The sequence below is a fragment of the Hemicordylus capensis genome, chromosome 3, assembly GCF_027244095.1.
Source record: "Hemicordylus capensis ecotype Gifberg chromosome 3, rHemCap1.1.pri, whole genome shotgun sequence".
In the NCBI taxonomy this organism is placed as follows: domain Eukaryota; kingdom Metazoa; phylum Chordata; class Lepidosauria; order Squamata; family Cordylidae; genus Hemicordylus; species Hemicordylus capensis.
Genome location: NC_069659.1, coordinates 134,907,325 through 135,051,503, shown reverse-complemented (window position 1 = coordinate 135,051,503; position 144,179 = coordinate 134,907,325). Strand labels below are relative to the sequence as shown.

The 144,179-nt window shown below is 43.5% G+C and overlaps 2 protein-coding genes and 1 long non-coding RNA gene across 6 annotated transcripts; 2 read left to right on the top strand and 1 right to left on the bottom strand.

Moving 5' to 3' along the window:
• Window positions 1-80,946: 80,946 nt before the first annotated feature.
• Window positions 80,947-111,099, bottom strand: TMEM182 (transmembrane protein 182). 2 transcript variants are annotated; one of them, XM_053313044.1, is made up of 5 exons: window positions 110,733-111,099; window positions 110,282-110,381; window positions 105,177-105,275; window positions 94,165-94,302; window positions 80,947-82,810 (listed from the first exon to the last, which is right to left on the bottom strand). In XM_053313044.1, exons 1-5 carry the CDS (start codon window positions 110,871-110,873, stop codon window positions 82,587-82,589), a joined length of 702 nt encoding a protein of 233 aa, XP_053169019.1. In that variant the 5' UTR covers window positions 110,874-111,099; the 3' UTR covers window positions 80,947-82,586. The 2 variants fall into 2 exon arrangements, with proteins under 2 accessions (XP_053169019.1, XP_053169020.1); XM_053313045.1 differs by having other exon boundaries at window positions 110,680-110,742.
• Window positions 108,592-114,285, top strand: LOC128352445 (uncharacterized). Its single transcript, XR_008320419.1, has 3 exons — window positions 108,592-109,082; window positions 113,235-113,323; window positions 113,939-114,285. It is a non-coding gene; the product is annotated as an uncharacterized LOC128352445 (long non-coding RNA).
• Window positions 114,286-129,754: 15,469 nt separating this feature from the next.
• Window positions 129,755-140,542, top strand: MFSD9 (major facilitator superfamily domain containing 9). 3 transcript variants are annotated; one of them, XM_053308044.1, is made up of 7 exons: window positions 129,755-130,026; window positions 130,897-130,928; window positions 132,992-133,079; window positions 133,948-133,991; window positions 135,093-135,222; window positions 135,717-135,926; window positions 137,608-140,542. In XM_053308044.1, the coding sequence occupies exons 3-7, from the start codon at window positions 133,010-133,012 to the stop codon at window positions 138,393-138,395; spliced, it is 1,242 nt and encodes a 413-aa protein (XP_053164019.1). In that variant the 5' UTR covers window positions 129,755-130,026; window positions 130,897-130,928; window positions 132,992-133,009; the 3' UTR covers window positions 138,396-140,542. The 3 variants fall into 3 exon arrangements, with proteins under 3 accessions (XP_053164019.1, XP_053164017.1, XP_053164020.1); XM_053308042.1 differs by lacking the exon at window positions 130,897-130,928; XM_053308045.1 differs by lacking the exons at window positions 129,755-130,026; window positions 130,897-130,928 and adding an exon at window positions 130,043-130,732.
• The last annotated feature ends 3,637 nt before the right edge of the window (window positions 140,543-144,179 follow it).

Sequence of the window (144,179 nt, the reverse complement as noted above, 5' to 3'; positions counted from 1 at the left end):
CATATGCTTTACCACAGAACATGAGACCAAGAGGTCGTTCACACAATCATAAACCATGTTCTACCTGGTTTGGGAGCTCTGTGTGTTCCCAATTTTCAGTTGTATGGAAGCAAGGTAGGAGGAAAACGTGGGTAGAAGTGATTGTCTGGAAGCAAGATAGGAGGAAACATTACCCAGGTATTCCTCCTACCTTGCTTCCAGACTATCACTTCTACCCAGGTTTTCTTCCTACTTTGCTTCCAGACCATCACTTCTACCCAGGTTTTCCTCATACATTGCTTCCACACAGCCAAAAATTAGGAGCACACACAGCTCCCAAATCCGTGTAGAACTTGGTTTTAAATTGTGTGGATGATCTCCTAGTGTCATAGGCAGAACTGGGGGAGCAGGCAGGGCACGTGCCCTAGGTGCCACTGAGGAGGGGACGCCATGCCAGTTCCTGCCACCCCCACCCCACTGCCCACCTGCCCAGCCCCAGGGCCCCTCAGCCACTTGCCTCCAGCTCCGGCCTAAGATCGGCAACAAGGCTGAGGATGAGAGCAGCCTGCAAACTGCAGAGCTTTCTCTCCCTGCCTCTCAGCTGATTGGTGGGTGGGCGGGGCTTCCAGAGAGGCCTCCGAGTAGGCCTCCCGGAATCCTGAACTCGGCAGCCCAAGCAAGCCAGGAAGGAGGAGGCAGGCAGAGTTCTGCAGCAGACCCTCTGCCCAGACCAGCCAGCACAGCTTTTGCCAGGTAGGCTGTGAATTCCTTTTTGTGGTTGCACACCCCCACACACCATATATAGGGATCTGCTTGCCATAGGGCTTTGATATGGGGGGGGAGACTGAGAAGTCTCTGAATAGTTAATTTAAAACAGACTGAAAAATTTGCTGGCTTTAAAAACAAAAATGATCTAAAAAGGCCTATAAGCGGCTTGTTTCATAGCGGAAAATTACAAAAACTTCTGGAACAAGTATATATTGTTTGTTTGTTTATTTGTTTATTTATTTATTTATTTATTTATTTATTTTCATTCATTCATAAATGCACTTATGTTCAAGTTGTTTTGCAACCCAGAAGGTCTGAGTGAGAACTGTAAAGCATGTGTTGTGCTTTTATTTTTATTTTTCTTGTGTGTGAACTGCTCTCCAATAACTCACAGGACTTCAGGGTACATCTGGCCAACATGTGAATGCAGAACCTCCATTCCAGAGGAGATGTGTGTTAAAGGGCTTTAAAAGCCTCATGTGAAAAACCTCCCGGAATCAAACTTTACTGAATTTGTTCAGAATTCTGAAAAAAAAAACATAGGTTCACCCTGCATGGTTGAAAGTCTCCTTTGCTAATCTGCAGCGAGGGGCCCATTTTAATCATTAGTGTTGATACACTGTGTTCTACACATTAAAAAGTAGCACAAATATATAGTACTCAATGTATATCACTATATACTGTGAAGTGTGTGTGTGTGTGTGTGTGTGTGTATTCAGAGAAATGTATTTCCAGGCAGCATACTTATTTTGAAATATCAGACGTAAATCCTTGGGGGCCTGGGGTGTGTGGAGGCCCTGGACTTTGAGGGCCTGGGGGCCCATTTTAAAATCTCATCTTGGCCCATTCCAACCTTGCTATGCCCCTGGCAGTCACTACACATGGGTTTCTGCACAACACCTGCACAGAAGAACTTCCATGTAGAAAATGTATCTCTTGTAAATTGACCCTGAATTTTCCATCCATGACTGGGATATCTGAGAGTTAGAGTCAATAATAAAAGTGTGCAGGGAGCCTTTTGTGCAGGGAGCCTTTGGATAGCAGGCTAGCCTGCTGCAGCTCTACAGATTGGCCAAGCTTGGAGAGGGGAGAAAGGTCCATTTTTGCAGGGCAGCAGGCTGCTCCCCTGTGGGGGCTGTCCCAGTGCAGGTCCTGGGCGATTGCCCTGGTCACCCTACCCTAACGACAGGCCTGACTGTCCTACTCAGATTTTATATCCAGCATTTGGCCAAGGTAGGAAGAAAAGCTATCTTCCTATCTTGATTCCACACAGTCATTTCTCCCTCCTCCTACCTAGTTGTTTGCTCCCACACAACACAGCTCCCAAACCAGGGTAGCACACTTGTCCTACCCAGTTTTTGGTTGTGTGGATGACCTCAATATCTTTCAATTTTAATTTGTCCTATATTGAAATGAAGAATAGTGAAATTCATCACAGGGTTGATGTCAGGGCAAAGAAGACTATGATCCAAAGTTCTTCACAAGCTTTTGTTTTCTTCTATCAGAGAGGGATGCTTCAGTGTGTGGAGTAGAATGTATATACTTACACCAGGCTTCCTTCATTATAGAAGAGAATAGCAAGCCCTTTGGGCAATAGGATTCTGTCTCTGATCACTGAAATTTCTGAGCCACTTTGCAGTTTAAAACTTGGGTTACATAACATGCAAACATACCAAGAAAGCAGGTGTCATAGTGCATTTTGCTTTTTCTGCATGCATGAGCCTGAATTTCTCCTGCCCTTTGCAAAGCAAATTACAGATGTACTAATATCATGATGAGTCAGTCATCTGATTTATCTTTCCCTCCCCATCCACCCCATGCTTCAGGTGGACATTTTAAAGTCTGAAAGCACTGCATGTATATTTATTCAATGAAACATGTATTCTTTCTCTTTGCTGGGGGGCGGGGGCGGGGAGCACACAGTTTCAAAACACACTCGGTGGCTTGGATGCGGGAGTGGGGAGTTTTATGATGACACAAGTTCTAGCCAAGCAGCTCTGTGAACAAACTTAATAGGGTCTGATGTGACAGAGACCCTATTGGCAATATTTTCATTGTATTGTTTTCAATGCAAAATTGCCAGTACTATCAGTGCCTGCAACTATATTTTCGGTATCATATTGAACTGTATTGAACTCCATCTGATCATCACATGGCTTGTCTATTACAAGGGGTCTGAGCCAAAACTTCACCCTTCTGTGACTGGCTCTTTAGAGGAGCATTGGGAACATACTGCTTGACAAGAGAGGTTGCAGTTGAGTATTGTTGGCTTCATCAAATGTATATATTCAAAGCAAAACTCATCAGGAAATGGCATATCTTCCCTAACATAATGGGCTGGATGAGGGATAAGAGACTGAGGCTGAATCCAAATAAGACACAAGTACTGACTGGGGGGGGCGGGACTCAGGAAATCGTTTAGATCTGCATTTATGGGGTTACACTCCCCCTGAAAGATCAGGTACGTAGCTTGGGAGTGCTCCTGGACCCAAAGCTCTCACTGGTTTCTCAGGCTGAGGCAGTGGCCAGGAGCGCTTTTTATCAGCTTCGGCTGATATGTCAGCTACATCCATTACTAGAGCTGAATGACCTTAAAACATTGGTACATATGCTGGTAACTTCCAGGCTTGACTACTGTAATGCACTCTATGTGGGGCTGCCTTTGTATGCAGTCCAAAAACTACAATTGGTACAAAATGTGGTAGCTAGATTGGTCTCTGGGACAACATGAAGTGACCACATAATACCGGTTTTAAAATAACCGCACTGGCTGCCAATATGTTTCCGGTTGAAATTCTAAGTGCTGGTTATATTACCTATAAAACTCTTAAATGTTTGGGACTAGACTATTTAAGAGAGCACCTCCTTTGTCATGAACCCTGCTGCCTGTTAAAATCTTCTGGAGAGGTCCGGTTACGGTTGCCACCAGCCCATTTGGTGGCACCCCAGGACTGGGTTTCTCTGAGGCTGCCCGATTGCTTTGGAATATGCTCCCTGCTGAAATAAGAACATCTCCTTCTCTGTTTGTTTTCAGGAAGACCCTCAAGACTCTCCTGTTTTTGCATGCTTTTAATTAGAATTATTTTTTAATAATTTTAACAATTTGTTCTAATAACTATTTTCTGCTGTTTTTATTGTGTCATGTATTTTAATCTGTTTTGACTTTTAAATGATTTAAAATTTGTACGCCGCATAGAGATGTACATATCAGGTGGTATAAAAATATGATAAATAAATAAATAAAACTGTAAAAAAGTGTTGGGGGGGCAGATATATATTTCCCTGTTTCTCTGAAACTGGCACTTTTGCATGAAATAGGAGTGGTATCAAGCCCCAAGAAGAGTCCACCAACATAATCACTTGCATTGGATCAGAATCGGATTCGATCTATTAACTTCAGCTGTGCACAGCCCTATTGTTCAGCACTTGTAAGCAATTCACACATCATTTGAATTCCATCATTTGGTTACTCAGCACTTGATGACACAGTTAAAACTGTGAAATGAGTCCACTTGAAGTAATGTGACACAAAACAAAAATACTATGATATGTGATGACTCGTTGTAGTCATCAGTTGATCCTACAGCCACTGAGTAATGAATGTGTATGTGTGAAATGGCACTTCTCTCTTTGAATAACAACCATAGAGTATAAAGTGTTTTGCCTATCAAAAGTAAAAACTCCAACAACTTAAAATGAAGCTTATCTTGACGATGACAAGAATGCCCACGCAGCTTTCCTAGACTGGCTGTTTTCTGAAAGGTAACCCCACTGATTACCCCCCTGGAGTGCATCGTGGCTCTACAAGGGCCCCCATTTGGCTCTCTGGCTAGGAGCAGATATATACTGGGTGTACTAGAAGATATGGAAAGATATGCAGTGGGACGACTTGCTGTCCCCACCCTGTAAGCCCTGGTTTCTTGGAGGATGCCACCTAATCTGTTGCTGGCACACCTGGGGGAGAACCTAACATATTTCCAGCTTCGAATTCCTGGCGAGGGTTGTGAGGGATCTGAACAGGATCTCGATTCTTTGCCCTAGGTGCTGCACTGGCCTTGTGGAACTGTCACCTTGTTTGCAATGCCAGGTCCTTGGGATATGTGAGCTCTCAACAGATCACAAAAGAAGATAGATGCTGAACTGGCGAAGCTCCTCTACCGGTTCGGGGCGGGTGTTTATCGAGCAGCTTGAGTTTTCTTCTATCCAGTCCACTTCGGACATGATGGCATAGAGTTGTCCTTGGTGAGGTACAAGGCCTATGTTAGCGCTTTAAGAACAGGCATTGTCAGCCCTCTGGGACATGTGTGGGTTAGGTGCACCTTCCTGTGGCCATGGAAGCTGGGGAGCAGATGGGGCTGAAGTTTTACAAGCAATTTGTCCATCAAAATTAAAATGGTTACCGTCTGTTAATCAAACATTGGCCTGGTTTTAGGCCAAAGGTTCAAGCTAATTGTTTTATTATCTTTCTTGTTTGTTTTTCAAATTTGTATACAGCCCCAAACTTCTGTCTTTGGGTGGTTTACAACAACATAAAACAGATTTAAAATGAAAACTTTAAAACAATTTAAAACCACAGTCCAGTTTAAAAGTGGGGGAGGGGGGAGTCTTTAGAAACTTTTAGAAATTTGTCAGAGATGGGGAGGCTCTTACTTCAGCAGGGAGCACATTCCAGAGTCTCTGGCAGCAACAGAGAAGGCCTCTCTCTCTGCATAGCCACTAGAGGAGCCAGTGGCAATTGCAGGCGAACCTCTCCAGATCTCAGTGGGTGGTGGGGCTCATGGCAAAAAAGATGTTCTCTTAAATGCCCTGGATCTAAGCTAAACTTGGCAGGACTTAGAGGGTGTGAGTCCCTTCCTGGCAGTGGAATCCGTTCACAAGGATGCAGAGCAATGCCAGCCACGTAGTTTTGCAGGTTTTAAGTTTCTGCTCTTCTGCTTGTCATATCAGATGCCTGTTTGATAATAATTTGTTGCTTGTAAGTATTTTAATAAAACTGGGCCAGGGCATTGACTGTATCCCTGTGACCCATATTTTGTGCCTGGCTCTTTATTCTATCAGTGCAAATAATTATATACATCTGAAGCAGCTTCATGGATATCTTGGAAATGCCTAATATGTTCAGACTGACAGAAACTAGTACCTTTCCTCTTATGCCATGGAGCCTGAATATGAAAGTTACAGGTCAATTTTAATATGTTATGTGCAACTATTTACTCTCAGGTCATAATTTCTAGGAAATGAGACATTTCAAAAGTTCTAAGTTGTTGTGGGGTTTTTTTGTGGTTTGTTTGGTTTTTTTGCTTTGAACCCAACACATGAAGAATGTAAGAATAGTTTCCAACCCCTTCGTTCTAGATCCACCCATCATCCGCTGTCTCATGAAAAAACACTTGGAAATTGGTATTACCTAGAGATTGGGGTTAGGTTCAAAAAGACCTGCACAGAGACCTTGGTATTTATTTGATACCCACCCATAATTCATGCGAGCTGTACTTGTGGAGTGTCTGCTTCCTCTGTGTGGAAAGTGAAGGCATTTATAGCTGACAAAATAATGTGTGGTTGGTTGCAAGGAAATCATACTTTAAAATGAAAGGGATGCAAGAACAGAAGTATATCACTTCCTGATAGCATGCGTTAAACATGACTGTGGAGCATAAACATGAAACATCAGATTTACTCATTCTTTACTTCTTTCAAACTCTGTGAAGTGTATATGTTTCACAAAGATTACCTTGATGCCATTCAGACTGGCATTGTTTTGAAATACAAGATAGTAGCTTTGTACCTTCCTGGTACAGCATGCGGGGTATTCCTGGGATGCGCGGGGCGGGGGGCAGTTTCACATTCCACCCCTACGAATCACACTGCATCCTAACCAACATTGGTCCTGAAGTCACCACCACGTTGTATGTACAGGTGGGAACAGATTATTGGCCAGCATGTTCTAAAGAAAGTAATTGCCTTAAACCTTTGTTAGATTCTTCTTTAATCTTAGATGGCCACCACCTAGAGATGTACATATCAAGCGGTATACAAATACGATAAATTAAAAAATGAAAAAATACAGTCATTTTTAATTTCTTGCCATATTTGCGTGCTCTCTCTGCATTTTTCTCTCCCCCATCTTTCCTTCCCCCTCTTTTTCTCCTCTTACCATTTTCTACTTTTTATCAGGGCATGATACTATCTGGTTTCCCAACCCATCTGTTGAAGACCAGTAGCTTAGAGATTTGTATTTTAGCAATTCTGTCATTTTAACATGAGAACATATTAACAGGGAAAGCCGGGTGTATAAATTATAATTATGTGTCTGTGATATGACCTGCTTCCATAAGGGAACAGGTTTCCATTGAGATACTGACTATTCTTGAACAAATTAAGGAATAATAATAAATTTTAAAATTGGAATTCCTTGCACACTATATCTGAACCCTACCTAAGCACCAACTACATTTAAGTCCAAAACTAAAATACCTTTGTATAGTTCTGTATTCTGTTTCAAATACCTCCTACATATTTCCTACATTTTATTATTTGCTGGCACATACTATTTATGTTTATTAATGAGCATTTGTCTCTTTCTTTTTTAAAAGTATCAGCAGTGATCAGTATTGTTTTGCTAGACAAACCTAAAAGGAGCATTTACGTTTATCGTCTAAGACAGACTAAAAGCAGTACAGCTCCATTGCACAACGCTTTAATGAGATGGTGTTTTTTTTCCTCCCCGAAACGGAATGCCAAAAGATGCACAATCCGCTTTCTGAGCCAGGTCACCTTTAAGAGAACGGCAACGTGCCGTCGAATTCTTCACCGGTCCTCGCCAGAGATGTCTGCAGGCGCAAAGTCTGTGACAAAGGACTGAAATGACAGCACTTTGACTCCCTTCTACATTGTGTTTGTTTAGGAAGGTCCCAGAAATTGTATTTTACCAACCACATTCGCTATCAACACACAATTATCTGGCTTAATCATGTGGAACAGTGGCAAATTCACCTGGGGCTTAAGAACTAATGACATTCTCGTCTGAGCTGCTTTAGTGAAATGGCCTAGCACCTGAAGCAGGAACAGCAAGATTGCTCAAGAAAATTTGGTTTTCTTTTTTCATTTCACAGCATAGGGGCTCTGCTCAAATCAACAAACGCTCCTGATTAAATAGCTGTGGTAGTTGACTTATTTGCACTTGGGTGTATGGCTCTGAATGTGCACTGAGAATCTCTAACCTTTACAGGAAAAGAATTGTCTGTGACTTGCTTTTAAGACGAATCTCCTTTCGATAATGAACATGGTCAAAGAAGCTGGCATGGAATAATTGTGGCATGATTAGAGTTATTAGCAAAGATGACAATAAATGCACCACTAAAGCATGGGCCATTTTTAAAAACACTAATCCAAATGTGTGCATGTTTTCCTTCTGTCATTTCTTTCCTATGTCTGAGAAAAGGTCATTACAACTCTGCTTGTTTGCTAAATGCCACATGGCAAAGCCTAGTTTTTGCCCAGTAAGAGTGATCTGATACAAAAGAGGTTACCTCTTCTACCTTTAAGAGCTGAGAAGAAGGTGGAATGCTGGCAGTGCAACCTGTCGTGAAGCAGTCAAGCAACACTGAGAAAAGCCGGACCTGATTGGTCCTACTCATGCACTTCCTAGTTTATTTCAAAAGTGATGCATAGAGGGCACTGGAAGTTTACATATGAGTGTGACCTTGGACATGCATGTCAATGGGATTGTGGTAGGAATGCCTATCAATTAAAGAAAATTGGTTGATTAATAATCTGCTTTTTACTGATTTTATTTATTAATTTATTCATCACATTTATATACCGCCCAAACTTTCGTCTCTGGGCGGTTAACACAAAACAATTAAAACACATATAAAAAGTTAAAACAGTTCAACAATTTAAAATCAATCACAAAATTAAAACTAACACATTTTAAAAGGCTGAGAAAGCTTGGTTAAAAAGATGGGGTTTTAGATGTTTTTTAAAAGTTGCCAGAGATGGGGAGGATCGTATCTTAGTGGGGAGTGCATTCCACAATCTTGGGGCAGCAACCGAGAAGGCCAGTCTCTGTGTAGCCATCAGACGAGTTGGCGGTAACTGGAGACGGACCTCCTCAGATGACCTCAATGGACAGTGGGGCTCATAGTGAAGAAGACGCTCTCTTAAATACCCAGGGCCTAAGTCGTTTAGAGCTTTATAAGTTATAACTAACTAGCACTTTGTATTTTGCCGGGAAACCTATTGGCAGCCAGTGTAACTCCATCAGCAAAGGAGTAATATGGTCTCTCCGAGATGACTCAGAGATCAACCTGGCTGGTCTCATCATTAATTGATGAATCAATTAATTAATCTATTTCAGTTAAGTGCATTTTTTAGATTAACAAAAGTTCAATATTGTTGGAAACAGCTTGGAGACATTTGATTTTCTGGCATATGTATGTAGTAAGTAAGTAAACAAACAAACAAACAAACAAACAAATCTGTCATTGAAATATTGAAGAAAGATAGACAGATATCATGCAAATTTAATAAATGTAAGTGACCACTCATTGCTATAATTGGGCAAAGAGGCACCTTTTACCATGGTGATTCTCTTTATTTAGCAGGGGGAGAGTAACTGGCCCTATCCACCCCCAGCACAGTACCTCCAGTGACTGTTGCTGGTGTGTCTATCTTAGGTTTCTTTTTAGATTGTGAGCCCTTCGGGGTCAGGGATCCATATTATTTGTTTGTTTGTTATTTCTCCGTGTAAACTGCCCTGAGCCATTTTTGGAAGGGCGGTATAGAAATCAAATTATTATTGTTGTTGTTGCTGTTGTTGTGACACTCCAGAACAAAAAAAGTAACACACATACACACACACCCCTTTATCCCCCAGCCCCACTGATTCAAGCTGGCCTTCACTAAAGTCCTTTTCAGACGTTCTTCTACTCATGGATGTTATACACAAGCAGTGTCCATAATGGTGCATCTATAAGCTGCCCCTCACTCTTTAACCCCCTCCCCTCCCCTGCTCTCCACAATTGCAGTATTTGTCTGAAGAGATAATTAAGAAATAATTAAGTGATAAAAGGCTGTGTTCAGTCATGAGTCTTCCCATGATCAGAACCCTGGCCACCCCAGGAGAAGAATCTCTCCAGGAGCACAGCATTTGTCTCATCAAACACTATAATCACAGAGTATGCAGGAGGTGGGCAGGGCTTTAGCTCATGTCGCACCAGGGGCAAGGCTTGCTAGCACACTCTTGGGGATGCTGGAGCTGTGTACAGCATCCCCACTTTGGTGACACTTGAACAAGACTTCAAGTTTAATCACTTATCTAATAATCAGCAGTTGGGTTTTTAATGGCCAAAGTGAATTAAGCTTTGTCACATTCGATGAACCAAGTTTGCTTCCCCTGCAATGTGACTTTTGCGCATACAGGCCGCATTCACCCGTAACATGAAGCTGGAGGTTGCTGGAACCGCAGTTATTTTTTCTAACTGTAAATTGCATCACAGACATGCATCCAACCACAGTCCAGCAACCTCCAATATCCGGGCAGGGGATCTTCTCCCTCTTCCTGGGCTGCCAAGGCCACATCCCAGCAAGCTCCACAGCGCTCACATCGCCAGACTGTGGGCAAGGCGTCAGCATGTCACTAGAGAGGCAGCCAATGTGCCACGATCTTCAAGGGGGTGTGCCGAGTGTGATCATGCCTTTTCGGAATGGTCCACCTACCATTGGCAGGGAAAGACCATTTAAATTCCTTGAAGTGCCATGCCATTCCCTGCCATGCCAGTAATTGCATTACTGCCCTCCTAAGAGCCCTGAAACACAACTGTCTCACGCAAACTCCATTTCTGGTGGGGAGGGTCTTGGAGGGCACTATTTCCCTGTTACTCAGAAAAAGGAAGGGAACATGATGACTTCCTAGGAGGAGATATATATTTGAGGGGAGGGCAAAGGATCCTGGGGACTGGCTCACTGTGACCAAGGATGCTTTTGTAACGGCTCACCCCAGCAAAGCAGTCCATGCAGACCAAACCACACTCCTGCCCCCATGGTAGCTTGCCGCAAGCAGACTAGCACTTTCATGAGAGGGCCAGTCTACTGGAAAGGACCTTAGGCTTGTAAACCTTTGTTCTTCCATTATACTGTGAGCTCATGAGTTGGGCTAACCCAACAAAGGGGCCCCTGCTTGCATGGGCCCCCTGTTCTCTCTGGTTAATGACAGAACTTTTGCATAGCTACACTCTCCTCCCCAGAGGAGCCTTTCATGCACTCAAAGGAGGTTTTGATGCTCCATGTGTCAGAATGTAGCCATGTGTGTAGACTGTGGAAACACCAGGTGTGGGGATGGACCTTTACTCTCATTCAAAATTCCCAGGTCCAGACTGGCATTCTGCTGTATGCAGATTTGCTGCTGTGGGGAATTTCAGTAGAGGGGAGCCCCAATTTCCAGTTGCCCCAGGTGAGTGGGGTCACCATTCTGGGCAGAAACAAAGGTGGACATGTTCAAATGGGTCATGGCCTGACACTCAGCAGACTGTGGGACAAGGGGGATTGTCATCATACATTATTAGTGATTTTGCCCAACACCTCTATCCCCACAGACAGATTCTTCTCATGACTTATGAAGGGGTGTACCCATGGCCTTACACTCTCATGAGTGAGCAGTCTGCTCAGGACCTTAGCCATTCAGTAGCCAACCAGTAAACCCTGGTTGAGGCTATTTTTCAAACCTGACTCCAGATATCACTGCCCTGCCATAGGTTCCCATCCCAGAACTCTAATTGCCCTGCCTGTGTTGCCATCTTGAAGTGCTTGCGAGTGTACATCATTGTTGCTTTATTTGGGGGGAGCAACCATTTTGGAGATGGGGGGAAGGGTGAGTGCTCTGAGAGGCAGCCAGCAAGAAGAAATTTAGGATTAACAGGCGTAATCCCAGGCAAGTCTGCACCACTGTCTCTATGACTGCAGTTCTAAAAAGTGAACAAAAATGGGGTTATAGCAGGGGTGTAACTACCGTTAGTCAAGGGGAGACAGTTGTCTCAGGGCCCCACTGCCTCAAGGGGGCCCCCAGAGGCATGTCACATGACTCCTCGCCCATCCATGTTGCATCCCCTATGAATTAATATCTCTTGGAGATCAGCAGAGTCTCTTGGAGATCAGCAGTAGCAGACAGTTAAAAAAGGGTTAACTTTTCTCCCAGCCCTATTGGTTCTCCTGGCGTCTTGTGCTCCTCCCCACCTGGAATTTGTATGTAACTGCAGAGCCGAGGAGGCTGGCTGTTGGGCTGGTGGTCTCCCTCCAAAAATCAATCTTTCCCTGAGTATATTTTAGTGTAAAAAGTAGTGTATTCAGCTAATTTAAGCGGCAGTGGGGGGCGGGGGAGAGAAAAGGAATGAGAGGCAGAGCAGAGAGGAGGAGGGAGATAGGTGGTGTGAGGTGGGCACAAGGCTATGTGTGGCTCATCAGAGGTGCATCAGAATCTAATCTGGCCCACCACCAAATTTTAGTTTGACACCCCCTGGCATAGTGCATTTGTAAGAGAAAGAAAATCCAAGCCCCAATATTTATATGGTGGGGGAATCTTTTATGGGAGGAATTCTTGTTGCACCCCCTGTAATTTCCTGCTGGATCCATCCCTGTGAACTAGATTCAATGTGAACAAGATATTCACCGTGTTCATAATGAGGATGTGAGTGTGAGTGCACTATACATTGTGAAGTGTATTTGTGTGTGTATATCAGTGAGGGGCCCATTTTAAAATCTTGTCTCTGGGCCCACTCCAACCTTGCTACGCTCCTGAGTTATAGTGCCATCCACATTTGAACTTAATGCTGCCACTGCCAAACCTCAGCTTGAGGTGGCAAAACTCACTGCAAAACAAAGGTTCAAACTGGAGTTTGGAGAGGCAAACTGCAGATTGCTTTTGCCACAAAACCATGGTTGCACGCATTAGAAAGTAATGGAGTTCCAACCTCTGCCCCATTTAACTGCAGTTTTGCATTACGTGTGGATGTGGCCAATGTCTAAAGAACTGAGTGAAACTTATGTTCAGTTCTGCTGGAATCACACATTTGTTCAATTTGTGTAGTTTTCCAAAAGGATCACAATCATGAAGTTCAGAGTAGAATGCATGCCTTTCCCCCGGGGTTGTCAGGGAATTCTGTTGTATAGTAGTTGCAAGAAGTCGCCACATTGTTGCAAAACAAAAGATGGTAATAAAAGACTGAGCTATGAATCAGGAAGTTTGACTCTTCCCTCTGCCATGCACTCAATAGATGGTCTTAGGCAAGTCACTCCTTTTCAGTCTCAACACCCCATCAGCAATATCAGAGGGCTGTTGTAAGGATTACAAGGTAATACTTGTGAAATGCTTTGAATACACAAAAACCTACAAATATGCTATTATTACAATACAAATTGTCATAAACATACTACAAATGCATTATTATTATTATTATTATTATTATTATTATTAGCAGCAGCAGCAGCAGCAGCAGCAGCAGCATTGGAATCTGAGGGAGGGAGGGCATTTCAGTACAAACTGTTATCATGAAAACAATTGCCCTAATGCATCAGTTATGTGTGTTGGCGTACCAATGTGTAAAATAATCATCTTATCTATTATTTATTTATTTTTCTATGTAAACTGCTTTGCAAACCTTTGTTGAAAAGCAGTATATAAATATTTGTAGTCGTAATTAGTAGTAAAGGACCAAATGTTCATTCATTGCAGTGGAGAAGACAGCTAAGATAAATACATGAAATATATTTTGTATTTTAAAAAACTCAGATACATCAAAATAAATATATCCAAATAAACAGCAGCAAACACTCACACATATAAACAACAAAAGCTATGTTACTGAAAATTCTTCCAAATAAAACCATTTTAACTCCGCACCAAAACAAGCAAAGAGTGGACACCAAGTACCTATCTCTTGGGAAACTGTGCTTTGTATCCACTCATGACTTCCAAAGGTAGAACCATCTAGAACAGGACCTGAGAGGCTCATTCAGAAGGATTTGACTCATCAAATACCCTGACCTGATGCCATCTGGGGTTTTGTAGATAATACTTGCATTTTGAATTGCACCCAGAAACAAACTGGAAGGTAATAAAGATCTTCAAGCAGTAGAGTGACATGTTCAAAGCAGAGAGAACCACAACACCTTTAATATGAATTGAGGCCTATTTGCATCCATCCTTTATGAAAACGGGCTGATAGTTTGCACAGATTTACTACATGTTACACACATTTATATTAACGAACACCCAACAGAGTTTGTTTTTAGGTGAAAAGCAGTCTCAAGAGGCTGGTAGTTTGAGCAGAAGAACAGTGGGAGAGAAAAAGCTTCTGAACTCTTTATGTACCAGTTATTTTTCCATCTTTGTGTGAATTGAGATGAATGGGGGAAAGGCCATGGGCAAAAAGAGTTAAGCACACCCTTCCTTCCGTCTTGCTCTCACAGGAAACTCACAGAGCTTCCTGAGGCTGTTTTTCATTAGAAATCATTGGGCCTTTGTTACATCTATTCACATGTAACATAAAGTTTTCCTCTCACAGACTCATTTATATGCACAGCACCCTCTTCACATCAATGGAAAGGTGGAATGGTGCACACATTGTTAACACCAGACATGCGAGTCTGAGCATGGTTTGCACCCATACTTCAACATAACCTACACAATTGGCCTATGTGTGAATCAGCCCTCAGAACTATACTTTTGCTCATGCTGTCAAAGTGGTTAAACAATACAGAAGCAAAAACTGTAATTCCAGATAATTCATAATGGAAATCTGGTGTACCTTATCATAGTATTAAAAGTTAGCCCCTACACAAAGCTATGGTATCTCCCCTCCAGTCACTTATCACCAGTATTAGCATATTCAGGCATATCTGAATCAGGGAATAATACAGTTTTCATCGTCACCAGGTGGAAAATATTTATGGTGTAGCAGTTAAATACATTGGTACATTATATTTCAAAGGGTTTAACTTGATGACATAATAAGTGACTGGGTTTAAATAACAGCTGGATGAGCTCAAGAAAGGTGGGGGAAAGCCTGCCTAGGTAGAAAGCTTGCTCCTTTAGAAAAACATTCACTGTGTTCATCAGGATTGCCAGCCTGGGGCAAGCTTAATTAAAGTCAATGGAGAAAAAAATTGAATATGTAAAAGTGCTATTTGGGGCTCACAAAGCTTGAATGACTCAAAATATGAAACATTCAATTTTTAATAGTTGGGAAGTTTTTGTCTGGTGAGTATTTTATCATCAAGACTATTCTCCACCTGTTTGCTTTTCTTTCTCTTTCGAACAGGCTTCTGTCTTGAAGCTAAGATTCTCTTTGGAAGAAAGTTCACACATCAGATTAGGCTTATCAATTAATGTCTCCCTGAAAACTGCAAGTGGCCACCATCCCAAGCTGAAGGTTCAGTGGAAGAAGGGATCAAGATGGATCACCAGACATCATATTTATATGGGCAGGGAAGGATAAAGGTTATCCACAGTGGATGCATCTGTCCCACATGAAACAAGGCTTCTCAAACAATTTCCTCAGTCTTGCCTGAAATCAGCATCCTAGAGTTTGCCTAGATACAATTCCAGTTCTCAGACACTAAGTAAACACTGACACATAAGGACCTGGGTTGGTTGAACAAGATAGAATTCTTCAGGATCCTACAAAGAAAGTTCAAAGCAATGATGAGCAACACTCATCATCACCCTTTTGAACCTTCATATGAAGAATGAACAAAACAATTCAAGACTGATTCCACAATTCCTGTCCACTTTTGCATCACCTACACCCGGAAGTCCATGCTAGCAAAGACTTTCAAATAGATCTAAAAATGGCTTTTAAAAAGCAAAAGGTTCTAAAAGCAATACAGGATACATTGATAGTTCAAAGCTTTAATGACTATTTAAGCTATTTAGTGTATGAAATTTTTTTTTACGAAAACCATAAATATCCTGCACTTCAAATCAAAAATAAAAACTATATAAAAATAGATCTTGACAAGAAAAGCTAAAGAAGCCCTGTTTAAAATAATTAAGCTAAAGGGAACTTAAAGTGAGGGCTCCTTTAAATGTAGTGGGATGTGAGAGCAACTGCGCCGTCCAGCTTAGTGTCTCTCCAGTGATTACTACTGGTGTCGTTTGTGTGTGTTTAGATTGTGAGCTATTTTCTCAAGCCTTTCCCCAGTAAATCACTTTAGGAACATTTTTGTGGAAAAGTGGTATAAAACAACAACAACAACAATAATTATAGAGGAAGAGGAAGAGGAAGATGGCGGCTCAGTCTGTTGCTTGTGTTGCTGTTGCTATTCCAACTGCTGGCTGCTCTTCTAAGGTTCCTTGATGATCATGGTGGAGAAGGTCCACTCCCAGTAAGTATGCTCTCTATCAACCAGGGCTAGCCCGATTTCGCATGACCATGAAAACCACCAGGCTCACAGGCCTCCAAGCAGTTAACCCGCTAAACTACCCCTGCCCTAAAACCAGGTTTGCGGAGCGAGCACACCACAAACCTGGTTTTTTGAATCGTGTGTTGCCACAGCGCAGCCCCACAGCACAGCAACTCACAAGTAGACCCCCAACCAGGAGGTTTAAAATCAGCCTCCCCTCTCGGGGGTCTCTCCAGCATGCCTTGCACGCTCGCTCAGGGCATAGGAACATAGGAACATAGGAAACTGCCATATACTGAGTCAAACCATTGGTCTACCTAGCTCAGTATTGTCTTCATAGACTGGCAGAGGCTTCTCCAAGGTTGCAGGCAGGAATCTCTCTCAGCCCTATCTTGAGAGATTTGTTATTCACACTTAAAAAATGGAAGGTTGAACCGGATCTATTTAAAGGATCCTCTTCAGTTAAGCAGCTAAGGAAAACAATTTATGGAGAGATTCTAGAAGTGGGTTTCTTAAAACCTGATTTAGAACGTAAACGCTACAAACACCGCACTTCACAGTACTTGTTGCAACCCGATCACCCTATCGCTCTCTTTAAGGAGAAAAAAGTCCCTTTCCATTTACGGGAAACAAGGTGGTGCTTATACCACCAAGTACTACCACTTAATGCAGCTAAGCCATGGCTCCCAGAGGACCAGCAAGAGTGTCCTAAAATCACCTGCAAACATAAAGCTAGTGAGCTAGGCAAAACATTCAGGGAAACCCACTCACATTTCTTAAAAGAGTGTGTGGTAGCCAAAAGAGTGTGGCAGGGAGTAAGCAAGCTGTTAGAGTGGCCTGATTTGGAAAAACAGACTTGGGAAGAACTAACCTCGGGTTTGAGAGATAGAACCTCTTTTCAAGGTCCCAGAAAGAAACCTTCAAGGAAACGGGATGAAACGGGTGCCCTCATACTAGGGAATTGGAACGTTCCCCTTCTCGTAATCAGGTTAGTAAACCTGTGCTTTTATGCAATGCTCCTGTGCAAATTTATGCAATGCTCCTGCATAGGAATAGGGAGGGAAGACGCGACCAAGAGGTTCACGCAGATGAGACAGTAAATCTCTTCTGGAAAAGTTTGTATGGTAATGTGCAAAAAGACAAGAGTATCTCTTCTAAACAGCAATGGGACAAATTGTGGAAATGGACGTTGGACATAACCCCCCCACCCCGATTACCTGATGTGCCTTGTAATCCCTCACCCCTGAGTTACAGTACTACCTGCATATACTTCATAACCTTGTGGGTTTCCAAATCCTTGTGTGTAAATCTTTGTAGATATATGATGTACGAACAACCACTTTGTATATAATTGTGTTTTGGCAACGTACTGTATACTTTGGTAGTTTGTTGGTTCAATAAAAAAATCTTGTCCTATTTTTTTTTTTTTAATGTTGTCCTATCTTGGAGAAGCCAGGGAGGGAACTTGAAACCTTCTGCTCTTGCAGAGCGGCTTCATCCGCTGAGGGGAATATCTTGCAGTGCTCACACATCAAGTCTCCCATTCATATGCAACCAGGGCAGACCCTGCTTAGCTATGGGGACAAGTCATGCTTGCTACCACAAGACCAGCTCTCCTCTCCATGCTGGAGCTTCTGGGGGCTGTGCAGTCCCCGGTCCTCCCAGCCCCCACCGGCTCCGTAACATAACAGAGCCAGCAGTCGTGTGGGTGGCCGCTTCGGCCGCCAGGAGCAGACTGCCTGCTTGTGTGCGGGGAGAGTGGGCTAAGCCCGCTCTCCCCACTAACCCTCCCCAAGTGGCTCCCACTGATCATGGGAACTGCTTCAAGGACTCATTCTGAACTTTTATAAGGAGCAACAACTGCATTTCACATTTGTGCCAGTAAAGTGAATGAGATTACTGATGCAGCACAGTGATTAAACACATGAGCTATGAGCTTGGAGGCTGCTGTCCAAATCTTAACTCACAGTCCACCACTATTGTCATGAAACAGATGTGGAGAAACTCCCTGTGTAATGGCCCAGAAGATTGTGTGTGGAGATATGAATGGGGCTTGGCAGTTCACCACAGGGATGCCAATCCCATGATGAATATAAAATGCAGCACAGGCGAAAAGCAGTTCTGGTCGCAGTGATATTTGGGTCCACAGTCAAGGGAAGAATGGGAAACATCCAAGGAAATGGGTGAAAGCAGGTCACAACTTTATTGCATGAAGTGCTTCCAGTCTTTGCATAAAAAGGCATATGACAAAGGAGGTGTTGCTGACAATTCGTCTGCCAGGGAACCCCTGGAGGAATATCACAGGAGCTTAGACAATGTTGGTCATTTCTGTGGTCTGTAGGCACCTCAGACTAGGGTTGCAGCTGACAACACAGGCATACACAACTCCATGGACTGCCTGTTGCTCAAACCCCCTTAGACATCCCCAAGGGGAGGGAACCTCAGAATTGGGCTCATGGGAAACCACTAGGGGTGTGCATTTTAGTGACCTCCATGCCTGCCATTTTAGTGACCTCCATGCCTGCACAGATGCCCGAAACAGGCGTGAATTGGCCCTACATACTCAGGGGGAGGCTGGTAGGGGTGGAGGGAGCTGCCATTCCCCACAGCCAGTGGGGACAGCCCCCCCCCCCCGCAGCTGCTCACCCTCTTTACTGATAAAGGGGAATCTTTACCAGATTCCCCTTTACCAATAGCTTTCCAAGCCAATCAAAAGGGCTCAGTTTGAACCCAAACTGGGTCTGGTTCGAGTGTGAATGGATCCGGCCCAGGCTGGGCCAGCTTGAACTGGTTTCTCTGGTTTTGTGCACATCCCTAGAAAGCACTCCCACTTGCCCCCAAACCACAATCCTTGTCCAGTGCCAACGCACCAGTAGAGTCAGACCACTGCCTTACTTTCTGTACTCCATCACCAAACCACAAAAGGGTCAACAACTGCAGCAGGCCAAATCTCAGATTGTTGAATCTTGGTACAGTTACAAGTAGTTACAAGATATGGTGGGGTGAGTCACTGCCTCTCTCAGAGAGATGGATGGTGCAGTTACAAGACATATTGGGGGGACTGATAAGCCTCACACAATCAGCATACTAGGATCTGGAACATCCCATATGAATCACAGCAAAAAGATCCAACAACCATAAACACAAAAATGAAGAACAATATGAAAAACTGTACTTAGATCAACGAATCATATTAAAATAGAAATAATGAATAATCATATATAATACAGATCAAGATGTAAGATGCAATAAATAATATCTAACCTAGTAAAACACTATATAATTTATAATATGTGCATCATTATAACATACTCCATTGTAAGATACACATAATATACACAACAGAAACGTGGTGAAGAACTGTTTCAAGAAACTTTACAAGTGTCCAAGTATAAATCCCAGGCTATTTCTTGTAAAAGCAGGTAGTATCTTCAGAGTGAATAAAAGCCATGTTGAAGAACTTTGAAAACATGGAATAAATCCTCTTCAAAGAGAACTTCCAAATCTTTTTTCCTCTATAGGTACAGTAGATGACTTCAAGTACACAGTCATATCATTCACATATTGCCAAACATACACTTTTACACACACTGACTTCAAAATCCTTTTTCTCCTATGAGTCGATGACTTCTAATGCACAGTCATATCATTCATATATTACCTGAACTCTTTTGCAAACAGACCCTTACTGCTGACAAGTCTCTGGGATCCGGGGGTATCCACAAGGATAGCCCAGATCTACCTGTCCCAGAGTTCTGCCTGTCCCAGAGCCCTAGCTGCATGCCATTCTTGCTTTCCTGGGAACTCAGACCATGCAATCTTGACACTCCAAAACTGCAATGTGCACCAGTCCAGATCCTGGTAGATAAGGTTGGTGTCTGTTGACTTGCACAGCTCATTTTTGCCAAGCAGGATCACAATGAAATCTAGAGGGCCATTTATGCATTCTTTATGTTCAGGCGGACAGTTACATTATTCCCACTGCATTTTCCATTGCTCAGGCTAGCATATTCATAACCTGTCACCCAATCAAAGTTTGAATCTGTGAATTGACTATCGCACATTACCACAACTAATTGGGACAGAAATTCCCACCTACCTGAGTGCAGGAACTTTGCTTGTCCAAATGAGTGCATATTAGTCAAAGGGATTAGGCCACATAAGGATGAAAAGCAAGAAGAAAAAAACCGTGTGTGAGGCAAAGAAAGAATCTGTAGAATAAAAAGGGAAGCACGAGCCGGCAGAAAAAGGGCCTGTGAAGACAGACAACAAGCCAGAAGGAGGCCTGAGTAGGGGGCGGGGGGAATACCCCGTTATCATATTCAAGCTCTGATTTCTCCTTTTAGAATGGATTTGATTTGCATGCATGGAAATAATTCTTCACATATTAATTCTCTTAATAGCAGTATTGCCATCGATCACGGAATATTTTGACCATGTCAAAAGGTAAAACAAAAACTCAGTTTCCCATAAACATTGCTATCAATGTTACCATTCCATTCCCTTGAAATAACTGTGTATGGTGCCTTGGGATGTTGTTGAGACAAAAATGTGGCTTGTTATAGGGCTAAAAGGAAGAGCTTCAAGAGCTTTTGTCATTTTTGTATTCTATGCCATAAAAATGCTAACCTAGGAAAATCATAAGCTAGTTAACATATTCCCCAGTACAAAATGGTACCTCATTGTGAGGCAACCCTTCAAATGAGAAACCCTTGACACTGGCAGCATAGGAAAATAAAGCACATGTCTCTCAGTGGGTACCCAGGACCTATATTATGTCCTACTGCTGGTTACAGAATTTTCAATATTTTCATATCCTTTTTTTCACTCATATGAACCGCAGCTTATAGCAGTGGTAATCATTTCCTGTGTTTGAAAAAGAGATGAAAGCATTCATGGATGAAAGCAAGTTGGATTTAATCTCCTTCTCTCTCATCCAGTGCACTGTACTGATCATTTTCCAAAAAAACAAGACTTAAGCTCATTTTTGTCATGACAAAACTAGTTTCATAATAATCAGATGGCAATTCCTAGTGTACACAATTCTAATATAATTACCAGGAGGGAAATGTAGAGGGAGTTGCAGGTTTGAGATAAAGAAAAGCCTGTGGAATTTTGTATTAATGTCTCCAGCTCTCTTATTTGTGCAAGTAATCAATCTTTCTGGGAGTAGAATAGTAATTCTTTGTGGAGGAAAAAATGACAAGAGTCTCAGGAAGAAAGAAGATAATCTGAGTTTCATTCTGTACACAGCAGGTCAGCTGTGATTGACAAAGCTCATCACAAAACTATAGCTCCCAGAATAATCCCAGTAGCAGAGTTTCATTTGCAGCCAGAGCAGTGTTAATGACATGTTTAACAGCTGCTTGTTGAAGTTTGGAATCTGCATTAACCTGCAGAGCAGTGAACAGAGAAATGAGGGAGTCGCATTGAAATCAAGCCTTCATTATGCTGACAGGCCAGGTTAAGGATGCTCTGCGGGAGGGAGGAAAAGTCTTGGGGTATGGAAGGTTCAATTGCAGATAAGGACATTGAAGAAGATGACAGTGGCTGATCAATAAGGACAAAAGGAAACTGACATGTGCTTAACTTGAGATGTTGAACAAAGGGAAGGGGCTAGGCAACAGGGTGAGCACACACACACACAGGCAGGGTGGTCTGAAGAGTGATGCTATGGTAGCCCCCACACAAAGGAAGGGCACTTCCCCCTACTTGGTCTGTTTTACTAGCACAACCATTCCCTCCACTGACCCATACACTTCTGTTAAGAGCTTTACCTGAGATGTCAGTATAGCCCACAGGACAGCCTCCTTCAGGACAGCCTCTTCTGAACACTTCCAAGAGCTCCAGATGCAGTTGGGTAGTGTTCTGCTGCATGCCAGTTATTCCTACTGAGTAAACTAAAAGGAACTTCCCTGTCCAATGGCAGTCTACCTCTGAACAGCAGATGCTGGAGACAAACAAGGGGGGACTGTAGCCTTCATACCCTGTTTGTAAGTATATTGCTCCCCTCACCCCCTGCCACAGCCCCCCGCCACCTCAGATATCTCTCAGCATCACCTGAGCTGTGATGCTCCTGCTCCTCCTCCTCTATCCAGTTGCTTCCACCCCCCTCACTCCTCTTGGTCACTCCTCCACTCCTTTACTCCATCCCCCTCACCCCTCTTAATCATGGCTGCAGCATTGCTGGCACCTATCGGCCAAGTTGCAGCCCCCTATCCCCAGAGACCTCCCTATCCTCACCCAAGCCCCACTCCTGTTCCTCCTCCCAGCAGCAGCAGCAGCAGCAGCAGCGGTTGACCCTGCCCTTCCTCACTGCCGCCACTGCCATGGCCACCCATTCCCCTCAGGCTGCTGACAGGCCTGGGCCTGTCCCTTTCCTGTCTGCCTCCCTCCGCCAATGGACTTGGTAGCCCCAAATAGCAGCAGTGGTTGACTGGGCCCTTCCTTGCTGCCAATAGGCGTCGCCATGGCCACTTGTTCCCCTCAGGCTGCTGACAGGCTCGGGCCCATCCCACTCCCTTTCTCTCTCTCCCCCCCCCCTTCTTTTTCTCACTTTCTCTCTCTTCTACTCACTCTTCCCCTCTGTCTTTCTTCCCCTCCCTTCTTCTCTCTCTCTTCTTCCTGACTTAACAGATCTTGTTCATCTTGTTTCCTAATCTAATTCACACAATGGCATCCTCCTTCTCCTGAAGGGGCTCTTTCCCTCCCTCACATCCCCTCTATTCGCAGACCCCTGCCCACTAACCTTTTATATATATAGATTCCTCTCCTCTACAATCAAGAACATCTTCCAACCAGTAACAGTTGCATTCCAACTGACCTTAACCATCACAGGCTCCTCCTCCCTATCTGCATATGGACTCCCCACTGCCTAATCACTATGGTGCCACAGGCTATCTGCATATGGAATCTCTTCTGCTCATGAATTCCCACAAGAGCTGCCACACACGGGATTATCCACAGGTACACCTTAGAGAATTATATATAGAGATAAAATAAAAATATTTTGTATGTATAGTTAGTCTCAGACTTACAGCCCCACCCCTTCTACTTTATACCATGCCCATTTAGTAAAAACCTTTGTAAGGAAGGGCTGTAACTCAGTGCATGCAGAAAGATTCAGTCCCTGGTCTTTGTGTGTAAAGCTGGGAAGACCCTATCTGAAATTTTAGAAAGCAGCTGCCAATTAGAGTATACTGAGCCAGATGGTCCAATAGTCAGACTCAGTATAAAGCATCTTAATATGTTGAACACTTCCCATCTGTGGCCACAGAGTCCCTCTGAATACATTTTACCTTAGACCAGGGCTTTCTTCTGCTCTGAAATAGCTCCCATGAAGGCCTGGTACCTCTCTTTTTAGAAATTAACCACTGCCACCACCTTTCCTGGAAACAGTGAGAACACAAATTTTTGTCCCACACCACTACTAAGCACTATGCCAGTAGTCTGCACCTGACAGTACTTATCAGCTTTCACCACTACTCCATGATGGTGATCTCAGCAGTACGTCATGCGGGGTCAAGAACAGGAATATCAGCATATAGGGCTTATTTTCAAGTTGATCTCTTGTTCAGATCCAATGGACTGAACTAGAAAGACAATTGTGCACTGCCACTGAAAAGCTTAATTAAGTCTGCAGTTGCTTCTTTTGCCCAAGAACAATCAAGAATCACTTTGGAGGCAATAATATGAGTAGGATCCTTCCACTCACACCCACCCCGGCACACCATTATGATATTATAATGTCATTATCTGAATCTTTGGGTTCCATAGCAATGATTAGGGCTATAAACTCTTGAAATAAAACAACTCTGGTATTTCAACAGTCTTTTCAAGAAGGTTCTGGTTGGTTGGCAACTGATATAAGTGACAGAGAGTGGCACAAAAGTAAAAGTAAAAGCAGGAGTATTAGGTTAATGGGAAACGGGTGCAAAGTAGGTATGTTTCACTGGAACAGATCACACTTCACAGCGTGAACATAAGAGCAGCTCTGCTGGATCAGGCTCAAGGCCTATCTAATCCAGCATCCTGTTTCACACAGTGGTCCACCAGATGCAGGAAGCCCACAGGCAAGAGATAAAGGCATGCCCTCACTCCAGCTCTTGCTCCTCCTGCAACTAGTATTCAGAGGCATCTTGCTTCTGAGGCTGGAGGTGCCCTCTAGCCCTGAGACTAGTAGCCATCCAGATAGACCTATCCTCCATGAATTTGTCTAAGCCTCTGTTAAAGCCATCCAGGCTACTGGCCATCACTACATCCTGTGGCAGAGAATTCCGCAGATTAGTTATGTGCTAAGTGAAAAAGTACTTCCTTTAGTCAGTCCTAAATTGCCCAACATTTAGTTTCATAGGATGACTCTTGATTGCTGAAGTGCTGTAAACATGCATTATAAGGAAGGTGCTCCAGGTCATCTTAGTTGCTCTCTTCTGCACCTTTTCCAGTTCTACTATGTCTTTCTTAAGATATGGTGACCAGAACTGAACACAGTACTCCAAATGTGGCCGCACCATAGATTTGTATAAGGGCATTATAATATTCACATTTTTATTTTCAATCCCCTTCTTAATGATCCCTAGCATGAAATTGGCCTTTTTCAAAGCTGCCATGCACTGAGTCGACACTTTCCATGAGCTGCCCCAAGATCTTTCTCCAGGTCAGTCACCAACAGCTCAGATCCCATCAGTGTATATGTGAAGGTGGGGTTTTTTGCCCCAGTATGCATCACTTTACACTTGCTTACACTGAACCGCATTTGGCCGGTTTGTCGCCCACTCCCCCAGTTTGGAGAGGTATTGTCTTCACAGACTGGCAGCAGCTTCTCCAAGGTTGCAAGCAGGAATCTTTCTCAGCCCTATCTTGGAGAAGCCAGGGAGGGAACTTGAAACCTTCTGCTCTTCCCAGAGCAGCAACATCCCCTGAGGGGAATATCTTACAGAGCTCACACTTCTAGTCTCCCTTTCATATGCAACCAGAGTGGACTCTGCTTAGCTAAGGGGACAAGTCATGCTTGCTACTACAACACCAGCTCTCCTCTCCATTAGACCAGCTCTCCCCTCCATTATGTTGACACATAATAACATCGTTGGTGGCAACATGCAACACGACAGCTGACTCCTCCCCAGCACTGCCTAACAGCCTATCTAGATGTTGTGTGATGTCCACAACCTTCACACCAGGCAGGCAAGTCACCATGTGGTCTTCACGCCGGTCACAAACCCATCTCTTCATGCCCCTAGCAATCAAATCACTAGGAGGCCTCCACCTCCTGGAGGAGTATCTTCTGTGTGAGAGGATATCGGTGCATCACGCAAGGAAGGGATCCATTCTAAGGGAGAATTACTCTCTTCCTCAGACTGATGTGCTCCATGTAGCAAGCATGACTTGTCCCCTTAGCTAAGCAGGGTCCATCCTGGTTGCATATGAATGGGAGACTTGATGTGTGAGCACTGTAAGATATTCCCTCCCTGGCATCTCTAAGATAGGGCTGAGAGAGATTCCTGCCTGCAGCCTTGAGAAGCGGCTTCCAGTCTGTGTAGACAATACTGAACTAGATGGGCCTATGGTCTGACTCAGCAGATGGCAGCTTCCTATGTTCCTATTTCCTATGTTCCTATGTTCCTAGATCCAAGAGACAGGGGAAAGTATTTAAAGGATAATTGTCATTTGTTTATAATTAAAAACATATATGCCATACTGCCACAATTCAGGCTGCCAGAAACATAAGGCAGTTAGCAAACTAAAATAATCTAAAGGATAACATGCAAATACCATTTTCCTTCTCAAGTTTTCCAAACAGACAATAAATTATGTGGGTGGGGACATATTACAAGTTTGTACCAGCCCAGATAAATTATTCTCGGGTCTTGGAAATAGGACTCCAGATAAGTCCACCATATCTAACAGTTCACTGCCAATTTCAGTTGTCTCCAATACTGCAAAGAGAGAAATCAACTCTAAATTGATATAAAACAAAAAGATATTTAAATTAAAACATTACTCAATTGAATTTTCATGAGAGGTTGTTATTGTGCCCCTCTGGGGACCCAAGGCATGGTTATAAAGCAGGCAGTTTCCCAGAAAATTAGTCTTAAATTCAAATAAAAATATCTTACTGAATATAAAATTGAGGACTTTATTAAATACAAAAGGACAGAGACTTGGGCAGGATAAAACATGCAGGACATTCCCATATGTCACAGAACATGCAAGATGAACACACATTTAGACACTAACACTTAACCTCTGCAATATGGATTCTTTTATGTATGCTCTATAATACCTAGTGATTTTTTGATATGTATGCTCCACTGCTTGGTTACCTATGTGTTCTAAGGAGTGGGAGAAGAGAAGCAGGAGATAGTTGAAGAAAGGGAGACAGAACAGGGACAAACCCAGATGCCAAACACAAATGGGGGGTTGTCAGTAAAAAGATTCACACAGTGAGTGGAAAACAGATAGAGATAAATACAATGTCAATTTTTGATCAATGGCATAAAGACATAAAGAACTTTATTTGGCAGGGCAAAAAACCAAGAATAAATTTTAAAAACCTAACGGATGACAGGAAGAGAGGAGGTTTTGCGTTACCGAATTTTAAATTATATTTTGAAGCAATATGCCTAAACTGGATGAAAGAATGGATTACATTAAAAAATCCAAGCCTGTTAGATTTGGAAGGATTCGATATAAGATATGGTTGGCATGCATATCTATTTTATGATAAGGTAAAAGTAAATAAAGACTTCTTAAATCACTATGTTAGAAAAAGCTTATATATGGTATGGATGAAAAACAAACTTGTGTTAGAACCAAAAATTCCACTTTGGGTATCTCCACTGGAAGTTGTATCTAGAAAACAGAAAAATATGCAACATACATGGCCTACGTATCGACAACTTCTTGTTCCCCAAGGTGCAATATATGAACTTTAAAAATTAGATCTTATGAAGGATTGGAATATTTCTTGGTTTCAGTATCACCAGATTAGTGCCTTATTCAAGCAAGATTGTAAAAAGGGTCTTAATCAATCAAAGTTAGAATTTGAACAACAGTTGTGTGACAAGGAAGACTAGTTTCTAGGATGTATGATCTGTTATTATTGGAAGATACAAGAATGGAAGTAGTGAAAACTTCAATGATTAAATGGGCTCAGGATTTTGGTTACAATATAGAGTTGGAGAAATGGGAAAAACTATGGATAGAAGACATGAAATATACTGCCTGTTCTAATTTAAAGGAAAATAATCTTAAGACGATATACAGATGGCATCTAACTCCTAAGAAGTTGGCTTTAATGTACAAGAACATGTCAGACAAATGTTGGAAGTTTAAAAAAGAGGAGGGTTCCTAAATATATTTATGGGGGACTTGTAATAAGTCTAAAGGCTATTGGGATTTAATATACAATGAGCTTAAGAAAGTGTTTAAAATGACTTTCCCTAAGAGCCCAGAAACAATACTATTAGGCATTGAAAATAGCTCATTGCCTAGGAAATACTGGATCCTTTCTATGTATTTGACAGCAGCAGCAAGATTGACATTTGCATACAAATGGAAAGATATGGATTGTCCGAGTAAAGAGGATTGGATACTTAAAGTGTTAGAGAAGGCAGAAATAGCAAAGCTATCGGCATTATTAAGAAATAAATTTGAAGCATTTAAAAGGGAGTGGGGCCCTCTTCTTATTTACCTAAAAACATATTATAAAATGGATTTCTATCAGGCTTTTGAGTGGTAACAAAAATGTTTTTTAAATGCCCTAGAGCTGACTTTTGTACGATTTAACTGGGGGAGAATGATTGAATTACAGGCAAGAATTGAGTATTGTAACTGATACTTGTTCTAAGGATGAGATGGAAGTCCTCTGGGGGGGGGTTCCTCTCTCTTTTTTCTTTTTTTCTTTTTGTGTGTGCGTGTGTGTATCTTATGTTGTGGAAAATTGAATAAAAAGTTATTGGAAAACAGGTAGAGACAGAGCTAGACAAATTCAGGGGAAAGGTACACTCTGGGGTTGGTTGACATAATGGGAGGCAAAACAGGGAGATGAGGACTGACACAATCTGAGAAAGGAATGGGGAAGGGAGCGAGTAAAGCCCAACCAAGATCAAAGAGAAGAGGTAGCTCAGATCCATCCAGACCTCTGGAGGCATAGATCTGGGAGGAACTGGGCCATTTGGCTTCTATGTACAGGAATACATGAAGTGTTGAGAACATGTCTTAGAAGGACTAGGCAATGGAGATGGGATCTGGGGAAGTCTTCAGGGCTGTTTGGAAATAACCATGTGATCAGTCTTGGGTCAGGGAACCTTTTCCAGACTCTCAAAGCAATCAAATGTATTTGCCATGCTTTTTGGCTTCCTATGTTATTCCTAACACCAGTGTTAAACATTGTCCCATTCCTGAACTCTTTCCTTTCAGACACAGGTCAATCCATGCCAAGCACACCTGTAGGCATGCCAAAAAGAATGGGGCATACCAGTGGTTGCATTTTGGGACCCCATGAATGAATTCCAACATATAGTAAACTAATTAACCTTTGGATCTGATGTTTATGACAAAAGAAAGATCATGAGAAACTGTTTGGGCTCATTCATATTGTCATCTTATCAATATTATTCTCTAGTAAGGTTCATTAGATGACCAAACAGTTTGCTAACATAAAATACAGTTGTCACTTTCTGGGAACAAGATGGGATCAATGTTGTTATGTTCAACTAAATATAGGTTTCAATTTTGAAGTTATCTCTAGCATGTGATCCTAAGGATTTGGAGATATGATTGGCTAGAAATGTGGAGATCTTAGTTTTGTTTGCAGTTCTCTGATACATTATGTCATCTAGGACAGGCCTATACAACTAACTAAGGATGTGCATGAACCACCATTCAAACCATGGTTCGAGCACAATTTGGAAGCAGGGACTAGGAGCTTTAAGAAAGAGGAGAGCAGGTCCTTACCTGCTCTCCGCTGCACCATGCAGCTTCTTGCTGGGGTGGTGCATGTCCTAACAATCCATGCACAGTGCCAGCATGCACATGGCATCTGCATATGTACAGGTGCCATTTGCGTGGTCGGCATGGTGTTGCTGACCACACAAATTGTGCCTGCACATGCATGGATGCCATGTGTGTGCTGGCACAGCATGTGGATTCTTGGGGTGTGTGCTGCCCCAACAGGAAGCTGCTCTCCTCTTTCTTAAAGCTCCCAGTCTCCACTTCCGAACTGTGTGCAAACTGTGGTTCATGCACATCCCAAATAACCTTCCAGTCACTCTCACAGCCTTCTAATCAGGGGTGTAAGTTCCATTGGGCAGGGGGAGACAAATGTCTCTAGGCCCACAGGGTCTGGAGGGCCCCCCAAGGCCCCTTAACCAGTCCCCCTTGCCTTCCCTGCTGGCCCCCTCTCCTGCTAGCCCTCCTGCTCTGGCCAGGGGAGTGAAGCAGTCTGCAAGTTGCTGCAGCCCCTTCGCCTCTCAGCTGTTCGATGGGTCAGCGGTGCTTCCAGAGAGGCCTCCCTGAAGCCTGAGCTTGAGTGCCAGCAGGCAGGCAGGCAGCAAGGAAGGAAGGAAGGAGGGAGGGAGGGAGGGTGGCAGGGTGGCCAGCGCTGGCTGCCCTTGCCCACCACAGCTCTGCCCAGCTTTTGACTCCTCAGGCTTAGCAATTGAGGTAGGATGTGATTTCCTTTTTGTGGTTATCCGCCCGCTTGGATATTTAGGGATTGCTTGCCATAGAGCTTTAATAAAAGGTGTGGGGGGTGTTGAAATGACTCTGAATATTGAATTCAGAGATTGAGGAATTTGCTGGTTTTATTTATTTTTTAATTTTTAAAAGTATTTTTAAAGAAGTAGTTCCACCCCGATATGGAAGAATCTGCTGTTTTCCTTCATAAAAAACCAACCCCATTTCAGCTCCAGCCTTGAGATCACCTGGAATGACTGGGCATAGGACTTTGGTTTTGAGCAGAAAGATGTGGGAGGAATATGTATATTTAAATTGAAGTGGATTGGACAAATTGTTGGTTTTTAATATTTTTTAAATTAAAAAATGATCAAAAAAGTCTTATAAGTGGCTTGTTTCATGACAAAATAATTACCTAGGTTTCAGTGAAATGTACTTCCAGCTAAATGTGATTAGATTTGCTGCCTGAGGCTGCAATTCTCTACACACTTACCTGGAAGCCAACTGTACTGAATTTGTTAGGATTTATGAGAAAACATACATAGGATCGCATTGCATGGTTGAAAGTCTCCTTGGTTAATCAGCAGTGAGGAGCCCATTTTAAAATCCCGTTTCCAGGCCCACTCCAACCTTGCTACACCCCTGCTTCTAGTCAAGTGTGGTGAGGTGACTCACCAGGGATTCAATAGAAATCTGGTTTAGCTGAAAGCCCGGGACTTCAGAAACAAGAGCATGTTTTGATAAGGAGCAGGAAAGCTGTGTTTTGATCACAAGTTTGGCTGGCCTCATATAGGATATCAAATGTAAAATTAGCAAACACTTCAGGCATAACTTTCCATATACATTTGCTTTTTCCTGTTCCACAATATATTCCCAAAAATAAGTTATTGGGTACAATCATCAAATCCCTCACTCTGTATAGTCAGCCTGGCTGGACTATACCTTACTAAATCGTTTAAGGGTTTTGATGTGTCCAAAAATGCCCTGCAGACATGTAGGTGAAACTTTAAAAAAAGAAATCAGCAAAACATGGGAGTCCTTTAATGTTTGAACATCCAGTTGCTGGCAGCTAGAAGAAAGAATCCAATGTCTCTTTATGCCTACCTGCCAGCTACATCATTATCAAAAGGTCCAGATAGTGTTGTTGGTTTGTTCCCTTAAAAATATGCACCAGATTCAAGCAATTCCAGGTATTTGTAACAGTCACATTTACACCTCAGACAATCTTCTTAATCCATATTCCTAAACAAAACCTGAAGGCAAAGATTAAGTGATAGCAAGCTATTGGATATGAAAAGAAGTAACAAACAAAGGAAATTAAATATTTTTTGCACGTAATATTACCAAGAGGGATTTTTTCCCCCGTTATTGTTTGGGTTATCCCAAAGGGTCAAATATTTTAGCAAAGAGTTTTCAGATCATAGTTTGTGTCTAGTTTGTATGGCTGCAGATACAGTTATGTGTGCATAATGAGAAGAAGATGTTGCTCCAAAAACTGCAAATGTGAAGAGTTGACTAAAATTAAAGTTCAGCTCATTGATCCCCTGATCCCCATGTCTAATTATCAGTCAGATTAAGATTCTTACTTGGTTTCTGAAATGTAATTTGATTTTTTTATTAATTATATTTTACTACACAATATAACAATCAAGCAAGAGGCACGTAGCAACTCACCCACTGCTTGTGGCTCTGCCTGCCACAGACATTGAATGTCCATCCAATGGGTCTCCTGTACCGTAAATGTAATTAATGCATGCTAACATTCCATTTAAGATTCTGTTCAAGATAGGATCAATTTAATTTGGCAGCACAAAAGGAGGCAAGGGGAGTGCCCAGCAGCAAAAAATCAGGATGAGTGTCTCTAACAATAAATATAAAGGTTATTAACAAAATCACCAACCAAGAAAATAGCAACTGAAAGTATACAAAATATAGAACGAGGCCTGCATTTCTAAATTGGCTGGTTGAGCCTGATCTGTTCTGCAGCTACAAAGAAGAATAGGTACAAACAGTTTTGGAATTAATAAACTATACTTTTGTCAACTAATGTATTGTAATGTTGATAATGCATTTATTACCAAATGTGAAGAATAAAAACATGGCCCAAGCCTACTCAAGGCAAAATTCACAAGATACACAGAAGGACGTTTGTCACTAGTCCACTACATATCTCCTGAGGTGAACACACACAACCCAAACTAAAAGGAAGTCCTGTATCTGTAAACACCAGGGCGTTTTCCACACAGGGCTTCTAAAGCCCTTTAGCTCGCATCTCCTCTGGAACGGATGGTGTGAGCTCACATATCGTGCAGATTCACCTCAAAGTCCCTGCGAGCTACTGGGGAGCACTCCACAAACAATTTGGGTTAGTTTTTCATTGTGCACTAGAGCGCAGTCCAATTTATAGCCGGGGTAAAAAAATCCACTTTAGGTGTCGGTTTGGGGGGACTTTGAGTTCACAGTACAGCCTCACGGTAAAGCCTGCTGTGTGAAGAACGCCCGGGGAACCATAGCTAACTACAGTACAGTTCCTTGGTATATGTCCATCACATGTTCATCCTGTGTTATTTTTACTGCTGCAAATGTTACAGAGTTTTTTTCCCTGATAGAACTCACTAAGCAGAATTTGAAACACACGGAAATAATAATTAACTCCTTTTCGGCAGAGAGTGCCCTTTTACTTCTCCCATCTTTCCCTTCCATTTCTCCTTCCCTTTGACTCTAAAGTCCAACCTGAGGCCATACTATGGAAACTCTACAGGATGTTCAAAAAATTATTGAACCAAAGCCACACCATGAATATGCATAGGATGGATATAGATAGCAGGAAGTAGGAGCACAGAGGCAAGCTCTGCCTCCAGCCTACATACATCCACTGCATACCCACTTGACCATCTGTTTGGTCCCCACATATGTACAAGCTGTACACTTGTAGACTTTTATGAATGTTCGGGACCTGTGATTTTGCATGGTCCTTAAACATGTGTACAAAGCCTACATATATTCAGTTTGTATGCACAAAGGGACCATAGAAACAGCTGAGTGACCGGTCAGGGATGGGGCCTTCACATTCATTCTAAGCATATTTGTCATGTGATTAGGCCTAGTATTTACCAGATATGTAGTGTACAAGTGGCTATGCAGTGGACAAGTGGCACATTGATCTAAAACTACAGGCCCATTCACACATTATATTCAATGTACAATGAGTGTACATTGTACACAGGTACAGAGCTGTACACAGCTACAGTCTTTTACGTATGATGTTGAACACAGGTACAAAGGTGCACTTCATATCTGTACCATGCATTTGAAAGGCCTGTATCCAGGTTCACTGTAAAATGAACGCAGGTACAGTATTTCACACAAACTCATATACAAGTCTACAGACATCTGTACACTCATACAGCATCATGTCTGGATCAAGCTTATAAGTTAAGTAGGTATACCTTAATATATTAACTTATTGGTGCTTTCTTACCACATCTTGTAATAGTGAATTACGTAAGTTGATTGAGTGTTGTGTGAAGAAGTACTTCCTTTTGTCCATCCTGGACCTGTTGCCAATTACCTTCTTCTGGTGACTTGTATACTATGTATACCACATTATGACGGAGCAAAAAAGAAAGGTTCTTTCTCTCACACTCTTCATGTGTCTGGCTGAGTTCCCTCATCTCCCGGAAGACCCCCTAGAAGGGCTCAGTGCACTTGGGCCTCAGAGTCAAGGCAGGGGAGGGGCTTGAGCATCACCCTGGCCCTCATCCTGCCTCAGCCAGTCAGTCTTGGTGCTTGCCTCTCCCCTGGAGGCCCAGGCACTCCCCACTAGCCTTAAATGCCTCTTCAAAGGTTATACACCTCCCACACCCTTGCCCGGGATAATGCCCTTCATTCCACTTAAGCTGGACGCATCCCTTACAGCTGCTACCCAAGCCTTCCCTGGACCTCCCTCCTTCCTCTCCAGCCCCCTCCCTTCAGGAGATGCACCACCAACGTCATCCGGGTGTGCCTCTCACCTGGCCCCTCCCTGTTGCTGCTCGGCTCCTGTTGGCTCCGTGGCAGGGGCAATCTGCCCATTTCGGCCCTTTGGGGGCCTCGGTGCTCCAGCCCCTGCCTGCCTGCAGGCCGTTCCTTTCCTCTCCCCGTTCGCTGCTCGTCACTGACTCTGTGGTGGCCCCCACTGCCCCAGCCACAGAAGAAAGGACAGCCAGCTGCGCAGGACATCTTGTTTCTATAAACATATCTTATGTCCCACCTTTAGTTGTCTTTTTTTCAAAGAAGTAAAGCCCCAAACATTTTATTCTCTATTTTTAAGCCTCAGCTCTTGAATCAAGGAGTTTTTAAATACCCTTTCCACTTCAAGATGGTGATGATCAAAATTTACCCCGAAGTATATGTAACATCAACTAACAATTTACTTCATTGTTAGAGTTGTTGAAAACATCAGCCTGCTGCAGCCTGAGATGGATAACAGCAACAATATAGCATTGACCCTGATATTTTGATTAAAATATCAGAAACTTGGCAAAAGTTTGTATCTCTGTATGAAAGGAATTCATATCATTTTTTACTTTATAGAATTTAGACCCAGCCCTTTATAAACCAAACAATAAAACTGAAGAGCCATCAGTATTTTGAGACTTGAGCAGAACAAACTCTTCCCAACAAATAATTTTTGTGATAAATTGTTTTATATCTTAGGAATGAGGCAGAAATGCAAGGGAAGCTACAGCAAGTATGAAGAAAGCTTGCTTTTTCTACTTTGTCATGGCCGTTTTTTTTCTCCTGGCATTTTCCACCCCTTCCCACTAGGGATGTGCTAAATGTTTCAACATTGAAACATTTCAACTCAAAAACAGGCTGTTTCAAGTGTTTAGAGCTCAAAACGAAACATCCTTTAAATAAAAGGCCTGTTTCAAGCTTGGAACAAAACAATCCCGTTTTGATAAAAATGTTTCAGGTGCCATTGTGGAGGCCTGTTTTCCCCTTGATGGTTGGTTTTCTAGAACTGGCTTGTGATTGGCTTGTGATCTCCTTGCTTCTTGATTGGCTTGTTATCATACATATTAAGTGTTGCCATGGGCAACTGTGCCCCTTGCCCCCATTGACTGATGGGAGGGAGGAGGGAGGGGGAACACAAAAGAAGGGAGTAGTCAAACGGACTGGGGGGTAAAGAGAGCACTTATAGTGTGCTTCTCTTGAAGAGGATACATCAGGAGGCGAGGAGGAAGGAATCAATGAACATTTGATTTTGTGGTTTTCTTAGCACCGAGTATAATATGATGTGCTATTGCTAATATAACTATATGATTTTGCTGGTTCTCAGATTGACAGAGTTGCCTTCCTTCCTTGAGTTGTGGTTTGGTTTGGTTGTGAGATAATGTTCTAGTGAGAAATGGACACACATTTTCTGTGTGTGTGTTTGTGTATGTGTAATGTTTCTTGGTGATTGATGTGATGAGCTCCATGCCTGGCCTTGAGACTAACTTATGCTTCACTCGCTGCTCTGGTCTGCTCTGCAATCTGCTCTGGTCTGCTCTGCAATCTCAGTCAAAATGTGGCTGAAGTTGCTCCATTTGAGCTTATGCCTGTGCTTGCTGCCAAGGGTGCTGCTGTGGCAGCTGTTACAATGTTGGGAATGTAAGGAGTCATAATTGTGTGTGAGAACTTGTGTGTGAACTTGTTAATTGTGTGTGAACTTGTGCCAATGATGTTACTGCAGCACAGGAACTGTGGCTGACAGTGGATTCTGGATTCTTTTTTGGCCATTTTTGGACTGTGTTTGTAATGTGTGTTCTGTGTTGGGAGGCACAGAGTCCCTTTTACTGAGGTCATTCACACAATCAAAATTGTTATAACTGGGTTTGGGAGCTGTGTGTGCTCCCAATTTTCGGATGTGTGGAAGCAATGTAAGTGAAAACCTGGGTAGCTTCTCCTCCTACCTTGCTTCCAGACAATCACTTCTACCCAGGTTTTCCTCTTATCTTGCTTCCACACAACCAAAAATTGGGAGCACTCACAGCTCCCAAACCCAGGTAGAACACAGTTTTTGATTGTGCGGGTGACCTCACTGTGTGCTTCTGCAGTGTTTTTCAAGGCAGGGTTGTAAAATGCATTGCAAATTGCAGTGCAAAACCTGTGCGTGCATTCTGCGAGTACAGCTTGTTCTGGCCATAGCGAGCAATGGGGAAACTCGAAACATCCCATTGTTCCCCCAGGGTAGCTCCTAGGGACACTAAAGTGGGTTGTGTGGTAGGTCATGATGGGTGCTATCTACCACTCAACCCACAAAAGAAATGGGGAATTCTTGGTGATTTTAAAACAAAAATTCTATGGATCCTATGGGGATTTGGGTAAAAGGTGTAAAATGTGTTAAAAATTGCCCACTTGCCTATTTCTTTTTTGGTTAGGTGGTAGGTAATATCCATCATGCCTTACTATACAACCCACTTTGATGTCCTTAGGAGCTACCCATGGGGAATAATGGGGTATTTCTAGTATCCCCATTGTTTCCTATGGCCAAAACACTTTAAAACTTGAAATGCTTTGAGTTTGTATGTCAAACTTGTGTTTGACAAATGTTTCATGTTTGTTTGTCAAGTTAAAGTATGCCATCCATAGACAAGCGTATACAAAAATGTGGGAAATTGTAATAACAAGGTGGGGGGGGGACCTCATTGCATCACTGAGAGGGAAGCCTCTCAATTTTAATGACATTTCTTTATGATACGGAAGCAAAACTAGTTTTAAAAGAATCATAAAATATGAACATCTGATATACATACTATAAAATTAGCAACGCACATTGGAAGTAATTTTGTGCCTCTACAGGGGCATAACTATAATAGGGCAAGGGGAGACAGTTGTCTGGGGGCCCACTGTCTTGGGGGGGGCAGAGGCAAGTCACATGACTGACTCCCCCAGTCGCGCACCAGTCAGGGCTTCCTTCAGTTGTATTCATCCTCTGAAATTGATGTGAGTGTTAAGACCTGGAGCTACCAGAATGCCATGTCTTTCTCTAATACCATTAAATGACTTGCATCGTCCACAATTTACAAAACCTTTTTAAAAATCACACACACACACACACACACACAAAAATAATAATAAATTTTACTATGCTTTTTGTTACCACTATTCAGCCTCATTTATGATTTCTTTACTTCATGAGCTGAGCTTCAGTGAGGGGAGGACCCATTTTAAAATCTTGTCTCTGGGCCCACTCCAGCCTTGCTACGGCCCTGTGCCTCTACAGTGAAGTTCTAGACATAATATCATGCATGCATTCAATTGCCTGTGTTTCTTTAATGTTTTTAAAAAATAAAGCAAAGTCCATGTATGCCCCTTTGGGTAGGACTGGCGAGATTTCTGTTCAGGCCATTCCTTAGCCATGAAGTCAGAGGGTGTCCTTGGCAGCTCAATCTCAAGTCTGTAAAATAAAGGAATCATCACGGCTCCTCACATATAGATGATCTAGATAGAGAGTTCAAGATTTGGCACATTAAAACTGAGATCTTATAACTATTACTTGTTACCATGAGGTGACTTTCTCCCATAACTGTTGCATGGTGAAGATGTCTTTTGAATGTATCCCTGCATGTCCAGGTAAAACTAGGGTTACCAACTTTTCCAGCCAAAATACACTGCTTAGAAAGACAAGCTGAAGATGGAAACAAACCATCCTTTCTTTTCTGACTAGTAGCCTAAAAGCAAAAGAAAAGAAAAAGAAAAAGAAATGGCTAGGCTTTGATGTGTGTGTTTTTCTAGTTGAATGGCAGTCCTAGGTCAGTTCTAACCAGCAAAATGTTTGTTTTACACACACACACCCCAGCACATGGCTAATATTGACTCATGTGTGAAGCCATTAATGTTTTATCCATTTTTTGTTAAATGTATTGTATCTATTTTATGTATTTATTCTTGCTGTTTTTTTGTATGCTGGCCTTGGGCCGAAATAAACAACAACAACAACGACTCATGTGTGTGATAGTATATTCGGAAGACAACTTTGCCAAACAAAGTGATTGGGGAAATCTTACTACATTTAGATGTTAAAAAATAAGAGTCTAAATTACATTAGAATCAATGAGACACGTGGTGGTTAGATTAGGAGTTGGGAGACCCAAGGGGATAGGATCAACTTCTTATTCCAAAAGGAGTGTGTAGGGGAATGGAGTAAAATCTGCCCCCTTCCATCTTTCCTTACTGTATTCAGTGTCTTTAAGCAGACTTTTCTCTGCCCACCTCACTGCTGGTATTTAAAGGCAGTGCTGCATAGTGAGGTTATGGGAGAGGAAGCAGTTCTCAATCTCCTTCCCCATACACTCCTTTTTGTATGAAAAGCAGACCGATCCCCCCTCCCACTTCATAGGAGGAATGGGGCAAGCATGGGTTTAAGGAAACATGTGGTTTCCCCAAACATCCAGTTTGGCCCTTCGTTTTACTTGAGATTTGGCTCCAGGAAACTTCTAAAAGTCAGGAGTAAATGAATGTGCATCATAGCAATGTTATGACCATGTAATCGTTTTTTCCATAAGAAAAGATTAAAATGCTTTAGTTATGCTAGATTAAATGCTCACTCGATAATTGCAATGGACAGTATGCTTTCAGAATAGGAGAATTAAATTAAAAGAAAGACAACGGCGGAAAATGTACTAGTGGTAGAATTAGAGAGTGTTTCATCAGCTCCCGATGCCTACACTGTAATGAATCTGTCAAAAGATAATAATATTTTAGTGAAAGGTGTGATTGGATAAGTCACGTTATTTATTAACTGTTACCTTAAAATATCACTTTTGTCTTATTATTAAAGGGTGGTTAGAGTGCAGCAGGGATGCCTGACATAAAGCATTAAAAAAGGATTATGGCTCTAACAGGCCTTAGAGTATATTTCCCGTGCTGTAAACTCTGTAGCACAACTTGCTAATACCTGATGACGAGGGGCATTCAAAGCACTGTAAGCCAGCAGAGACTGTATCAGCCTTCTTGAGATTGCTGCCGTAATTCATCCAGTGCATTTAGAGAGTTCCCTGGAGCTATATTTGTCACAACAGTTTTAACCAGCCAACATCAACATCCTTAGCTTCTAACCTTGATTTTCAAAGTGCCGCAATTAAATACACCCTTTTTGGTTACAGAGGTGGGAGTTGATAGAAGGGAAGAGAAATTATGCCACAGAGAGTGCAGCTCAAAGCTCGCACAAAGCTCCCTAGGAAATGACATCGAGCCTGGGCCAGCTAAACTGGAAATAATGAGGAAATCTTTAGAAGCCCAACGATGCAGGCCAACAGGTTCAGCTAGGTAGGAAGGCCCAAGACATTTTTCACGAAAAACGGCTGAGTACTTAAAGAGCTGTCTTACTATATTATTCTGGGTATTATTGGCCAAAATGTTGTGCACTCCAGCACTGTTGTTTCCAACCTGGTGGGGTTGCTGCGCATGTGCAAGGCAGCCTCAGGGGTGCTGCTGAGATGGGTAGTAAGAGCATGCGGGCCCTTGAGTCATGCTACTTCCATTCTTTCCCATGAAAGTAGCACGGCGGAAGTGCCTGCACACTGTGCAACCACCTATTCTCTGCAACAGCTGCCTTTCTTGTGCGCAACAGACACAGCAGATCAGAAACGCTGATGCTGGAGTGCACACAATGTCAGCCACCATTATTATTTGGATAAATATGGTGGGAAGAAAAGTAAGAAGAGGCAGTTGTCCCTCCCTGGTAGAAGAGGGGACTTATTGGCCTACTGCCATTTCTTCAACGCTGGGTGTGCTCTGTATCTTCTCTACTGTCCTATGACATACAGGGAGTGGAGGAATTCTAAGGAGGCTTTCATAGCATCCTGAGGACTCTTAGGATCCTGAGCACTTCCTTAGAGCCCCCTTGTCTGGTAGCTCCTTCTGGAGCCTTTGAGATTGCTCTGGAGCAGAGGCCAAGGATGGTCACTCTCAGGTAAGTGTGGATAGCCTTGTGGTCTCAGAGTAAGAACAAATGAATAATAAAGCAATCTTACAGGGACAGTTACTTTCTTCTGGCTTGTTCCATTTTAAAATCTGGGAATGGTTTTTATAAAAAGAAAACAACCACATCCTGCATGAGTGTAAAACTAATGGCAGAATTTTAATTAATTCTATAACAGAAAGACATAGTTCACCTGGAGATTAAAGCGCTCTCTCTCTCTCTCTCTCTCATTCTCTCTCTCTCTGAGACCATTTCTCCCATGGATCAGTAGGAATCAGTAGGATCAGTAGGATTCAGTATCATCCTGGTCATGGAATCAGATTAGTAGGAAGAAGGTGAAAACAAAGGCAGAAGAAGTGTCAGTGTTTCATTGGTTCCCATACTGAGACAGACCTGTTTCCTTACATTGAGGCTGTTCTCACGTGCAGCCTAATCTGGGCTATGGAAGTCCAGCCAGGGTTAGGCTGCACGAAAGAAATGCTGGCATTTATTTATTTATTTTTACATTTATATCCCGCTATTCCTCCAAGGAGCCCAGAGCAGGGTACATAGTTATGTTTCTCCTGACAACAACCCTGTGAGGTAGGTTAGAGGATCCTGGCGGCACCTAAGTGGCAAACCCACCAAAGAAGCCCACCAGTTAGCCTTCCTCCCCGCATGCCCAGTAGCCCTTCTCACTGGTCGTGACAAGGGGCCCATTGATCGCCAAAAACTCCACTAGCCATTCTCTGCTTACATGATCAGAGTAGCTTCTAGTTAATCCTATGACATATAATTCTCCTAGAGTTACATAAAGCAGCAGAAGACTAATAATATTAACACAGCTTGCTATTTTGCGTGTATACTGGGCCCATGCTGCACCATACCAGTTTTTGTATTTATATTTGCGGCGTGGGTGTTCATATGGAAAAACATTCCAACATGCAGTGCTTCCTTACAATTTGAAGTGGTACCTGATCCAAGCAGAAGTTGTTACACGTTTGTGCCAATCAGTTTCTTCTGTTCTTACAGCCTGATCCTATTCATGTTTACCCCAAAATAAATCCTCTTGATTTCCTAGACTATGGTGATTGATGCTATTTTCTCACAGTTAGCAAATGTCATGGTAGCAGAAGTGAGTGCTGCTTGGTTTCCATCACTAGGCTGTACCATAATAGGAGGGACAAAACAGAACACTGTTTAATATGAACTCTGAATTTGTCTGTGATGAGAGACAACAATTATATGTGCCAGTATATTGAAAGGTATCACTATTTTGAGGGTTTCCCCCCGCTCTCATTCATAGAGGCTATTTTGGGAAGTGCATATTGATTTATAGTGTGTTCAGTTTTTGTTTTTATAAAGTCCTTTTAAAGTACTGAGAGATTCTGAGATTAGATTTTCTAGGAAAACATTACATTTTAGCACCTTTCCCTTTCATACTGAGGCACCATGTCCTGAGTGATGTATTCCCTTTCTCTCCCCACACCCACCCTGCTCTCCCAGCCCCCCTTGGCTTATCAACAGGAAATCTATGTGAATGTATAAGTAACGGAGCTGCCAGATCGTATATGATAGTGGGGGGGAAACAACAGTGCACAGCAAGAATTCCTGATTCTCTCTTTCTCATATGTATCTCCTTAGAGGGGGCACGCTGCAGTTTTTTGAGCACGTGTCAGTGGAGATTAAAGAAAAGGAAGATATTTTACAAGGAGACTGCAGTTGATTTCCAATGACATTACTATGTCCATGAAAAGTGATCATTCTAAATGGCAACCATGCAAGTTTCCATAAATGTGGTCAATTAGCCAAACAAGTCTTTAAATTAACCCATCCAAAGGCTCTGGGCGGTGCACAACAAGTTTAAAAAACATAAGAACAAACACCATTTTTAAAACACACTGCTTAAAACAATATAAAAACAATTTTAAAACAATTCAGAGCCATTTAAAAACCAATTAAAACACTTTTTAAAAATTTAAAATCTTGGAAGTCCAGCCCAAACAAGTAAGTTTTTAGGGCTCTCTTAAAGGCCAACAATGAGCCTAAATTATGGATATCTGCCGGGAGTGCATTCCATAGGCCAGAATCAGCTACAGAGAAGGCTCGTGTCTGAGTTACCACCAGATGTACCTGTGGTAACAGGAAACGGACCTCTCCAGATGACCTCAACATGCGATGGGGATCATACAGAAGAAGGCGCTCTCTAAGGTAGCCCGGACACAAGCTGTTCAGGGCTTTAAAGGTAATAATCAGCACTTTGTATTTTGCCCAGAAACAGCCAGTGTAGCTGTTTCAAAACAGGCATAATATGGTTACCCTATGGGTTACCCCAGAGACCAGTCTGGCTGCTGCATTTTGAACTAACTGAAGTTTCTGAACTACGTACAAAGGTAGTCCCAGGTAGAGCACATTGCAATAGTCAAGCCTGATGGTTACCAACGGATGCACCACTGTTTTGAGATCATTCTCTAGGAATGGACACAGCTGTTGAATCAGCCAAGGTTGATGGAAAACACTCCTGCCCAATATCCTACCTGAGATATCAGAGTGAGGCCTGGATCCAAGAGCACTCCTAAACTGCATACCCGCTCCTTCTGGGGGGAGTGTAACCCCATCCAGCACAAGGAGATCTCTCCGATTCCGATCTCCTACATTGCTTGAATTCAGTTTCAATTTGTTATCTCTCATCCAGCCCATTACTGCCTGTAGTTGGGCATTTAGGGAATGAATGCCATTTGATGATGATGATGATGAAAAACAGATTTGAATGTCATCAGCATATTGATAACGCCCTGCACCAAATCCCCTGATGACCTCACCCAGCAGTTTCATGTAGATATTAAAAAGCATTGGTGACAGAATGGAGCCTTGAGGAACCTAAATAATAGCTCCCATTTCAAAGTTCAACAGTCACCAAGCTCCACCATCTGGAATCTACTCAAGAGATAGGAGCAGAACTACTGCAAAGCAGTGCCTCCTATCCCCGGCTCCCTCAGGTGATCCAGAAGGATACCATGATCAATTATACTGAACACCACTGAGAGATCCAAAAGAACTAGCAGAGTCACACTCCCTCTGTTGATTCCCTGGTGAAGCTGACCAAGGCCGTCTCAACCCCAATGCCTACACTAAAGCCAGTTTTAAATTAGTCTAGATTGTTTGCCTTACAGAACATTGTAAAATCTGCCCTTAAGTCAATTGATTCCACAAACTTGAAAGAAGTAGGTAAGCATAAGTGATATCCCTGTTCAGCTTATTATAACTGGGGGTGGCGTGGGGGGTTAAGCAATGTATCTGAGTGTTTGCTAGCTGGATCTTAGTACCTTCTGGTTCCTCAAAACAGGGCCGTGGATATGACTGAGGATGTGTGTTGTGCATATGTCTCTGGATGGATCATTGGGCCCATAACATTCCTGCAGATCCCTGCTTCCACCCCAGCATGCACCTTCACACCAGGACAGCCCAAGAGATTGTGAGATAGTTCACATGACCACAAGGGGTTGGGCTAGGGAGAAGGCAGGAGTCTACCTGCCTTTCCCCAGATGTCCAATTGCCCATCAGGGCTCTGCTGCCCGTGCCTCCACACAAGTGGCATGATATTGAGTCCAGGGGTGATCAGGGCAGAGGCACAAGCTGGGGCCACCTGGCATTCCACAATGCACAACATGAGCAGTACAGTGCATTGGGGAAGCTCTGCACTGCCTGGCCGCTCCTTTCCCCCAGCTCTGTCATAAAGATGGCTTCTGGCAGCCCAAGAGCAGCTGCCGGCAGTGTGGCAACCCAGACAACCAGAGAGTGAGGCAGGAGGTGTGCACCTGTCCTCCAACCTCACTTTAAACCTGGGTAGCTGATCAGGGCTATCCAGGGAAGGAGCGGTGGGATCGGGAGTGATCCTAGGGCCCAAGATGACCAGCCCTACCTGGGCTAGCCCTGTCCTATCCAGGTAGGGCTGGTCATGAGAATGGGCATCCAAGGCAAGGTGCAAAATGCTCCCTTACTCCATGATATTGGTTCAGCACAGAAATGGAAGGACAATGAACTGCCCTCAAAAGAAGATTGGCTGATTATAATTTTGGAATATGCGGAGATGGCAAAACTTACAGTACTGATAAGAGATCAAAATTTGGAAGGTTTTAAAGAAGATTGGAAATCATTCTTACTGTACCTAAAGAACTATTTTCCTAATATTGATTTTTCAACAGGGTTTGAAATTTAGTAATATTAGCAGGTTGAGTAGACTAAAATCGAGTTGGGTTAGGTATAGGATATGTGTTTTGAATTATTATAGCAAGGGTTAATTGTATAGTTAGTGATTCGCGCGGATTGGTGAGCTGGAAGTCAATTTTTGTTTAATTGGATGTAATGAGATTTTCAAGATATTGTTAAAATCAATAAAAATTTAAAGCAAAAAAAAGAGATATTGGTTCAGCACCCAATCCTTGCAAGCTTTGCAAGTGTGGGGGGGGGCAGGGAGGAGGGAAGGTTGTCAGCAGTCTCTTCTCTCCTCATGCCTTTGGCAAGCTTTGCAAGGATTCTGGGGAGATGGGCTCCTTGCAAAGTTTGCAACGGTCAGGTTGGTCCCAAAGGGCTGTTCTGATGGTGACAGCAGTGTGGAGGACCTTACTACCCTTTTGACACCCTAATAATCTGCCGCTTGGTGTCTTGACTCATGAAAGAGCCGGTCCTGTTTCACACTGATTCAGGGCTTTGACAGAACAAGGAAAACAGGGTGGGAATAACCAAATAGCCATATTGTTTTTCTGTCGACAGCATCACAGCTTTCCAAGGGAAGCACAGCATTGCAGCAGCAATGACAGTCACTGATAGTCACTTGATAGTCACTGTCAAGTCCCTTTCTCCTGTCAACAAGACAGAACTGCCGTTTGTATTGCTCTTCGTAAAACTTCTGCTTTGAGAAGAAAAAGTGGCTTGCGGGTTTAGCAAAACAACCATGTATGCATGGATGAGACTATAGAGTTGGATCTCTTTCGCTCCCTTGCTAATTCTGTGCCAGAAATATGGCATTATATGGGAAGCACAGTTCATGTAGCCTTGCTAGTCTTTTAAGGTATGAGCACGTGCCTGCTTGTGCTTCACTCAAATTATAAAGAACAGCAGACAGGTCCTCAGGCTAATTTTAAAGAAGCCGAGCAATGAGAGTGTGTTAAGTACATTCCCCATGCCAAAGTTCTGTTATTTAAGAGACCAAGTTTTGACCAAGTCTGTAGTCTATAGTATGGTTAGTGTAATGGTTAAGCCGGGGATTATACCAGGGTAAAAGTGGCATCCAGAGTGCCATTGGCACAACATATGCCAGTGCAAGGCACCCTCCTCACCCGCTCCTCCCTTTGGAGGAGTCCCCTGAAAAGCTATTGAGACAAGTCTCACGATCAGTGAGACCCACCTTAAAAGGGTTTGCAGGGAAAGCGGGCATAGCCCACTCTCCCCGCAGATGATCTTCTGACAGCCCTGGGCAGCTGGATCAGCCGCCCACAAGACTGCCAGCTCCGTCATGGAGCCAGTGGGGGCTGCATGGATCGGAGGCCGTGTGACCCCCCAGAAGTTCCAGGATGCCCCACGCGAGCATGCAAGGCATCCTGGAGAGACCTCCAAGGCCGGAAGTCTTGTTTCAGCCTCCTGGTGGGGGTCTCCTCATGTGTTGCCATGGCGCAGAGCAGTGCCGCAGCAATATACAATCAAATAGATGGGTTAGCGGAGTGCCGCTCCTCTTACCTTATCTAAGGGGAGGGGGAATTAGGAGAATTTGCTACCTGGAGCTGTGCAGCTCCCTTGGCAGCAGACAATCGGACAAAAGCGGGCTAGGCTCCCTTAGCCCACTTTTGCCCGATCATAAGAATCTCCTCATAGCTGGTTGGGAAGGCCTTTAACAACCACATGGGATGCAGTGCAAGAGGCTGAAGGGGGAGAGGGAAATATCCAGAAACCATGAGTGGAGTGTGCCTCTGCCAGCAGTTCCTTCTTCCTCAGCAGCATCTCATGTCATTGCCAGAGTTTCCTCACTCCTCAGCCACAGTTTTTCAAGAGGCTCAGAGAACGAGGAGGAGGAGGAGGAGGGGGAGGAGGAGGAGGAGGAGGAGGAGGACTGGAAAGGTGTCTTCTGCTGGCACATGTGCTTTACACAATAAATCCAAATAGATGTATATCCCTAATCTGGGTGAGTGCCGAAGAAGTAGTTGAGGTATGGAAGGATTTCAAATGGAACCACAGTAGCTAAATCAACCTTCCAAATCAAGTCTAGATTGTCTTCATATATTTCCCCTCTTTAGACATAACACACTTCAAATAAAACTTCTATTAACTAAGGCTGTAACCACAGATTAAATATTTCTTCTGACATTATTTGACTGATAATATCAATTTCAAAGTTCAAATTTTAATAAGGTATTACAAAGCATGGGAAGAAACAAGCTAATCAAGCCAAGTTTCATATTTCCTCCCTTTGTATAAAATGATAATTGAATTTAAAGCTATGCTTTGTCTCTTTAATATCTGCTAAATATGGATGAATTACTGAATATATATTTATTCTCAGACTCATTTGAAGGCAAATATTTACAAGGCTTTTCTCTTGTAATCTGATTTTAATATCTCAACTGAAAATGATTCATAACATGAGGCTTCAAATACCCTGTAGTTAAGGAGGCCAAAAATTAATTAGCTGAGTCTAGCATGGGTTTCTTGAAACTAATGGCACCGTTTGTCTGATTCATTTAAATTATTGTTGCTTTCATTAGGTTGCAATGACCTGTGACCATCCTGTTCTGATTTCCGATACTACTCTGTGATTGTGGTAATAGAGTGATTTTTACTTTATCTCCTGTTGCTTACCCTGTTTTGGTCTTCCTTTAGTGCCTTTATCCAGCACTGTGGACACAGCAAAACCATTATATATCTTGCAATATATTTTCAACCAAAGCACTATTGTACTGCAATGGCTGCAACAGATTACTAGGGTTTACAAGCGGCCTTGTTTTGGCATTCTCAGAAGCGTCAGGCTGGCTTTGGAAAACTAGATGGCCGATTTTAAAAGACTGGCAGTGGGGGGAAGTCTTGTTAAGTCCTATGAATCTCTTAAAATAAAATGTTTTAAGTGCATATCAAAAATCTACAAACAAGAATAAAACTCATGGCTAGATTAACTTTTTCCACTGGGCAGCACAAAGACTAGAGTTCTCCCGGGCTTTGGGCTGTTAATGTGCAAATTATTGTATTTGTTTAATATGTAAATACTGCCTTTAAAAGTACCCTTTTCATAAGGCAGAAAAGAATTTTAAAAAGAAAAAAATAACAAAAACATTCTAACAAAACAAAACAAAACACTATAGCAGCAAAACACATTAAAACAAGAAACCAAGAATTCCCAATAAAAGCTCCATAAATTCAACCCGTTTCATGCACCATTCTGTTCTATGGCAGAGATACACTTGCTTTCAGTGGTTGCTTGGTGGATCGCCACTAGGGATCTGTGAGTCAGCTCAATGCGAACCATAGTTCACAGCAAGCTAGCCCGGTTTGGGTGGTCTGAGTTCGAACCGGACCAGCCCCAGTTCTAAGAACCAGTACACGGGCTGGTCTGTGGGTATACTGTTAAAGAGGAATCTGGCGAGGATTCCCCTTTACAAGTAAAGGGGGATTCCCTAACATAGGATGGGGGAAGGACAAAAGAGTCCTTACTACCTTTTCATTCCAGGACGTGGCCGCAGCAGCAAGTCTTCAGAGGTAGCGGGGGTGGTAGCTCCTCCAAGCCCCCGCTAGCCTCCCAAATGGCAGCCTGGGCTGTCTGAAGCCTGGTTCAGTCCTCTGCTCATGTGCTGAAGCCATTTTTGTGACCTCTGCAAATGCATTGACAGCCTGCCTCCAGGGATTCTCTGCTGCCACCGCAGCTGGGAATTAAAAGGTAGTAAGGACTCTTTTGCTTGCTCCCCGGCCTTATGTTAGGGAATCCCCCTTTACTAGTAAAAGGGAATATTCTCCCCTTTACAAGTACACTTCCAAATCGGCCTGTGAACTGGTGTGTCCCAGTTCAATGGTTGGACCGGACTGGACCCGGTTCGTCCAAGCCCAAAGCCAGGCCAGGCTGGGTCAGTTCGAATCTGGTCCAGATTCAACCGGATCAGAAAAACTGGTTCCATGAACATCTCTAATATCCACCCCCTCTATCTTGACATGGTATTTGTTTTCTAAGGATGGGCCATAGTTCAGTGGTAGAGCATTTGCTTTGCATGCAGAAGGTCCTAGGGCCAATCCCTAGCAATAACTAAGTCTGCTGTCCCATGTATTGGAGGAGAGCTGAGAAGAGCATTAGCCATCCCATGGCCACAGCCTATTCCCTTATTTCTGACTGTTGGGCATTTGCGGCTTGTATGTACATATAAAAATAATTAAATCAAAACATTGTTGGTTCATTGCTCCTTCCCCTCACCATCATCTTTAAAATCAATCAATAGAGGGTTTCTTCCGTGTTCCTTGCAAGTACATACTTGAATCAAATTTATTAACCGTCCCGACCTCTTCTCCACATCAAAGAAGGGTGTTTAAAATTAGGGTTTCAAAATTAGCAGGATGCTTCTTGCTGACCTGACAATGTGCCCGATAAGCATTAAAATGCCCTCACCCCTCTCTCCCTGTCACCAGGCTCCTGGCAAGGAAAAGATTACTGGACAGGAACTCCACTGCCCTAAGCTAGTCTGACCAATTGGCATCTATTGCCAGAAAAACAAGGACTGGGACAAGAGAGATCTAAAGCTGTAGTAGGAGATGACATGGAAATGGAGATTTGGAAGTGGGGCTGGGAATCAGCTATGCTGGAGAGCCGCCTTTTGGATAGACCAATCTTCTAGAAATAAAAACCTGCACAAGTTAACCATGAGCGCAGGCTGATGAGTAGCAATGGGTGAACTTTCCTGAGCTTGGTTTGAGAAAGAAAGCTCATTTGAATTCGCCCTGAATGATCTCCTATTAAGCTAGAGCCCATTGCAATGCCACTGAAGGCCTCGCACCCCACCCCAACCCCTTTGCAAATCTCCAGCATAGCCAGTGGCGGAGCATGACCACCAGCGGCCTGTGTGCGGCTGCGCTGGCGGCCCTGCTCACCCCACCCCCTGCCTCTGACATCAGATGCGGGGTGAGCCAAGCCCTCGTGTCTGACATCAGATGCAGGGAGGCGTGGTCTGGCTCCTGAACGGAGCCACAAGGCTCCGTTTGGCAGCAGATGGACTCTAGCTCCTGAAGGGGCTGCGTGGGCCCTTCGGGAGCTAAATGAAGGCTGGTGCTGCATTCGCAGCACAGCCAGGAGCAGCTCTTCCCTGCCTTAAAGGCAAGGAAGAGTTGCTTCTGGCCACGCCACGAATGCAGCGGCCATTTCACTCTCAAACGGGGGGCATGCAGCCCCTGCTCAGGAGCTAAACCAGCGCCCCCACATCTGACGTCAGACGCGGGGGGCATTCCAGGGCTGCGAGGTACAGCCCCTGATTGGGCACAGCCCAGGTTCTTTCAACCCATTGGCCCAATGGTGGGTTCAGCCCCTGAGCATAGCCTTTTTTTCCTAACTGAACCTTGCCTGGCAGGAGCAATGAGAAGGGTAACGACTGTGATCTTGATTGAGCTCAAGAAAGCTGAGGCACCAGTCCCCTAGATGCTAGGACTGCTGAGAATTCAGGCAGAAGCCCCAAACCCCACTTCACCCCATTGCCAGAAGCCACTGTTACATGTTGGCTAGCCTTAACAAGACTAGTCACATGAGCAGCTCTCCCTGGGCTTGTGCAGCTCTACTGAGGAAGGGTTGCTCATGTGACGTACCAGGATTGAGGCCGATCCTGGTGCTGGCCAACAGGTAGCCCAAGGTTTTACCTTGGGCTGTTAACTAGATAGAAGGGCATAAGCATCCCATCCGTATGTATGTGTGGGATGCAGGCAGTCCACGCACACACAGAGCTGGGCAGCAAGAATGCCTGGCTTAGGAGGAATCCCTCAATGCACCGTGCTCTGGGCACAATGCCGTGAGGGATGCTGGAGGAGGATTTCCTCCTCGGCTTCCTGCTCTGCTACTCTCTGCCATGCAGTTCATGTACCGTGTGAGTGGCAGAGCCTTCAAAATAATTATGTGTGTGATGATGCAGGTAGGAGCCCCACCAGTGTTTTGGACAAGTGAACTACATTATTTTGTCTGCCAGAGAAAAGCCCAAGACACATGTGCACAGAGGAAACGCATTGGATGCACCTGAGAAGCCTGCTGTAGACATGTGTAGAAGCACTGCATTTATTGCTCAGCAGCTCCCTGGTATCCCAAACACTAGGAGGGTATCTGTCAGAGTCAGAGCCAGATAGTGAGGAACTCCAAAAGGATCTCTCCAAACTGGGGGAGTGTCTGGTCACCATACCTAAAGAAGAATGCTGTAGAACTGGAAAAGGTGCAGAAGAGGGCAAGCAATCAGGGGCCTAGAGCAGCTATCTTATGAGACAAGGCTACAACACCTGGGGCTTTTTATTATAGAAAAAAGATGACTGTGGGGAGACCTGCTAGAGATCTATACAATCATGCATGGTGTGGAGAAAGTGGATAGAGGGAAATTTTTCTCCTTCACACACAACACTAGACCCAGGGGTCATCTCATGAAATTGATTGCCACAAAACTGAGGACCAACAAATGGAAGTACTTTTTCACACAACACATAATCAACTTGTGGAATTCTCTGCCACAAGATGTGGTGACAGCCAACAACCTGGATGGCTTTAAGAGGGGTTTGGATAACTTCATGGAAGAGAGGTCTATCAATGGTTACTAGTCGGAGGGCTATAGGCTACCACCAGCCTCTGAGGCAGGATGCCTCTGAATACCAGTTGCAGAGGAGCAACAGCAGGAGAGAGGGCATGCTCTCAACCTGGTGGGCCACTGTGTGAAACAGGATGCTAGACTAGATGGGCCTTGGGCCTGATCCAGCAGGGCTGCTCTTATGTTCAGAGTCAGCATTGAGTCTGGACAGTTTTTAATAATAGAAGTGTGAGGCAGGGTTAAAGGGGAATTCTTATGCAATTATGTTGCTTCTGTAGCACTAGGTTGATGATGCAGACATTGAGGCTGTTCTCACAACTGCGCAGAACCGCGCTATGGGAGGCCAACCCAGTTCCGCGTGGTCATGTGCTGCAACGGGAGCCGTGCAACTCCCGGCAGCAAACCCTCAAAAATACCCCTCCCCTTAAATCAGGTTAGCGGAGCAAGCGCTCCATTAACCTGGTTTTTTGAATCGTGAGACACCATGGCGCAGCTCCACAGCACAGCAACTCATAAGGATACCCCCAACTGGGAGTCTCCAACAAGCCTCCCAGCCTCAGGGGTCTCTCTAGAATCCCCCGCACACTCACGTGGGGCATCCTGAGACTTCCGGGGGCCAGGTGGCCCCCGATCCCCACCGCCCCTACCAGCTCTGTGACGGAGTCAGTAATCTGGCCGCCCAGGGATGGCTCCTTGCTTGTAGGCGGGGAGAGCAAGCTAAGCCCACTCTCCCTGCAAACCACCTTGAGGTGCTTCACTTTGCTTGTGTGAAGCACCTCATTTTCTATGCAAATTTGGGGTAACAGACCAATCCTATGCATGTTCAAGGAAATAAGTCACTGTAGTCAAGTGAGACTCCTAAGTAAGCGTGTGTAGGATCTCAGACTTAATGATTTACGGTTTATGGTTACTAGACTATAACATGCAAACCCAATTGCTGTTGATGCTTTTCAGTTCAAGAAGGGTAGTTACTGGTCTTCATAATGGTGAGTGCACTTCATATAATATACTACAGTATATAAACAAGAAAGCAACAAACTATAGGCTGGGCAAATACTGGTGAAAAAGAAAAAGAAATGTTAGAATACAATTATATTTATAAATTATATTTATAAATGTTAGAATACAATTATCTGTTAGAATACAATTATAGTAGCGCTTGCACATAAAACTGGAAAAAAGAAACTGAACATGAAAATAGCAAAATCAAGCCATGGATACGAAGCATATATGGAAGAGAATCAGTGTGATGCATTAGTTAGAGTATTGAGACCCAGGTTTAAATTCCACTTGGCATGGAATTCTCTCTCAACCTACCCTATCTTATAGGGTAATTGTCATGACAAAACTGGGGCAGGGGGAATAAAGTACATTATCCTGTATTCCTTGGAAGAAGGGCAGAATAAAAACAATAAATAAATAAAATTCAGACCAATTAATACAGGGTGTTTGTTGTTTAATTTAAAAATGTTTATATCTAGTTTGCCTCTCCAACAAATGTGTTCAAGTGGTTAATAACCAATCTGAAAACAGTTAAAATGCAAAACACCAAAAACAATAAGTAAAAAGGTTCACCTCTCAGGATCAGCTACAGGAGTCATTTTAAATACACAGAAGCAAAACTTAGAGAAAATAAGTTGTGCCTCAATTACTATAACACACAATGCAAGAAGCTGTGATTTTGCAGACTTGTTACATAAACAGAAATTTCTAAATATAGTCATGATTCACAGAGAAGGAGGGCTGGGATATTAGATCCCTGAATAAGCACCAGATAATAGAGAACATTTCATTTTAATAGTAAGACACCAAAATTTTTACTCCAGTTACTCTGGGATTTATCTCCCTTTCAGTCAAAACATTTGAGTATGCTACCTAATCTAAACATAAATGACTGGCATCCAAACTAACAAAGTGCACATACAGCATGCTGTGTTCCAAACTAAAACAGTGCACGTACCTGTGCAGTGGGGGAAATTCTTGTCAATCTTACCTTCCCTCTGAAGCACCTTGGGCCACCTGAAAATATGTCTCTGACTGCTGTGCAACCCTCAGGGGCATAAACTGGAGTGGCATAGAGCATTTCGGAGGGAAGGGAAGATCAGGAAAAATTCCTTTCAGAGCACCCACAACACTTTGCAGCAGGAATACAGCACACTACACACACACTTCCTTTTACTGCACGCACACTTTGTTAGCCTGGATGTCAATGAAGTAGATATAAAAGTTGCTCACTGACTGGCACAGGGGTTGACTTAACCTAAACAGCAGCCATACTAGCAATCCTAAACTACCCTAATTTATACTGTTGGCCTTCTGGGAAAGCTTTCAAGAACAATTAACTAGTATCTACATTGTGACAAAGGAGTCCCTCCTCTCTATATCAATGGAAACCTTCTTTCACCTTTCTTGGGCAAGACAAAAGCAGTTCTCCTGCCAAAACCTTTCCCTAGCAATTTCAGACAGAGGACAAAGCAAGGTCTCACTCATAGAACAGTGCCCAAATTACCCTCATTCGATCAGATAAATAAAGTTTGGTTTTCCTAATGGTTTGTAATGTTCTGATGAAGTTTTTATTGCTTCCCGCTACATTCTGTACATCACAATGCTCTCCTTGCAAATCAGTCTTCAAACGTTTTTGTATGCACGCTGAAAAACAAGGTTTGCCTTTGAGAAGGAAAGTGGCTTTAAGTAACAGCCTTTTCAAAATCGCTGTTTCGTACTATTAACCTCCTGGTGGCCTTGACCTGCTGTGGCAAATAAAGCAGCCATTTATTTGGGAGAGCAACCTCGCAATTATCTTTGGTGGAGCTGCACCACTGCAGAGGGCAGAAAGGGGTCATGAGGGAGAAGGGGGTGGCCCGAGCACTCAGGCAAGCTTGTGAAGGTCTTGCAAAACCCTGGTGGAAGAAGATGGCAGACTCGAAGCACAGACCTGACAGACCTGAAAGCAGCCGGCACTGACACACTGTCAGTTAAATAGGGTTAAGGGAATGCTCGCTCCCTTATCCTTGTTCAACAGTCGGCCTTCATAGTGGGGTCTGCTGCTGAGGCACCGCCAGGAGCCATGCAACTCCCGTCAGTTCTCACAGGCAGCCAAGCCAAGGCAGAACAGCCTCAGTGTGTAGCAGAGGAATGGTAAATGTACAGGATTCATGCATGCCATGAGGGAGGAAATGATGTAGATTAAACAGCACTAATGTAATATTTGAAGCTCTTGTTACCATCAGAGAGGTGGGTTTCCCTGACCCTCACTGCAGATGATCCCTTGCCATTCCCTGGACGGGCAGATTGTCCACCCAGATGAGCGGTGGGTCTCCTGAGGGCCGCCCGTGCATCACCACAGCTCGCCTGGCAGCCCCGGGAGTCAGGCACAGGGAAGCGCCGTCATGTAGTACCTGCCCCCGGAGCCCCAGATGCATTTCTGGGATCCCCCCTCCCCTACCCGAGCGTGCCCGCAGCCGACACACAATCACGTAACCCTGTGTTTGGGCATGCTAGTGCCCAAAACCTGGGTTTAGCAATGGGCTACTTTAGAGGGTCTGCTGCTGCCAGGAGCCATACAACTCTCCTGGAGGTTCTCATGTGCAACAGAAACCGGTTTCTGCTGCATGTGTGAATAGCCTCTTTGTCTCAGTGGCAACCATGAGGGAAAAAGCAGCTTCAAAGGTGTTAACCCACTGCCACCTCCAGATCTACCAACACAAACTTAGAGGGAGGGCTGCTTTTAATTTTTTTAAACAAACAAGCACAGATCTACTTCATCACATTTCAAGTGGAGGGAGGGGGGCTACACAAAGACAAAAATGTTCACCAGAGTGAGGACAAGAAGCACTGCAGACATCTGCGTTTGCAACCTCAAGGAGCTGCCAAGGCCCCAGCGCCTCCAGAGGGCCCACCTGTGCTGTCTTCTGCCCAGCTGTAGCAGAGGAGGAGCAGCAGCAGCAGCAGCATTGCTAGTAGTGAAAAGTAGGTCTCCTGGAAGATGTGGGTCTCATTAGGTGGGCCCCTGCCCTATGTGCTGTGACACAACCATCTTGGACAACAGAAGCTCCTCCTCCACCTCGTCTAGACAATACTTGTGCTCCATGTAACACAATTAGTTTTCATTCACTCACTAGCCTACACAAGTGGGCAAGCAAGCAGAAGTTGCCAAGGAGCAGCTACCTCTGCTAGCTTGCCTGCCTAATCTCCCTGGGAAGCAGTGGGGATTGGACCCAATTGATAGGGAGCATTGCCATCACTCTGAACTGGCTTTGTCATTCTGCCAATCTGATTGTTTGCATGGTGTCACCATGCTGGCTATGTGATTCCTGATTGTGTGGGATCATATAGTTAGTGAAAAGGACAGCATTAGTTTGTTTTTAAAATTGTGGTGAAGGAGGTGTGTGAGGGCAATGAACAGGCATGAAGAAGTGTTTAAAATGTATTGTTTGGGCTTTGAGGGAACATTTTGGAACCTCAAAAGGCTCACTGTTCTGCCAAAAATGCTCACTTGCAAACAGTTGACACAGCCTAATAGGAACTACCTTTATGGATCAAGCAAAAGAGTATATCTAGCCCAGCACTCTATCTCCCACATCCAGGTGCTCTTGGAAAGCTTGCAAGAGACCACCTTGCCCTGTCATTAGTCACCAACTTCAGGTAATCAGCGTGTGAAGGCAGACATGATAGTGGAGTGCCTTGAACACACACACTTTCTGCCTTGAAAATGAATGCTTCCGAATGCATGCTCAAGCCACTTCCATTGCACTGGTCTGCCTGCCACATGTCTGCCTGTAAGATGCATAGCCGTGGAACACCAGGACTCCATTCCAGCGTAGTCGATTGGCTAAGAGTTTGAGCTTGGACCAGAAGGTTCCTAGTTTAAATCTCACCTTGTCTGGAGTCTCATTAGATGGTCTAAGGTGCACTGCCGTTCTTTCAGCCTCCACCTCATGTTTGTAAGATGGTCCCAGGGTATGTGATGCAGCCATTTTGTTGAAACTAAGCAGGACTAGGACTGGTCAATGTCTGGATGGGTCACTTTATGGGGGCCCCACAGATGCTACCTGAGGTTTCATAAAGGAAGAAAGGTAGGGTATAAACATAATAAAGAAACAGAAAATAAATGAGACCAATTAACGCTGACCTATCTTATGGGGATATTTGTAGGATTAGTGAGACAATATACACGAAGCTAAAATACATGTAACTTCATATTCTTTTCTTCCCTCTCCCCATCCCTCTGTTCCCCATTCTCACAATTTGGATTGTAAGCTCCTTGGAACAGGACCATGTATATTTGGATTGTGTGATGCTGTAAAGTGTCACCATGTACAGGGAAAGTGCTATATACATAATACATCTCACTTCAAGTGACCTTTGTACATACTAGGTGTTCTTAGTTCATAATTTGTGCCCTAGACTTGTCAGTGCCAAATTAAGCTCTCTCGGGTCTTCCTTCCACTCTCCTGATGACATCTAGGAAAAGAAGATGCAGGACTTGACATGGTCATGTTCTGTGCTGCCCACCCCCTCCGCTTAACTTCATTGGTTCCTTCTTGAGAGAAGTGGGGAAACGAAGTGTGATGACACCACATCAAACACCTTCTTGAACTAAATGTTACCAAAGAGACTTGGAGGCTGAAAGATGCAGGTCTGTTATAGGTAGCCATGTGTCACTAGCAACCAGAGGGGCACCCACCTAAGTCATTTTGAGCCCTGGACTTAAAGGCCTTTGGAGCCCCCCTGCCCAGCAAATTAAGCCTCATCATGCTTAGCCAGGTGGCCAAACCACCCGGGACAGACTAAAGAGGATTTGGGGGCCCCCACGGGCTGTGGAAGTAAGTCCACAGGGGTAAGAGCACTTCTGCTTGCAACATCTAGCTTGGCTCTCCTGGAGTAAAGTAGCTGAGTTCAGGGCTTCAACAGGCTTCACATAGGATTGTTAATGTCTGCAAACCTGCTCATTAACTCACACACTTGGATTTATGTGCAAAAGAGCACAAGAGTAGATGTAGGGATAACTATTCAGAAGTCTCAAATTTAACCAATCTGTGTAAAATTAATATGTAGTGAGGTATCTACAGAGAAGGGAAAGGAAAAGACAGGCAATTCGGTTATCATTCCCCTGCGAACTGAGCAGAGACACCTTTTAAAGTGGTGGTTCTCTTATATTTAGCAGGGGGAGAGCAACTGGTCCTATCTAACCCCAGCACAGCATCCCTCCAGTGGCTGTTGCTGGTGTCTACCTTATGTTTCTTTTTCGACTGTGAGCCCTTTGAGGACAGGGGACCATCTTATTTATGTATTATTTATTTTTCTATGTAAACCACTTTGAGAACTTTGGTTGAAGAGTGGTATCTAAATATTCACCATAATATTCATCGTCATAATATTTTCTCCTGTTCTGTCAGTCACCTTGAAAAAGATTTCAAAGCGCCGTTATCACTAAAACTACCCCACTTTTATTATGGTAAAAGGATTTGTTGTTCATTCATTCATTTATTAATTTCATTCATTTATACAATTTCTTTATTTTATTGTTGTTGTTGTTGCTGTTAATTCACACAGTCAGACAGATGTTATTCACTGGTTTGTTTTATCCAGACATCGAGTCCTTCCCAAGGACCTGGGATGCCTGAATATTATTGTCAATATTGTTGTTTTTATAAATATTGTTGCAAAATGTAAGCTGTCCCCAGTAAAGTTGCTTTTTGTAATTGACTGATGGTAATTTCTGTAATATGCAATCAACTCATAATTCTATCAATTTTTCCCAGCAATGTCCAGAAATGTGGCTGTCTGGAAATTTCATTATTCTGCATCTGTCAGTCCATAGCACCACCTGGTGGCCAGATATCAGACAAGCAGGAACAGGATCCCCTGCTGCTAAGCTCAGCAAGGGGCTGTGGAGTGCAAAATGAAGAGTCTAGGGCAATCAAGCAGATTGATTCTTCTCTTTTCCTTCCAGACTTCGTTTATTCTTTTATCACATGGGAAGCATATCTTTGTCAGCATGATTAATACTCTTTGCACATTTGCACAGTCTTCAGAAACAGCAATCATATTTTAGTCACATACCTGTCTTTGAGGTTCATAGGTCAGGAATATGGTCCAAATACTTGGAAGTAAAGATATCCCTGGTTCAAATGACATTATGCAAGGGATTGCCATTTTCCTTGTTCAGCTGAGCATTCGACAGAATATAAATTTGTCTAAAGAGATTTTCAGTGACTTGCAGTGGGCTTTCTTGACATGGGTTGTGTCCCATCTCTCTCAGCAATTTTACTTTTTGAAGCTGATTGCATGGCTGTTTTCTGCAGGGCCAGCACAGGAGGAAAGACTGTGAGACAGATTGCACGGTTTTAAAAAGGAGTAATGAGGCAGAGCGAAGCACGGATGCAATGGTGACACGAAGAAAAAATACTGAGGGAGGGTAAAGAAGATTCTGGCCTAGTTCAGAAGTCACATTCTTGGTTCAACAAATCACTCAAGCACTTCTCCCTGGATTATTAAACCACAGTTTGACAGAACATCCAAATGTGAAAACAATGGTTTAAGCACTCCCCACAAATTCAGATTGCAAACCACAGTCTGATCCTAATTTGACATCCTGGTTTGTTGGAATTGCATAAACCACAGTTCCCTGGTATGAATATCACAGCAAACTGCAGATTAGCAAATCAAGGAGCCTTCTATACAAATGAGTACATGCAGGGGCCAAGGAAGGAGAACGGTGAGCTCTTGAGCTTGGCATTCATTCACAACCCAACAAGCTACTGTTTGTTGAGCCAGGAATGTGATGTCTGAACTAGGCCTCTGAGGAAGCAAGCTCTGTCGTATGTTCTGGCAGTGTCTTATAATCACAGACTACCCAGTACTCCAGCCACATCTGCAGTCTAGCCAAGTGCCAGACTAGAGTGTGTTACAATATACATCCTTCAGTGATGCATTGTTGCACATAGGCATTTATCCAGTGCACAAATAACCATCCTATGGATTTGCGGTGATGCACCCAGTCATACACTTCCAGAGCTATCAGGCTGGACATTTCAAATACTCCGTGTAAAGCCCTTTTGTAGGATAACGGCTTTACTTCTATAGGTCTGCTTAACTTCTGTGCTAACCATTTCATACTGTAGTGTTTTTGCCCACTTCTCCTGCACAGTTTAAAAGTCCTAACTGTGGCTCTCCTGTGCAGTTAATCTTAAGGAAGAAAGTGCCATGGCCTCTTGATGTAGAGTTCATTAGAGGAGAGGGAGGCACACTGATCAAATGCTGTTTCAGTACCAGAGCAAAGGAAGAGCATGGGTACAAAACTGAAAACTTCCTCTATGCACTATATCTTAATTTAGGAGAAAGATGGCTTTGGAAGACAAATGACAAAGTATTTTCCAATAAATGACAACTATTATCACATATTTTATGGCACATGATAGTAATTTATATGATGTGTTTTAGCTGTGTGGAGTTACAGGCAGAGAGAGGGGGAAAACATTTAAACACAATGTGAAGGGAAGCTTGGTCAGTTATGGAGCTGTATACAATGCATTGTCTAGTATGATCAAACTGAAGGATTGCCAAAAGATACTTCTAAAACTGTAGGTCTTTATTGGGAGTGTTTATTTTTTTGGTTGATGACAATATCTTTTTCCTTCTAGGAGAGAATTTTCTTTATTGTAAAAAAACCCACAACCTAACACTGTGCATTGTGTCTTTTGTATAAAAGTTTACAATACAGAGAGCTATTTTGACTATTGTGTTTATAAATATTTCTACCTGACAATTGCATGGGCGCACACCCCTCCTCCGCAAGCTATACAAAGAAAAATCTGAAAATAATTGTTTCTCTCAAATCTAATCTCAAAATTTGAATGCATTCAAAGCATGCTCCTTTTCCAGATGAAAGGAGCCCTGAATAATGTAATAGACACGACCATCCTAAGGACTCTGACACACTGTAAAAACTACATTTCCCAGAGTTCCCTTGATGCTGTGGTACCCAGGTCCTATAATTCATTGACTGGCCTAGAAGATATGTTGAGTTTCTTCCTTGCTTGTATTCAAGTCCTAAATCAAACAACTGTTAATAAGCAAGGGCTTTACTTGTCTAGTGGATGAAAGTTTGAGATCTTTTGTTCGTTTTATTGATACCAACATTTTATTCTGAGTTGCTGCAGTTGAACATATGGCTGCCTTATACTTATTCGGACCCTTGGTACATCTAGCCCACTATTGTCTACACTGACCAGCAGCAACCTTCCAGGGTTTCAAAGAGGCATCTTTTCCAGGCATCCCCTTTCTCACTGAGGGATGTCAGGATTGAACATGCAGAGCATATGCCGTACGACTCAGCTACAGCCTGGCCCTAATTTCCATTGGCTGTTTTAATTTCTAATTGGCTGTTATTTGCTATTGTGCCACTTTATATTTATATTGTATTTTATTTAGTCACTCATATTGTGAACTCCCTTGGATGTCCATTCTGGACAGAAAAACTTTACATATTCCATAATTATTAATTAAAAATAAATAAATAAATAAATAAATCACTGTAAGCAGATAACACACCGACACCCAAACTCCCTTGCAAAATGGTAGTCATTTTCTCAACTATAACATAATAAAAATGAGACTTTATTACAATGTATGGATTTTGAAACACTTCTTTTCAAGAAGAAAGGAAGCCCTCTGGTGTCAGCCACTAACATTGCCACATGTTTAAATCTCTGAGGCTGCTGTCACAAACAGCCAAGCTCAGGCTTAAGGAGCCAAGCCTGGCTTGTGTTGCCTGTGAGAACCACCAGGGTCTGCACAGATCCCAGTGGTGCTGTGGTGCTAAACCCAGTGCCAAAGCCCAGCTGTTAGCCGAGGTTTGAGGAGCAAATGCACCCTTAACCAGCTCCCGGGATCATGTGTCAGCACGAGCTGCTTGCAGCTCACACTGACACAGAGACGGGTGCCTAGAGCACCCATCCCCTGGGGGGCATTGCGCGTGGTGCGGGTTGCACTCTAGGATTCTCAGAGACTGGGACAACAAGTCCCACCCTCTGTTTACCCGCGCTGCTCTCCCTGTGCTGCTCTTGCAAGTGCTGGTGCATGTGGGAACACGGCTTGTATACTGCAGGGGCTCAGAGAGGTCGTCTGAAGGAAGGTAGGCTGAATCCTGCCTTCCCCTGCTCCCTGACTGCCTGGCTGCATGCATGTGTGGTTGTGTGAATAGCTCCTCTGTCTACCTTTAGAGCTTACTGCAATCTGTTTGGTTTTTCACCATCCTGGATAATTTGGCGTCATCTGCAAACTTGGCCACCTCACTCCTCTCCCTGCCCCCCGCCGCTCCATCATTTAGGAAGAAGTTAATTTGCATTTGTGCTGGTACAGGGCCATATGGGGGACAGCACTGTTTATTTTCCACCAGTGTGAACACTGCCCATTTATTTCAACCCTTTGCTTCCTGTTCTTTAACCACTTATTAAGCCATTAGCAATCCTGTTTGCTTCTCTCATAATTGTTAATTGTATTGGACAGCCTTGAAATCCAGCTACATACTGAGGCTGTCCAACCCAGCCTTGCACAGCTCTACCCAGGGCTGCTCATTGCACTGGGATCAATCCCAACCCTGTCGCTCTTCACCAGGGTAGCCCAGGTTTTGCACCCCTTCTACCCCATTCCCCAGTTGTGTGAATACTTTGGTTGCCTGTCTGAGCCATGTGTGCCACGTGAGCAGCAGAGCTTACTGAGGAAGGGAGATCATCTGCAGGAGGAAGGTTGGAGCGTGCCTTCCCACCAACCCTCCCCAATGCAGTCATGAGAATGATGTTAATAGCTCCGGGATCCCCCTAAATTAGACAAACAAAATCCAATATCCAAAGATAGCAGGCTAATAATGTTGGAGATGGAGTTCCAGTGCATCAATCTTCTGCACCAACTATCTTAATGACCACTAGGGGCATTGGGAGTAGAAGTAGCTAGTGAGGGTCTCCTTTACCTGTCCCTGCTTGCCTCTACTCTATGACCCCTGTTTTGACTCCTCAGGTACTTCCTGTAGTGAGTCAGTCCTCTTCTTTTCCTCCTAGAGAGGAGATGGAAACCTCTCTATCTCCCTACCTATTAATTATGTAGCGGATAAATAGGATAGATCTTTCCTACCTCAAATGTACTTCACCAATAAATCCATTTAGTTTTGACTCTACAGTGATCTCCATGTGTGTTCCTTAAATAGCTGCAACAACTAAACTCTGCACTCTGTAAATGGAGTGCTAGCTTCCTTGGTGCTTTGCTAAATAATCACAACCCCCAACAAATAAAATTAGCATTTTCTCTTAGGATGCAAGCAGCATTGGTCGGTCTCTGGGTCATCTTGGAGAGACCATGTTACTCCTTTACTGATGGAGTTACACTGGCTGCCAATAGGTTTCCAGACAAAATACAAAGTGCTAGTTATAACTTACAAAGCCCTAAATGGCTTAGGCCCTGGGTATTTAAGAGAGTGTCTTCTTCATTACAAGCCCCACCACCCATTGAGGTCATCTGATGAGGTCCGTCTCCAGTTACCGACAACCCGTTTGGTGGCTACACGGAGACAGGCCTTCTTGGTCGCTGCTCCAAGATTGTGGCATGCGCTCCCTGCTGAGATACGATCCTTCCCATCTCTGGCAATTTTTAAAAAACACCTGAAAACCCATCTTTTCACCCAAGCTTTCTCAGCTTCCTAATATTTTTGGGTTTTAATCTCTGGTTTATTTTTAAATTTTTAAATTGTTTTAAAGTTTTTGTATATGTTTTTAACTGGTTTTATGTTATTGTAAACTGCCCAGAGATGAAAGTTTGGGGCAGTGTACAAATTTGATAAATATAAATGAATGAATGAATGAATGAATGAATGAATAAATAAATAAATAAATAAATTGCTGGGTGTGCAAAATGCTTCCCATTGCTGTCCCATGGCCTGATGCATAATAGCACAGCTGGCCTTTGTGGCCAATGAAATGGGGTTTGTGCAGGCAATTTGTTGTTAGGAGATCATCGCAGAGGCCTGTGCACTTTGTTTTCTATGCATGCAGAGGTCTGATTGACAGTGAACGCATGAGCATTTAACATGGGAGAAAAAAAGAGGAAAAGAGCATAACCAAAGAGACCAAAAATTACAGTATCTACATTTACACAAAACATTATATACGTTATGTGCCTTTTCTGAGTTCACATAGTTATTTGAAATTTATATTAAAAACCCACATGGGTGAAATAATGTCTGACCACAGTTTTGTATGACCGCTTTCCCTGCAAAAATCCCTTTCACATTTGCACCTGTTTGATAAGTGGTTGAGGGCATGTATTAGGGCATGAACTAGTCTTCATTCAGTGGCTTCTCCATGAATAAAGTCCACTAAGTTCTCCGTGAACTAAGTCCACTAAGCAGACTTAGCCGGTCACCTAGGGCAACAATTCATGAGGGTTGCATAAACAGTACCAGAATATAGCACAGCTGATTAAACTTTCTCTCCTTCTTGTATTGCAACTCTGAAGTACTGTGTAATGTGTACATAAGAAGAAAAGAACATAAGAACAGCCCTGCTGGATCAGCCCCAAGGCCCATCTGGTCCAGCCTCCTGTTTCACACAGTGGCCCACCAGATGCTCAGTATCCTCTGCCGTGAAGACAGACGCAAAGAACTCATTTAGCTTCTCTGCAACCTCCATATCCTCCTTAATAATCCCTTTCACTCCCTCATTGTCTAATGGTCCAACCGCCTCCCTGGCAGGTTTCCTGCATCTGATGTATTTAAAGAAGTTTTTGTTATCCCCCTTGATGCTTTTAGCTAAATGTTCCTTAAGCTCTCTTTTCGCCTCCCTTATTGTCACCTTGCATTTATTTTGCCAGAGTTTGTGTTCCTTTCTGTTCTCTTCATTTGGACAGGTGTAGTATTGCATCCTGCTCTCCAAAGGGTCTTCACATTGTGCACCCCAAAATTGACAGTCTTCTTTCCTCATTGCACCTCAGCCCCCAATAAACAGCTAGTCTCATAAACTGCATTCCCTCTCTTGAACATGAATTGCCCTCCTCAGCACTCATTTCCAAAAAGAAATGGTTTCAGACTGTATTTCCAAATGAACGGCAGCATTGTTTCATCTCTGAAGTGCTAGAGTTTTGCCCCCGGAATAGACTGCTCTCTCTCTCTCTCTCTCTCTCTCTCTCTCTCTCTCTCTCTCACACACACACACACACACACACACACACACACACACACAAACACACACTGTGTCCTCAAATCAGAGTAGGCTAGTCATTTGCTGGTCATCTGAATGGGGTGGTCCTTTGACCTCCTGAACCATCAGTCTGCACAGCTCAAATAGGAGGCAGGGCTCTCTGCTGGGGCAAGGAGGGGACAGCAAAATGTAACCTGTTTAATTTTATTATTTTATTATTTTTATTGTATATTAATATTGGCCACCCCCACCACCCCCATCACCACAAGCAGTAGTATGCTGGAGGGGTGGGGTAAAAATATTTTAAATAATAAAATAAAATAAAACTTTGCCTAGAGTGCCAAAAACCCCAGGGCCAGCACTGGACATCTCTTGAGTTTTAGAAGGAACAAGAGAAAAAAATGTTGCAGTTACTTCCCAGAGGTCTGTCAACTTTCTCTTTGACCCAGGCACAATTTTCCTTTCCAATCCCATTTCAACCTCATCTGCAGCCACACTTTCCAGCATATGTCCATTCAGTCCCTCCTCCTGGCCCCCTTCGAATGCTTTTTCTCCTCCACAGGTGTAGCAAAATATAGCCTTTGTCTCAGAGCAAGCTCACGTAAGGGAAAGAAATGCTGACTCGTCCCTGCAGAGCTTGCTGGCAACAGCTACTCCTAAAACTCTTCTTCATTTTTGGTAGGTTCTAAAGGCTGCCACCACCACCTGCTTATCAACAGAGCTTGACACACACACACACACACACACACACACACACACCCGGGCTTGGGTGGAAATCCCAGGGAAAACTCTCTTTCTTTTGCTATTGGAAAAGTACAAACATCTTCCATCTGCAAGCCTACACATGGTGAGAAAACTACTAGCAGCTGTTGCTGAGCTCCTGGTGTGTTTGCAGCGGAGGAATAAAAGCCCCCTTTCAGCCCCCCCTTTCTCCTGAAATAAAAATCCGCTCGGACAGGCTTGTAAAAGAAAATAACAAAAAGAAAAACATGTTTATTCAAATACTACAGACTGCTTCCATCTGTGGCTTTCTCAGCTTTTAGTTATAGGTAAAAATACTCAGTAAGTTACAAGAATACTTCAAAAAGCACCCCAGATGAATTTGGGGCAGCACACTTTAAAAAGCATGGCTACCCAGTTGCAAGGAACAGGTATGTAGGGAAATGCAAAAGCACAATTAAAACTTACAGAGTCTTTTGCAACACCCTGGCTGGATAGGCATAGGTTTGTGTTTCTTAGCTTAAATATGTTGCAGATAAACAATAATAGACTAGTAACAGGGATATAACAAGTTGTTCTAGTAAGAACTAATCAGCCTACTTTCCTTTCACTGTCTCTACAACTGGACTAAATTTAGTTCAAACTGAGGTCCACAAATTAGATCTCTTGCACCTCAAATTTTCATGCAACCGCCATCTTGGATTGGGGTGGATGACATTATTACAAATTACACCATTGAGTTGTCCCTGTGTGTCACTCACTACAACTGTACCAAATATGGTTCAAATCAGCTACAGTCCTCAGGTTAGTGCACTTGTGCCTCAAAAGTTGGCATGTCCACCATCTTTGATCGGGGTGGATGCCATCACAAACTACACCATTGGGGCATCCCTACGTGTCCCTACAGCTGCAGCAATTTTGGTTCAAATCAGTTAAGCAGTTCAAAAGTTAGCCCAGTTGCACCTCAAAAGTTTATGCATCTGCCATCTTGAATCGATGTGGATGACATCATCACAAGCTGTGCCACTGAGGTGTCCCTGTGTGTCACTCACTGAAATTGTATCCAATTTGATTCAAATAGGTTAGGCAGTCCACAAATTAGCCCGCTTGTGCCTCGGATGTTCACTTGGCCGCCATTTTGAATTGGAGTGGATGACTTCATCACACACCATGTCATTAGGGCATGCCTATGTGTCCCTACAGCTGTAGCAAATGTGGTTCAAATCAGTTAAGTGGTTCACAAGTTAGCCCACTTGTGCCTCAAAAATTTACATGTCTGCCATCTTGAATCGGTGTGGATGACATCATCATAAACTACGCCGTTGAGGTGTCCCTATGTGTCACTACAACTGTATCCAGTTTGGTTCATATTGGTCCAGGTGTTAAGAAGTTGATGGACGGGCAAACGGGCACACACCCAGAATGTCAGGTGATCTTATAAGGCTACAGGAAAGTAGGCTAAAAAGCACACACAAAAGTCCTATTTTCCAAGAACTGCAGTCATTCTTCTGCAGCCATACTCCATGGCCACATGTCCTGCTATCCGAACTCCCAGCCTGGAAGGAACCTTCTCTTCCTCCCAGTGGCTCTCTCGGGCCCATCCACCTGGTGTGCTGTACAGATCTGTACCTCTGTACACTGTACACTGTATGTGTGAATAGGGCTATTGTTCAACACTTGTACAACGTAGGCCTCTTTAGACATTCCAAAAAAAAAAAAAAAGGACTGCTATACTTGTGTACAAGCAGTCATAGTCATAGTCTTTATTTCGGTCTTTGACCAGCACAGTGTGTACAAGTATAGCCTCCCAATAGTATGCCCATAAGTCTTGTCCTGACACTGATGCACTCAAGTACAGTGTCCTGAGAGTTTGCCTCATGCTTCATCCTGGCATTGTCACACTCAAAAAGCTTCACCTCCCCACCGCCATGCTGCCCACACTTACTCGGCATTTGTCTGAAAAGGCAAATCCTGTAAGCATGAAATTGTTTCCGTGACTGGAAAGATGGGGCATAACCAACTGCAGAAAGACCCTCACACATATTGATTGTGTAAACTAAGAGACTCAGCCCAATGTGTTTGGAAGCTGGCAGAATTTTGTAAGACATTCACAAATACCCTTGACAGGTCATTTCATTCTATTTAGCACTTTTTAAAAAATTCTCTGTGGTTTCTAAGCTCATAAGCAAACGTAAGAGGGAGGAAAAGCTAATGTATCTGATAATTCACTATGTCTGACTGACAACCTCACTGAATTTCCCCTGTGGTGCTAGCAAAACACAGTTCCAAAAAGCAATAACATACCAAAAAGAAAGGATCATAGGGATCACGCCGTCAAATTTAATTTCAGAGAACAAAAACCTATAAGATGACTTCTGTTTAGATCAGTCACATACTAGTTGGGAACACCGGTGCCAAATGCTGCAATGGGGTAATGTGATCTGAGCTTAAAATAGCTGCCAAATGTACCATGTGGTGACTGGCACTATTAAATGTGTTGCAGTGCGAATGATCTGTTTCAAAGTAAAGCCACATAACTTTAAGTCACGTTGATCCAAAAAAGAAATGTTTTTCATCCACTCTTTTAAGTGTCACTCTCTTATACTTTTAAAGTAGATGACAATTGAATTCAGGCAAATTTTCTATTTCAGTTTTCCCCTCACGTTGTTTTTGAGAGACACTGTCCTCCAGTGTGGTCCCTCTTTGGTTGCTTAAGAATGACACAGCTTCCTTCCGTCCAAAAAAACTGTATCATCTGCCTGACCCTTGTATTCTAGATTTCCACCTGAGAAATGGAAACCATGCTGCAGACGTGTATGAGCAGGGCCAAAGATAACATTTATTGTTTTGCAGAGCTGGCTACCAACTCTAATCTACTTATATTCCCAATGCTCTACTGTGATTCTGTGGGTTGCTGAGTGCCTGTTTAATAAATTACTGGGGCTTTAGTGCTTTACCCCTCTCATAGGAACATAGGAAGCTGCCTTATCCTGAATCAGTCCATTGGCCCATCTAGCTCAGCATTGTCTACACAAACTGGCAGTGGCTTCTCCAAGGTTACAGGCAGGAGTCTCTATCTCTGCCCTATCTTAGGAGATGCCAAGGAGGGAATGTGGTAAGTTTGCATGCAAGCATGAAGATGCTCTTCCCTGAGCGGCCTCATCCCCTGAGGAGAATATCTTACATTACTCACACATGTCTCCCATTCAAATGCTAACCAGCCTGCTTAGCAAAGGGGACAATTCATGCTTGCACAAGACCAGCTCTCCTTAATAATACTCCTTGGCAAGCCTCAGGGTAAAAAAAAATACAGAGCACCCCCATAGGTGTGAAAACAATCTCTCTTCTTTGGAACTCAAAGGGTATTTCAGATGTTTGCTGTGAGGCTGAAAATCCCTCCCGTAGAAGAGCAATCCGTTTTTTCAGTGGTTTACCTGAAAGACAGGTAAGAAGAAGACAGCTTCCTGTCTGCTATGGAGTCTACAGTTCCACTGTCTGTTCTTTTCCCCATTGAAAGCGGAAGAACATGACTCCTGCAGAAAGCTTTCTTCTCCTCCTCCTTCTCCTCCTCCTCCTCCTTCTTCTTGTAATACCAAGTATGTGGAGTTCAACATGGTGCTCCTCTTATGTGGCATGGAAGCACCACGGAGTGGCACCCAGGACCTAGTGCGTGCTGTCAGTGTCATGGACCCTTTTGGGAGCAGTGACCATAGTACAATCAAATTTAGCATATATGCAGGGAGAGAAACACCAAGAAAGTCTAACACAGACACTTGAATTTCAGAAGATGAAACTTCTCTAGAATGAGGAGTTTGGTGAAAACAAAACTGAAAGGGAAAATCAGGAGAGTAATTTCGCTCCAGAATGCATGGAGTTTATTTAAAACCACAATACTAGAAGCCCAGTTAGGATGTATACCAAAAAGGAGAAAATCTACCACCAAGACCAGGAGGTTGCTGGCATGGCTAACAGGTAAAATCAAGCAAGTTATAAAGGGGAAGAAAACTTCCTTCCGAAACTGGAAGGCCTGCCCAAATGAAGAGAACAGAAAGAACACAAACTCTGGCAAAAGAAATGCAAGGTGACAATAAGAGAGGTGAAAAGAGAGTTTGAGGAACGTGTAGCTAAAAGCATCCAGGGAAATAACAAAAACGTCTTTAAATACATCAGAAACAGGAAACCTGCCAGTGAAGCTGTTAGATGATGAGGGAGTGAAAAAGGATTATTAAGGAGGATATGGAGGTTGCAGAAAAGCTAAATGAGTTATTTGCATCTGTCTTCACAGTGGAGGATACTGAGAGCATACCTGTTCCTGAATTGGGCTTTTCAGGGATAGAGGCTAAAGAACTGAGTCAGATAGAGGTGACATGAGATGATGTTATAAACTGTGTGGAAAAATTTAAAACTAGCAAATCGCCAGGGCCAGACAGCATCCATCCAAAAGTCCTTAAATAACTCAAATGTGAAATTGCTGACTTTGCAAAAATATATAATTTATCCCTACAATCAGGACTGGAATGTAGCCAATGTAACACCAATTTTTGAAAAGGGATTTAGGGGCGATTCGTGGAATTACAGGCTGGTTAGCTTAATGTCTGCTCTGGGCAAATTTATTTATTTAACATATTTGTATACCACCCAAAATGCAAGTCAATGGCTGGTTCACAACAAAACAATAAAAACAAGTACAAAGGTTAAAACATTACAACAATTTAAAACTTAAAACATTAAAACTACTAAATATCATCAAACTAATAAAGCAGTATCTAATTAAAAGCCTGAACAAATGTTTCTTGACTGCCTTTTTAAAAGTTGTAAGAGATGGGAAGTTTCTTATTTCAGCAGGAAGTGTGTTCCAAAGCCTTGGGGCAGCAGCAGAGAAGGCCCGTCCCCGAGTAGCCACCAGAAGAGCCAGTGGCAACTGCAGACGAACGTCTCCTGATGATCTCAATGGATGGTGGGGTTCATGGCAAAGAAGATGTTCTCTTAAATACCCAGGGCCCAAGCTGTTTAAGGCAGATCTTTTAAGATAGGAGTGATATGGTCTCTCCAGGATAACCCAGAGACCAACCTGGCTGTGACATTCTGGACCAATTGCAGTTTCCGGACTACATACAAAGGCAGCCCTACTTAGAGTGCATTGCAGAAATCCAGCCTAGAGGTTACCAGTACATGTTCTACTGTTCTGAGGTAATTTATCTCAAGAAATGGGCACTGCTGGCACCTCTGACCACTGCCTCAACCTGGGACACGAGGGAGTGGTTTGTGTCCAGAAGCACTCCCAGACTGTGTACCTGTTCCTTCTTTAGAAGTGTGACCCCATCCAGAACAGGCAGATCACAATCATCTCCCAAGTTCCGACCAAGCACAATAACTACCTCCATCTTATCTAGATTGAGTCTCAGTTTGTTATCCCTCATCCAGCCCATTATTGCCTCCAAGCAGCCATTTAGGGAGGCTAAGCCTTCTCCTGATGATGTTGACATGGAGAAAAAGATTTGGGTGTCATCAGCATATTGATAACACCCTGCACCAAATCTCCTGATGATATCTCCCAGTGGTTTCATGTAGATGGTAAATAACATCATAGATAATACGGAGCCCTGAGGGTCACCACACCAAAGTTCAGCTTTTGAAGAACAGTCTCTGAGGGACATCATTTGGAATCTGCCCAAAAGGTAAGAGAGGAACCACTGCAAAGCAGTGCCTCCTACCCCCAACCCCCTCAGTCGCTCCAGAAGGATACTATGGTCAATAGTATCAAAAGCCGCTGAGTGGTCCAAATTGATGGAAAGCATTCTCAAGGATAAAACTGTAAAGCGTATAGAAGAACAGACCATGCTGGGGGAGAACCAGCGTGGCTTCTGAAAAGGAAAATCTTGCCTCACCAACCTTTTTGAGTTCTTTGAGAGTGTCAACAGTTGTTTGGATAAAAGTGATACAGTTGACATAGTATACCTGGACTTCCAAAAAGCTTTCGACAAAATTCCTCATCAAAGACTCTTGAAAAAAATTAGCAGTCATGGCATAAGGGGACAAGTACATGTGTGGATTGCTAACTGGTTGAAGGATAGGAAACAGAGGGCAGGTATAAATGGAGAGTTTTCACAACAGAGGGGAGTAAGAAGTGGGGTCCCACAGGGATCTGTACTGGGATCAGTGCTTTTTAATTTATTCATAAATGATCTAGAAGTTGGGGTAAGCAGCGAGATGGCCAGATTTGCAGATGGTACCAAACTATTTAGGGCAGTGAAATCCAAAATAGATTGTTAGGCACTCCAAAAGGAACTCTCCAAACTGTGGGAATGGGTGACAAAATGGCAAATGTGGTTCAATGTTGCAAGTGTAAAGTGATGCTTATGGGTGGGGGGGCAAGTTCACATACATGCTGATGGGATCCAAGCTGTTGGTGAGTGACCAGGAGAGGGATCTTGGGGTTGTGGTGGACAGCTCGTTGAAAGTGTTGACTCAATGTGCAGCTGCTGTGAAAAAGGCCAATTCCATATTAGGGATCGTTAGGAAGGGGATTGAAAATAAAAATGCTAATATTATAATGCCCTTATACAAAACTATGGTGCAACCACACCTGGAGTACTGCGTACAATTCTGTTCACCACATCTAAAAAAGGACATTGTAGAACTGGAAAAGGTGCAGAAGAGGGCAACCAAGATGATCAGGGGCCTAGAGCACCTCCCTTATGAGGCAAGGCTACAACACTTGGGGCATTTTAGTTTAGAAAAAAGACGACTGTGGGGAGACATGATAGAGGTCTATAAAATCATGCATGGTGTGGAGAAAAGTGGATAGAGAGAAATTTTTCTCCTCACATAACACTAGAACCAGAGATCATCCCATGAAATTGATTACCAAGAAATCTGGGACCAACAAACGGAAGTACTTTTTCACACTACACATAATCAACTTGTAGAATTCTCTGTCACAGGATGTAGTGTCAACCAACAACCTGGATGGCTTTAAGAGAGGTTTGGATACCTTCATGGAGTTATCAATGTCTATCAATGGCTATTAGTCAGAGAGCTATAGGCCACCTCTAGCCTCAGAGGCAGGATGCCTCTGAATACCAATTGCAGGGGAGTAATAGCAGGAGAGAGGGCGTGCCCTCAACTCTTGTCTGTGGGCTTCCCAGTGGCACCTGGTGGTCCAATGTGTGAAACAGAATGCTGGACTAGATAGGCCTTGGGCCTGATCCAGCAGGGCCGTTCTTACGTTTTTATGTTCACTGATATCATCACTCTATATTTGAGTTCTTCTATGAACAATGTATTAGCATATCTTGGGGCATTTAGGGGCTTTCACTATTAATAGATGTCCCACTGAGTGAGAGAAACAGACAGCTTTCCAGTCTGCTAAAGGAGATTATTGTCTTACCTCTTATACTTAACGTTGTAATAAATTACCAGGAACTTAATGAAATGCTCAGCAAAAACTCCAGGAGAACACCCAGCAGCTAATGAACCAGGGGGGATTGTTATGAAATTGTCTACAGGGTGTCAGTACATTTCTTATTAATCAATAAATCCACAACTACTTAAAGTGGTTCATTTTTACAAGAGATACTGTGCTATTATGCAGAAGCAACTGCAGATAATAAGGCTACTCACACGAGGAGCCTTACCAGGAATTTTCCCTGGGCCAGGTATTAGCTACGTAGAAGGTCCCCGCTCGTGTGTGGCCAAACACAGAATTGCGCCACACACAGAAAGTTGGGTGGCAAGTTATCCCAGCTGAGGGGGAATCCTTCAATGCACTGCACTCCTGGTGTGGTGCATTGAGAGATGCCTGAGGACTTCCCCTCTGGCTGGTTGCTCTGCCGATTACTGTGGCGCCACTGATGTGCTGCAGCAAGGGGCAGAGCCTTGAGAATAAATTTGATCATGTGCAGGGAGCCTGCCACCCCACCAGCCCTCCCCCTGCACCATCGTTATTGGTTGTGTGAACAAACATATAGATTTACAAAAAATAAACCTTCCAGCTGGGCAGTCAAAGCATAGTCTGAAGGCATACAGGACAGTTAGCAAGCTTGCTGAAGCTAAGGAGGTCTGAACTTGATGAGTAACAGAACTGAGAAATCAACTGGAAGTTTTTCACACCTGGCTTTTAGTTTGCATCTCCTCCGGAATGGAGGTGTGCATTCCCATACTGGCCAAATTTACCCCGAAGTACCTGCGAACTATCAGGGAGTACTTCACACACAATTCGGGTTGTTCATTGCACATTAAAGTGTGGCCCAAAATCCACTTTTTGCATCAGGTTTTTTTTTGGGGGGGGGGACTTTGAACTCACAATAAAGCCTCGGAGAAAACCCTGGGAGCCCTACATACTGATAGGACTGGTGTATGTAGGACTGGTGTAGGACATACTGTATGTAGGACTGGTGTTTGAGTGTTTGCTTCCCTTTGCATGGAACACTTCAGGGTAAATTTGACATAGATTAATGATGAGTGGATGTAAATAATTTTTGGGTGGGCACAGCATGTGAAACTAATATATTAAATTGTATTTTCTTAAAGTCTGGATTCTAAAATATATGCATAAAGGAATAGAACTTATGTTGATATTGCCTGATAAGTAAAAGTTTTATCAAACAGCCCTGGTATTATATGCCTTTTAAAAACAATCTAGCACTGTGGTAAGATTGTACAATAATTACAAAACCATGTGAAGTCATTCTACAATTATTTTCATGAATTTGCAATTATTCCCAGTCCTTACCACCTTTGAGCTTCATTCCTGTTCTAAAATACAAAGAGCTGATCTTGATGATGGAAAATGAAATAAAATAGCAAGGGCGAGTTCTGGAAATCTCCCAATCGCAAAGCATGCTGAATTGGAAGCGTGGGTCTGGTTATCTCACCGCAGCTCTTAGGTGGTCGCTGTTTTCTTGACTTCACTATTCATAACAGCTGTGGAATGAAGCCGCATTCCCTCGAAGAAAGCAATATCTTGTAGCTCAGTTTATTCTTCTTCAGCCTCAAACTACTGAGCCTACAGAAAATGAATGCAAACTGTGTGACTTTACCAGCTTCTCCGATCAGTTTAATTTCAACCAGAGCCATTACCAATAAACAATGTCCTATTATTCAAAGTTTTCTCCCTGCCAGGGGCATAGCTATAATTGAGCGAAAGGGTTCAAAGAACCCGGGCCCCCAAGCTCCAGAGAGCCCTCCAGCTCCACCCCTCCCTATTTTCTTCATTATCTCCCTCACTCTGAGGAGATGCCAGGGAGAGGGGTGAACCCAGCCCTCTCTCCCCAAGCTACACCCCTGCTCCCTGCATCCTAAAAAGGCTTTCTCATCACCCATGAATGCATAATATATGCCCTCCTCTTTTCTTTTTTCTTTTTGCATTTATATTTTTATTAGTTTTCGATATACCAGTGTGACTTCCAGTTCATCTTTCAACATAGTTATACTGCAACATCTATATTTGCTCTCATATAAATATTTTCTTCATATTTTACCATAATAATCCTTTAGTTTCATTACTCAAACAAATTCCCCAACTGTTATTTTTACATTTCAAGGCCCTTTGATAAATCCAAATTTACATTGTTTTTCATGCACCACAAAGAGGGTTTCCAGTCTTCTAGAAAATTTCCTGAATGGCCATCTCTTACTAAAACAGTAAATTTAGAAATTTCTGTTTTCTTTCAGGATTTCTTCGTTAATTATACCCCACAGAAAGGATTCAAGTGTCTTGTGACATACATTTGAGAATCTTTTTAAATTCATCATAAGTCAAATCCTAAGGCCTCTTTACTTCTCTGCAGGACTGCCACATGATGTCATAAAAGGACCTCTCGCTTTCTTTATATCTCCAATGCTTATTAGATACATTTTTGTAAATTAAAGCTAATTTCTTAGGTATTAAATGCCACCTATACATCATTTTTATCAAACTTTCTTTTACATTATAGCACACTGTGAATTTGAGATCTTTCTTCCACATCTTCTCCCAGACCTCTAGATTAATATTATGACCTACTTCTTGTACCCACTTTACCATTGTTAATTTTACCACTTCATCTCTTGTTTCTTCACATAATAACAAATTATACATTTTAATAATTTCCCAAACTATTATCAAACTTCTTCCAATATATGCCCTCTTACTTTGTTCTTTGTTTTCCTTTTATTTTATGCACAACGGCACTAGCCTATGGGAAGACTCCAAATCTCTAGGTCCACTATGAGCTTCAGAGTGAAAACAGAGGCCAGAAGGACCGGGGGGGGGGGGAATAAAACCTCTTTTACTCGCCACTCGGCAGCATCATTGGCCCTCTTTTCTTGGGATGCTGGAGCACACTGGAGAGGGGGAGACATAATGAAAAAGGAAGAAAAGTCTCCCTCCTCCCCACATGCTGCTGCTGTCCTCTGATGGCCTCTGCCCTGTTGTTGCTGCTGCTAAGACAGGTAACAAGAAGGTGGAGAGCTGGTGGGCAGAAAGTGGGAAACTTATCTGAGCTCAGAAGAATCCTTGGACTTGGGAAGTTTGTTCCTACTCTCATAGGAACATAGGAAGCTGCCATATACTGAGTCAGACCATTGGTCTATCTAGCTCAATGTTGTCTTCACAGACTGGCAGCGGCTTCTCCAAGGTTGCAGGCAGGAACCTCTCTCAGCCCTATCTTGGAGAAGCCAAGGAGGGAACTTGGAACCTTCTGCTCTTCCCAGAGCAGTGGCTCCATCCCCTGAAGGGAATATCTTACAGTGCTCACACTTTTACAGCTACTACTATGAATATGTATATACTGCTCTTCAACGAAAGTTCACAAAGTCGTTTACAAAGAAAAATACATAAATAAAATGGTCCCCTGTCCTCGAAGAGTTCACAAACTAAAAGGAAACATAAAGCAGATACCAGCAACAGCCACTGGAAGGATGCTGTGCTGGGGCTGGATTGGGCCAGTTCCTCTCCCCTTTCTACATATAAAAGAATCACCACTTTAAAAGGTGTCTCTTTGCTAAGTTAGCATGGGTTAACTTCTAGTCTCCCATCCATATGCAACCAGACAGACCCTGCTTAAGGGGACAAGTCATGCTTTCTACCACAAGACCAGTTCTCCAATCATCACTATCTGAGACTAAAAAAAATGAAATTCAACAGGGGGGGAATGCATAGTTCTGTAATTAGGCAATATATTATTATAAAACGCACAGGTACAGAACAGGAAATACTGGCCCGACAGTAGCACATGTTGAAAGGATCTCAAGATGGCAGCTAATCACAAGCTGAACATGAGTCAGTAGTGTGATGCAGCTGCCAAAAAGGCTAATATGACTTTAGGCTGCATTAACAAATATGAATATGACAATATTTATATAGCGCTTTTCAACAAGAGTTTCCCAATGCAGTTTGTTTGTTTGTTTGTTTGTTTGTTTGTTTGTTTGTTTGAGATAGATAGATAGATAGATAGATAGATAGATAGATAGATAGATAGATAGATAGATAGATAGGATAGCTACAATGGTTTCCTGTCCCCAAAGGGCTCACCATCTAAAAAATAAGTACAAGATAAACACCAGCAACAGTGGAGGGATACTGTGCTAGGGGTGGATCGGGCCAGTTGCTCTTCCCCTGCTCAATAAAGAGAATCACTACTAAAAAGTTGCCTCTTTGCTCAGTTAGCTGGGGACCATAGTTTCTAAGTTCTAAGTCATAACAGAACCATAGTTTCTAACTTGTGAGAAGTAACAGTTCCACCGAGGTCCAATAGTCAGACCTCACTGAGAGTACTGTGGACAGTTCTGGGTGCCAGACTAAGAAGGAATGATTGGATGGGTTCAGAGGACAATGAAGATGGTCAGGTTTCGGCGGGGGGGGGGAGGTCTTATGAGGGAACTATTTCACCTGGAGAAGATTAAGAGTGATAAAACTCTGAAGAGTTTTTCATAGGGTGTTTCATAGAAGAGGATACAGAAGTGTTCTCCGGTGTCCTAGAGGGCCTTTTGCCTCTCCTGCAGCCCAGTAATGTAATTACAGAGCAGAGGATAGACGGGGAGAGGAGTAAGCTTCAGAGGTTGAATCACTTCTTAATTGGATTAGTTTGAGCTATCCTTGATTTGACTCAAACTGGGTGGCATATGGGCCAAATTGGGCCAAATCCACTCTATAGTAAATGGGGGAACTGTGCAACCTTTTTCTCCTCGTGTGTCTTTTTATCTCATCTGCTCTTGTTTTTTGTGTGTTTGCTGCAGAAAACTGTTGAGAAGCAATGAGGGAAAAATTAAAACCCTTTACTCTCTGCTAGGCTGGTACACTTACAACTAAAACTAGAGGGTGGATGTTTGCAGTTTGCTGTCTAAAATGTCTATTCAGGCATTGCAAGGAACACTGTGGGAAAGTGGGCACATTTTTAATGAGGTACTAAGGGTTGAATGGCACATTCATAGAAGGCATGTGTCTGGGAACTCAGGGTTATTTAAAGCAGAGATGGGGGTGGGTTTAACCCTTTATCTCCCAGCTAGAGTTCTGGATGCATCCTTGCCATGTTGCAGGGGACAGTGTATGGGTGATGAATGGGGATTGAAGGAAAACACAAGATGCAGCTTAGGCACCCTTTCCTGCCAATTCCCCTGCTTCAGATTTGGCTCTCTCCCCTTGTAGCTGATCGGGAGAAACCTGAGTGTACAAAAAACACGTAGTTTCCACCTCATTTCCCAGAATAAAAACCCAGAAGTGGAGTCCTAATCAGAGATAATGGGGCAGACTGCCAACTGTTCAGGGACATTCTTGATATAACACTGGCATTGGATGTAATATGTCAAGACGATTCTGACATGTTACTTTTGCACTCGTGATGTGGCTTTGCCTTTTGAATGAATATACCTGGATATGAAGATGTCACACAGAAATTGTCACTTTGAATGGATGCATGAGCAGTTTCCTGGTTGTCTGCCTGGGTGCTTTCCAGACTAGATCCTACAACAGAGTCAGGGCGTATCTCAGAAGTGTGCTTCCATACTTCCTGCACTGTGACACCACAGTCCCTACGCGGACAGCAGGGTGCCATTCATATTTCAAATGCCTTGCTGTGAATTTAATCGCTGCAATATAGAGCAAGGACGTCATATATCTGGCGTGAAATACTTGCTGTTTTTTCATATTGTTAGTTGCTGCGAGACTGCTCCCCCTGCTGTTTATGTTCCGAATGGACACATTTTGCTGCTGTTCCAGCAGCTAGTCTGGAAAGCACCCAGGTGCAATTGATGGTAGTTGGCTGCAAATTAGGAATTTGAGAACAGATTCACGTGCAAACTCCTGTAAGCCCAGGCCACATTTAGATGCTTACAAGCTGCTTTCAGACAGTAAATAAATAAATAAATAAATACATGAGCTCAAAATGTTACACTGGCCTGTAGGTGTTTAAACAGTCTTGTCAAGAAGGTTTTCAGTGGCCGCCCAATTACCCAAAGATCAAGTATGATCGGACAACTGTAAAACATATTCAAGAAGAATCACACAGAGCTGTTCAGGAGAAGAAGAAAAAAGACTCTTTATTTCACAAAATGGTAGTCCCCCATCACGGGTACCACTCCCACAGGCTGCTCTTTTTTCCTCCCTCCACCACCCTCTGCTGCCCATCACTGCTCTTTTAACCCAGAATAAGAACAAAAAAGGAATATCTCTGCCATGACAATGCTGCACTGCATCTCTCCACCTAGATATGACAAGGTGGGGCTACTCCAACTGGAAAACGTACTGAGATAGTACTGCAAGAGTAAAGCAAGGGGCAGTTTGCAACTGTAGAATTGTCCTTTGCCATTTTTGCAACACATCTGGGGCAACCACTACAACTTAGGATACGGACTGTGATGCACCAATTGTGGCTGTGATGAAGCTAAGCAGGTATGATCATTGTCTGGGTGGGAGACTGCCTATGAAACCTTATGTACACTGCCTTTCCCAGACAGAAGACTTTACCATGGGTTGACTGTGGAGCTTTACTGCAGGTTCGAAGTTGCCCCCAAAAAACCGACGCAGAAAGTGGATTTTTTTTTACCCCAGCTATAAATTGGGCTACACTCTAATGTGCAATTAAAAACCTGAATTGTGTGTGAACTGCTGCCTGATAACTCGCAGGGTAAGGTAAAGTGTGCCATCAAATCAGTGTCGACTCCTGGTGACGAAAGAACCATGTGGTTTTCTTTGGTAGAGTACAGGAAGGGTTTACCTTTGCCATCTCCTGTGCAGTATGAGATGATGCCTTTTAACATCTTCCTATATTGCTGCTGCCCAATATAGGTGTTTCCCATAGTCTGGGAAACATACCAGCGGGGATACCAACTGGCAACTTCTGGCTTGATAGTCAAGTCATTTCCCCACTGCGCCATTAGGTCACAGGGACTTCTGGGTAAATGTGGCCAGTTTGTGAACACACACCTTCATTCTGTAGGAGAAGTGAGCTAAAAGCCCTGTGTGAAAAATGCCCTGGAGCTCCATGGGAGAGAGTGAGGGAAGGGAAGTTATAAACATCATAGCAAACTACATAACATAAATACTTTCAGGCCAAGAACTATGGTTGTGCTAAAATGATGCTCAACTTTACAGTATAGGGTGGAGGAAAAACACATTTCACTTAATATTTTCGTAATAAACTTTTTATTTTAAAAAAACCCTCATACAGCCATTTTCTATATAAAACGTATGTCAAATATATGTTTGATATATCTCTGTCTCCTGGCAAATGTTGAGATATGGATTTTATCTCTGAAACGTGCCCATATTTCCATGATGTACATTTGGCATACTTTCAGTTGTTAATCACTTTATCCTGGCTGATTGATAGATCACGCAGTGCATCTGCAGATCTCCCTGATCCAGAGAGCTCTCTGTTACATCTATGTTACTAGGAGAATTCCTGTGCAAGCAGGTTCCCTATTGACTTCAATGGAGTGAACACTGGGAGGCTGTTCAGTGAAATGGCATGGAATTCTTGAACTATACAATGTTCACAAATTTGTATAGAAGTAAATCATGTACATTTAAACTGGTACCATTGCAGGAAGTAGGGGTGTGCACGGAACCGCGGAGCTGCGGTCCGGCACTGGGGTGGGGGGTTCCATTAAGGGCGGGGGGGGCTTTACTTACCCCTCCTGCGCTTTTCACACACTGCCGCCGTAATTATTGAAGAAATTGCTCCTCCGATGGCTGTTCCTATTTTAAAAAATGGCTGCCCCCTTGAAGCCCTGGCCCCCTGCTGCTGCCTTGAAGCCCCCTCCCACCCCCTTAAATCTCGCCCCGGGCCCTTAAATCATGCCCCGATAACATTAAGAGGCGGGCGGCGGGGAGATGTCCTCCCGCCCCCTTCCCTGCTAGGCTGCAAAAGTACTTTTACTTTTGCAAAGAACTTTGCAAAGAAGAAACAGTTCTTTGCAAAGTTCTTTGCAAAAGTAAAAGTACTTTTGCAGACCGGCAGGGAAACGGGCGGCGGGGAGATGTCCTCCCGCCCCCTTCCCTGCTAGGCTGCAAAAGACTTTAGGAAGGCTTCTGCGCGTGCGCGCGCAGAAGCCTTCCTAAAGTCTTTTGCAGCCTAGCAGGGAAGGGGGCGGGAGGACATCTCCCCGCCGCCTGCCTCTTAATGTTATCGGGGCATGATTTAAGGGCCCGGGGCGAGATTTAAGGGGGTGGGAGGGGGCTTCAAGGCAGCAGCAGGGGGCCAGGGCTTCAAGGGGGCAGCCATTTTTTAAAATAGGAACAGCCATCGGAGGAGCAATTTCTTCAATAATTACGGCGGCAGTGTGTGAAAAGCGCAGGAGGGGTAAGTAAAGCCCCCACCCGCCCTTAATGGAAGCCCCCAAACTCCCCACCCGAACCAAAACCACCCAGTGACCGGACCGGTCTGGAGGCCTTTAGAATGGCCTCCGAACCGGTCTGTGCACATTCCTAGCAGGAAGTAGCAAAAAAAATTTAAAAAGCAGAATCTGGATTTATATTTTAGCAGCGGCATAGCGAGGTTGGAGTGGGCCCAGAGACAAGATTTTAAAATGCCCCCCACACACAAACACACTGAAGCTCAGCTCATGAAGAAATCTTAAATGAGGCTGAATAGTGGTAACAAAAAGCATAGTTTTACATACACACACACACACAACCTATGTGCCACAATAGAACATCATCCTAAATTGTGTTTTTTTTTTAAGGTTTTGTAAATTGTGGACGATGCAAGTCATTTAATGGCACTAGAGAAGGACATGCTATTCTGGTAGCTCCAGGTCTTAACACTCATATCAATTTCGGAGGATGAATACAACTGAAGGAAGTCCAGACGGGTGCACAGCTGGGGGAGTCAGTCATCTGACTTGCTTCTGGGGGACCTCCCAAGGCAGTGGGCCCCCAGACAACTGTCTCCCCTTGCCCTATTATAGTTACGCCCCTGTATTTTAGTGAAGCAGACAGGTTGACAAACAGGGCATACTCACTTACCCAAGAAGAAGTTGATAATGAAACAAGTTTCCCAGGAAATGTATGCAAAGATCTCCAGTAGATGTTTTAATATGAAACTGGATGATGGCATTCCAAGAATTAGAACACAGCAAAGTTCCATGTAAATAAACCTAATGCTGCAAGACAAGGCTACTTCCTCTACCTACACAATCCAGGTCTGAGCAAGGAACTGAGCAAATCAAGAAGTTCTGGCAGCTGTTTGTTGTCTCTACCTAATATGGTAAACCCAACACTATTACCCTTCCTGCTTCCTCAGATTTCCAGAGAACTCACGCAAACCATCTTGCCACCTAGCACATGGTTCCTGGTTTTCCTTTTGCACTCTGTGTATGCCACAAGAAGAGAGCAGGTTGAACATGAACAGGGGCTGATGAAGAATACTTCATATGACTTGATCAGATGAGTCAAGCCATCTACTACAGGGGAAGCAAACAAAGACTCTGCAACCAACAGCAGAAAGTCACGTATGGTTTTTAAGTCCAGAAACAATCCTGCTGTGCAGAAGACTGGACTAGATGACCCATAAACCTTCCAGTTCTCTTGCCTTGACTATTTATGCTTTTGACCACAAGCTGTTACACATACTTAGCAGCATCAAAGCATTGTTGCACTGACATCACCTTCTGTACCGCCCCATTCACTGAAGCACTACATCGACAACTGTACTCTATTTTAGGAACAGAATTTTTTTTTCCCATTTTAAAGCTAATGCCAAGTACTGAAACAAGAGGAGAGGACAGTGGATTAAAGTGCTCTATGTAACATTTGTTTTGTTCTGCACAGGCACCTCTCTCAGGACTAATTCACACATTACTCTCCTAATCAAGCTTGGTCTTGCCTGGATTACCCTCAGGAAGAGGGAAACAGGAAGTATTACAAGCAATTGTGGCTGGCCGTCCCCTTGCAGCATTCACCTTCCATTGGCCCCAGCCCATATCAGCAAGGCAAGATAGCAAAGTTGATACCACCACTGCCTATCAACTGCAAACCAAACCCTGTTAATAGTTGGTTTTCATCAGATCTTCTTCTCTGAGCACCACACAGGATAGTGTCCAGACCTATGCCCCATGAAGAAAAAGCAGCTATTGCTAGAATGAGCCAAGTTTGACTAGATGGGCTAGATATGTGATAAATATGTGGCAGCAGTATAGCCTAGGAATCTTGCCTTGCTGGAAATGTGATGCAAGGTGAATAATACTAGGCAAATATTGGCAGAATGCTCTCCAGCTGTCATTTCCCTCTTTCAGAGGCCAATATATGGGAGGAGGAAGTGGGAATTCGTTACACGTGCTCATTAAGATGATAATTTTTGAACTGGCCCTCAGCCAAAACCAAATTCTTATTTGAACCATTTCACATCTTTTTCATTTCGCCCCTGTTGCATTCAACATGGAGATGTAAAGAACAGATGTTATGTGAAGAAATGTGTTGCATGCAGTTCATGAAGATCTGAAGAAGTCTGAAAGGACTGAATGATGTTATTATTCCAGAGGGAGTTTCATGCCCTTATGACAAGAATGTATAAATGGAGTCACCTATGCAGATCCAGAATGGCACCAGCAAATACTCTACTGTAGAGAGAGGATTGAAATATATAAAAGTGGTTTTTCAGCAAAGCTTCACCATGATTCCAACATTTCCGGCACCTGACACCTGATTTAATCAGAGTGCAGGTAAATGGTGCGCCCTACCAGTAAGAACAGCATTCCTGAAAACATAACAAAAAATATTCCTACTGGGGCCAATATAAAAGACCAGCCGTAACGCACATAGATGGAAAAGTCCAGACAGTCTGTTTTCTTCATGTTCACATAGTTTTCAATGTTAGCCATTGCCTGGACCCAGATGACATACATCACAACCACCAGTGTGAACAAAATGCCTGAAGAGGAGGAAAAACAGAGTTTTAGTAAAGCTGTATGACTCAATTAGTTAGCATCAAAAAATACTTGGGAGCAGTGTTGCCTCTAAGGCATGCATTTGTGTATGTGTACACAAGTTGTGTTTTTTTAATGTCCACTCAGTTAAATTTAGATCGTGCTCAGGTTGAATCAGGAAGGCTCCACTCTGAATACACTTGTGAGCCCACCGCCTTTATACTGCTGCCCATAACAAACTCATTCCGCATATAGACAAAAAAAATTAGAGGGAACATTGCTTGGGAGACCCAGAGAGAGACTAGATAATGTTAGATGGCTTCAGAAGGGTGATTTACCTAAAAGGCATACATCATCTGGGAGTGCATGACACAGCCACTTGCCGAAGTTAAGCACAACTAGGTTTGATTAGTGTGAAGACGGTTGACTGCCTGGGAATCCTTCGTTGGGACATAGATGGTTGGTGCTTTGAGTTCCATGATGCAGGAAAGGCAGGATATCAATATCATGTATCTATACATGTGTCAATGCATCTTGAGAATTTGTGTAGTATCGTGACTGAATGAAAACAGCTAGGCATTCAATAAGGCTATGCACATGAGCAGCCCTACCCAGGTTAGGGAAGCCCTACCTGAGTAGGGCTGCTTCTGTGAAGGCCAAGCCCAATCCTTCTTCTGTGCAGGATTGAGCCCAATCCCAGTGCTGCATACCCCACCAGCCTGGGTTTTTTACCCGGGCTTATACCTGAGTTAAAGGGTGAGAGTGCACCCTTTATCCCAGGTATGGGGCATGTAGCCAAAGCATACACAGAGATGGGCACCTAGAGCACCTGTCTTATGGAGATATCCCCCAGTGCACCATGCTTCTTGTTCAGTGCATTGTGGTATATCTGGAAGCTGGGACACCTCATTTTAGCCTCCGGAGGTCCAAGCTGCATGGAGCAGGGTGGATCATCTGGTAGCTCAGCTCGAACTCCCAGCAGCATTTTCTTGCTTATCTGGGGGGAAGGCCTTCCCGATTGTGTGAATAGCCTTAATATGTGGTGAAAGTGCTTCGAACACACATTTTCTTCTCTGAGAACCAGTTTCTCAGAATGCAGTGAATGAGAGTCAAAGCTCCTTCCACCACACTCTGGAATGTCCTGTCTGTCCTCACCATTCTAAGATGGTGACCGGTGATCCAGAAAAGCCAAAAGTTCAACTCTCCCCTTAGCCATGAGCTCACAAAGTGGCCTTAGATAAGTCTCTGGGTGATATCCAGTCTAATGCTGTGCTTGAGCAAACATGTTGTGATAGCGCAAGGATGTTTCTTAGCCAGATGCCCTAAATCAGGAGCTTGCGTTCCAGACTAGCATTGCACTAGTGCAGATAGGTTCTCACTTGCACAAAGTGGCACACCTCCTGCTGTGAAATCTTTTTCATATACCTTTTGCTGCGAGCTTTTTCACAGGAGTGCCACGTCAAACATTCCCAGTCCTCCATGCAGCTGCGTAACTTTATTTAGTTATTATCTATTTAAATTATTTATATCCCACCCCTCCAGCCCACTGCTGCTTGAGGTGGCTTATAGTAAAAGAAAAAAAGCATAAAATTGACAACTTGGTTGCACAAGCACAAGATTAGTCTGGGTGTTGGCCACTGTTTCTTAGCCTCAGTCCCCATCTGAACTATGGGGTGCCTTACAGGGTTGCTATAAGGATTAATGAAGCTAGGTATGTAAGTGTTTATATGAACACACATAAAGTACTACATACATGCCAAGGAGTCCACCCCTGCTAACTGAGCAAGGAGGCATCTTTTTAAAGTGGTGATTCTCTTTATTGAGCAGGGGGAGAGCAACTGGCCCTATCCATCTGAAAAGTATACAGTGTACTGTGCTTGATTGGCCAGCAAACTCGCCTGACCTGACCCCATAGAGAATCTATGGGGCATTGCCAAGAGAAGGATGAGAGACATGAGACCAAACAATGCAGAATTGCTGAAGGCCGCTAATGAAGCATCCTGGTCTTCCATAATAAATCATCAGTGCCACAGGCTGATAGCATCCATGCCACGCCGCATTGAGGCAGTAATTGCTGCAAAAGGGGCCCAAACCAAGTACTGAATACATATGCATGCTTATACTTTTCTGAGGTCCGATATTGTTCTATTCTACAATCCTTGTCTTCTTGGTTCCATGTAATATTCTAATTTTCTGAGATTGTGGACATGGATTTGTACGCCATGATCATCACAATTATAACAAATTAAGGCTTGACTTATCTCGCTTTGCATGTAATGCGTCTGTCTCATATATCAGTTTCACCTTTTAATTTGCATTACTGAAATTAATGGACTTTTGCACGATATTCTAATTTTCCGAGTTTCACCTGTATGAACTACATTCCACACTGTCGGGGGGACCATACCAGCTACAGGGTGCAGGGGGTGTATACATGTGTGCATGTTCTATTTTCTGCTGAAGGTTTATCCATTTGTTTAAATCATTATTACGGAGTAAAAGGAATGGATGGACTTGGTAATGACCTAAATTGCTTTCAAATCACGTCTGGCTAAGTCATCCCCAGTCCTTCTCCCCTTCATGCAGGGGTGGCCCAAGTAATTTTAAGTGCTTGAGGTAGAAAATCTGAACAGAACCCCCTACCCAAAGTTAATTAAGTTCTGGTCTACACATGCAGCAGAATGAGGTAGCAGAAACTTGAGATGGCAAAGTAGACTGTACTACTTCAGCTGTAAGTGGGGAGATACTATTTATGAATGTTCTCCTATGAGGAAAAAATCCTACATTGGGGCGGGGCGGGGGGACCTCTAATAGATCAGGAATGTAGGTTCTATGTCCCTGTTGTCCCGGTTTTCAATTTGAAGGCCTGGGAGAGCATTCAGAAATTCTCTCTCACACACAGACACACACACCTCTGCAGTCTGAAGAGGTGCAATCCACAAGATTACCTTGTCCTGCTGCATGTGCAGACTAGGTCTAAGAAGGGGTATAGTCCACCAGGAAGTTCTCCTGGGCACTTTCCAGACTAGACCCTACAACGGGGTCAGGACATATCTTGGAAGTGTGCTTCCACACTTCCTGCATCGTGACACCACAGTCCCTACCGGGACAGCAGGGTGCTATTCACATTTCCAATCAATTGTTAAGAATTTAATCGCTGAGATACAGAGCAAGGACGTTGTATATCCAGCATGAAAAACTTGCTATTTTTTCGGGTTGTTAGTTGCTGTGAGACTGCTCCCTCTGTTGTTTACGTTCCGAATGTGACTTGCCCGAACGGAGGCATTTTGCTGCTGTTCTAGCAGCTAGTCTGGAAAGCGCCCTGTGCCAGCTCCATTGAAATTAAAGGCAAATGCACAACAGCACTGTAGCTTGTGCAGTTCCTGTTCATTTCAATGGGGTTTGCACAAAAGAACTTCATGTTGGGTTGAGTTTAAGTCCACCTATCCCCCACTTGGACATTCTTAACGGCATCCAAAATCTTCCACGACTTCATGTAGCTGCTTCTGCCTTCATGTGGCATTGTTGTTGAGTTCCACACAATGTATGAAGCATCATTCTGCTGCCTCTGATGTTGTCCGCTGAAGTGTGCTGCTATGGCAATACAGAACCCTGGTTGGCTCACAACACCAGTGCAATGCCACCACTCAACATATTGCACTGGCATACCACTCGCAGAATTGCAATGTTGGGAAGTTAGGGTTCTTAAGTGTCCCTGAAATTAATGGGACTCAAGTCAGTCACAACAAACTGGTCTCACTGGTATCAATGGTGCTTAGTTATTAAGGCATCAAGGCTATGCTCACGAGCAGCCTAACCCAGGCTAGGGCAGCCCAGCCTGGATTAGGCTGCTCATGGGCAGCGCCAGGATCAAGGCCAATCCCAGTGCTGCCGCCTCACCTAACCCTACTTTCAACCCTGGCCTTTAGCCAGAGTTAGGGAAGCATATACTGCAAGCAGCCCAAACATACACTGAGCCGAGTGGCAAGAGCTTCTGGTGTGGTGCATTGAGGGATGCTGGAGGACTTCCTCTGGCCCCCTGCTCTGTTGATCGCCACACCGCTGCTCATGGGCCACGGCAAGCGGCAGAGCCTGGACGGGGATGGAGATCATGTGGCAGAGGCAGCCCTCTGCCCCACCAACAGAAATGGCCACGTGCACAACCTTATTATTAACTTCCTCAGGCTATCACTCATAATCTTGTCATAAGTATATGAGCTACATAAATATTCTCGTGGTGACTTAGAAATCCATAGTCGTTCCCAAGATCCAGAACTCCCTGCTCAGGGGGGATTTATTTGACACCCCAGTCTACTTATCTTCCTGTGTTTATTGAATACCTGGCTCTTCCAGCAGGTTTTAATAAGTCTGTATTTTATTTGCTGGCTTTTGCTTGTGATTAGGTTTTTGTGCCTCTTACTCATTGTTATTTTGTTGGATTTATTCATGATGATTTTTAATTCTGCTTGTAAGTCTCTTTTATACAGCTGAAAACATAGGCTATAAATGTTCTTAAGTGAATAAATAAAAATAATAATCTACTTGCTTACAATATTGACTTGAATCTGAAGTTACCGGCCGATATTCTGACTAATGTGAAGCATCTTCCTGGTGTGTCAATGCTGCCTTAGTCAGGATGTCAGCCACTATCTTCTAGAGTACAAGCAAGATAAACTACAGTTAAAGTCATAGGAAAAGTCATGCCCATATGAAACTTAAATCAAATTAAATTAACACTATATTTGTAAAACTTCCTTTTCAAGGAACAGCATTCAGTCAAATAATTTGCTGAAACCACTCCTTCTCATTCCTATGTCCCTAAACTATCACTATTTGCTTTCCTCTCTGCTTTCAAAACATTAGTCATGCTTTAAAAGTCTGGAAAGAATCTACTGCAAGTCTAATTGTAATGTCAGTTCATTATGAAGGGGAATGTGTCAAATGGAATGTATTTATTTTGGGGAAACTGTTCTTAGCCTCTTATGCTGTCAATTGTTAAGAACAGCCATAGTCAATATTTTCAAGCCCAATGGCAGAGATTAACCTCACCACTCCCATCAACTTCAAGAAGCATGCATTTTTAGAAATGTTTCAGACTGCAGCATATTTCTTCATTTTCAGCTTCTTAGACCTTTGCTTGGGGCATGACTGTCTTGTGCTTAGTGAAACAAAATTTAAAAAAACTGTAATCAATCACAAACAACTCGGGGAAATTATTTCTCAAACGTAAAATATGGTGTCTGGGAGAGATTAGGATAAATACATACTCATTCTCTCTCTTCCCCAATGCCTTTTCAATTTTGCTATTTATTTTTAAAGCATACCCATAGTTTGATCCACAGCACTGCGCAATGAGATAAGACACTGGCTTCTCTGAGGTCACTTGTTTCTGTCATTAACATTTGTTCCTTTGCATTTGCTTTATAAATATACTTCTGCTTATTGCAGAAGAGAAAAAAGAACGACAAACCTTTAGAAATGTCTGTGAATTGAAGAGCAATTTCCTGGCCTTTAGTACTTATTCTTCCCACGTAGAAATGCCTCTCACTTGTCAGCAGTGAATGGCTGTTTGTGGCACAAAGCTTTCACTACACAGACATGGAGTCAACAGGTGCTGAGCAGAATGACAGGAGCCCCATGCTGGTGCCTTTAGTAAATTTAGAACTACACTGATGTGAGAGCAATCGTTTTCTTCATGTGTTTACCTCACAGATTTTCTTTCCACTGTGGGTGCTGTCATGGTACATACTGATACTTTTTATATACACAATAGTAAGAGACAGCTTCCTCTGTTGAGTCTGTAGGTATTTTCTTCTTACAGGATCCAGGGTTGTTGCAGTAAGACCTGGCAGACATACCTAAGGGCATAATTAGCATGAACTGAGTAGCAACAGATTCCAGTCATGTGCTCTGATAATAGCGAGTGATAGCAAGAACCAAAGTATTCTATAAGTAAGCTGTAGTTAAGGAAGGAGCTCAAGGTGTGTGACCTGTGTGTAGACGGCATGGTGACTTGCCTGCCTGATGTGAAGGTTGTGGATGTCTCAATGAGACGGCGGTGCCAAGAGGAGAGCTTTAGATTTGTGAGGCACTGGGATACATTTGGGGGGCAAGCAAAGCCTGTACAAAATGGATGGGCTCCACTTGAACCATGATGGAACCAGACTTCTGGCTTTTAAAACCAAAAAGGTCGCAAAACAGCTTTTAAAAAGACACCTGGAGGGTTGCAAACAGGATCTGGGGAGTATCTCATTTGGCAGGCAAAAATCCCTAAGGTGTGAGGGTGCAAACATTTCAGATAAACCAGAAGGAGACAGAGTAGAACCAGAAGTAGAGGAGATGGAAACACATAGCAGCCGATCGAAATGGTCAAATGAGATAGTATACAACAATGCCAAGAGACTCAGAATACAGATGTTTATATACCAGTGCCAGAAGCCTCCAAGCCCGATGGGTGAGCTGGAGTGCTTAGTTCCTAATGAAAACATAGATATAGTGGGCATAATGGAAACCTGGTGGAATGTTAGAACCATGGGACATTGTTATTCCTGGACACAAACTCTACATAAAGGTCAGGAAGGGGAGGATTGGCGGTGGAGTAGCACCGTATATTAAAGAAAGGATAGAATCCAAAAAGCTAGAAAACCTAGGGGGACCAGAGTCCTCCACAGAATGATTATGGGTGACAAAACGAGGACTGAAAGGAGAGGTGTTACTAGGGATGTGCTACCACCCTTCAGATCAAAACACTGAGAGTGACCTGGAGTTGGAAAAGCAAATCAGAGAGGTGTCACAGAGAGACAAAGCTATAATATTGAGAGACTTCAAATAATCTCACGTAGACTGGACAGTGTCCTGCCCTCGATCTCAGATAGTGAGGAGGAAGGGGAAGCTGACAGCCTTTCAGCCGATGCAGGGGTGTCTGAGGGGCATAGCCTGGCTGTCAGTTCCCAAGAGACAGCTGAGGAGGGTCTGGCTGATGTTTCAGAGCAGGCACAGCAGTCTGAGGTAGCAGAGACGGCGACAGACAGACTAGAAGATGAGCTGTGCAGGCAACCCCCACTGACTCCACAGCAAAGGCGTGTCACAAGGCGAAGAGCACAGCTGGAAACTATCAAGAGGAGTAAATGCCTCTTGCAGATGGCTGATAAGCCTTGAATCCCTGCCAGCAGAGAGTTATCAGCTTGGACTATAAAGCACATCAACAGCTTTCTGTTAGCCACTGGAAGACAACATTTGTCAACCCTCGTGTTGACAGCTTTCAGCCCAAGCCTGATATAGAGAACTATTCCAAGCCGTGTTTCATTTCTGCAGCCCAGTTTGTATTGTGGACTATCTTCCTGGACTTCCCTTCTGGGTGGCCAGATTGCTGACAGACAAATTCTCATGTGGGTATTGACCAAGAGGCCATATTTCTAGACATGTTAAATGACTGTGCTTTAGAGCAGCTGGTCGTGAAACCAACCAGAGAGAAGGCAACTTAATCCTGAGTGGTGCTCAGGACCAGGTATGAGATGTCAGAGTTGTACAACCCTTGGGGAACAGTTACCATAGTGTGTTCAAATTCACCTTATATTCAACTGGAGCATTGCACAGATGCGTTCAGAAGAGGAAACTTGGACTTCAGAAGACGAAACTTCTCAAAAATGAGGGGACTGGTAAAAAGGCAGCTGAAAGGGATGTCAGGAGGGTCAAATCACTCCAGAAAGCATGGAACTTATTTAAAACCATAACAGAAGTTTAATTGAAATGTATACCAAGGAGAAAAGGTCCAACCAAGTTCAGGAGGACACCAGCATGGCTAACAAGTAGAGTCAGGGAAGCTATAAAAGTGAAGAAGACTTCCTTCAGAAAATGGAACTCCTGCCCAAATGAAGAGAACAGAAAGGAACACAAACTCTGGCAAAAGAAATGCAAGGAGAAAATAAGGCATGCGAAAAGAGAGTTTAAGAAGCATATAGCTAGAAGTGTCAAGGGGAAGAACAAAAACTTCTTTAAATATTTCAAAAGCAGAAAACCTGTCAGGTAGCCAGTTGGACCCTTAGATGTTGAGGGTGTGAAAGGAATTATGAAGGAGAATAAGGAGAATGCAGAGAAGCTGGATGAGTTTTTTGCATTTGTCTTCATGGCAGAGGATACTGGCCATATACCCTCTCTGGAACTGAGCTTCTCAGTCTTGGGGGCTGAAGAATTGGGCCAATTTGAGGTGACAAGAGAGGATGTTCTAAACTGTCTTGAGAAACTAAAAGTGAACAGGTCGCCAGGGCCAGATGGCATCCACCAAAGAGTTCTGAAGGAAATCAAATGTGAAATTACTGATCTCCTAGCAAAAATATGTAACTTGACCCGGCAGTCAGGCTCTGTACCAGAGGACTGGAAAGTAGCTAATGCAACTCCAATATTCAAAAAGGGATCCAGTGGCAATCCAGGAAACTACAGGCAGGTTAGCTTAAGTTCTGTGCTGGATAAATTGATAGAAAGCATACTTAAGGAAAAATTGTTAAACATATAGAAAAACAGGCCTTGCTGCAAGGGCAAGTCTTGCCTCACTAACTTTTTTGAGCGTGTCAACATGCATGTGGATCAAGATGATCTGGATGAGACAGTATCCTTGGACTTCCAAAAAGCTTTTGACAAAGTTCCCCACCAACGGCTCTTGAGTAAACTTAGCAGTCATGGGATAAGGGGATAGGTTCATGTTTGGATTGGTAACTGGTTGAAACAGAAGGTAGGATAAATAGACATTTTTCACAATGAAGTAAGAAGTGGGATCTCCCCCCATCCCCCAACCCCAGGACCTGTACTGGGACTACTGCTCTTTAACTTGTTCATAAGTGATCTAGGAGTAGTAGGCAGCGAACTGGCCAAATTTACAGATGACACTAAACTATTTTGGGTAGTGAAATCCAAAACAGATTGTGAGGCGCTCCAAAAAGATCTCTCCAAACTGGGGAATGGATGACAAAATGGCAAATGCAGTTCAATGTAAGCAAGTGAAAAGTGATGCATACTGGGGCAAAAAACCCCCGCAACTTCACATATATACTGATGTGGTCTGAGCTGTCGGTGACTGACCTGGAGAAAGATCTTGGGGTTGTGAGAGACAGCTCTTGGAAAGTGTTGACTCAGTACGTGGCAGCTGTGAAAAAGGCCAAATCTATTCTAGGGATCATTAGGAAGGGGATTGAAAATAAAAATGCTAATATTATAATACCCTTATACAAATCTATGTTGCGGCCATATTTTGAGTGCTGCGTACAGTTTTGGTCCCCATATCTAAAAAGGACATTGTAGAACAGGGGAAAGTGCAGAAAAGGCAACCAAGATGATCAGGGGCCTGGAGCACCTTCCTTATAAGGCAAGGCAAGGCTACAGCATCTGGGGCTTTTTAGTTTGGAAAAGAAGTGACTTCGCAGAGACATGATAGAGATGTATAAAATTATGCATGGTGTGGAGAGAGTGGACAGAGATATATTTCTCTTTCTCACACACAAGACTAGAACCAGGGGTCATCCAATGAAACTGAAGGCCAGGAAATTTAGGACCCACAAAAGGAAATACTTTTTCACTTTGCATATAAGTAATCTATGGAATTTTCTGCCACAGGATGTGGTGATGGCCACTAGCCTGGATGGCTTTAAAAGCTGTTTAGACAAATTCATGGAGGACAGGTCTATCAACGGCTACTAGTCTGAGGGCTATAGGCCATCTCCAGCCTCAGAGGCAAGACCAGTTGCAGGAGAGAAACAGCAGAAGAGAAGGCATGTCCTCACTTCTTGCTTTGGGATTTTCAGAGGCACCTGGTGGGCCACTGTGTGAAGCAGGATACTGGACTAGATAGGCCTTGGGCCTGATCAAGCCAATTCACACTAGGCTAGTTCAGATAAACAAAGCTTTCTACAAGGGATAACATCAGAGCTGTGGTTAAAACGCACCCAGCCCAACATCGCCGAAGGACATGGCAAGGCGTTCTCAGTCAATCCTTTAATCATGTGTGAAGGGTGTACACAGGAATTGCCCCTCTACACATGCTGGAAAATGCTATTTACACATTGATGGCATTCTGATATTTTCATATTATGCATATAACCATATGATTATTCTAATTTGTCTGAAGTATATCTAATTATGTACTTATCTAAGATCAAACATTATTCATAAATGTGATGTATGATCCAAATATACATGTATTCCTAGGAACAGGGAACACTTGTTATATTGTTAAGGAAGAACTACTGGGTACAACCATCCCAGTGGCCCATATGTCGCACAGCATTTCACAAGCATTTCTGACTTGCCCACACTGTTGTGGGTGTCTCAGAAAGCACCATATTCTTGTGCAAGAGCACAAACACTTACAGTTGTGTGCCAACACTTTAGGAGCACAACTTGCATTGGAAACAATATACGTTACACTCCTGAGGTGCCCTGACATACAACTTTAAGTATTGGCGCACTTGTGTTTTTGTGTAAGAACACCTGCACTTCCTTAGACACCCACACTAGCACAGGCCAAACAGAAACTCCAGCCTAAGGTTGCACAACAAGTGGGCCAGTATTTCTCAAGCTTAAGTCCTGATGGAATAAACACTACAAACCTTGTTATATGCGGACTCTATATCTGCAGTTTCATGTATTCGCAAGTGTCTAATTGACACCCATTTTTATTATCCACTGATACAAAAGGGTTAAAACCTATTTTTCCATGGTCCCTAAAGGGCCAGAAGTGACTGCGGAGGCCACTCCCGGCCGCCATTTTGTGAGAAAGCCATTTTGTGGCTCTCTTTTTTAAAAAAAAAGGATTATTTCCATGATTTTTTGCGGTTGCGGTGCGGGGGGCATTCCATGGATTCAGGGAGCATTCCTGGGCACCTTTAAACCCTGTGGAGCACGGTATAGTAAAGAATTTCAATTATTATCACTTTTTTTTTCATGATTTTTTAACCTATTTTGCCCATTCTAGAACCTAACCCCCCATTTCCCATAGGCATAATGCCTCGTTACTCACCATTTTGTTACTCGCGGTAGTAGGCAAGGAACAGAATCCATGCGAAAAACGAGGTATGCCTGTATGTGCATATTGAGCTCTCTTATTCAATCCCCATTCCTTTCCAAGTGAACCATGTTTTTAAAAAGTCATTAAAAGGACAATCCTAGGCATGCTTACTCAGAAACAAGTCCCCACTGAATTCAAGGGGGCTGACTCCTTAGTAAATATGCTGAGGATTGTGGACAAAAATAATTTCATTAAAATTTAAAAACATTTTTAAAATAACGATAGTGGGCACAACTATAGAAGGAAGGCTGCTGGCTTGTAAAAGGCATAGGTGAGTGAATTTGCATTGAAGAAGACACTTACCAGCAGTGATGAAACAGCCTCCTCCTACTTTGTATAGCACATGGCTACCGAAAGGTGCAGCACAGATGATGAAGAAGCTAGCAGCCACCACAATGACCACTCCAAGAAGCATGATAACTGACCAGAAACCACGAAAAACTAAAAATGCCCAAGGAAAAAAGAAACAGAAAAGAATTTTTTCAAATGCATTCTTTAAATGCAAGGCAATTTGATAAAGCTTTCCCTCAGCTTTAATTTTTCTCATTAGCACACTGAACATTTTATTCAAACGCTGCTTCCTATGTAACAAGAATCTAAGACACCATATGTCCTTCATTAGGGTTGAATGCCAAATCCTATCAGATGATCTTGGAATATAATGATGTATGGAAGAGTGCTCTGAAACCTTTTTGCTTGGTATCTACAATATATACATGCGGTTAATAAGCTCCTTTACGTGGTCAATGGAAATTGTTCATAAAATAGTGTGCTGAACTGTAGCCAAGATTCTTTTAGATAATTATACACTCTCACTAATACAACTGATTTCACCAAAGTAGAAACAGAGACCAGAAAGAAAGTACACATAAGGAAATTCTTAAGATGGGGCCATTCTCAACATTCATCTTCATTTTTAAAACAAGACTTTAAAAATAAAAAGATAGCTTTTATGAAACTTACATGTCATAAAATAGGAACATAGGAAGCTGCTGTATACTGAGTCAGAGCATTGGTTCGTCTAGCTCAGTATTGTCTACACTGACTGGCAGCGGCTCCCCAAGGTTTCAGGCAGCAGTCTTTTCCCTGCCCTATCTAGAGATTCCAGGGATTGAACCTGGGACCATCTGTGTGCAAAGCAGATGTTCTGTTACTGAGCTATGGACACCCCCCCCCCCAATTATTTCTTTTTTAAAAATGGAACTGTAATAATATTTTTAGAATATTATTTTAGAAATAGTATGGTTGTTCGGGGGGGGGGGGATGAAACTGAAAACCACAGAGGAACAAGGTAAAATATGTATCTAAAGAGCACAGCAATTTCATCTATATCAAAATAATTCAAACTATAAAGTTATTTGGATATTATCTAAATCAAACTGCAAAATTACCGAATCTCATTGAGCCAAGGGCAAGCAACACAATATTAATGGAAGCAGTTGGTGATAAATGGGCTGAGAGTTTTGTGACATATGGTGGCCCGAAAGAAATGTCCATACCAATAATTTAGCTAGTTAATTGCACATCTATTTTTGGAGACACTTTAAATAGGCATGGAGATAAATTCATTTTAAACATTGTAAAATGAGCATATTAATTCTCCTTATTAGACAAATTATGAGTTGTTATGATCTGTTTTCCTAGAGCTAAGAAAAATACAATCTAAGCTAAAAAGGTAGGCCCAAGTAACATAAATGACAAGCTTAACTTTAATAACCGACTATCAAAAATAATTGAATACAAGGTGTGGTATTAATAAAACTAAGCCAAGACAGCCTATAATCATTCAACTAGTCTTAGGACAATGAAGATGTCTGATCATTTTTACAGAATACAGTAATTTTAGCAATCCTGAGTGTAAATTATCTTAAATTAATACTAGATACCAGTATGTCATCTTCAATGAATACTTTACTAGATAGCCATATTTTCATTACATATTTTGATCTTAAAATACTTTTTATTTCTTATAACTATTCAAATACACATAAATCTAAAACTGTAGTATCTTATAATCTACTAGTCATGAAGCCCGTTACATTAACGGGCGCTAGGAGGATGATTATCAGGTGCGCCGCCGTGGCCTGCTTCTCTGGGCCGCTCGCTCCGCCGCCGTTGGCCCCCGCCATGACGGCAGCCTGCAAGTCCCCTCAGCTGCTGGTAGCGGGAGAGCCACTGGCTCGCTCCCTTCCTCGCCTGCCTCTCCCTCACTCTTTCTCCTCCCTTCCCCTGCTGGCGGCGCTTCTCGCGATAGCCAGGAAGGCCGGCACCCTCCCTGCCCGCCTCCCTTAGGCCGCCTACTGCTCTCGGTCCTCTCCTCCTCCTCCTCCTCCTGCCGCCGCCGCCGCCACACTGCCTGCGCCTGGCAGCTCCAGCCTGCTTCTCCCCGCCCTGACATCAACCCGCCCTCGCTCTCTCGTTCTTCCCCTTCTCCTGCCCCGTGTGGCTGGCTGGCTCCCTAGGGTGTCCTGGAGTCCCATGGGACTCACCGCCGTCTGTTGCTGCGCACGCGCGTGCCACGCATGCGCAGAACACCTGCCAGAGACACGGACGCAGGACACGGACGCAGGTACCTTAGGGTTTTATTATATAGGATGCATCCTTATATTTTATTATTATGAATCATTTCATTGGCCGATATTTTAAAAGTGCTAATGTGTTTCTAACTAAAGCATGTGTGCAGTGTTAAGTCTCCCGACTCCCTGCTTCTGAAGTGTGGGTGCCCTTGCACATGAGTGCAGGAAATTTTACCACTCTCCTCTTGCTCCAGAAGCACTCTTTTACCCATGGAAACACATCCTTGAGGAGTGCATGACTCACAGGGACATATCTCTGCTGTCAAAGAGCACTTCCGGAGCAAGGGGAGAGCCACAAAAGCCACCACACACTTGTAGAAGAACGCCCATGGTTTGGTGGGGAGGGCGGGTTAGTGCTGCATGTGCATACTTTTGTTAGAAATACATGCATACCATTTTGTTAAAAGCACGTGAGCACTACTACGTGACCCCAGGAACATATTCCTGCAAGCGAGGTCTTTTGCAATGTGGAGAGAGACAGAAACAAAAAGCACACCCCAGCTGTGCCTACTTAGCTGGCAAAAAGCCTTTGCTGCAGGAGCACTGAGGGCTCCCTGTAAACATGAAGCCCTTCTTCCACCCACCTATTGCTGTACAGCCTGTTGACCAGCGTCTAAAATCCCATTTGGGGGCAAGGTGCTTGACTACATGGTAGCCACCCAAGGATTACTAAATAAAGCTGACTGTCTCAAACCTTTTCAGCCTGGCCTGGTTGCAGGTCAATCTTGGTTACCTTAGTGGATTATCTATGTCAGGAGCTAGACAAGTGTCCTGTTGGCTCTGCTGAACTCTCACTGGTTTGCCTATTGATACCATAGACTATGGTATCCTTCCAGACTGCATTCCTGGGAGGGAACTTGGGGGCATTGCTTTTCCTTCCTGAAAGCGCATTCCCAGAAGTGGAAGGAACTCCTGCTCAGCAGCTTGACCTGTGGCCTATGGTGCCCTGAAACTTCCGTTTGGTTCCTTGTGCTATTTAGCATTTTCATAAAATGCTGAGGGCCATTACTCAGGGATTTGGGATTGAGTGCCACTAATATATGGATGACACCCAGTCTTATATTTCAGTTCCTTCCCAAGTTAGGGAGGCTGTGGAATCATGCTTGGAATTGACAATCATGTGGATGTGGGTGAAAAAGTTGGACATCAATCTGAACAAGTCAGATGTGTTCCTGGTCAGGAGGCCTGATAACTCCAGGAGGTGCATTAACCTGTTCTGAATGGGTCTGCACTCCCACTGAAGGAAAGGATTTGCAGTTTGGGAATGCTCCTAGAGCCCACTTTCCTCCTGCACATACAGGTTGTGACAGTGACCAGGGGCCCTTTGCTGAGCTTTGTTGGTTTCCTAGAGACATCAAACCTGACCACATTCATACATGCCTTGGTTATATCTAGACTGGATTACTGTAACGTGCTTTACGTGGGGTTGCCTTTGAAAACTGTTCAGAAACTGCAACTGGTCAGAATGCTGCTTCTAGAATGCTGACTGGTGCCAGATATTGCGATCATGTGATGCCACTGTTCTAACAGCTACATTAGGTGTCACTCTATTTCTGGGCACAATTCAGTGTGCTGGTTGTACTCTTTAAAGCCCTAAAGTGCTTGGAACCAAGGTATGTGAAGGGCTGTCTTCCCCCCAGATGTGTCACCCCAACCCCTAAGATTATTTGGTCAAGCCATTCTGCATGTCCTATCATTCTTGAAGACGCATTTGCCAGTAACATGTGAAATGGCCTTTTTGACAGTGGTGTCCAACCTATGAAACACCCTACCTTGTGAGATCAGACAAGCCCCATCAATCTCATTGTCCCACAGCTTGAGGACGTTTCTCTTCGGGCAGGCTTTTTTAAATCTCTCAGTGAGCTAAGCCACCATCTTACCTGCTGACTCTTAAGTCAGCTGTTGAGTTTTTTTCTTTTTGTTTTCAAGTGTTGATTCTTTTTTAATCAAAACTTGTTGATTTAAGTTTGATTGTATTTTATTTGAATTTGATTTTTTTTTTTGTTAAAACTGTTATGACTGCTAGCTACCATGAGTGGCCTTTAATGGGGTTGCAAATACAAAATATACATTTTTAAAATAAATAACATGAATTTATTTTCAAGCCTTTCCCATAGTACAAGAAAGAAAGCAACATGACTGCTCTGTGTTGCAACAGGATAACAGAGAATAGTTTCCATAACTTAACTCCACAACATTTTTTCTTCATCGTGTCACAGCCCTTGCTTTGGCAATGTTATACAAATCTAAAAATATAATGGAGCCTGGAACAGTATAAGATGATAAAGTGGGAAGGCTGCACATAGGTCTGATTGCTGCCATAGTGATATCACCAACCATGGTAATAATAAATTACTCCTTATTGCCCTTCACAGAATCACAACTTGCAAAACTAGGTGTAACCCTGCAGTTCATCTAGTCCCAAGGTATTTTGACAAAGTGTGGTGCTAGCCTTCCAAATGATAATCAGACAGTTATTAGAGAGCATAATATGGCATAAGGGGCTCACCCATATAGCATAATATGGGCGAGCCTTCTGGGTGTGTGATACTGGTACCTGCAGGGCTGGCATCAATTATGGCATCAATCGGCAACTGAAAAGAAGGAACCACTGCAAATCCCAGAGACCACATCTGTGCCCCTAGCTTTTCTACACACTGTTGAAGTGGCTCTCTAGCCAAGACAGTTGTTCTATCCTTCACTCCATCCTATCTGCCAGGTAAGTCCCACCATGAATCATAGGGGGTCCCAGATAGGAAGGTGCCCATGCAAGGCAGTTTGCCAAGGACACAACCCTGAAGCTTGGAGCTGGTCCTGGGTACCTATGAGATAACCCTCATTCCAAGCAGGGTTTGTGAACCATTTTCAGGGAGTTGTAATTACCCTGGCTGTTGTTGTAGTAGCTAGAGAGGCATGCAACTCCACAATTATTTTATATGATTTGCCTCCTTCCTCCACCTATCTGGGCAACCAGAACATTCCCAGTCAAGTCTCTGGAGGCCACAGAAGGAGGGGGGAATTGGTGAAAATCACACCTCCACCCTTGCACGAAGGTTGTTTGCAGAACAACTTGGGCTACAATCCCAATGTTCATAGGTGGATTTTTGTTGTTGTTGTTGTTTTGTGGGAAAGAATTCAAGCATGCTGAAGTAAAGTAGTACAGTCCAGGAAAGGCTACCCCACATAATTCTGGTAATATCAGCAATGCCTTCAAGTCAGGATAGTCATGTCCAATAACCTCACCATATTCAGCACACTTCTTATTTATCATAAAGAAAAGATTGTGCCGTCGAGTCAGCATCGACTCTGGCGACCACAGAGCCATGTGGTTTCTTTGGTAGAATACAGGAGTGGTTTACCATTGCCATCTCCTGTGCAGTATGAGATGATGCCTTTACCGCTGTCACTGAAGTAAGAATCTGCCTCCAGCACCTTCCTATATTGCTGCTGCCCGAGATAGGTGACTACAAATATATATTTACTAGGCACAGTCTAGGAAGCACACCAGCAGGGATTCAAACTAACAGCCTCTTGCTCCCTAGGCAAGCTGCTTCCCCACTGCTGCACCACCGCAGCTGATCTTATTTATCATACTACATGCTGAAAGCAGGAGCAGTAAAGGCTCACTCTGCCGTAGTTATTTTTTTCTGAAGAACATCTTATCAAATACATCTTCCCCAATGCAGCAATTAGAACATGATTTTGCATTAGTCCTTTTTTGATTTTATGTTCTTGTTTATAAGTACTCATAAGCCTGTTTACATATGTTCAAGACACAAGTAACAGCCGATGTCTAGACTAATGCTGTGATTGGCCAAATATTTCGCATGAGCCACTTCTGCTAAGTCGGGAGCTTGTGTTCCAGACCAGTGTGGTACTAGCACAATGCTGTTGCACTAGCACGAGGATGTTGCACAAAGTAAGGAAGTTATGTTCCAGACCAGTCCTTGCACTAGTGGAAGATGTTAACAAGTTGTGTAGTGCATTGTGCAACCTTGTAGCTCAACCTTGTATATGTTCTGGGGATGGTCTTCAACTAGCAGTTGCACAACATCGCAGAGCAGAGCAACTCTGTGCAGCTCCACAAACGTATTAAGTGTGCACAACTTCTCTCATGCCCGTGCACCATGAGTTGGAAGTCAGCCCCTGCTCTGCTATCCGTGTCATTCAAGTGCAAGTGCAACGAGAGCACAAGAGATTGAGTGACTCTGAGCATCTGCACGGCTCCGTGTCCTTGCATGTCTGCAACATTTTCATTGCACTAGCACAGCATTAGTCTGGGATGTCAGCCAATCAGTGTATACGCATACAGGTCTGTATGCATGCCCACCAGTTAAGTTGAGTTTACATACAGCAGTACACTTCTTAACCGTATCCTGCCTTTTAGGAAGCTTGCACCGGGTTCACTTTTAAAATTGACTGTACATACAATCATCCACACAAAAACATGTACAGGACACCTGAACACATGTACAATGTAATGTCAGAAGAGGGTTACAACTTACAGCGTCTTCAGACCTTTTATGAATTAACTGGCTTGCAGCAGTGAGGTGCATAGCATGAAATAGATTAAGAATTATGCACCATCACAAAAATATTACTACACAGAATACTAAATAAACAGAAGAAACATCCCCCCCACCCAGTGGACACCTTTACTTGGGAGTAACCAACACTGAACACAGTGGGGCTTGCTTCTGTGTAAACATGCACAGGACTGTGCATCAAGACTGTAATCCTATATATATTTATTTGAGAATAAGCACCATTTAAACTCAGTGGGGCTTACTTCCCAGCAGACATGTATAGGATTGGGATATAAAACCCTAGCCCTTGATTTATGTCCAGTTCTGAAAAGAACTTTTAAATGTGTTGCTTTTTACCTCTGCAGCTAGAATCAAGGGATGTAGCAGGAAATATTCTAAAAAGAAGCGGAATGCCAAGTGACAAATACGCTGAGAAATGTTATGTACTTAAGATTTAGAACATGTATAATCTGCAGAGCACACGCACTGCACAGAAGGGTGACAAATACTTTTACTGCATATTTATGTCATTAGAAATTAGAAACACCACTGGGAAATGAGTACGGTGAGGACACAGAACGGTATTCTTGAAGGATAACACCAGTCCCCGAAGACAAGCATTAATAACATCCTACAGAAAGATTTCAGCATACCCTATTCATTCCTAGAGCAATGATCTCATTCCTCTGCAAAACCCCTCTCACTGGTGGTGGCTGAAAATAAAGGTTACAACTTTGCATATTTAATGGTCATTGGCAAACAGCAATTTTAAATATAAACACTATTTGAATGTAGTTGTAGTGCAAATCTTAAAATAATAATTAAGCAATAGTATTGGCCCATAAAGAATCTGTTAGTAAGCCTGCAATATTAGCAAATAATATTTTTTATTGGATCTGTGAGGCTGTTTCAAATAGGTTAATGAATGTTTGTACTTGGGGCTAATGTCCACACTATGCTCACACAGCAGTGTTGAGATCCAGACTACTGCTGCACTATCACAGGAGAAGGGGCAATTTTTGAATCTCCCTTCCCTCTGGAGCCCCTATGTGTCATGATAATATGTTCCTGACATCACGCAATCTTTGGAATATTTTAATGATGCACAGTGGGCTTCAGAGGAAAGGAAAGATTGTCAAAAATCTTAGTGATGGCACAGCAATAATCTGGATTTTGGCAATGCTTGGATCAGAACAGGTCAGACTAGGATAATCCTTGGGGGAGAAAATATATAGCTAAATTCCAGTTAAAAATTTTATGAGAGAAGTCTCTATTGAGATCAAAGATAATGCAATTATATTTTAATTATTAAAGTCCTGGAATAGATACAAACTTTCTCTTGGGAAATCTTCAGTGCCATCTGTAATTTACTGGCTCGCACGCAGCACAGTGTAACAGAGGTGGTAACAAAGCTTCCCATTCTGCTGCAAGGCTCTAAAAAAACTGTAGCCTATGCTACAGTTCCACTCCTACTAACCATAGTAAAATTGCAGGTTTCCCTCAGGAATAATGGAAGTAGCACTGCAACATACAACTGCACAACAGTTAGAATGAGCAGAATAGTCTGGAACCTCAGCACCACAAGCAGCTCTGTCACCACCTCTGTCACGTTGCACAGCATATGAAGACCTATTTTTTTTCTCATTCCACAAGGAAAATTAGATTTATTAAAGCGTGGGCAATCTTACCCTCTTGTACAAGAATGCAGATACTTCCTGGTAGGGATGTGCCCGAATTGTTTTGGCTCCTCATTAGTCAGGTACCAAAACAATGTGGGTGGCTAGCTACATCCAAAATGTTTTGGCGGGGGCAAGTGATCGCATTAGGAATGAGGCACGCAGGTCCTTACCTGCTCCTCCGCCGCCCTGCCCTTCCCAAGGCACAAAACCATTTATGCACATCCCTACTTTCTGGAACTCACCTGCATTCTGCAAATGCTCCTGTAGACAGGAAACATGTGACTTGATCCTCAGAGTGTTGTGTTCCTTGTCTAACAGAGCACTTCTGGAGCACAGGTGAGCTCCAGAAAGTACTTGGGCCCTTGCGCCAGAGTGCATGGCTGCCCACCCTTGGAAATGTGGCAGAGCATCACAGGGGCTAGTGTACACAGTGCTGATGTTAGGAGCCCCCATGCTCCATTAGTGAGGATATCAGCCAATATAACCAAGTAAATATATCTGGTTAAAAATAAGAAAGTGATAATATGTGAAAAAACTATCAAGAAAACTTGGATGATATACATCTACCATGATAGATTTTCATTCTAGACCTTGGCAAATGAAAGGTACAGCACCTGCCTTGCACGCAGAAGACCCCAGGCTCACCCCCCCTGGCATCTCCAGGAAGCCCTGGGGAAGACCTATTTCTGAAGCCCTGGAGAGCAGCTGCCAGTCAGTGCAGACAACACTGCACCAGGACACAACCCTGTTTCCCACTCCCTTGCAGCACCCCCAACCCCACCACACTCAGAGAGATACACAATGCCAATGGTGGCATTACACTGAGAGAGCTGACATTTGAGAAAGGCTATGCACACGAGCAGACCTGCCTTGGCTTGCGCAGCCCTACTGGGGTAAGGCTGCTAGTCTGAAGGGCTGGGTTCGAGGCCAATCCTGCTGGGGAGCCCAAGGTTTTACCTCGGGCTATCAGCAAGATAGAAGGGTGTGATCACACCCTTCTACCCAGGTACCCCGCCGTGTGTGTGTGTGGGTGGGTGCGCGCAGGCTGCAGGCAGCTCACGCACACACAGAGCCAGGCAGCAAGAGAGCCCAACTGAGGGGGAATCCCTCTCTGGCACAGTGCATTGAGGGATGACAGAAGACTTCCTCTCTGCTCTGCTGCTTGCTGTGGTGTGGTTCATGTGCCACGCAAGCAGCTGAGCCTTCAAAATCATTTTGATCGTGTGGGCCAGCCCTCCCGCTGCCAGCGTATTTGGTCGTGTGAACAACCATAGTGTATTTTGAATGCATCCTTTAAATATCTTGGTCCTGTCACGCACTGGCTTGGGATCACAGTCTCCAGCCGCTTCCCTTCCTCTGATCCTGTTCATAGGCTGTGGAAGTGGCCTCAGGAGTGCTGGGGAGGGGGTTAATTGCCACCTCTTTTCCTCTACCAGCTGTCAGAGAGAAGGGTCAGACTGCTCCTCACCAGGAAACACTAGGTCCAAGTCATTCCCATTTCTCCAGACCTCCTCATCCCTGGCCATCCAAGCCTTAAATAAAGCCCTGCAATCAGGGCAATCCCACCCTCTCCTGATTCCACCCTCTCCATTGCATCCTCCCTCCAGCTGTTGCCTGTCTTGCCAGCTGCTGTTGCCTGCCTTTTCCTCTTTGCCACAAGGAGGCAACCAGTAGGGCCATGCTGGCTCTCCCTGGCAACTGTGTAGGGTCCCAGCTGACTCTGCTTGTACCCAGGGGCTGTATTGCCTCCATCTTCTTGGCCCCCTAACTGGGTGAGTACTTGGGCCCGCCCATGGCCAGCGGGGAGGCCCATCAGGTCCATTATAATTATTTAAGGTGATCGTGTTCTTAAATGTATTCTGCACCGTTTCATGTTCACATTCACCATAAATGTGTTAAGTCTTTTATGGTAACTCTCAGCATGCTTGTAGGTTTACTTTTTAAAGCTTTTCCCCTGCAGAACTCATTCGAGTTCAAAGCACATCAAGCATCTAATACCTAATAAATTTGCATACACCCATATAGGTTAGAAGTAATCTCATGGATTGAGATGTTGCCCTCTTGTTATGGTGCTGTATGAAGCACCTTTTAAGTAATAAAACCTGCAGAAACAGGAACCCTGTACAGGTTCAGAAGAAGAGATAGTATTTAGACTCTTTCCTGGTCTCACTGAAATCAAAGAGCGAGAGAAATTAAAAATAAATCAATAGACAAAGGTTACAACATTTGTGTTTACAGTGCTGGGCATAATGGACATTTTATCTGATTCTTGTGTTCTTGTGTGCAATTCTTGTGTTATACTCAATACTAAACTGTCACTGTACAGTGTGAAATGTCAAAAGTCACTCATAATGGTGGATTGAACTTTTAAATATCCCCAATAATTTCACTGAAAAAATCAACAGGTACAACACATGCATCAGAACTGCCTTGATAGACCAGACCATGAGCAAGCATTCTGTTTCCAACAGTAGCCAGTCAGACGTCTTTAGGAGCTCACCCACACAGTATGGAATTGGACAAAATCTACTTACTGATTGCCGAGTCATAGGCAGTTGAATTATGCCCATTACGAAGGAAAGGAAATGGAGAGAGATAAGCGTGGGTGCAGTTTTTTGAAGGTGACTGATTAGCTGAAAAAGAACAACATACATTTAACATTATCATTTTGTATGTACATATATCTACAACTCTTCTGTTCACAGAGCTGGCCCTTTAAAGTCCAGTCTCCAAAGTTCCAATTCTAAAATTGTCTTGTAAATTATTTCTGACATTTCATTCATCACTCGAAAGTTTAAGACAAACAAGCAAGTACATGGAGGTTACAAAAAACCATTCAGTGCTGATGCTCAGAATGTCCAAAGTTCATCATATACACTTACTAAAATGTTCATATGGCCATGAGCCACAAGAGAGACAATTTCTTCATTCTAAATTCCCCTATTTCCAATCACTCCAACATCTCCAGTTAACTTCCTGCCATCACTGAGTCTCCCAAACCTTTTGTAATCTCCATTCCTGCCATCCATTCCCTCCTGCTCCAGGTCAGCCTACAACATTTGGCAACCCTCTACATATGGGCCTGGCACACCATGGAAAGGCCTTCCCAGCTTTTCCTTTTCCATCAGCATCAGCCTCCTGGAAGTTATCCAGACATGGCTTCATGCCATGGGGGTATCTGAAGAGAGAATCTGCTTCGCAGCAGATTCGCAACTGTTTAATTTGGGGGGGGTTAAATGGACCATTCACAAAGGTCCTCTCAGCATTCCCTGAGGATCTTTTTCCTATGTGTATTCCCACAGCTTGTTCTGGGGTTTTTCCTGCAACCAATCACATCCCAGAGGAGGAGGTGAGAGGCCTTTTTGTGGTTGTTAGTTTGATAGTCGGCGTTCTGCAAGATTGGCTAGTCAAAACAACTGAACACTTAACCCGAAGCATTATCCCAATGAATGTATCTGCGTGGGTGTTTGTAAAAACCACTCTCAATTTTGGGGGGTCATTTTTATCCTTACGACATGCATAACAACTGAGGGATCCTCTAGGATAATTTATTCGTGTGAACAAAATCAATGGGCTCTATTTTTCAGCAATTCCTCCCCCACCAAACACATGCATTATCCCAAAGTTTCCTCTCTTGACTTGCAAAAATTAATGAAAAGTTGGAGACCCTAGCCTAGATTGACTTCTTGACAATTCACATTTCGACAGGGCTTAATTAGTACTAGGACCCACTTAGAACCATTCCAAACTATGAGAAGCAAGGGAAAAAATCCACTTTGAGCATGTGCAGAGTGCTGTTGCGGTCACAACTGAGTCCCAGACTTGAGTTCTGGCACCTCTCATTTATGAAAACTAACCTCTGAGTTTCCAATACATGGTGAAAAGCCGCCCCCTCTATTAGCACCCCCCAACGAACCTTGCACCAATCCTTTCTTTATAAGGGTCCCCACCATCACCACCACTTGCCAACACTGTTCTCTGGGCCCAGCCTGGAATGGATTTTCTAGGTTCACCCAACTTTTTTAACACAGCCAGAAGCAGACGTGATCCCCCCTGCCCAAAGCCTACCTGCGAAAGTTGTGTTCCCTGCACCACAACACTGCCTCCCCATCACCAGCAAAAGCATGTGTGGCTGGCTCTATTTTGCCCGCACTCCATCCTAAGTAAACAAACACTGCCAAAGCTGCATGACTGATCACAGGTAGTTTCTCTGCCCTCCAGCCTTCCGTTTCCAGCCGGCTTGCTGGGGGAGGGGGAAGGAAGGCAGCCTTGAAGAAGTACACAGCAAGCAGTACTTCCAGTGTCCCAAACCCTTTGCTATATTTCTCTGATTACAGATGCTGAAAGGGCATTACAGAGGCTCTGTGTTTAGCCCATTTCAAGAACAACTTGGATTCTTCCCAAGCAAAGTTAGCCATAGTCAGGAAAGCAGACAATAAGGGACACAGCTGTCAAACTGCCCTTTTGACAGCTGTGAGACAAGTTGCCAGGCAGCCCCCAATGCAGACTATTGGCATTCCGTAAATCCACCCAGCAAATATTTTAAAAATAAATCATGGAAGAGCAAGTTTTGAAAAAAGCCGATTTATTGCCAATGGCCCCTGCACGCACCGTGGAGAAGCATCGGGGCATACCAGAAATCTCTTTCTTTCTTTTTCAGAAAAAGCTGCTGCAAATAGAGGATTTTTAAAGCTAAGCTAGAATGTGCAGCCCTAATTCAGGGAAAGCCAGAAGCGTGTATCAATAGCCCACTGCAACTTCAGGGCAAATCCAACTTGCACCTTCTGTTCCAGAGGAGATATGAGTTAAAAGCCATGTGTGTAAAAGTTCCTGGTGAAACAGGGAAGAAGCTGGGGACCTTTTGTGAACCCAAGAACATACATGCACTAGATGACTGCTTATTAACTTTGTTCACTTTTGTGAAGTCCCCTGGTGTCATATATGAAGTTCCAACAACTTCAAGCAGCCATAATTTAATCACTTCTCTTCTGCATACCATTCATTTTATTAGCTTAAGCACTCGGAAACATTAGGTGATGTACCAATATTACAATAAAACAGGCCCTACCTGTGGGTAAGGGTGTGCACGGAACCGGTCCAGACAGAGGCCCTTTACCGGTTCTGCCAGTTTGATGCCAGAGTGTGTGGCTCTTTAAAGGCAGGGGAGGGTGCACTTATCCCTCCTGCCGCTTTTCCTCCGCCGGCACTCCATTTTTTTCCAAAATCCATGGGGCAGCAGTGTACCTCCCTCCCGCCCTTCCCCCATTGTTGCCCAGAAATGCGAAGTATTCACTGTGCGTGCACCCGCCGCCAGGCACCCTCCCCCGCCCTTAAAGTGCCCCCCCCCGCATCGAACCACAGCTCTGCGATTTCGTGCACACCACTACCTGTGGGCTTACAATCTTACTCATAGAATTAAGAAGGAAGGAAGGTAACAGAAAACAAGTCAACTAGAATGTATACATTCGACTCAAAGATGCCCTTCCACATGTGGAAGGCATTTTCTGCTTGTGGAAGGGCTGTTTTACATCTCGTGCTAAAGTATTGCATGAGAAAAGTGAAACTTGAGCATGAACTTGCACAATCTCTTGCACAACCTGAAACATGAGAAGTATTGAAGAACCTATTATAGAACAGTGTAAGCTCTTGCTAAGCATTTACAAAACTGCACTAGCACATTTTGATGCTCCAGTTCTGGGGTTCCAAACATATGTCGCAGATATTGTGTTCATAGACACAAGCAGATGAAGCAAATGTGCTGGTATTGGTAGGCTTGCCACTCGTTCTTTATTTTTTTAAAAACAGTTTTTTATTCAACATTAACATGCACCTGTTCTTTATCAACTTAATAAAGAATGTAGCTTGTTCTATATTTTCAGCACTCTGAGGTAGGCCAGTCACTGACTGCAGTGAATACACAATGAAGAGGCTGGCTTCATGATGCAGGCCTCTAGAAAGCAGTCTTCTTCAGCCCTGCAGCCTGGATAGCAGATTACACTCTGGTACTACAACTCCCAAGATGAAGCTTGTTTCTGGAGCCAAAAGTTCACCTTTGCCCCTGCAGGCAATAGGAGGAGACTGAGCCTTGTAGAGCAGAGAGAAGCCAAGCCCGTGGAGGTGTGGCCCATTCTGCAAACGTCTCTCCCTGGAGTTGAGCAGTCTAACTGTCTGTCATCTTCCACCCAACCTCCAGCAAAAAAGGCAGGAGAATGCAAAAATATCATGAAGAATGGGGAAAGGAGTTCTGTTAGTTGTCTAAAATGTATGATAATGCTTTGAAAGCTCATTGCAATATAGACTCTTTAGTTTTGCACTGTGGAGTGTGTGAGGTGAAAGCATGCAGTGGGAGAAGAGGTCACATTCACAACATTCAAATGAAGGGTCCGAATCAAGCCATACCCAAGTTTCTAATTAATGAAAGTTCATCAGAAGCCAATGAGGTATTACTTTTTATCATCTCCTCTTGTTTTACCAGTTAAAAGAAAGTGAAAGAAATTTGAGAGGCTCTCTCTGGTAACAAAGCTACTCTCATTTTATATGAAAAAAATGTTAAGAACACTAGTATTTTTTTTTCTGTGTTGCTATTAAGTGCATACCTCTGCTAACTGGGCAAAGAGGCACCTTTTAACATGGTGATTCTCTTTATTTAGCGGGGGAGAGTAACTGGCCATATCCACCCCCAGCACAGTACTTCCAGTGACTGTTGCTGGTGTGTGTCTTATGTTTCTTTTTAGAATGTGAGCCCTTTGGGGACAGGGAGCCATCTTATTTGTTTTATTTCTCTTTGTAAACCGCCCTGAGCCATTTTTGGAAGGGCGGTATAGAAATTGAATTATTATTATTATTATTATTACTATTACTAACAACAACAACAACATTGCTGAGCCTGGATGGTTGCATCAAGTTTCCTTATTTTATTTATTAATTAAAACCCCAGCTACCTGCAAGCACAGTCTTGGAAGCACCCAGAGAGCCCATCTCTCAGGCGAATCCCCCAGTGCACTGTGTGTGTGTTGCATGGTGCATTGTGGAATTCCCGGAGAGCATCAGATCACATGCTTGTCCAGTTAACCACTGCTGCTGTTTGGGGCTAGTGAGGCCATTGACAGAGGGAGGCAGGCAGACAAGGGGTAAGACCTGGGCTTGTCAGCAGCCTGAGGGGAACAAGAAGCCATAGCAGTGAGGAAGGACCCAGTCAACCACTGCTGCTGCTGCTGCTCCTGTGAGGAGGAGGAGGAGGAGCGGGGCTCGGGTGAGGGTGGGGAGGTCTCTGAGGATAGGGAGTTGCAGTTTGGCCAATAGGCGCCTGCAAAGTTGCAGCCGCAACCAAGAGGGGTGAGGGGAATGGAGTAAATGGATGGTGGAGGAGGAGCAGGAGTACGGATCAGGTGAGGGGGGCTGTGGCAGAGGGTATGGGGAGCAATCATTAATTAGCATGCAGATGCTCTGCACAGGTCAAGCTAGTATTATTGGATCCCCTAATGCATATGAATGAACATCTGCTGGAGGGATACCACAACTTCAAAAACTGAGAGCATCATGCACATAGATCTCTTTAGGCCGATATCAAAGCAGACCTATCAGGAAGATCAATACCCATTCAAACTAAAAACAAGAACATAGAATGTAGGATACTTACTGTACCAGAACTTCCAAATACTGTTAGCATGCTCATCTACGTTCCCATCGAACCAGCACCTCCAGAAAAAACCTTCATGGTGGAAAATAACCTTCTCTTCCTGCACAATATAAACACACACCTTACAATGCATCTACATGGACACAGGCATTTCACCCTGCTCAGTAAATGTAGACTTCTATAGACAACAAACAAATCACAGCATTTTTCATTCAGATTTTTTGAAGAAAGAAAGACCATAAAAACATGGGGGATATTTAATGATTCTGAAGATAACATATATGACCAATGCAAGAATCAAAGAAAATGACCCCCTGAAAGTTAATGGGATTTAGATGTTAAAGGCTCATGTAAAATTATCAATGAGAGATGTTTTTAGAGGAAATAGAAATAAATACCTTTGTGAAATTACTGTAAGGTGTCATTCCGAGGAATGAAAATATATACTAACCGTGGTGTCATTCAAGCCTTCTGAACACCTTTCAACTTCTGTAGCGAGAAGCCAATAGTCCGTTCCAAAGGCAACCAAAAAGAACAAAATTCCTAGTGCTCCAAAGAAGCCTCCAAAAAAAATCCCAACACTCAATTTCATTGCTGATTTTTTTAAAAAGTATATTTATAATCACTCTATAGATTTTAAAATATTAGGGGGGAAGCTTTAAAAAAAATAATAAAGAGTTAAACCATTGGACAGGAAGTGCTCTTGTAAAAAAAAAGAAAGACTAATAGTTTTTGAAGGTTTTTTTTTAATCTTTCTTAGTGGGTCTTTCCACCCGTTCTGTGGGTTGGTTTGTGTTTCATTAAAGTGACTTCAACCTAGCAGATGGACAAGGAGTACAATTTCAGAACACTCCATGGAAGAACTTTACAGTATTTCCCTTAGCTAGGCGTGGCCAGCCAAAAATAGCTGACCTTCCCTTAGCTGGGTATTGACTTGAAATATTGTTGCACTTGGTGCATCAGCCGACGTGGCAGGGGGATGAAGTTACTGTGCCCTTGTTATGCAGCACAGGTTGGGTTTCAATATCCAGCGAGGGCAAGCACTTCCAGCATGTACACCCTGTAATCAATGTATCTCCTCCCCATAAGCAGGCAAGGAATGCTCACTCTCCGTCACAGACAAACAAACACACAAAGCACACTGCCAGATTGAGACTCAAAAATATATAAGCCACACTGGAAACTTATCACAGAGGATAAAAATGATATATAGAGAGAGCGAGTTGCAGTAGTAATTGTGGTAGTAGTAGTAGTAATAGTAATAGTAGTAGTAGTAAAAGAAAACCCTTACTGAGTGAGCAAATGACTGAGTGAATTGCACATTCACCAGAATATCAAAAGTGTTACAACACTGGACCAACAAGCTGAAAGCTAAAGTTCTGTACTGATGAAGTAGTAAACATCTAGTCCCAAAGCACATAATGAAGCATACCTCATAAAAGCAGATCATTGTTCAGAAAAGAGCAGACCAAGTCACCTCCATTAGAAGGCAAAAGTACTGGAATTTTGTCTTCACACACGTCAACAATTTTCTTAATCCTCACACACATCAACAATCCTTAAATTTAGGGCAGGAGATTTTCAGTGGCCGCCAGGTTCTGTGCACTGTGGTATGAATATGACAAATATTGAATGTCATGGCTGACATCCAGACTGATTTTCTCAACAGTAAGTACTCAAGGGTTATTCTCAAGAACTGCTAAATTTCAGTAGGACTTCCTTTGGTAAATTTAGTCAGAATATCAGCTAATGGGACTGAGTTCCAAGTAAACCACGGATAGGGTTGCACTATGGTGTATCTGGAGGCAAATTTGATGAAGAAAGTCCACAAATACTTAGAGGGAGAGGCAGAAGCACACTGGGCTAGCATTTTGGGAAAGGGCTTCCTGTTCCTATCCCTGAATGGCTATCACTATATATTTAAAATTATGACACCAAATGAGCTTTGGAATAGACTAGTTCCTTCCTGATATTTTCTCAGTGCTGATTTACTTGGCTATTTAATTTCGATGAAGAGGAGAAAATGTGATTTGGAGAGCCCCCGCATTGTTTTCTTGTGGCAATTCAGGTTTGCTGCAGAAACTGAGGATAGCTCTATTTTAGCCATACCACATAGAATTATTCTTATTATGCTTATTACAGTGTTTTAAAAATCAGAGCATTATTGTCTCAAACATAAAATATGGTCTGGCTTGATCCATGCCCTTACTTGGTTGCTCCAGTGTACCTTGTACCTTCAAATAATGGCCCACAACTGGTCTTAAAGAAGGAAAGGGAGAAAAAATCTCCATCATTCAGATGCACCAAGTACTTTAAAGTGATATAAATTTTGAAATAAAGTTCTTATGCTCATTTATTGAGACGCCTACTGAAATTTATTGCAGCAGATGGGACACATTCTTGGATTTCTTCATTGCAAATCATGGAAGACCAAGACCCCCAAATGAGTAATTTGTCATAAGATGTAGCTGTGATTTACATTTATTTCTGGTTTACAACTTCAGATCATTAGGGCATTTAATAGCCATCGCCAATATTTTATATACCACTGAACACAACTTTTAAAAAGTTATTCACTAGCATTTTGATATAATGTTAAATAATAGCAATTTGGATATGCCCGATAGTACTGTATTGACAACTGCTAAAATTTAGCAATGATTAATCTTATATATGCAGGATGTAGTCAGTTACTCGAAACTGGTTAGTGTTCAAGGGAGAGCAATCAATAGGGGTGATTTAACAGTATCTGTTTATGAGAAGGCTGAGGTGAGGATGTCCATTTCCTCACCATTTTGACAGTTATTGTGATAGGAAGACTCGAATAAAGACAGTTATAGTAGTCAGAAATATATCCTGCATCTTAATCAAACTTTTTGAATTGACTGTCTACTATTTATTTATTGTATTTGTAAAAATCAGCACCAGTGTACTTTTTTATTCTCTCCCCCAGCTATGGACATTCTGCATACTTGACAGTAGAAGGATTCCTGTGAGGCAAATCCTGGAATACCTTGGTACTGAAGAATGATGGAAACTCAGGTGAAGATAGACTAACATTCTAAGTAGCAGTGGAACTCTGTTCTGTCAGAGTTTGGTTCTGAAAAACTTCAGATGGACTCATAAGGGCCCCTTCACTCCATTCACAGGGGTGGGGGACCCATTAAGACGGTCTACACCTGGAGGCTTATCAATCCATTAGGATTCCAGACAGCTCTGGGGGAGCTTTCATTGCCAGAACTAGTGACTCTGTCAAGGTTCTGGATGGTCTCTGATATGAAGAGACAACCTGGGCAGTATATATAGTTGCTCCTAAGCGTCCCTTCCAGCTTAGTGGAGTCCGATCAGCTCCCTGATTTTCTGGAGAACTTAGGGTTATGAAGCAGTTTGGACGAAGACTAGAGCGTTGTTGGAGGAAGACTTATGACTCACGAGTCTAGCTAATTCAAGACTTGTGACTAATACGAAACCTGTGACACAGTATGAGTATTGTGACTAATACTCTAGCTGAACACAGGCTAGAGCCCATTTTAGGGACTACTCCATAGCAGTGAAGACAGCAAAGAAAGCTCACTTTTCTGCCACCATTGCATCTGCACAGTGTAGGTCAGCCGAGCTGTTCGAGTGACTAGAGCTTTGTTACATTCTTTTCCCCAGGTTTTTGGAGAAGAGTCCTCAAGAGCCGGCTGTGGCGAGTTTGCTCAAAACTTTGCGGATAAAGTCGCTTGTATATATACAGCCTTGGACTCCAAGAATTATGCATTGTCCAGCAAGTTGCCTCATACCTTATCTTGTCCAGTCATCCTGGATACCTTTCGGCTTGTGAAGCTTGATGATGTGGACAAGATCCTTGTTAGCATGCAGGCATCATTGTGTACTCTTGATCTTTGCCATTCTTGGCTAATAAAAGTTGCCAAAGCAGGGGATAATTTGGTGGTTGGAGGTTATTATTAATGCTCCATTGAGGGAGGGCAAGTTTCCACCTGCTCTAAAAAAAAGGTGGTCTTTGGACCTATTTTGACCTATATTGAAAAAGCCCTCTCTCAATAACTCTGATTTAACTGATTTCTATTCTTTTTTGGTCAAGGTGATTGTGCATTGGTGGCAGCCCAGCTACAGAAGTTCTTGGAAGACACATAGTATCTGAACCCATGTCAATCTGGTTTTCAACCTGGTTATGGGACTGAAACTGCCTTGGTAGCCCTTGTGGGTAATCTATGCCAGGAACTAGACAGGGGGAGTTCATTCCTGTTGGTTGTGCTGCATCTTTCAGTGGCTTTTGATACTATTGACCATGATATCCTTCTGGTCTGCCTCTCTGAGTTGAGGCTGACTGGGTCACTTTGGACTGGTTCCAGTCCTACTTGGAGAGTCGGATCCAGAAGGTGTTACTGGGGGACTCTTGCTAAGTCCCATGGCCATTGGCCTGTGAGGTATCACCAGGCTTCATTTTGTCCCCCTTGTTGTTTAACACCTACATGAATCCACTGGGGGAAATCATCCAGAGATTTGGAGTTTGGTGTCAGCAATACGCAGATGCCACCCAGTTCCATCTCACTATGTCATCTGATCCCAGGGAGGCAGAGGAGTTTCTCGGCCATTATTGCACCATCCTATGCTTCCTGATCGGAATCCGATCAGGAAGCATTAGGGAACAAAATTGTGATGAGGGTCTCAGTAGCAAACCTGGACAGGATCAGGAGGGAGTAAGGACCACCAGAAGTCCCGGACTTGCCCACAGGAGCCCCAGCTAGTGCAGAGTGTTCCCTCTAAGGCGTGCGCATTTGCACACGCCCACATATCTATTGATGTCTGCTCAGTTACTTTTCGATCCCACTCAGGTTGAATCACGAAGGCCTCACTCTGAATGCATGTGCACACACACTGCCTTGATACTGCCACCCAGAACAAAACTCATTCTGCACGCAGATGAAAAAAATTAGAGAGAACACTGGCAGAGACACCTGAGCCAGGAAGCAGGGACACTTCCAATGCCCCTCTTGAGGCCCTAGAACCAGAGGCGGCCAGGGGAAAGAACATCCCAGAGCCCCCAAGAGGGAGAACTCCATATACCTGGACCATCATGGGGAGTTACCCCGAGACTCCCTGTAGACACTGATCAGGACCCTCTCCGATTTAACAGCGCCAGAGGAAGGCCTGTGAAGCCCTCAATGAACACAGGTGAAGTGCCAGCTTAGCTGCAAGAAAGGAACTTGGGGCAAGGACTACTTGTGATTAAGGAAAAGGGACTCCTTGTGAGGAGCGCTACACTAGACAGGCAGTCCCAGCTGCAACCCATGACTCGTTAAGGCTCTGCTCGCCAAGCCTCAGCTTTATAAGCTGCTCAGTCCAACTTGTTCTGGAACCCAGCCAGTATCTGGGTTTCATAACAATCTCCAAGCCCCCAAGTTTGGTCTCCCTGTCATCTCCTGCAGCTCTGCTCCTGTCACAATTGAATGCTGGTCTCCAGACTTTGCTGCTGCTGCTATCTGCTTCCCTCAGTGTTCCTGATTGAGCTGTCACTCAGCCCAGGCTGGCGAACTAGCTCAGCAGCTGCAGCCACATGTCCTTGCTGGCACTCCTTCAATAACTGTAAGTGAGCACTTCTGGCTGTGTGGAGGCTACACCAATGTGCTAGAACATGCACTCCCTCTGAAGAAGCAGGTTGTCATGATCCATGGTTCATGGCCATTGGTCTGTGAGGTCTCACCAGGCAACGGACCCTGAGACACACTCTGATGATGCAGAGGAGGAAGCAATCTGTGAGGTCCCAGAGGATCCTATATCCCTTGAACCTTCTTCCGCCTGAGGATGCCCTTCAGGACTTGGGTGACCTTATATCTCCTACACCTCTCCTTGATCTGACCCTTTGAAGATAATAAAGAATGCACAAAGAGTTGGCAAAATTGTTGTGTGAAGTTATCAAAGGATACTCCTCTTGCCTTGGTTTTTAGACAAGCTAAAAGGAAAGGATGGAAGGCATGCAGACTAATAAATGAAAATTTCCAGCTCTGGATCTTGAGGATGGTAATACAGTGAAATCCTGCTCGAAAAGGCAGAAGTGCTAGCAACTGTGTTTCAGCAAGTCAGTAGTATGAATAACTGTCCTGGTTCCTTTCTGAGATATTGTGAGGAATTTATTTCTGAACATAGGGAAATTTCGGAGGGAGGGACTGATTCATTGAAAGATGTCTTAAATTGTGATTTTTCACAGTGGGAATTGGCTGTTGCTTTAAAATCGGGCAGGAATTCCTCTCCTGGAGAGGATGGTCTTAGCTATGAAAATTTATGCCATTTACCAGACAAAACAGTAGGACTAATCTTGTTGTTGTATAATCTAGTGGTTCCCAAACTGGGAGCCTCCAGATGTTGCTGCACTACAGATCCCATCATCCCCACCACAATAAATTGTAGCTGGGGCTGATGAGAGCTGTAGTTCAGCAACATCTGGAGGCTCCCAGTTTGGGAACCACTGGTATAATCTGATCTGGCAGTCTGTAGTAGTACCAATAGGCAAACCTGGCAAAGATATGACAAATCCTTTGTTGTATAGGCCTATAGCACTTACGTCATGTTTGAGTAAGGTTATGATTATCACCTCTTGTTGGAATTTCAGTGTGGTTTTCATAAAGGGCAAAGTACTTTAGTCCATACCCTTTTTAGACCATGCTCTCTGTTCGGAGACAGATGTGTGGAAGGACCTCTATGGGACATAGTATTTGGTTGCTGTGTTCCTGGGCATAGAAAAAGCTTGATATGTTGTGGAAGGAGGGACCATTATATAAGCTTCCTTCTTTGGGGATCTAGGGCAGGATCCAGCAATGGGTATGTGATTTCTTAACAGATAGGTGGATCAAAGTCTGTGTTGGTTTTACATACTCTACCCTTTATGGTTTAGAGAATGGCATTCCTCAAGGTAGTGTGTTAAGCCCAGTCCTGATTAATATAATGATCAATGATCTTCTGGAGATAATCCCAAGGAGTGTTGCTGTCAGCATTTATGCTGACTATGCACTCCGGACTCAGAGCATGAACACAGAGCGTTCATACTCCGCTTGACAAGGTCATCTGAGGGGGCTCTGCTGCGGGTGCCGACAATGAGGGAGGCTAGGTTGTTGTGCACTCGGGACAGGGCCTTCTCTGTTGCTGACCCCGGACTCTGCAATGCTCTCCCAGTGGGTATCCACTCCTCAGTCTCCATCACAGTTTTTAGAAAGCATGTCAAATTGTGGCTTTTTACCCAGGCTTTTATATGATTGTCTCCGCTGCTGCCTCTTGTATTTTGTACTGTTTTTATGCTTGTGTTTTAATTTATTATTTTCTATCAGATTTGTTTTTATACTTTTTGGCTCAGTATTTATTGTGTCTTTTTAATAATCATGTTTTTAAATTTTATTGTGAGCCTCCTTGAGATTTTCTTAATGAAAGGCGGGGTATAAATTTAACAATAAATAAAATAGAGTGGGCTCTGAAGAAGATGAATGGTGCTTTAAGAAAGGTAGAGGCATGGGGGTATAACTGGGGTTTCTGTTTTTACCCTTCTAAATCAGTGGGTATGATTTTTATGAAGAGGTATCTCAGTTGACCTTGTATGGTTCCTCAATTTAAGTTCTTGGGTTTGCTCTTCTACACTAAACTGAGTTGGACCCCACATTTAGGTTATATACTTGATAGGTATAAACCTATATTATAGTTGTTGCAAGGAATCTTTGGGAGTACCTGGGGAGCAGACAAGAAGACCCTGTTGCTGTACCGAATTCTGATTCAGCTAATTATAGAACATAGCAGCCAGCCTACAAATTGGTGAATAGATCTAGCCTTCAGAAGTTAGATGTAATCCAGAACAAAGCCTTTGTAGTGGAGCTTTTGTTACTACTGTAGTATAATTTGGGGTTTTGTTGGTGCATGACTGGGGGACCTATGTCACTTGGCCTTAGATTTTTCTGTGTGGAACAGGTTACATAAACATCCTAACGGACCAACAGGTTCTATCTATGATCCCAATTGGAAGGTACATGTAGACCAGATGATGTAAAATTACCCGCAACACATGGGGCAAAGTTGTGGCAGACCCAGTATCTTCTGGGGTTGGGAATAAACGAAGGGAGGGGGCTTTGGCCTTTTCCTGTTTGAACATGGAATCGCCCACAGAAGGGTTCTAAAATAAGTAATTCTTTTACAATTAAGACTGGTGCACTGGAATCTCTATCTCAGGAAAAGGATTGGTATAAAGTCTGTACAGATGGCTCCTGAATTGAACAAGGGGATAGGGTCTCAGCTGCATTTGTTGTCCCCAAGCTGGGGGTTAAGAAGGGTTTTTGATTACCTGGAGGGTTAAGTATTTGTCAGCTGAGTTATTGACCCTAAAATGGGTTATGGGGTCATCTTTACAAAAGGTTTCGGTTTTATCCCATTCTCAGTCTGGGTTACTGGCAATCCAGAATGGAGTTCTAGATTACTTCCCCCCCCCCCGCCCCGATCAGTTAAATTTGGGACCTCAATAATGAGTCTGATCTTGACTTTCTGCTATCTCGGTCTGAGGTAAAAAGTCAGTATGTGAGATTGAAAGAAGAATGGCAACAGAAGTGGGATATGGATTGTACAGGACATTTCTTTCATGACATTTTCCCAAATCTCATAGAAATGAACTATTTGGGTATTTTCCACAGATTTCTGCAATATTTTCTGGGCATTGTGGTTTATGTGAGAAGTTATATTTGCTTGATAAGGTGGATGGTGGGTTATGCTCTGTGTGTGGCCTTCCGGAAACAGCTGGCCATATTTTATGGGAATGTGGAAGATATTGTGAGGAACATGTTAAGTTTTTTAGGTTCTGCAATTGTTGGGTTCTTGGGATTTGGAGACCCGGATGGCCTTTGGTGCTAGGGAGGTTCAGGACCTTAAGATCTGATTGGTGATTTCTTCCAGGATTCATGTTTATATGAGACTTTGGCTGCTCCTATTGGACTGTTTATAATATCTTGGCAATTATGGCTCTTATCAGGTCATTACGCCAATAAGCCTTTACAAGAACCACCACACCCACCTTCTGGACCTGGAGAAGAGGTCACAGGCTTTCCAGGCACAGGGCAACAGAGAGGAGGTTTTTTTTTGGGGGGGGGGGTTGCTACAGTTGTGGAGGGCTGGAGGTTGTTCTCCCTCTGGGTGAGTGGGAGGATGAAGGAATGGAAGTTCAGGGGGATGGTTCTGGGGGTTTAGGGAGAGGAAAGGGGTGGCATCCAATTGAGGAGACTGGGGGAGACTTGCCTCCGGGTGAAGGACAGTTCAAAAAGTGTGCTAACCCTTTGGGAATGCAATTGGGTGGTTTTGGAGTACATGGTGGGAGCGACCCGGCCCTTTTGGCTATTGTAAGGGCAACCAATAAAGAGATCACAGCTGGAGATAATAGCCCAATTAAGCTGGCAGAATGGCTGAAGACTTTAGGATATATTGTGCGGGCAAAATGCTTTCAAGATGGAGACTTCTTAGTATGCGTGCATTGGGAACGTTTGGATAAACTTCTATGATTGTCCTCTTTAAGGAAGATTATTATTTCTAGATTTATTCTGTGCTTCCAGGTATCTATGAGGAATTATTATGGGGGCTCTATTATGTCAGATGAAGATATTGAAACATCTGGGGGAAGACCTTGTATATGACTTTAAACATTTATCGTTTAGAAGAGATGGAAAGTCCTTTACTGTGTGTGCTTTATTTAAGGGACAGGAGCTCCCTAAACTTGGGTATCAAGTCCTTTTATTTCATCTCCTCTAAGTTGCTACAAGTGTCAGTTGTTTGGACATATTGCTGCAATATGTCAGGTTCAGACCCATTGTGGCAAGTGCGGGGGTGCTCATCCTTTAGATCAATGTGATAGCACTCAAGCTCCAAAATGCTGTAATTGTGGTTGTTATGAAAATCAGGCCTGGAACATACAAGCTGTGTGAGTGGAACAGGGAATCTCGTATTCGATGGCGGTGAAAGGTTATAGAGAGGGGAAGCAGCAGGGAGGGATGGTTCTTCCCCCTCAAGATACTGTGGAGAGGTTGTATGGCCTGTTACTATTGGAAGACACAAGAACGGAGGTAGTAAAAACCTCAATGATTAAATGGGCCCAGGACCTTGGTTATAACATTGACTTGGAAAAATGGGGAAAACTTTGGATAAAAGATATAAAATTTACTGCTTGCTCTAATCTAAAGGAAAATATTTTGAAAATGTTGTACAGATGGCATCTTACGCCCAAAAAGCTGGCCGTAATCTATAAGAATATGTCAAATAAATGTTAGAAATATAAGAAAGAAGAGGGTTCCTATATACATCTATGGTGGACATGCAATAAATCGAGAGGTTATTGGGACTTAATATATAACGAGCTTAAAAAAATATCCAAAATGACTTTTCCCAAGAGTCCAGAATCAATACTATTAGGTATTGATAACAATGCTCTCCCGAGGAAATATTGGACCCTCTTCATGTACTTAACAGCGGCAGCAAGACTGACATTTGCGTGCAAATGGAAAGACAGTCAATGCCCGTCTAAAGAGGATTGGATTCTTAAAGTACTAGAATTGGCAGAAATGGCGAAATTAACATCACTACTAAGAAATAAATTTGAAGAATTTAAAAAAGAATGGGACCCTCTTCTTGACTATTTAAAAATACATCACAAAATGGATTTTTGTCAGGCTTTTGAGGGCCAACTACAAATGTTTCAAAAACACACCAAAGTTGTTTTCTATATGAATTACTGGGGAGAGAATGTCTAATCTATAGGCAAGATCCGGTCATTGTTAACAACACTTGTTCCAAAGATGAGATGGAAGTCTTTATTGTGTGTGTTTGTGAGTGTTTGTATCATTTGTGTTTGTCCTTTTGTGTTGTGAAAATTGAATAAAAAGTATAAGGTTAAAAAAAAAGATACTGTGGAGAGGGAAGGGGGCGGGCCCCTACCTGACCTTGCTAAGGTCCCTAAGAAAAGATTTCTGCTCTTATGGTAGAGGTGATAAATTGTACTGCCAAAACTGAGTCTTGTTCTGAAAAGACTGCCATAAAAATTATGGCAATCTTTATGGTCTGGTTATTGTTTGTGGAGACTTTAAGCAGAAAGGTATTTGGGGATGGGCTCAGTAACAGCTTAAGTCAAGTTTGTTAACTTGTGAAATTTTAGGTCATCTTGAGGCCCAATAAAAAGGCCTTAGTTGTTCACCATTGGCATGCGCACAGTTTGACTGCACATGGCCAGGAGCTAAAATATATTTTATCTATGGCCATAGATCCACCTGCCATAATCTGTATCCAGGAGACTTGGTTGACCACTGACTTAGTATTTAGGTTGCCAGGATATGTTTTATTGAAGAAGGATAGGAAGGGAGGGGTTGCTGTTTTTATTTTGGAAGGTTTGAATTTTGTAGAAGTTGTTGTCATAACTGAGGATATTGAGGTCTTAGCAGCTGAGATCTCCCTGATGAATTCTTTGGGGATGCTTCAAATTGTTAACACATAATCCATGTTGCCCTTTGGTTAAAAGAAACCTGGACTTGTTAAGGGTTTTCAGGGTCAGGTTATTGTACTTTTACTGGGTCAATGTCCACTTTGGATTTGGGCATTGTTTCAGGATTTATCGCAGGTAAATGTGAATGGGAGGTTTTATTGGATTTGAGTATGGGGTGTGACCACTTTCTCACTCTTCTTTCATTGAGGGAGACGTGATGTTTTGAATTGGGGTGTTTCAAGATGGATTTATTCGAAAGGGAATTGGGAGTTATTCCAGCTTGAATCCAGGAGGATTTAAAGTTTTGTACAGGAACCAGAATTGGTTGAATAGTTTTCTGATACATTAACATGGGATTTGGAGGGCAGCTACTTTAGCAATCCCGAAATCCAAAACTGGGGTAAGACCAAGGCATTCTGTCCCTTGGTGGTCAGAAGTGTGTAATATGGCAACCAAGGCAAGGAATCAGGCCTTCAGGAGAGCAAGAATGACTTTATCTGGGTAGACCTACTGGCATATAAACGTTTCAGGGCTATGGCGAAAATGACTATTAAGAATGTCAAGAGGGGGAAAGCTGGAAGAATTATTGTGGGAGATTATCTGCTGATATTTCAGTTTATTTAGTTTTCAAACAGATAAAGAAGATGAATGGAATGCAAATAATGCATAGAATATCCCTGCCTTGGGATCCAGAAATGAGCCTGTTGCAATTTAAAATGAGGAGAAAGCTGAGAAATTGACAGTCTTTCAACAAGTTAGTATGGATAACTGGTCTGCAGATTTTAGAAGATATTGGGATGATTTTATAGATTTGAATGGGGGGGAGGGGTTAGAGAAGCAGATCCTAGATTGGAAAATGATCTTAATGTATTTTTTTGTTGGATGGTACAGAAAGTTGTGGGTAAAGGTAAGTAGTCTTTGCCTGGTGAAGATGCGTTTAGCTACAAGAATCGGAGGCATTTTTCTGAGGAATCTTTGGAGGTTTTGGTTAGATTTAGAATTTTGTAAGATACCCCAGTAAAAGGTTTCTGCAGCATTTGTAGTGCCTAGCTTGGGGATTGAGGGGTTTTAGGCTATCTAATGGAATTAGTATCATGTCGGTAGCCATGTATTTGGCCATAGAATGGATACAGGACATGTGTCATGGGAAATTTCCAATTTTATCTGATTCTTTAGCAGTTCTATCTACAGTCTATTCAAGCTGGTGGTTTTGAGGGCAGAACACCAGTGGTAAATGAGATTTGGAAACTGAGAAGCATTCTACATTCTAGGGGTTGTAGTATTAAATTTGGATTGGTCCCTGCTCATGTGGGGATGTTGTCTGGGATTATGTCCAGTATTGTAATGAATTGGAGTTTTTCTCTTATCCATTCCATTGGCCCCTCTATTTTATCACTACAGGAACTGTTTAAGGATTGTGACCTATGGGCTATTCCTACAATATATCTGGAGATTTCTCAGACTCATGTATTTTTGAAAGACTGTAGAGACGTTTAAAAATTCTCCAGTAGATGGCATTTATGGGGCCTTTGTCCTGGTATGCCATTATTTTCTTATAAGAACCTTGCTGAATCAACATTGTTGCCAAGCTTTCAGCCTGCTCCTTGTGCTTTATCTTGCTTCCCCTGTTGACCTGGCTTTCTGACCTTGGCTTGTTCCTGGACCTGCTTCACCTTACTCCTATGCAGACCTGACCCCTTGGCTTTCTGACTTTGCCTTGGTGACCTTGATTGATGCCTCACTCCTTTGGCGAGTCCTTGCTGATAGACCAGCACCACCCTGCCCTGCATGACATAACAGCCTGGAGGCTCTCCAAGATCCAGTGCTGCTCTTAGAAAATCAGGTGGCAGTGGTGGCCAAGAGTGTCTTTGCTCAACTTTGACTGATTCAACTTCAGCTGGTGCACTTTTCCTTGAGAAGGCTGATCTGGCCTTCATCACCCATGCCTCAGTCACATTGTGTTTGGATTATTGCAAATGCACTCTACAAGCAATTCTATGCCTTTAAAGGTATTTGGAAACTACAAATTGACTTCTGAGACTGCTTGCAGTGTGCACATTACTCCAGTCTTGAAGGAACTGCACTGGCTGCTAATCTGGTTCCAGGTATAATTCAAGGTACTCATTTTTACTTTTACAGCCCTGAATGGCTTGGGTCCCAGATACCTTAGGGACTGCCTGTGTTGTGGTCCAGGCCTGATTTGTATACTAAATATGCTCATTAGCTAGCATACAAAATTAGGCCTGTCTCATAAGTGTCACCAAGTGACCAAGTTTTTTTATATAGTGACCATGTAGGATCTGGGTACAAGGAAGAAAGGAGATCAAACCAATCCTAAATGATTCAATGGGCTTTATTGAGTATAAAGGAATAACAACATCAATCTAGCTGAGCAGAAAGCAAAACATTATATCAATATTACTAACAGTATTTCAACCCTAGCCAGCAACAATATTCACCCAGTGTTCCTAACTAACATATGTGTGTGTGTATTAAATCTTCCTAGAGCCTAATAAAATTCAGATATAGATGGAAAAGGGTGGGGGGAGGTAAGGAAGGCTGAGGGCTGGCATGGTTTGGGGAGATCAGGGATTAGTAGAGGGACGAGGGGAAAGGAGAAGAAGGGGGAAGGATGGAGGGATCCAAGGCTTGTGGAGGCAGCATATTACCCGGATCAGAGGCTTGAGAACGGTGGAGCTTTCAGCTGAAGGAGAGAAGCTTTTGGCTGGAGACGGGAGCTTTTAGATCAAGCATGCAGTTTGCTCAGAGCACGGCTGAGTGTCAGAGCACCATGGCTGGGGAAGTCTTGACTTCTCACTTTGCAGCAGAAGTCACAAACAGTCCCTTCTCCCATGGAAAGAGTTCCTGCCTCTAGCCCCGCAGCTTGGGCAGCAAACCCTTGGATTGCTCATGAGCAGATCTTGCTTGTAGGCACAAGATTGCTTGTAGGCACAAGACTGCCCATCTGCCATGTCCAGAGACGACTCCTTATAGTGGTTCCATCCTTTGATGTTTATTTGAGTCTTCTGGATCACAAAAGGCGTCTATTCCTGCTATCCTCTATTGTCTTTTAATTACCAAAATTAGCTCAGGATATTTGGTCAGTCCAGGGTAAACAGGGTCTCTCCTGTTAGCAGAGTATTGTTCTATTGTCATTCCCCAAAACAAATCTACATCTTCTCCTGCCTTGTCCCAAGAATGTTAAGTCAGGAGTTAGTGAAAGAGTTAGTTCTATTTGTGTGAGACAGCAATTAAATTAAATTAATTATAACAAAAGAATATTTAAAGTAACATCAAAAGGGGTACATGTGCGAGGCAAGTTAATCAACACATTTGACTAAGGCAGAAGCATCCTGTCAGTGAGGTAAGGGGATTACTGGACAGCAGGTTAATTTCAGCAGTGTGAGACTGGTAATTAAGACTGACCCATTGTGTCTCTTGTGAGTTCCACAAACACTGATAAACAATGCTAGATTACCCCTGCCTTTACAAATCATTTACCAAGCATTACCCTGGCAGATCTGGGTGTCAATTCACCCTGAGTCCAGGCATTAATTCCTGTCTTAATAAAATGGAACCAGACACAGGCCTGAATTCCACATACTTCTGGGTTGGTACCTCTGAGTCTAAGGTTGGGGTACATGTGCCCCAACACCTGCTTCCAGCTGAATCTACCCACCTGACTAAATCAGCTGGAAGGGCTCTGCTCCACGTGCCAACACCTGCTGGGAGCTGTTTGTTGAGCACATGGAACAGGGCTTTCTCAGTTATTGCCCGCAGGCCATGGAGCTTGCATTCAGCTGGGATCTGCATGGCTGCCTCTCTCCCAGCCCTTTAGAGGAAAGTGAAGACTGCCCTCTTTATTCAGGCTTTCAGCCAAAGAGCTGCCCCCTGCTGTGTATTGTGTGCTATTTTATGTTTTTACTGAGATTTTATTGTAAGCAGCCTGGGGTCTTGGTACAAAGTACACTAAATGAGGAGTCATTGTAACTAATCTTAGTTGGAGACTAGTGTCCAGCAAAGCACTCTGGAGCAGATCTATTAACACTGAAGGCAAAAGGAATTCAGTCATCAGGCCAGCAGGTGGAGCTATGAAAATCATGTGAGGTCTCTGTTCGGCATCTTAACACAGCTAGAGAGCCAGCTGGGAAAGAGGATGGAAGCCTGCAAGAGTGTGTGGAGGGTGAGTAAGCTCTTGCTTAAAACTTGTCAGCAAGCTTCTCACATTGCAATTTATTGCTGTCTGAAAATGGCCTTTCTGTCTTTAATCCTCAATGCATGACTAGTTTGTGCCTTGGAATAAGGAGAACAGGAAATATGAGGCTGATAAACAAGTGATTAGGGATGTGCACAAATTGATTTTTTGATTTGACTTGTGCCAAATCTAATCACCCCCAATTTGTTTTGTGTCCAAATCAACCTCCCAAATCACCCCAGATTCAATTTGTATTTGATTCTATTTAATTTGGATAGATTCGGACCACTTAACACATGGAAATGGGGATTTGAATTCGCCCTATCCTAACCCTAACATGGATCCCCAGATCGCCAGCCCTTGTAGAAGTGGAGTTATGGAGCAAAATGTGCAATCATTATTTTTCAAGAGCTCAGATTTTTTGGTGTATAATAACTTTTCCTCATAATAAATCCCTATGATGATTCATTATACGCCTTCATTTCTTCTGTTCATTTTAATTGTCCATTTTGACTGCCATTGGACAGTGCCAAATGTCAACTGCCATGTGTCAACTACATCCCCCCACCCCCACAGAAATATTCAGTTTATTTTTTAGGAATTTTTGAAGTGTTTAAATTCTTCTGTTCATTTTGACCCCACTGCATTGCAGGTGGAGGTGGGGAATTAGTGGCATCACATGTTCCAACTACCCCCAAAACTGCAAGCCACTGCGTACTCAGTTTATATTTTAGGAATTTTGGGGGTGTTTAGACTCTTTGGTGTGTAATGAATCCTCATAGGGATTCATAATGAGGAAAGTTTTAGACACCAAAGAGCATAAAACACTTGAAAAAATTCCTGGAACATAAACTGAGTAGTACCCCACTGCCTTGCAGGTGGGAGGGGGGTGTATTTGGCACCTGGCAGTTGATAGTTGGCACTGTCCAAAAGACAGTCAAAATGAATAGAAGAAATGAAGGTGTGTAATGAATCCTCATAGGGATTTATTGAAGGGAAGTTATTATACACCAAAGAATCCAAACACTTGAAAAATAGTAAGCACACATTTTGCTCCACAACTCCACTTCTACAAGGGCTGGAGCTTAGCTTTTTTTTTCCTAATGAAAGCTGGGAATTTGGGGGAATTAATAGGAGGGAGATATCCAAATCTCAAAACAGTTTTAATCGAATCAGGCGCGATTCGATTTGTACCTGAATCTAGCCAATGGACCACAGAGATGATTTGTCTCCAAATCACCCAAATCAGCTAGATTGGGGTACAAATCGATTTGTTCCTGAATCTATTTGCACATCCCTACAAGTGATAGAGAAACACAAATAGGTAGAATGAATGGTAGATAGAATGAATAAACCACTCATTACAATTTCAGAGGTTCTATTCCAGGTGCTTCTGCCTTAAACTAGGGATTATTATTATTATTATTATTATTATTATTATTATTTTACATTTATATCCCGCTCTTCTTCCAAGGAGCCCAGAGCAGTGTACTACATCCTTGAGTTTCTTTCACAACAACCCTGTGAAGTAGGTTAGGCTGAGAGAGAAGTGACTGGCCCAGAGTCGCCCAGCTAGTTTCATGGCTGAATGGGGATTTGAACTCGGGTCTCCCCGGTCCTAGTCCAGCACTCTAACCACTACACCACGCTGGCTCTGGGATGTGCACGAACCGGTCCACAGGCCATGTAAAAGACCTGCGAACCGGTTCGCATGTGGCCGGTCTGGCGATCTGACGCCAGGGGGATGTCGTTTTAAGGGCGGGGGGGTTGTACTTACCCCTCCTGCCGCTTTCCCCCCTCCAGCGCTCCAGTTTTTAGCCAAATCTTCAGGGCGGTAGCGTTCCTCCCTGCTGCCCCTGCCCCCTTGTTTACTGCTGCCAGGGCCTGTGTCCCACACACATCACAGTGACGTGCACGGCGCACGCGCAGTGACATGCACAGGCGGCAGGCACATGTGTGGCCACAGTGACATGTGTGGCGCGCGTGGCGGCAGGCGCATGCACAGCCGCTGTTAGCAGTAAACAAGGGGGCAGGGGCAGCAGGGAGGAACGCTGCCGCCCCAAAGATCTGGCTAAAAACTGGAGTGCTGGGGGGGGGGGAGTGGCGGGAGGGGTAAGCACAACCCCCCGCCCTTAAAGCGACACGCCTCCGTGGTCCGTGCACATCTAAACTAACTAAAACTATATATAGCTAGGTAGTCCGTGCACTACCTAAACTAACTAAAACTATATATAGCTAGCTTTTTGAGATAGGGCCATTTCTGTGCTGGTGCCATCTTTATGGAATGCCTGCATTTTGGAAATGCTTAACTACTAAGGCATTATCCAATTAAAATATGCATGCTTCATACCCATTATTAATCTTTGGATTCCTCATTCTACTAAAAAAACAAAACCCAAAACATTAATTAAAACTGATGGAAAGATAGCTGTAATCAAACCCTGGTGGAAGTCCTAATCTAGGTAATTTTTCATGAGAGATAAACTTGGTTGAGTAATTTCTCCATTTATCAAAATCTGAATCTTGTAAGACATTATCTTAGGAGAATAAATAGCTGTTTCTCTAAGACTAGAGATTATGGTCATACAGGGTATGATTTTACTTATGCAACATAAGGGCTTAATTTTAGCATAAGACTCCATGTTCCAATTAGATGGGCAGCACAGACTATTCATTTCATAAACAAGCCTTTAAAGCAGGATGGTGCAACATTCAAAGAATCAGAAAATGGCTTGAGCTTGGGGAAAACTTCTGGTTAACACCAGATGGGAGAGTCTACAAACCAATTATTGACTAGGACTGATAGAGAAAAAGATGCAATAGGAATTTCTGGCATTCAGATACAGAAATAGAAGGCACACTGCTAAAGTCTTTGAAGAAATGGAAGCTGGTATGGTTGAATGGACCATACTTGAAAATGAGACCAATATGATCACATTTTTGACAAGTGGTATTTGCCATTAAAAAGGGGGCAGGGGGGTAAACTCCTGCATTAGATGAGATAGCAAGGAAGCATTCAACCTTCAAATAACTTTTCAAATGAATAAAACCATTAAGTTCATGAATTAGACAAGTATGGACACAGAAATATGAATTTCTCCTCTCATCTTCTACTCAATTCTTACCTTTCAAACTAGGTGGTGGCTGCAATTTGGCTAATTTGTGGGACCACTCATAATACTTTAAAAACAGCCCTGCTGGATCAGGCCCAAGGCCCATCTAGTCCAGCATCCTGTTTTGCACAGTGGCCCACCAGATGCTGCTGGAAGCCACAGGCAGGAGTTGAGGGCATGCCCTCTCTCCTGTTGTTAATCCCCTGCAACAGGTACTCAGATGCATCCTGCCTTTGAGGCTGGAGGTGGCCCACAGCCCTCCGACTGGTAGCCATTGATAGACCTCTCCTCCATGAAGTTGTCCAAACCCCTCTTAAAGCCATCCTGGTTGCTGGCTGTTACCACATCCTTTAACATTACTATGTTAATTTAACATTAACATTTAACATTACTATGTTAAAAAGAAAAAAGAAAAAGAAACACTATACATTGCCTTAAGCGGTTCATATTTTGAACCAGATAACAAATGTAAGTAATTATTTCAGAATTTCTAGAGGTATACAGCAAAACTTTGGGAGCACCCCCCACAGCATTAAAAAAAAAAACAACCCACGAGTGGAGTCGAAACCACGTTTTCACAGCGTCTCCACGCCCCCGTCCCTGCTTCGAACAACACATGACCATTTCCTCCACTGTCTGCGCACGCGTCCAACGTTGCTCTTTGCTCCTGGCCCCGCCTCTTAGGGGCGGGGCTGCTGCCTCTCACCGGCGCGAAGCCTCCTTTGCTCCGTGTAGAGGTCGCCGCTTTCCCCCGCTTCCTGCTGCTCTCCCTCCCTCCCCTCAGCCTCGTATGGAGAATGGGCGACCCGGCAGGGTCCCGCAGCGGCGTCCGCCGCCGCCTCCTCCTCCCCCCGCAATGGAAAGGCCCGAGGCGCCGTCGCCCAGCGGCGGGGCTCGACGGCCTGTCGGGTTCGTGCAGTGTCTGTACGCGGTGGGCTTCCTGGTGAGCTTGGCGAGGGGCGGCGGCGGCGGGATGAATGGCAGGGGGAATGCTGGCTGACGGAGGAGGAGGAGGGCAGGCTGGGCAGATGCAGCACCCGGACTCGGCGCCCCCCAAGGTGGCGCTGCTTCTACTGCGTTTCTCGAGAAGGAAAGTGCCGGGCCGCCGGCTCTCCAACGCGCTTCCTGGAAGTCCTCTTGTATCTGCGTCCCCCCCCCCCCCGCCCTGCATCTGACCCATCGCCCTGCCTTGTGCTGGTGTCAAGGGGATGTCGGGCTGTGGGTCCTCAGAGGCCCCCGGCGCTCTTGCTTGACCCTCCTCCCCAGGGCGCTTGAAGTCCCGCTTGAGTCTTGGGACGAATGGAGCCCGGGGACAGGGGAGGGCTCTCGGCCAGTGATGATGACACGACTCTTAGCACTCACACGCGAGCCTCTTTGCTCTTTACTGCGCCAGACGAGAAGAAGAAATGAAATCCTTTCCTCTGACACGATGATGGAAGCCTTTTCAAATATCCGCCTCCCGCTGCGGAGTATGCTGCTATTCCGAGATGAGGAGCCTCTCTCCTCGTGCATTCGGGAATATCTTATAGGATAATTGGATCAAAAGATTTCTGCATCATTATTTAGTTTGTTTGTTCGTTTATTGTGCTCTTCCTCCAAGGAAACCAGAGAGGTGTGCATGGCTATGTCTGTCACAATAGTCCTGTGAGGTAGGTTAGATTGGGAGATAAGTAACCGGACCAGAGACACCCATTGAGTTAAGGCTGACTATTGCGTTCAAAAAGTGTGTGTGACGGGGAGAGCGGTCTGTGCACTGCCCCTTCTATAGTTTCCTTCCTCTACCTCCAGCTAAAACTATTCTTACTTGCTCCAGTCTAGCTCTGCCCATAGAAGCCCACCCTTCAGGTAAGTTCACAAAATGAAACCTCTGTGTTCAAAGTATACATCTGAATACCAAATGTTGGGGCTAAGCAGCAAAATAACATTATTGCTGCCCTGTCCTGCTTGTAAGCTTCCTAGAAGCATTTGGCTAGCTACAGTTTGAAACCAAGTGCTGGACTATTAATTTGCCCAAGACCTGACTGCAAGGGAGAGGCAGGTTCTGAGCCCCAAACATCACTCCTCAAACTTTGCCTTAAACTAATGTATTCTCCTTCCAAATTCCCTCAATTTCTGTTTCAATTAATCTGTCCCAAATTTATTCCATCCCCAAGATTTATATCTGCAAAAACTATATTCCTCCATATTCTCCTCAGTTATTTTCTTCCTCTGCTGTTTAAATATCTCAGTTTCTTACTCATCATCTTTTGGTCTTAACTGACCAAAATAACATTTTTATATGTTATTGCTGTGTTCACTGTGAAAAAAGCCTCAGTGATTTCACTGCTGCAGAGGCAAGTATGTTGGGTGGAGTTACCTATTTGCAGTCCCATAGACGCACAAAAATGATCTGTGTGGAGCACCAACACTTTGGGGAGAAGAGTTCAGCTTAGAGATCTCTCTGACCTACTATGCATGAAGGCATGGTGGGAAATGCCTGTGTTGTGCAAATGCAGTAACTTTCTAGTCTCACGCTCCAAAGAATCCAGCAGTAGAAGCAGTCTGTGGACAATATTGCTTGCCTAAAGTGGGGGTATGCAATAGAGATGTGCACAGAACTGGGTGGGGGGGGTGCCACTTCAAGGGCGGGGGAGGGTGCACTTATCCCTCCCCCCCCCGGCACTTGTTTTCCAGAAAAGCCTTCGGGGCAGCAATGTACCTCCCTGACTCCCCTTCCCCCTCTTCGACCAGACATGGCCAGAAGTACTGGGTGTGCATGCATAGGGTTACTTGTGAATAGGGTTGCTGTAGAGTTAGGAAAAATGGAGATTAATTTTGGGTGGGTACAAGGGATAATATACATGCAGTATTATGAATATGAATGCAGTAGTTTCCTTTGCATTCCTGAGGAAATCTTTGCCCCCTTTGCACATACTTAGGTGCCAGGCAGTGCTCTTTTGTTTCACGTAAGATCTGCATTTTAGCCTGCCTCATATTTTACCTGTGCTTCAGCTTATTGGAACCAGTACATTTGCATCTGTTTCTGTCTATGGAGAAAGACATGCAACTACAAATTTGCAGTGTTGCCTAAGGCAGGATAACCTCAGAGCAAGGAGCTTTTCTGAAAATTAGTAGCTTTTTTTCCTTTAGAACCTACACTACTAAAACAGCCAGCTAGAAGCTTAGTGGGGGTTTTATTTTCCATTGGCAATGCTACTTAATGGACTCACAGACTTTGATGTATTCATCAAACACTGGTTTCCTTTCCTTTTCTCACGCAAAGACCCCACTATTCCCCACATAAGCCAATGTCAGAAATCATCCTGGCTTGATGTTCCTAATTGTCTTGCAGTTTCCTAACTTAACATGAGGCGTTGCATGCTTTCTCTGAATAGTCTGACGAATAACCTATAATCTTTCTTCAGCTGTCGTGTATTGTTTGCATGTGGGATTTTTTAACTCACCCTTGTTTCCTTTATGAATCATGTAAAAACAAATAAGTGTTTAAGGCACAGAAGTGAAAGTGAGAGAGTGCCTGTATTGCACAGTCTCACTCTGAAAGCCACTGCTGAGTGCTATATATTATCTTATCCTAGCACCTTCCACAAGTCCTGAATTCAGCATGTGTCCCTCAGAGATGCAGACAAGGGCTTTCTCTTAAATGGACCTTTTAATAAGCAATTGTACTCACATTGGCCTCGTATTATTTCAACAGAAACATCCTTTCTGCTGAAAACTATAATAGAGCATGAAGCAAAACACAAGTTGTGATTATGCATTGAAAGTTTTTCACAACTAGCATTATTGCTAGTTTTCTAGCATTATTGTGAACATGATAGTGAACTAAATCATAATATACTTAAAATATATCCTAAAGGTCTTTGTCAACATGTGTACGTGACTGAATATCTGTGTTATCTTGTTGCCAGGATTTCTTTGGTGTCAGCATGATTGTCCCTTTATTAAGCCTTCATATCAAGTCTATAGGAGCAAGCCCAACGGTTGCGGGAGTGCTAGGTGAGCACATCATTCTGTCATGCAAGCATCTTGGGAAGGGCCTTCCTTTCCAGTGACAGACTTGCAACCATTCTGTACCAGCAGGATGTCACATTCAAAAGCTCTTGGTATCAATACACTACTTGCTATTTAACTTGGCAGAGGTTGCCCATGTATCACATACATCCTCTCCACATCCACTTGTCTACTGAGAAGCCCTTGAATATTGCTGGGGTTCCCCAGTGAATGAAGACTACTACTAGGGATGGGACCGGACCGGTCCGGACCTGGGTGGTCTGGATTGGGGTGGGGGGTCACTTTAAGAGCGGTGGGAGGGTTTACTTACCCCTCCCACCGCTTTCCCGCTTGGCACCATAAGTAGTAGTGTAATTGGGGTGGCAGGATCCCTCCCTGCCGCCCCTTCCCCGCTGCGGCTCTGCAAAGCTCCCAATAATGCTTTGCGCGCACACACAGCATTATTGGGAGCTTTGCAGAGTCACAGCAGGGAAGGGGCGGCAGTGAGGGATCCTGCCGCCCCAATTACACTACTACTTATGGTGCCAAGCGGGAAAGCGGCGGGAGGGGTAAATAAACCCTCCCGCCGCTCTTAAAGTGACCCCCCACCCCAGTGCCGGACCACAGTGTGGCGGTTCCGTGCACACCCCTAACTACTACTTCCATCAGTTTTACAGAATTGCTAAATAGGGGAAATTATTGTGGATGATTCTGGCTTGAATTCAGAATAGACTGTGAACCAAAGACCACTGTTGAAGCTTGAACTGGGACATATTTGTTTTCCCATTATTATACACTGCAAGATTCCCTTTTAATTGGCCAAACAAGATTGATTATATTTGAGTGTTATGCTTCTTTTTTTCCCCACTTCCAGGATCTTTATATGGTGTGCTGCAGCTCTTTTCGAGTACTTTAGTGGTAAGTGTTCCTTTTAAACACTGGAATTGAAGGTTCAAATGCTTGCTCAGCCATGTGGCTTAGTAGTCTTGAGTGAGTCACGGTCTCTTGACCTAATCTACCTCCAAAGGCTACTGTGAGGGTACTTGAAAGAAGGCATGCAAGTCAAGCACTAGTCAAACTGAAATGTGCTATGGGGATATGAGGACAGGTCAAATGAACAGTGCAGTGTGGAAGTGCGATGACTGGAGAAGCGAACTGGCATCTAAAAAGCTAGGCAAGCCTGAGAGAACATCATTATTATTTTTTCCTTTGAACAAGAGACACCCTCCCACATCAGAAACAGTTGATTGAAACTCCTTCAGTTTCAAAAGCAGCTTGCCATGCATTACAGATGGCTCTTTCAGCTTCATGTATTTTTAGCGCTTGGAGAGAGTAATTAAGCAGTAACTGTTGTTCACATACATAAATCTGATTACAAAGCTGTCTGTTCTATTACTAGATTTGTTGTTGCAAATATAGGGAATTATCTAATTATCAAGTAAATGCCATTTACTTCCTTAAACTTGGACATTATCAGTTCTAAACAGTAGCAGGGATTTAATTAACTTTCTTGCACACTCAGCCTATAAGCAAAAGTGTGTCCCTTTTTCCCCATTTCCACATCTCAGACACCAATAACTTTCCAGCAATATACCAAAATCTGCCTAAATCTGCCTATTTAACCAGACAAGAGAAACCACTTTTAACTATTGTAACTACACTTGTGTCCAGTTCCTTCTGCATCACTATATGCCCGTATATCTTCTCCCATATATAAACACCTTCTCAAGGTTCTCCATTATTCTGCCACATTGATTTAAGCGTCTTTCTTTTTCCGAGGTACATTAGCTCACAATTTATGCAGCTACCTAAATAAACTATTTATGATATGTAGCTATACTTTTAATCTGGTAACTGAGATAATTGGCAAATACTAGTTAGGGAAGTTAATGATCACGATATATTTAGTAATTAGTATACTAAACACTAGTATTTCATTTGAAATTCCTCATAATGGAATTAAATATGCAAACTGTGTAAATGGTAGTAATCTGAAAGCATTTCTTTTATCTTATCCAGGGTTCTTGGAGTGATGTAGTAGGAAGTCGTTACTGTCTACTTACCTGCATTCTCTTTAGTGCATTGGGTTATCTTGTTCTTGGCATGTCCACCAATGTGTTTTTATTTGCTGTTTCCCGGACCATTGTGGGTAAGTAGCTGCTTCAATATTTAGACCTTAATTCATTTCATCTTTAGTCCCATAATGAAAATTTAATTTTTACTGGTTCAGAGAAACAGTTTATTAAAGTATTAAAAGTTAAGCACTAAATAGCGTTTTCCAAATGCGTATTTTTCCTGTGTGTGTATTCCATTTTCTGTATTTCTTCCATTGAAGTTGAGGGGAATTAAAAGTGCTTGACTGTTCTTACAAGTGATTCAGTGGATTTGGAGAAATACTCCATAGGGCTGTTTATTACAGGACAGTCTTTTTCAGCTTCCTGGAATTTGAGTTTTATACTTGTTGCACACAAAAATGGGGAGGTGAAAGTTAAAAGTTCACAAGCACATATGTTACATTCTTAAAATTAACAGTGTGTGTACTGCTTCTCTTTTGCATTTGCTCTCTCATATAAATTTGACAATTTAAGAACCATAACCATTCATATCATACTTCCTTAAATACCTTTTCTTCTTTACTATTAGGAATTTTCAAACACACACACTCTGTTTCTAAAGTTCTCATTTCGGACTTGGTTTCTGAGAGGGAGCGCCTTCTAGTGATCGGACATTTCAATGCAGCCTCAAGTGTTGGTTTCATCCTGGGACCCATGGTTGGAGGCTATCTCACTGAGCTCGAGGGTGGCCTTTACCTGACAGCCTTCATCTGTGCTTCCATCTTCATCCTGAATGCTGGTATGTTGCTAGATATTTTGTACCTCACTGCCTTTTAGAGGTGGTGGTGGTGGTGGTCATTTGTTACTCTTGTACCTCTTTCGTCAAAAGTATAAAGTTTCCTGTCAAGCACAGACTTTTAGGCTGACTGCATGTCAGATACAGGCTGATGAGAAGCCTGTCCTTGAAGCCGCCACATAGGTTTGGTGTTGGTGGCGGCTCTAGGTGGTTCTGCAATGTGTCATTTCCCTCTAAGAATAGGGCTATTGCACAGTTCTTGTTTAACTGTGCACAGCTGTTGTTGCACAACATTACTAGGCAGATGGAAGCACTAGGCAGACAGAGGCATTACTAAGCACTGATATGTGAGCCAGTGTCTGATGCTGCAAGGTGTTGCATGACCATCCACTATGGAGAGTGTCGTTTGAACAACCCACTTTTGATTTCTCTCTCAACCCAGCTGCTTCCTTTTTACTTGTTTAAAAAAATACAAGACCATTACTGGCTTTCAGCTGCACAAATGCCTGTACAAAAACAAATTGAGAATGTGACCATGCTGCTATTCCAGGCCCAAATAACGACAGGACTCGCGTAGCTGGAAAAAACTAGGGCCACTTTATTGAAAATTTACAAAACCTGCAACAAGGAATCTTAACTAAAGTGTGGGTATCCCCTAATGTAGATCAGTATCATAGGAGGTATGTCCACAGGAGGGCGAAGGACCAGGCTTTGATTTGGCTCAGTACCCAGTCAGAACGTCTTATCTACCACGAGGTTATCCCTGTCGAGGGGATGCATGCCAGTCCACATCAACCCAGGTCGCAAGACACTGAGCGGCATTCACTGGCATGCATCCGAGTGAGAGCAGATCCAGCCTGAGAGTCGCGAGATCACCAAGCCTGCCTCCTTATTCCCACTCACCATAACGGCCCTCCAGCCCAACACCAATGTTAATTAACCTACCCTGACCCGCTCTTATCCACAAAGTGACCAATTAACCCCAGAGACTGCCTTAACGAAATCAGTGAAAAATAGGCAAAAAAGGCCCCAACAGTAGCCAATCACTTGAGACCCGATGGCGACTGGAATATCCCTCACTGAGTCCAGGGGCAGGCAGGAGGGTGCCAGCCCATAGAGCAACTGAAAGACAGAGCAACGGAGCCAACTGCTTATGCAGCCACTCCTTGCATGTGATTGGTCCACTTGTGTCATGTTCTGGGTGACTAAAATGGCAGCCCACATGCCCGTCTTTTGGGCTGGGCCCACAACTCCACCCTCAACTTATCCCTTATCCCTGCTAACACAATGAAAGGGGTGGGGAGCAGCTTTCTTATGGGAATTCTTTGTCATTTTGTGGTTCGAAGTCCCCATCCCTGCAACAGTTTTCTCTTTACCAACATGAATATACTGGGGCTCTGCAAAGTAGTTGTGCATTGCACTGTGTGACAGTGTAGGTCTTGCAGGCATGATGAACAGAGGCCACAGTTCAGTGGGTAAAGCACATGCCCAATAAACAGAAGCTTCCAGGGTCAATCCCTGATATCTCCAGTTAAAATGATCTGGTAGCCTGAAAAATGGATGAAAAATGGACCATTGCCAGAGACTTGAGCACTACTGGAGTATCATATATTCACCACCTTATTTCCAGAAAACACGAAGTGTGGGTACAGTCTGTAACTATTTGTCTCCATTTCTTTTGTAGGCCTTTGCTGGATGCTGCTATGGTATGAAGAAAAGACCCATGGAAAGGAATGTATCACTGGTAGCAAAACAAAAGACAGTCTCTCATCAGAAGCAAAACACAACCTGCAAATTGAATCAGCATCTCATGGAGCTATAAAGTGCAGTACTCCTAGACCCTGTTGGACTCAAGCTATATCTGTGCTGAAAAGGCTCAGTGGAGTTGCTAGTTCTGACATCTGGGATATTTTTCTGGTGCGACTACTGATGTCTGTGGCAGTGATGCTGTACCATAGCAATTTTGTCTTGGCTCTTGAAGAGAGATTTGGAGTGAAACCCAGACTTACTGGCTACCTCATAAGCTACAGCAGCACCCTTGGAGTAGCTGCTGGCTTTCTGCTTGGACCAATCACAAGACTCTATCACCATAATACCTATGCCATTTTACTACGATCCACTCTCGTCACCTGTGTGTTCCTTTTGCTGTACTCTTTATCAGTAAGTATGTGGACTGTGATCTTATCTTCCACGCTTCTAGCATTTTCAACCACTGTAGGACGTACTTGTATTACAGACCTTGAGCTCACCTTGGGTGGGAACCAGGCCAGTGGCATGCTCATTGGTGTTGGTCAGTCTGTGTCAGCTGTGGGTCGCATAGTTGCCCCTCTTCTCTCAGGTATTGCCCAGGAATTTAGCCCTTGTGGGCCCCCCAGTCTTGGAGTTCTGTTGGGATTTGCGGCTGTTCTGATCATGATCTTCAATCAATCACGATACTGTGGTGGCAGCAGCCCCAAATTGAAAAGCACATAGTGGGCTGTTTGGAACACTGTTACTTAAAATTAAAGACAGAACAACGGAGAGAAATTTAGGGTTTTGTATCAAGAATGGTAAGTGTTTGAGCAAACTGTGCTTGAGTTATAGGAAGTGTTGGAAACTAATGGTACACAGTCAAAGAACAAGAGGCTGGATGCATCTTCCAGGTTTTTTCGTAGGCCTGTCCACTAAACAGTGTTAAATCGCAACTGGTGGAAGGTGACATAGCAGATTGTAGTGCAAAAACACAGCTTCAGCATTACATCTGTTCAAATAATGTGAAACGAGGAGATGGAAATACTTGAAAAGCAAGTGTGATAATCGGATTAGATTGTCTCCACATATCTGGTACTTCAAATGACTGCATGTCATTGCAGTGGTTTACAGTATCTGATAAAGCATCTGATATACTGGAGAATGATAGGTTGGTGGTCCAGTTGGATCTCAAAATGTGAGACAGTTCTCTGAAAGGAGATAGGCAGATCCCAGAAAAGACAAGGCTCTTACAGTGTTGCAGTTCTGAAAGTGGGATGAGTCTCTGGTTATAATGCAGCCCACATCTGTGTGTTCTTGCTAGCAGCTTTAGATCCTTGCTTTAGAATCATTGCAGCACTGGAGGAAAAACACTTAAGTCTGAATGTGCTTGAAACTTGTAATGGTATTGCTGCTCAGGCATTTACAAAGCAAGAGCCAAGAAGCCCATGGTGAGTGTTTAAAAGTTGAACTTCTCTTTTTCAATAGCTATATGAAGTTCTGGCCAAGATATTTCTCTCTCTCTCTCTGATGGTGTGCACAAGTTCTGTCCTCAAGCAGGTATCCTTTGTACCTGTCAGAGGAGGCTGGGAGAACTGTCCTTTGCAACAGAAGAATTTGGAAGGTTTGGGCTGTGCCACTTCTTACAAAACAAAACAAATGAACTCTACTCTCATCCATTAAATAAATAAATAAAAGTGTATGCACAGATATGTCCCAATGCTGGGCATCCCCTCCATTTCACTCATACCAAAGATCAGCTGCTTGAAATAAAAACATGTTTAATGAATGGCTACTGGAATGCAGTGAAATTTCATTAAAGTTTGCTGTTTAGTTTAAAAAAAAAAAGCACTAGCAGACCTGAATATAACCTACAAAGCTCAACACAATGACACAACAGCCTATTGTTATAGCCTATAAGTACATAACAGCCCTGCTACCTTTACAGTTTGAGGCAAGCACAAAAACACTAAATTTGGTGAGGGTCACAAGTTGTGCAGGCTGTAAATACAAAGAAAATGAACCTTGTGTAAAATGAATGTATTCACCAAACACACAAGACAGAAATAAGTGACTGAAGAGTCCTATAACCGGTCTGAGTGGAGGCTGCAAGTCTAAGCACCTTTACTTCCAAGTAAGCACCCTTGACTTAGATCAGGCTTTGGGCCTAAACACAGATTGCATTTTTTCCTTCAGGAAAAGTCACTTTGGGGGGGATGATTTGGAGAAGACGCTCATTGTTTTTCTTGCCCATTGCTTCTGTGCTCTGGATGGAATATGCTTCCCCCCCTGTGGAATTCTGGCCATGTGTTTTGCATTGCAAACTTGTTGGAACTTGGGAGTGCATTGGAGCAAAGAAGCAATGGTTAAACCTTGTCCCCAGTCATTCTCCTCCACATTTCCCCCTCCCAGTGTCTTTTTTCCCCAAGAAAAGGGGCCTGTCAGAGTTCAGTTCCATATATATTGTGCAAAAATATAGTTAGGTCTTGTTTTCCATGGTTAAAATCAGAGTGCAAGGTAGGTACAGCCTGACCTTATGCACGTGTGTTTTGTTTGTTTTTGTTTTGCAAGTAAATCCTACAGAACTCCATACTACTTCTTCCCAAGTGAATATGCAGAGCTTGGCAGTTATAAAACCAGATGCCTCGTTCACTTGCTCACAACCCAAGACACTGAAACTACAGTTCTTTATAAACTTTACAAATCCCGAAAATATACGTTGTCTAATGTAGCAGAATAAAAAATGGAGGTTTTTTTCTTTATTTATCTGTGGAGTATTTGGGACAAAGGAGGCCTGTAACATATGTCCTCTCAGGGATGCATTGTGTTTTGTTTTTGAAGACGTTTGAAATAACTTTGATTTGTTCTTTATAAAGTTACTTCTCTTAAAATTGCTCTGCTGTGTTTTTAATAGGAAGTAAAAGGGGGAAAGGACATCCACTGTGTCAGTTCATGGTTTCAGCCAGAATATGAATGGTACACTTTACATTTCAAAACCTGGAAAAGACCTTGTGCTATACTTGCAACTGGAAACCACTGTTTTTTAAACAAACCAAAAAGTATGCTGGGGTGTCATTGACTCATACACTTAAGTAAGATGCCAACATGCTTATTTCAAAAGCAGTATATAGCTACAAAAGCTACATATTTCTACTGCAAAACCTTTGAGCCATTGCATTCCAAGCAGGCTACACAACAGTTTAAAACAGAACATATAGAAATCCACAAATGTCACAAATCAGCTGCCAGTGACACACACATGAAGTCAGCAGATGATGCTAGTGTCAGACTCCCAAGTGAGTGTTAACAACCAAAAGTATGCTCTGCTCATGTGATCCTGCCCATTTATACCTTTAGGCATTATGCTTCCAGCTGCAAGAAATGATACTATTTGTTGCTTTGCTACATATGGTGTAGGTTCCTACCCAAAACTTTTATCTGCCATTTATGTGCCAGGATGTCTTTCCCTTTCATGGGAGACTTGATTTGGATGTCCTGTCCTTCATGTGATTGGGGGTGGGGGAGCACAAGGAGGTGAAAAGGTCGTTCACACATTCTTATCACATAGGGTAGGGCCAGTTGGCAAAATATCATCCAAACTAGCCCATTGGGAGTATACACTGCCCCATTTGAGCCTGGGAAATAGCATTGCCAATGTTTCCCAGGTTTCTTCACTAAGCAGAAGTGGTAGGAATTTTGTTTCCTAGACTTGGTAACAGTTATACATAGTAAATACAAACATCCAATTTTTAAAGGTAGACCTTTGCTGCTGCTAAAGTCCTCCCCATCAGCTTTCCCCTCCTCCCTTTCTCAGGGTAAGTTTTAGAAGCAAGAGCAGAATGTTTGAATGGCCCTGATCTCTTCAAACTCAAAGAAGTCTCCAATCTCAAGTTTTTGTTTCTGAGAATACTTCAAGCAAATCCCCCCTCTTATTTGGAAAGGTAGGTTTTGGGGGGAAAGGTGGCAGGAAGCTGGGAATGAGGCGAGGCAGGCATGATTTGGGCATGGTTGATTTGCTGAACTAAGGATATTGTTTCTAACCTAGGGAGATCTAGGGTCCCAAGATAAGTTTAGCTGCCCTCAAAACACTCCAAAACCTCCCTCTACCCAAATCAGCTGCCACCGTTATATTTTTGAGCAGGGAGTGAGGAACTCTCTTGTAAACCTCGCAAAAAAATCACTATCCAGGAACTCCTTGGGACTAAAGCAGCTCCCTAAAACCTTTAGGCATGAGCCCAGCAGGGTGAAGTGTGGAGCCAGTCTTCAAGCAGTCCAGTTGGATTTATTGAAGGGAAAATCAGTATACAGACAAATTTAAAATAGGAATAGAACAATAAGCAAAAGGAAAACCATCCTAATTGTGGGTGGATCAGGCCAGGTAGCCATAGTCCTTAACTATTTGAAAGTTTAAGCCTTTTTAAAAGCAAACTGTGACTGGCCATGTCCTTTAGGGTAGTTTTCAAAATATGGGCCACGATCTGATACTGGGTCATGGGATATTAGACACCAGATCTCTGGCTAAATGTTTATGACCTGCCACATTAGGTAAGTGAAACTCAGCCTGATCATCTCTTACATGTTATTTAAAGCATTTTATAAGTAACACCTTTGTGTAACATGTCAGTTAAATGTTAAATAATTTAACTAGCATGGATTGCTGTATGGAGACCTTATGAAAGCTCACGAGACAATTATTCTTTTGGGTAATTGCCTTCAGCTGGATCATAAGAAAAGTTTGAAAATTGCTGCTTTAGAGGATCGAAGTGGCTCTCTAGGCACCCAATTCTGGTATGCTTGGGCTACACACATATTGACTCCAGCCCTGGGATCGAGGGTGCGCTCATGCCCTCTAACCCCGGTTAAGGGCTGGGGTTAGAGCTATGGCAGAGGCAGCACTGGGATCAGTTGAAAAAATGCATACACCCCTCCGCAGGAGTGAGGGGCCTATTAGAATGGTCCACCCAAAGAGGTTATTGGATCCAATAGGATTCCAAAAAGCCTTGGAGGAATTTACTGTTGGCTCTGCCGGTGATTCTGTTGATGCCCTGATGGAGAATTGGAACAACAAGCTCACTAGGGCAGTAGACACGATTACCCCTAAGCGTCCCCTCCAGCCTGCTTTGAAATTGGCCCCTTGCTATATGGAGATCTACGGGGGTAGAAGCAGCAAGGTAGGTGACTGGAGCGCAAGTGGAGAAAGACTCGACTCGAATCCAACAGATTATGACATAGAGCACATTTAAAGATCTATGCTCAGGCAATACATGAGGCAAAGAAGTGGTTCTTTTCTGCCTGTATTGCATCTGAGAGTTCATGTCTAGTTGAGTTGTTCAGGGTTGTGAGGGGACTAGTATCTGCCCCCTTTCCTTGAATCGGAATTTGGAGCCATTCATTACTCGCAGTGATGTTTTTAATGAGTTATTTGCGGACAAAATTTCTCATTCGAGCCGACTTAAATGGAGACTCCACAAATATTGAGGTGTCCAGCAACTCCTCATATATGGTTTGGCTGGATCGGTTTCAGTTTGTGACTACTGGGGATGTGGAAGCTGCTTGGAGCGATAAGGCCTACCACTTGTTCTCTTGACCCTTGTCTGACATGGCTTGTCCTATCTAATCGGGAGGCTGTTGTAGGAGGCAGAGATCATAAATGCTTCTCTGAGGGAAGGCAGAATGCCTCCTTGTCTTAAGGAGACAATTATTAGACCTATCGACCATAGTATCCTTCTGAAACATCTGAGTTGAGGGTGAGAGGCACTGAGGCGGGTCTCATGATCAGTGAGACCTGCTTTTGCTGGTTTTGCAGGGAGAGCGGGCTAAGCCCGCTTTCCCCGCAGACAAGCAGGGCAGGTGCCCTGGGCGGCTGGATCGGATGCCCACATGACTGCCGGCTCCATGATGGAGCCGGCTGGGGAGTTCAGGGGCTGCGTGGCCCCCGGAAGCTCCAGTATGCCCTGCATGAGCATACTGGGGAGACTCACGAGCTGGGAGGCTGCTTTTCAGCCTCCTGCCCGGGGTCTCTTTGTGAGTAGCCGTGGTGTGGAGCCGCACCGTGGCTACTCACGATCCCCCAAACTGGGTTTGTGGAGTGCTCGCTTAAGGGGCAGACTACTTGAGTGGGTTACCCGCTCAAGAGCCACCAGGCTCGTAGCCGAGACCGGTGGTTCACATGGTTGTAGGAAATCGGGCTAGCACGATTCACAATCATGTGAATAGCCTCACTGTCTTACAGTGGTTCCACTCCTATCTCTCAGACAGGTTCCAGATGGTGTCAATTGGAGACTGTTGCTCTTTGAAATCTGAGTTCATGTGTGGCATCCCTCAAGGCTCCATACTGTCTCCAGTGCTTTTTAACATCTACATGAAACCGCTGGTAGAGATCATCAGAGGATTTGGTGCGGAATGTTATCAGTAAGCTGATGACACCCAGATCTACTTCTCCATGTCAACATCATCAGGAGAGGGCATATCCTCCCTAAATGCTTGCCGGGAAGCAGTAATGGGCTGGATGGGGGAGAATAAACTGAG

Excerpts from the sequence above, each read along its gene's own strand:
- TMEM182 (XM_053313044.1), bottom strand. The coding sequence starts at position 110,873 with ATGAAATTGAGTGTTGGGATTTTTTTTGGAGGCTTCTTTGGAGCACTA. Across the intron at positions 110,382-110,732 it reads AAGGCTTGAATGACACCACG|GAAGAGAAGGTTATTTTCCA; the intron begins GTTAGTATATAT and ends TATATTGTGCAG. Across the intron at positions 94,303-105,176 it reads TGCCTATGACTCGGCAATCA|TTTTTCGTGGTTTCTGGTCA; the intron begins GTAAGTAGATTT and ends GGGCATTTTTAG.
- MFSD9 (XM_053308042.1), top strand. The coding sequence starts at position 129,874 with ATGGAGAATGGGCGACCCGGCAGGGTCCCGCAGCGGCGTCCGCCGCCG. Across the intron at positions 130,027-132,991 it reads TGTACGCGGTGGGCTTCCTG|GATTTCTTTGGTGTCAGCAT; the intron begins GTGAGCTTGGCG and ends TCTTGTTGCCAG. Across the intron at positions 135,223-135,716 it reads TGTTTCCCGGACCATTGTGG|GAATTTTCAAACACACACAC; the intron begins GTAAGTAGCTGC and ends CTTTACTATTAG.